The sequence below is a fragment of the Xenopus laevis genome, chromosome 7S (assembly GCF_017654675.1).
Source record: "Xenopus laevis strain J_2021 chromosome 7S, Xenopus_laevis_v10.1, whole genome shotgun sequence".
NCBI lineage: Eukaryota > Metazoa > Chordata > Amphibia > Anura > Pipidae > Xenopus > Xenopus laevis.
The window spans coordinates 32704626-32848804 of record NC_054384.1 but is presented as its reverse complement, the minus strand read 5'-3'; the positions used below and the strand labels follow the sequence as shown (position 1 = coordinate 32848804).

The 144179-nt window shown below is 39.1% G+C and overlaps 2 protein-coding genes across 2 annotated transcripts; both read left to right on the top strand.

Annotated features, from left to right (window-relative positions):
• Positions 1-17550: 17550 nt before the first annotated feature.
• pitx3.S (paired like homeodomain 3 S homeolog) lies at positions 17551-31562 on the top strand (the record flags this gene model as incomplete). The annotated part of the gene is given in 3 exon segments (NM_001085743.1): positions 17551-17683; positions 29437-29642; positions 30213-31562. Coding segments are annotated over 3 exon segments (879 nt in total). The 3' UTR covers positions 30777-31562.
• A 26324-nt stretch (positions 31563-57886) lies between these two features.
• bc014685.S (cDNA sequence BC014685 S homeolog) lies at positions 57887-142091 on the top strand. Its single transcript, XM_018227590.2, has 7 exons — positions 57887-58257; positions 85578-85625; positions 99783-99854; positions 120990-121057; positions 130065-130192; positions 134712-134889; positions 141701-142091. The coding sequence occupies exons 1-7, from the start codon at positions 58178-58180 to the stop codon at positions 141943-141945; spliced, it is 819 nt and encodes a 272-aa protein (XP_018083079.1). The 5' UTR covers positions 57887-58177; the 3' UTR covers positions 141946-142091.
• Positions 142092-144179: the final 2088 nt, after the last annotated feature.

The window sequence follows — 144179 nt, the reverse complement described above, 5'->3', positions numbered from 1 at the left end:
ATGACGTATTTTTGTATTAGAGTCTGGGGTTTTATACACTTAATACATTATGAAAAAAAATCATGGATTTGAGTAATATGAGAAAAATATGATTTTTTTTTTTTTTTTTTTAAAAGGTTTTTATTTAACACTTTCACAACACAACAGCACAAACACAAAGTTGCAATGCTATGACCATACAACTAAAATTACATGTTTAGCGGGCAAAGTAAGTTATACACAGCAGGAGTATACAGTAAGGCACATTCCAATAGTCAATGGGAGGAAACTTAACTCAGAGGGGAATAAATGGCATTGGGAGAGTAGCTACATGAGGCAATTACCTATGTAGTCTTAGAGGGTAACCCCTGGATTGACATCCAGCCAGGGGTCCCAAACCTTTTCAAACTTCTGGGGGCACCGTCTGGCCAGATAGGTTAATTTAATAGCTGGCAGTATACTGTTTACTAATCTGACCCATTGTTGGACCTGTGGGGGAAGGGGACTCATCAACTTCATTGCCACATGTTTTTTGGCATAGAAGTACAGCGATTTTAGTAGGGTGCGGGTCTTAATCAGTGGGGCCGTGTCCTCTAGTACCCCCAGCAAGCATACCTCTGGGGCAAGAATGCCAGGTAAGAGGACTTGCTCATTAATGTATTGCACTACTTCTGCCCAGTATTTATATATACCACCGGACATGCCCACAGCAAGTGGAAGAAACCTGAGTCTGGAGAATTGCATTTTGGACACGAAGCGGTAGGGTTCCTGCTCATTACTTTTAGCCTTAGCAGTGTGATATACGTCCTGTGAATGATTCTGTACTGTACCATCTTATCTTTGGTGGAGATTAGATAGTCATATAACCCCTCAGTTGCCTCTGCCCACATCTCATCGCTCAAGTGGGGCATGTCGACAGCCCATTTACTTCTCACTTTGTCAAAGGGTTTCCCCAGGCTAGGTATCAGGGACTTATATATTACAGAAATTAGTTTGCTCGGGTCTGGATCCCACAGTCTAGTTTCGTAGGATGAGGTCGCTGTGTTTGGTGTCAGAGAACCAAATTGGGAACTAAACACATGGCGCAGCTGGAAATACCGGAATAGCTGTATATCGGGCTGACTTAGGCGCTCTCTTAATTGGCCCAGGGTGGGAAAGGTGCCTTCCACTAGTAAGTCCTTCAGATGGCGGACTCCCACTTTGGGCCAGTAATGAAAATCGGGTAAGCGGGCAAAACTTGTGAAATTAGAATTTCTCCAGAGTGGTGCATTTGGAGAAGGTTGGGGGTGTGACTTGAATACTATTTGCGTGGCAAGCGCCCATATTTTCTGTGGAACTGATAAAACAGGTGGCAGTTCAGGGGTGTCCCTGGCTTTCCTATAAGGCGCGTTTCTCAACGCTTCGAGGGATCCCGCCATAGTGGCATGCAGTGCCGTAAGTGGATTCTCAGGATTCGGTGCAAGCCAATTGTGTATATACATCAGCTGCGTAGCATAGTAGTAATATTTTAAGTGCGGGAGCGCTAATCCACCACAGTCGAGTGGAGCCATTAGCGTTTGTCTGTTAACCCTGGGGGCTTTGTGGGCCCATATAAAGGGGAATAGTATATCATCAATACGCTTGAATAGTAGCGGGGGAAGCCAGGACGGGGAGTGTTGCATAACATACATAAATTTGGGCAGAGATATCATTTTAAACAAGTTTATCCTGCCCCAAGCAGTGAGTGGAAGTTTCTACCATTGACTTACTCAGGTTTTAAAAGTTAGCAACACCGGTTCGACATTTTCATGTACATATTCCTCCGCTTTCCGTGTTATACTAATACCTAAGTATTTTAACCTTGTGACCCATTTAAGACCTTGTATGACACCTACTGGCCCAGGAGTCTCAAGAGAAAAAAGAATGTATTTCTCCTTGTTTATATTGAGCCCGCTGAACCTGCCCATCTGACCTGCTAAGTGGAGCGCAGTATGAAGAGAACCATTGGAGTCTGCTAGGAATAAGAGAACATCATCAGCATATAAAGCTATTTTCTCCTCTACCCTTCCTGTTTTAAGCCCCACCACCCTAGGGGATTGTCGGATTAATATAGCTAGTGGTTCTATCGCTAGGGCAAACAACAGTGGGGACAGAGGGCATCCCTGTCTGGTCCCTCGGGAGAGGGGGAATTCTGGAAAGAGTTTTGTTGATCTGTATGCGAGCTGTAGGTGAAAGGTACAGTAATTGAACCCATGATATAAAGTTAGGCCCTATGCCAAAGTTTTCCAACACTTTCCACAGATATGGCCATTCAACAGAGTCAAATGCTTTAGTGGCATCTAGTGAGGCAATTGCTCTGGTACCAGCATTGGCGTGGTCAATTTGAAGGTGGGAAAATATTCGTCTCAGGTTAATAGCTGTGCTCTTGTTGGGCATAAAGCCCGTTTGATCAGGATGTATTATTGAGGTAATTACTTTGTTCAGTCTTTGAGCCAAGATTTTTGCTAATATTTTTACATCTGTGTTAAGTAAAGATATGGGCCGATAGGATTCACACGCTTCAGGGTCCTTTCCTTCCTTAAGTATAAGTATTATAGTGGCTGAGTAAAAGGATTGTGGGAGATGACCTGACTCTTTTGCATCCAACAGGGTTGTATGCAGCCTAGGTATCAATTCTTCACTAAGAAGTCGATACCACGCCACCGGCAGGCCATCTGGACCGGGGGTTTTCCCGGGTGAGAGGCTCCCCATGGCTGAGGCCACCTCCCCCAAGGTTATGGGACCATCTAAGTAAGATACTTCGGCCTGGCTTAATTTGGGGAAATCCATGCCCTTCAGGAATTGTTCAAGCTCTGTTAGTGTGTAGGCTACCCGTGTAGTGTAGAGATCGTTATAGTATGTGGCAAAGATTTCAGCTATCTCTTCCGCTTCAAGAGTACAGTTGCCCTGTGCATCCTTGACTCTAGCAATCATTGTGGAGGGATTATCAAGCTTAGCCAAGTAGGCCAGGGTTTTCCCATTTTTGTCCCCCTGCTCAAAGGACCTCTGGCTGGCATACAGCAGTTTCTTGCGTGTGGAAGCGGTCTGTGCTAATTCTAGATTCCTCTGCGCAAGAATTAGAGCATGGTGACTCAACTCATCTCCCCCCTTGCAATAGTCCTCCTCTGCCTGCGACATTTTCTCTGCCGCTTCAGTAACCTCCTGTTTGGCGGCCGTGCGTGCTCTCGCAATTGCCGCTATTAGGGTGCCCCGGGCAACCGCCTTAGAGGCTTCCCACACTACATTACTATGGGCCGTGTTTAGGTTTGTTTCCCAGGACTTCACATACTCGGTACGAGAGGCTTCCTCCACCTCAGCATTCTTAAGCCAGAGCGGGGATAGTCTCCACTGGAAATGTTGAGGTCGGGGTTTTGTGCACAGTTTTAATGACAGTGGGGCATGGTCCGACAAAGCTCTTGGGAGATACGCAATTTCTGTTACCCATTGGACGAAGTCTGGGGATCCCAAGGCCATATCTATACGGGATAGAAAAATATGATTTTTAATGCTAAAAAGTATGATTTGTGGTAATACAAATAATAACGAATGATTGTAAATTGGCCTATCATTGTCTATTGTTAAAAATGGTTCTACAGTTAATTAAGGTGGCCAGTGACCAATCGCAGGAAAGAGCGTAATTTTCAATACATGTTAGAGCGGACCGCCAGATATACAATAGAATTCAACCTGTATTTAAAGATTCAGCACAACAGTGGCCGCTGTTCAGGTGCCTTCAAAGGCGCCCAATCAAAATTTTCTGGGTAGTCCTATAAATGTGCTGACCAATATCCAAGTCTTACAACTATACACACTCCAAATATACGAAATTATTGGTGCGTCTATGGGCACCTTAAGTGCAACCCCCTTCCTTCTGCGTAACTGTGGTTAGGAAATGCCAGGAGTTGTAGTTCAAACAGGGATAGGGACATATAATGAACCAATAAACACAGGGAAGTCCTCTTTAGCAGAGATAATAAAATATCCCATTAAGCACCAATGTTTAACACAAACACCTTACACTTGTCACATTGTGTTCTTTCTTTAGACTCACTTAGATACAATGCTTAGGTTGCATGGCATGAGTGGATTGTTTGCATCATATTCTTCCTATGTTTTTATCTTCTGCCATTAATATATGACCTTCTGCGCCAGCGGGACTTATTTATGCAGCTTGCATTGTATTCATAGTATAAATACCTTGGTTTGTTGGACATGATGCTTACTTATATCTCAAGGATTTGCAGTGACACCAGGTTGAATGGAAGATGCCACTAGCAGCAGATCTCCCTCCCAAGCCCCCCCTCACATCACTGAATATTAATGTCTCCTGGCAGATTGGATAATTATGTGACTGGGAATTGAATGAAGCTGGTTATTAGTGCTTGAATGTCTTACTATTTAAGGTTGTGCTAAAGAAGGATGAAATCTCTTTGACTAAAGCTTTTAATTTTACTGGCTGGTTTGACAGTGCGCAAGAAAGAATACAAATGTTAAACAATACAGATTTAATACAAACCAGTCACAGGATTTTAGTTTGTAATGTGGAGTGAAATAAAGTTGGAAGTGGAAAATCACTAGTCTGACCCAAGCAATTATGTATACAAAGAAATATTCTTAGCAGCAGAAGAATCTTTTAATTTATGTTTAATTGTACAACTCTAAATTGGGCAACTGTCTAAATTTAATGAACAGCGCTAAATTGTGGTTCTATTTTTACATATATAAAAAATAAAGTTTAAAAAAGAAAGTAGGCATTAAGGGGATAACAGTATTAAGTAGATATGTTTTAGGCATCTCTTAATAGTATGAAATATATGACAAATATAATAATACTTAAAAAGTTATTTCATTCCTTTGTCCAGGCAAAGCTGCGTTAACGTTAACAATAGACACATGTCTGCGGTATTTTCACAGATGCTCAAGTGAGGTGCAATAAAAATTCCTGTAGGCTGCATTAAATTAAGAGGAATTACTGTCATTGCATACTGTGGTTTAATGCATTGTTCAAATAAGTAACCACTGAGTGACGATCAATTTCGTTTAGTTTGCACAAGGCCCATATTTAGGGGGTTATTTATCAAAACCCAAATTTTTCGGATGTTTTAAATAAAAAAGTCAGACCAAACTAGAATGCACGATTTACCCTTATTTATCATTATAAAACCACGAAAAAATTGGAACGGGAAAAAAACCTAAACTTTTTTCAGATTGTCGCACGAAAATTGCGACATTTTTCTCATTTGGCGTCCAAAAAGCCAGAATTTTTTCGTGAAATCGGAGGAATCTGCAGAAAAGCCAATTTTTTTTGGATTCATGTACGAAAACCAGCGCAGACCATAATATCTTCAAATTGCAAATAGGACTTCTTTTACAGGACGTAGACAGGTTAAAGATGGAGTATTTTCAGATTCAGACTTTTTGCATCCTTTTCCACTAAAAAATCAGATTTTATAGTTAAAAAAACTTGAGTTTTTGGCATTCGGACTATAATATATAACTCCCTTATTGTGTGCTTTAAATATTCTTGTCCTATGTATCTATACAGAGTGCATTTATGGGTGGTGGTATTCCCGCTAGTCCTAGGGTTCATAAATTGCTGCTGCTGATAATTCTATTTAAACAGAATAAATAGAATAGATGTGTATTCCTCAATTTAAGCAAACATTATTCATGCTCCTTCATATATGTATACCCTTCAGTATAAAGCTAAATCTATGCAGACTATGAAGGCCCTGTGAACAACCATGTTAATGTTTTGTTGTGCCTAAATCTCCTGTGGTTCCAGACCTATTTGCCCCATTCCTGTGCAAGAGAGCTTACAATCCTTCTGAAGCAAGCACTAAGCCTCCTGAGGAACAGAATAGCAAACCGGTGCTTGGTTATATATACAGAGTGATAAATGTAGAGCCTTAAAGTATTTGCTTGACAAGCTGATTCCATTGCTGTGTTATGAATACAGTACTGCTGCAATGGTAATATCATTCATTGTCATTGATCATAGAGTTTAATTGTCTGTAAAACTCAATTCCCAGGCTAGGAGCTGGTCGATACTTGACCAGTAATATAATGAATGAACAATAACCGATAATGTTTAAAAAAAAACGTTTCAACAAAAAATTGTGGAAGTCCTATCCACTCCATTGCACTTCGCCTGGTCTGAGGTGGCGAAGGCAAGTCTGGCGCAAGAGGTAACGTTCAGTAAAATCCGCATCTTACTGAATTTGCAGAGTTACATCTGTTCACCAGAGCGTTAGAGTGCGACGCAACGCTACCGTCTATCTCCTTCGCTAGCGAAGTGACAGGGAATTGGCGAAGTACCGAAATTACATCACTCTGGCGAATTTTCGCTAGCGTTAGTCACTTTGCCCTTTAGGGAATCTGCCCCCATGTGCGATAGAGAGGTTATCCATTCCGAGACCAGTCTATAGAGCATTATAGGGAAGAAAAGAGTTGAAATAGTTGAGTTAAAAAACTCAACCTGTTTAATGTACCATAATGGTGTAATTCTACTGAATTGTGCAGAAACTGTACTGAATACTTCTTCATTAATTCAAAATATAATAATCATACTGAGTGGAGTTTTGGAATACTATAAGAGCATTCCAGTTTACGTTGTCCTTTTCCATCCCTAGCATCAAAACACATACGTTTTGGGATGGGTAGGGTACAGTAGAAGGGAGACCCATGTGCCGCCCCCCCCTCCCACTCCTCATGAATAAAGCGCTGTGGTTTCTGCTGTCAATTCTGCAAAAGGTATCTATTGGCAGATTCAGTGAACATCTAATTAGGAAATTCAGAAGGATTTCCAGCAGTTTGACCATATTTCCTATTTAAAAATGTCCTTACTGTCGCATAACAATGCTCATACCTGTATAAATTCATGAGAATGCCTTTGACCGTTGAACACATTCATTCTCTATGGTTGTCAGTACTCAGTGCAGCTCAGAACACCCCTCTATATCCTTTATACCAGGGGCAATTTGTATGCAGGGAGAAAGAATTTGTATATTTATTTTCTTGAATGAAACGGTTCATTCAAGTGCAGAAAACAACATGTTAAATAGGAATATGTTTTATACAAAATCTAATGTAGAGAGTCCTGCTGAGGGTCCTGACAAATTTCAGTTTAATCATTCAATATATTTAATATAAATGTGTGAAACAGATAATCTGCTGGAGGATATAGATGTAGGCTGGATGCCTTCAAAATATTCTTATGGAATACAATAATTTCTATTTCCATAGCTAGGTAAGCTGCAGTTCTTTTACCTAATACATTCATGGATATTATATTCAACTGCTTAAACAGAGGTACATACAGTATTTATACTTTTCAGTTAATTTTTAATATTTAAATGATTGTTTAGTATTAATATTTTGCCTTGTTTTGCAGAGAAAAACACCCATAGACTATAATGGATAGGCAACTTTTTTCACTAAATTTTGCCGAAGCAAAATAGGTCGAATTCTCCATACTTAAGGTATGGAGATCCAAATTATCTGGAAACCCCAGGTCCCAAGCTTTCTGCGTACCAGGTCCCATACCTGTATATTAAAAGGTGATATGATAGTGTAACAATTCTTTTAATTGTCTGAAGGTTTATAAAAGATTTAGCTGATGCTATTTTGTCTTTAAATGACTAATTTGTTTAGGAATCATTTTTCAGCTCGACGAGTAAATTAAATAACTTTAATATTACTAAGGGGATATCAAAGCTCAAACACTTGTAATGTTGTTTGAAAATCCCAGCTGAATGGAAAAAGAATGTATTCCTCCTTAAATCTGGAGCACAGCTCAAACCTGAAGGAGAGGAAATTGTGCTTGACAGATGCAATCATATGCAAATGGCTGGAGAAGAGGTGAAATTATCATCTGCAAACATTGAGCAGAAATTCCATCTGCCAGATCCTGAAGAAGGGCTCTTAATAAATTCTGAGACAGCAAAGTGACACACATCTTAATCAAGACTTAATCCCGGGAATTAATTCTGTGTGAGTTTATGCATAATTCCAGAAGCAATGTTTTATAAAACCATGGCAATTTCAGTGGCAGATGGACTCTCTGGACTTCATGCAAAGGCATTAAAAGGAGAGAAAGAAAGAGGGACTCCTGGAATATCAGCCCTTGTCTAATACACATGCTATGCGTTGCACAGCCTACTGCCTCCACAGCTCCAAATAGCTTGCTGACTTCAAAGGTTGGACTTCCAATTACACAAACATGGCAACGGCATACAAATGAATGTCAATTCATCTTCTGTCAGACAATGTTTCGTGTACAGTCAGTTTACTGTCATAAAGCCTGCCATGGTACAAGAAACCCATCCAGTGGGGGTTTTTAGACACGTTTACAGTGATAAGTTTTATTTGTAAATTTTGGTGAATACAGCACTTATTTCTGTGCCCATTAATTCATAAAAATGGATATGAAATAACTCATTGCTTCTATATTTAGAGCTAAGTAGCCTTTAATGTGGCTGGGTCCCCTCTGCACCGGTCGTGATTTTTATGGTGTCGTTTTATTTCCAAATTCCACTGTTTACGTGACAAATAATTCACTCTACCATATAAAATGTTATTCCTACACAGGTATGAGATCCATTATATGGAAGCCTGCTATCCAGAATTACGAAAAGGCTGACTCAATTTTATCCAAATATTCCACATTTATGAAAACGATTTCCTCTCTGTAATAATAAAACATTACCTTGTACTTGATCCCAACAAACATATAATTAATCCTTATCAGAAGCAAAACCAGCCTTTTGGGTTTATTAATGTTTACATGATTTTCTAGCAGACTTACTATATGAAGATCCAAATTATGGAAAGATCCATTATATTAAAAATCCCTGGTCCCAAGCATTCTGGATAACAGGTACCATACCTGTACTTAAAAGTGTATTTTTATCTAGCTGTAATATTGGTGTGTGTAGGAAGTAATCTCAGGTCATTTTGCCTGATCCTGTGCTTTCCGAAAGAGCCAGCACTTCATAATGGAACTGCTTTCAGATAAGCTTTTGTATCTCCAACTCAGTGTAACTGGAGAAGTTGCAATGGGACATGGAGTTTTAGGGTAAGGCCACACAAGGAGATTCGGGGAGATTTTGTCGCCTGGCGACTAATCGCCTCGTCTTTTGCATGACTATCTCCCCGAACTGCCTCAGTGTTTTTCCCCATAGGCTAGAATGAAAAGTCGCCTGCGCTAATGCAAACGCGGCAATGCATTTTCTATAGTCGCCTGAAGTTGCCTCACTGAGGCAACACAATGGAATGTAGTTACAGTTTTGCCATTTAGGGAAAAAAATCACTGTGGACACTTAACCGTTTTCTCACTTGATTACTTGATTGTCTTCTTGCTGGGGTTTGAATTAATTCTTGTGGATTGATTGCTTTACTTAAAAGTCATCTAAACATCTTGAAGATATATGCTTTATTTGCCAGCATGACCTCCCTGACTAATTCCCCCTTTATAAAGTAGCTTTGTTGTAGAGTATATGGAATGGTTTAGAGCCTGACAAGGAGGATGGGCGAGAAATGGATCTGAATGCTTCTGAGAGGTGTTAACTGCCCTTGGATAAAGACACAGCCGCAACTTTAGATCTCCATTACGTATTTTGCTCATAATGTTGCTATTTTGGTCTGAATGTCACCTATAAAACCAGAGGTTTCGCTCTCCCAGGGTGCTGTAAATAGAAGCCATGCTAGATAATCTTTGATTTATAGACTAGCACGGCCCATGGTTTAGAATGAGTCTGCAATCTGCCAGGGTAGGGCTTTCCAGGCAAGAAACCATGCACTAGTTTGGCAGTACATTGGAGAATTTGTGCCTAGTAGCTGAATGGAAAAAGGGCTTAACCCCTCAGCTGCCCTAGCCCTATTATAGTGCTACACATATATATTTTCTATATATATATATATATATATATATATATATATATATATATATATATATATATATATATATATATATACAATATCAAAACAGGGGGGTTGTGGGAGCACTCTAAAGGCTTTAAAGTATATATATATATAAGTATAATAAATGCTATTGCATATGTACCCAAAACAGGGGTTATTTTGTTACAAAGTTATGATCATATATATATATATACCTATGTGCCCAGCAGTGTGTCACAATATTTCCCATTGCATATTACTTTCCTGTCATTGTTATTTTTAGCCTGTGGATCTGTAGTCCTTCCATTTTTGTCAGCAAAGTTACTAATATAAGCCACTGTGCTTCAAGAGCGCCACTTTATTTTTAGCTTAATTGAGTTGTTTACTATGGGTTGCAAGGTGGTTCTGTATCCACTTGGCAAACACAACTACTAACAAGGCACATGCAGAAACCATCTCCTAGATTTAGATTTTCCAGGGCTTAAAATGATTTGAACCTTGTGCAGCTTACTTCCTGTCTACTTAAGACTCCCAAGTTGTGTATTATTTTGTGCTAATTACTGGGACCATTTTAAGCTTCAGCTTTTTAGTGGAACACAAACAGCTAATTAATATACTGGTCCAAATAGAACGTTATTTAGTATTGTATTAACGTTTGTGCATGTATGTGAATTTGTACTTATTTATGTGTGTCTGTGTGTATATGTCATTTTTTTCATGCCATCATTGGAAAGTCTATTTGTACACATACGGTTTTGTAAATTTAAACTTAGGGACTATTCTTTTATGTCTGTGTGTGTATGATTTTATCAGGCGCCAAAGAACCTTCTAGAACAGAAGGTTCTTTGGCGCCTGATACAATCATTCCTGTTTTGTGTGTGTAATTGAGGGATGAGAAAATTATTTAATCTTCTGGGTAAGGACTGTTGGATATGTTGGTACTAAAAAAGTAAAATATTATATTAGTAATTACCCCCCCCCCCACTTGTTCCTCACCTCTCTCTCTTCTAGGGCCAGTATTCTCCCCACTAACTTTTGCTTTGAATGTACAATATAAAGAAATGAATAGCAGTAACAGGTTCTATTACTAAGTATATAATACGTTACGCTGAAGCTAAGCTCGGGCTTCCCAACATATGTTCCCCCAAACTCTGGCTATTGGGAATAACGAAAAGATTATCCCTGAGTTCCAGTGAACTGGTATGGCTTCTGCAACTTCTTGATATTGCCAAAAAAAAGCCATTCTGATGAACCGGAAAGCAACAGCACCCCGACTTCAAGCATCTGGAAAAAGCTAGTAAATAATGTTCTTCCCAATCTAAAGTTAACGTACATGGCTAGAGGCTGCCCAGGAAAAATTGGGAAAATATGGAACGCCTGGATGGGGGAGATCCAGGGCAACTAAATGTCCTCCACTTTCCCACTACAGATACTGTGAACATGGGATCTGACTTGTGCCACTGGCTTATCTGAACAGCAGATGATCCACATCCATTACTCCACTTCGGTCTGTCTGCCTAGTCCTGCTCACTTCAACCCTTATTGTCAGATACTTGAAGGAGGTCCATCCCCTCCTCACTTTTCTATTCTACTTCGGATACTTCCGTAGTTCTACCTTTTTTCTATACTCTTTTCTTCTTCTTCTCTTATCTAGTTCTAAATTTTTTTAAAAATGCAATAAAGAAAATCATTAAAATAAAAGTATATAATGCGTCTGCTTTATTCATTTTTTAAATGATTTTATGTAAAATTCTTCTTAAATGTTTAAGTTCATTTGTTTGATATAAAACCTAAGATGGATAGCTGGTAGGGAACATGCAGAATTAAATGATGGTACTTGGTTATAGACTGATTATGTTTTTGCATGAGCTGGTTAAGTGCATAATACTGGTCTGAGGATCTTAGTAACTAATTAACTGCGTGTCCTGTGTCAACCACTTATTATCACGGCAAGATTTAAAAATGTTGCGCCCCTAGGCCCCCCTCCTGCTGATCTCACCCGAAACAACCCCCAGCTCATACTTTTCTCTGGTTGCTTGTACCACCTCAGCCATCAGACATACCCCATCACTGTTGCCACAACCTGATCCTTTGTGATCTTCTTTATGGGGTACAGGGGTAGGCTGGAAAAATGTCTATCAAAATTGTTCGCTCTATCCCTAGTATATCTGCGGCCAGTGGGCGGCATGCAGCCTCCAGATTCGTACAGCCCTAGGCCCGGGCCTTTGTGACCACAAATTTGGGCCTGCTTATGACATAGGTTTTTGCTACCTGTGGAGAATGCAGTCTGGATTTGCACCTCATTTAGAGTTCATGGAATATATAACTATTGCAACATAAGATTGTGTAGGCTGCTGAGGATGATGCTGCCCGATATATTATTTGTTAGTTGTGCCAGATAAATGCCCCTAGAGCTTGGCAGACAACTGGCATTTCAGCCCTAGATTGAGTAACTGGATCATTTCTTACTCTTGCACAATTTTTGCTTTCTTAAAGCAGTTATAAATACTCACACACAGTTTTTGAAACTCGCGGTATGAGTAATACACACAGTCTTGTTTTTAGATTTCTATGCATCGCTGCTGCAAACTGAAGTAGTCTGGGATTGGAAGAAAATTGGTGATTGACTGACACATCTTACACACAGCAGTGTCAACTATGACTTGTCTATACATAGTAACTGCTTAAATGAAGAGTTCTAGCAGTTTTAACTTTCATACATATTTAGGGGACTATTTTGACATTTGTATTTTTAGAGAATCCTGCCTTATTCCTGAGGCCATTGTTTTTTATTTTTATTTATTTTTTTTTGCAATATACTTTTTATTGATTTCTGAAACAAGAAAATGGGGATACAGAAAAGAAAAAAAAGGGGGCGGGGAGTCTAAAGACAAAGTACATAACATTAGCATTCTCTTACAAGCAATATCACCATGAGAAAACTGCGGGGTGAAAACAACAAATCATAACATGTTTAATTCTATACCCATGTTATCATAGTGACGGTTATAATGCAGGTTTCTAGAGGGGGCCCAACTCTCTGGGAGGCTGTGGGGTCTAAAATGTTCCATTCCCTTCCATCCCAGGGATCCATTAATTATTTATATTCATCTGTATCTCTAAACAGTAGCCCTCTCAGCCATGTATCTCTATAATTTGAGTGTTGCTGAGGCCATTGTTTGATGTGACTTTGGATCACTTAATGAGTGAATGGCATCAGTCACACCATGATTCATCATAGCACAAAGTAACTGGGAAACATAGAGGAGAGGAACATCCCAGAACATTATACATGACCTTCTGGGAGACTCTAGCAATTAATTGTTCACTTGTTCAGTTAATTGTGCTCTAATAGGCTAGTAAACGAGCAGTATGACAATGTCACACATGCCAGACGTGATGGGGGAGGGGGATCTGGCCATAGACGTTACAATTACTATCTTTCCTGGAAAAAATCTTTCCAAGAAAGATCGTCAGTTTCAATACACACGTGTAGAGCTGAATCATCAGATATACAGCTAGAAATACAGGTAGAAACAATAGAATTCTACCTGTATCTGACGATTCAGCATTAACAGTGGCCGATATTCTGGTGCCTTCAAAGGTACCCTATCCAAATCTTCTGGCCAGCACTGATTATTGTACAAAAATGTGTTTTGAACAATATTATCGGTGCATCTGTGGCCACAACGTAGTGGTTATGGTCCTGTTGCTGTTGAGAAAATAAGAAGTGAGAGTTGCTGCTGTCATGCTTTTTCTGTATTAAACCTTTACCTCTTTTCTATGTAAAACCTTTACCCAATAATGGTCAGGTCATGCATCTCTTAGCATTAGTCTGTAATTAGTATCTAGATTACACAAAAGCTATATAGATTTTAATTTAGTCTTCCTGTGACTTGATAAGGCAGTTGCAGGAAATGAAATAGTACAGGGCTGCCATCTCCTGGGGATTTATAGTCAGATAAAGTCAGACTTGTAATGAACTGTGTACTGTATATAACTAAGTGTACCCCCACTGAATGCAGAAAGAGAGCTTAATATATATATATATATATATATATATATATATATATATATATATATATATATATATATATATATATATATACTGTATATATATATAAATATATGTGTGTGTGTGTATATATTTGATTTTTATTGGTTTTCAAGGTTTATACTGTAAACTGATCTATAGGATCTTCCTTGAGAAAGGTCCTAGTAAGAACTGAAACGTCAAATGTTTGTACAATGTGTCTGGAATAAAGTTGGTGGTGATTTTTATAGGGTGTGTCTGCTAATGATATATATACAGTATATATAAATATATATATACATATATATATATATATATATCATATATTCATCCTGACGACGGCTCCAGGTTAGCCAAAACTCATTGATACACCATGCACCAATAAATTATTTTTTGATACACGCTGGATGGCGACTGCTGTGAGTGCTTTTGTGTACTGCTATAAATTTTTTTGGTTAGCACCCAGCAAATGACTATGTGAATGGTGAATGCCGATAATTCCTATGTGTTTATATATATATATATATATATATATATATATATATATATATATATATATATATATATATATACTTCATATTAATCTCTCTCTACAAAAGGGCGAATTATGATTTTTTTTCTGTGTTTTTTGATGAAAATTTGCCAAATAGGCAAAGACGACAAATTGCAAACAAATTTTCCCTCAGGCCCATGATTGCTAATCCACAAATCAAACTTTCTAATACATTACCCTTTTCACCAAAGTCTACTTCACCTAGTTGTACCTGGTGTATTGTTAAAATGAAGCTACAGCCTCAACATTACTATGTCAGTGACATCATATCCTGTATTCATGAAAAGTAATAAAAAAATAAAACAACACAGTTGTTTCTAATTTTAATGTGGGATTATGTTTAAAAGTTGTAACTGTTAAATATATTTTATTTATACTTTTTTTTTTTTTTTTTCATTTCAATAACATTTTATTAACATTATAAACATTCAGCTCTATACTTTTTTTTTAACCATTTGCAGCTCATGCCACATTTGTTTTAAGGTGGGCCCATGTCAAGGATAATAGAGGATCTATTTTGTCTTTATTTAGCTTTCTTGGACATTTTTAATAAGAAGTGGCCACGCCCAGCAAATTTACCATCACTAATAAATACATCATATGACCTTTATGTAGCTGCCATATTTAAATTGGAGTAAGGGAAAGTATGTTAACAAAGTTTTGCTAGGAAGAAAGAAAATCACGAGAAAATTTGCTAAGAGACTTTCACACTGATGAATTTTTGCTAGAGTTCATTTAACTAGATACATTTTCGCATTTGGCGAATACGTGTAGTCGTAGCAAATTAATGTCTGACATAGTTGTGCGAAGTATGGAGAAGCTTTCCGAAGTGAAAATTCGGACTTAAGTAAATTTGCCCCTCTGACTGGTTTCTTATCTGGGTTTGTGGTCAATTTATACAAAAGTCCATATAGTGAAATAACCCACCTGCCGCTGTCCCTAATACAGAGCTGCATCATGAGTGATGTTGTGCATGGGGGTGGAGCATTGATTTTATAGGACATTTGTCCTCCATCCATCAGTAATTTGCACTAGTCTCAAGCACAAATCCAATTAAAAGTTTTATATAGGCATAGTGACGTATTCCTGGGTTTCTATAGGCACGGTGAAAACATGAAACATGCTACTGTCGCTTTAAGTAGCATCTGTTAAAGCAGGAGTGCCCATACTTCTAATGCAAGGTCTACTTTTAGTGATGTTGTCCCATTATGATAAAACATTGTAAGCATTCTGTTCCATAGAAAATATGACTAAAATACTGATTTATGGGAAAATGTATATTGCTATATTTAACAAACAACTATTTCTTATGTAACCTTAAAATAATAAATATCTGAATGAAAGGCATGAAATAGGAGGTTAATTTAAACAAGCTGTTTGTGGACAGTGTTTGAGAGCTACTGATCATCAGCTAAAGGTCTACTCAGTGTTGGGCTGGAACACCAGGGGCCCACCAAAAAACCTTAGACCATGGGCCCACCAAAAAATTTTAAATTAGGGGCCCACTCTCAGTACTATTTTCTTCCTCACCTCATTCAACCTCTATTCTCCTAGTCTGTTTTCTTTACATACTATAATCTATTAGTCCATCTATTTAGCCTCTTTGTTCTCATAGAAATAAGGAATGGCTATGAAATAGGCCCAATATTAAGAAGCATGAGGGCCCACTGACACCTGGGCCCACCGGGAGTTTTCCTGGTATCCTGGTGGGCCAGTCCAACACTGGGTCTACTGCTAGATCCCAACCTACTTTTTGGGCACCGCTGTGTTAAAGATACAAAGGGGGTCCCATACATAGGCAGATTAAAGCTGCCGATATCAGTCCTTTTGACTAATTCGGGAGTTTATTTGCCCATTTGTGGGGGCTTCTGACAGGTCTCTCCGATTGATATCAGGCCAAAAATCAGCCTGATATTGATTGAGCAGGTTTGATTTTTTTTCCTGCAATCAAGGACCGCATCGGCTAGTTGATGCCGTTTTACGACCCGTCGGTGCCCATTTCCTTCATTGTAATCCAACTGTTAGGATTAATCCGATTGAACGTTAGGATTAACCCGATATCACCCTGCTGTTGGTGGGCATATCATCGGCCAATCTTGCCAAACGAGCGGATCGTATAGTGTTTGACCACCTTTAGAATCTAAGGGCAAATTAATCTCTATTCAGTGTAGTTAACAGGTGTCTAGGTGGCTAATCTGAATCAATGCATTTGGTTTAGGTGAGTTTTACAAAGACATCATGTTGTTCTCACTCAGGGCCAGAACTAGGGGTAGGCATGTGCCTAGGGCAGGGTGCAAGGTGGCCAACCGGGTTGCCTGGGGCGCCTGGCCCATTGCCCACCACTGCTCTCAATCATTTCAAACACCTGTCTGTGGGGGTCATTTATAAACTTTGCGCAGGGCAGATTGGACCGCAAAATGAATATATTTGCCCTGTGCATGTTTATATTTATAAAGCTGAATAAGAGGGTGCAAACAGAATTGCAAAGTTTTTTTCACAATGCGAATGTCTATAGCAGCTTTTAAAATATGTTACAATTCGCAAATTGCGAATATTTATGAGCACACTCTGCGACTCGATTACGCGGCACAACTTTGGTGGTGGGTATTTTCGCATACAACAACCTCACACATTGGATGCGCTCGCGCAAACTCCCGTCTTATTTTCGCGCCATTTGCCAAAATGTATTCACACTGCAAATTCGCAAAAACCGGAAAGACGGGCAGAGCAGTGCAATATATTAGCTTTCAGGAAAAAACATGTGCAATTCAACCATTTGCGAAAAATATGCGCTGCGCAAGCTTTATAAATGACCCCCTGTATGTTCTCAATAATGAAAAAAAAAACTTCTGCCATTCTACTCTAGGGCCCTTACACTTACATGCATTTGCCATGTGTTTCAGATTCAGAGTTAAATACCCCTAAATGGCACCTAAGAAGTCTTCTGAAACATATGCGATAAGTAAAGTTAAACGTACTGTTTTGCTGTTTATTGAATAACCAAAATGATTTTTTTTGTCATGTATAGAATGCCATTTATATTCTCACAGTACCACTTTTATTGTTTTCAGCATTATATTCTTGCTGCCACATGGATTTCAATCTTCTGACTGATTCCGAGGCTCGCAGTCCGGCCTTGTCTCTCTCAGACTCTGGGACACCTCAGCATGATCACAGCTGCAAAGGGCAAGAGCACAGTGGTAACTATCACTAGGGACATTTATCTTCATTTATACTAGATTCCACTCTACTGTTTGTCCATTTCATACACATCAAAATAGAGATCAGAGCCCCATTTGCCAAGCAAAAAATGGTACAATATGGCTGCCATGATGAGTAGCAGTATACAATGTAATCGGTTCCTGTATAAAATCAAGGAAGGAATGTGATAGCGGGAATAAAAGAATTCCATGCATTTGTGTCCATGCTGTAACAAGGTTACAGAACAAGGCTATGTACTAAATACAGAACAAGGTTATGTACTGTAAGGAATGCTGCTGGTTGATAACAAAATGTAGCAAAAATATGAATTTTTTACAGTAAATTGTATTAACAAATCATACCATAGTTTCTAGTTGTTGTTGTATAATGGAATTCAAACAGAAACAGAATAACTAGGAGACCTAAAGCAGATGAGCTGTTATTATTATTAGGGATGCGCCGAATCCAGGATTCGGTTCGGGATTCGGCCAGGATTCTGCCTTTTTCAGTAGGATTCGGCCGCATCCTTCTGCCGGCCGAACCGAACCCTAATTTGCATATGCAAATTAGGGTCAGGGAGGGAAATCACGTGACTTTTGGTCACAAAACAAGGAAGTAAAAAATGTTTTCCCCTTTCCACCATATACAAATTAGGATTCGGATCAGTATTCGCCCAAATCTTTCACAAAAGATTCGGGGGTTCGGCCGAATCCAAAATAGTGGATTCGGTGCATCCCTAATTATTATTTACCTATTTTTATATAAAATACATGTACAGTACATTAAGTGTAAAGAACTAACGCACATAAAATATAACAGCGTGTTCCTTATGTGTCCATTCCAAAATGGTCTGCGACTAGACATTCCAAGATAATTATCAGAGTACAGATTTAACTGATTATTATATTTTTTTTATCAGGTGACTTTTGTCTGGAAATTTTGTGAATCTTTCATTGTGTATTTAAAATTCGTCCAAATTGTGGATTTGATACCTCTCTAATTATAGTGCAGTGATAAGATTATTTTTAGAATTGTATTTGTTTCCTGGATGCCTTGAATTGCATCAGAATTAAGTTTTTTTAAGGCTAATGCCACATGGGGCTGATTCTCAGCCTGCAGAACAACACAAGTCAAGAATCAGTATGTATGCTAGCATCAGCTTTCTTGCCTGCACTAGGAACCACTGTATCAACCTGGGCATAAGAACACATTACAGATTTTGGTGTCAAAATGCATACTCATACATTTTGCTGCTGTGTGTGGCATTAGCTATGTTGTCACCTGTTCTGATAAAATACCTGTAACCTGTTGTATTTTTTCTTATTTGTTAATATTATTGGCATCAAACAGTGGTTTACAAGCCAGGTCAAGAAAAGACATTGCACCAGTATCACACAGGGTTGACTTAACTAGAGTGTCCATGCGACGTGATCCCCCATGCATTTACTTACATATTCTGCATTTCATCTACCGTAATCCCTTTGGCTAAGGAAGATATGCTGGGAGTTTTCATTCAACAGCTGGAGGGTTAGGGTTGCCACCTGACTGGTATTTTACCAGCAAAAAGGATGATTGATGCTAATGTTAGAAAAGTTCAGTTTAGAAAGGTTGGTACTTTTTTTCGAGAAAAGGTGGCAAGCCTATGGAGGGCTAATCTAACATTAATTACACAGAGTAATAATATGCCATTTACTCATTATACCAAGGAAATTTTTTGCCTAGGTAGTCCCTTTGATGGTGGTGGACTCTCTGTCCAACAATGTGAAAGCACACTGATTCCAAGTAATATTTAATAATACTATTAATATTTAATGGTGAAAAAGAACTGCTCAGTTAGCTGCTTGGCTCCTGTGGATAAATCCAGTGGCTGATAATGGTATTATCCTTTTTTTATTGCTCTTACCTCACACTACTGGGTTATTATGTTATTCAGTGGCGAAACTATAAAGGAAGCAGACCCCACAGTCGATTCCTCTATAATTAATAAAAATAACCCTCCTCCCCAGCAGCTCTCTTACCTGTGTCGAGGAAGGGGGACAAAAGTGGGTTAGGAGTGGGTGGAGTTGAGGCAGGGAGTGGGTGGAGGTGGAATGTGGGCCGGACGGAATCAGGACAAGAAGTGGGCTGGAGGATGAGGATCAGAGTGCACCGGGCCCCTTTGAATATTTTTTTTGCCAGGGGGCCCAGCGCACTCTAGTTACATCACTGATGTTATTTGCGAAATACTAATAGTATATAGCCATCCCTATAGGCACATCCTACAGTTATGACAAGCAGGGATTAATGCATAGGCTTAGCTGGGCTGTAGCCTAGGGGTCCAGAGTGATCAGGGGCCCATCTGGCTTTTAAAAGAAAGATACATGCACCAGATCTCTTTACATGTCAGGTTTATCGAGCACCAGGCGCCTGTGGAAAGTGTAGCCTAGGTGCCATACATCTCATTAATCCACCACTGATGGCAAGAAATAATATTATTACACTGAAAACCATCAAAAATGATTATTTAGCTCATGCTATTTTGTATTTGCAATCTTGATTTTTCTTAAAATTCCATAATGTTTATTGACCTTTTTCCCCGACAAATCTGAATTTCTGCCATTCGTTGCAACTTATTTCTCGCGACAAATGAAGTGAGAATATTTTCTCTCCTGAGCAAGAACTTTAAATACATCTACTCAAACCACTGTCGGTCTGGGATACCAGGGTACCACCAGAAAACCTTAGATCATGGGCCCATTCTCCAAACTAATTTTCTTCCACTTCACACTCAACCTTTTTATTTTCTTAGTACTTTTCTTTACATGATATACTCTATTGTCTCTCAATTTGGCCCCTTTGTTTCCATGAAGAATTAGGGAATGAACATGACATTGTGATAAATGTTTAGAAGCAGGAGGGCTCACTGACACCTGGGCCCACCGGGAATTTTCCTGGTATCCTGGTGGGCCAGTCCGACACTGTATCAAACTGTTTCATAACATCAGAGCATTTATTGTAGCTTTTTAATAATTTGAAAAATTGGTTTAGCAAATGTTTAAGAAACCATCAACTTTGGAACAATCATGGAAAAATCATGAAAAGGGACATTGTATTCTAACTGCTATAATAATAGCTAGTGAAATGTATTATTCTACCTTCCATGTAAAACAGGTATTTTCTTGTGTGTCTGTTTTACTTTATGTTTAAACCTACTTACAGAGTAAATGTGTTATTTTTATGCCTCAGAACTGAGAAAACACAGATACTACAGTAAAATGCAGAATGTGGACATGTTGGGATGCAAATATTCAAATAGATACAGTAGATACATCTTCCTTTGGTGGTTATCTGTATTTGTGCAAAATGGATCATGTACAGTTACATGATCCATTATCTGGAAACTTATTATCCAGAAAGCTCTGAATTATGGAAAGGCTGTCTCCCATAGACTCCACTTTATCTAAATAATGCAAATTTTTAAAAAATGATTTCCTTTTTCTCTCTACGGGTATGGGACCAGTTATCCAGAATGAGTATGACCTGAGGCTTTCCATATATCTTTCCGTGATTTGGATCTTTATAGCCTAAGTCTACTAGAAAATCATGTAAACATTAAATAAACCCAATAGGCTGGTTTTGCTTCCAATAAAGATTAATTATATCTTAGTTGGGATCAAGTACAAGATTCTGTTTTATTATTACAGAGAAAAAGGAATCATTTTTTAAAATTTTGTCTAAAGTTGACAACCATTCTGTAATTCAGAGGTTTCTGGATAATGGGTTTCTGAATAACAGATCCCTGTAATGACAAAACAGTACCTTGTACATTATCCATACCAATATAAAATAAGTCCTTATTGGAAGCAAAACCAGCCTATTAGATTTATTTAATGTTAAAATGGCTTCCTAGTAGACTTAAGGTATGAAGATTCAAATTATGGAAAGAATCATCATCTGGAAAGCCCCAGGTCCTGAGTATTCTGGATAACAGGTCCGAAACCTATATTTTATCATTTCTATATGCTTCACTGAATATTTTATCAGCAGTTACATAATAAGAGGAAAAATATAGGTTGAGCTAAAATCTATGCTGCCGTAACTCATTTTAAAGTGTCTCTGTTTAAAAAATGAATATTTACATAAAGGTGTTTTTAAGGGAAGGTACTTCTCTCAGGATGTCAAATCTCCACTATTATATAATATACAATATTTTGAAACAGTTATTCAAAGACCCTATCTGAGTATTAGCAGTGCGCAGTGCGTTTGCGTTCTTCCCCACTGGTTTCTCTAGTCTGGTAAGTTCACTACCAGGATACCTGGGAAAGTCCATGACAAAGCTTATATATCTCCCAGTTTCCTAACAGAGTGGTTCCTATACTGCTGGTCCGGCCCAGGTGTTTTGTGTTTACCTGAAGCACATCAGGTGGATAATTAAAAAGGTAGTTCAAGCCAGAACAAGGGAGCTCCCCACAAATTGGGATTGTTTTCTTTTGTCTGTTTGGGGAGTCTGGCGGTAGGCATACTCCTGGTTAGTTAGGAAAACTGCTCTGTGTTAGTTAGAAGCCCATTAAGTGGCAAGGATTTTATTTTGAACTGTTTGTTTTGGTATATTTGTTACAAGCCAAATAAACGGCCTGAAAGAGACTACACTTTCATGAGTTGTGATTGTACCATGGGTTGCTTTACCCCCAGAAAGCTGGTCCCAGCTATGGACTTTCTTGTGTTATGTTATGGTGGTGTACTTGCGTTCGGTTGTGTAGCTTGAGACCCATAAGATCCGATTACATTCAGCATACCATAATTGTTTTTATTTTGCCTCATGCTAAGCCTCTCCAATTGCAAACCTAAGTTTAACTCAGATAACAGTCCTAGTACCTTCAATATTGCACATCCACCTGGTAGCACTGCAAAACGGCACCTCCTAAAACTCCACAGTATATTGGTATAATTACAGTAGATCTCAACGTGCTTCGTCATAATATTGGACCTTCTACAAGTGCCAATGTTAGAATGTGCCATGTAGCATACAGGGCAGCTATTTGGGTGGTGGAGGAACTGTAGGAGCTCATGTAATTGCTGGGACCCTAAATACTGATATTTTATGTGGTATATGAAAGGGAACCCAAGATCTTATGTCTGTACGAGGCTCAGGAATAAAACTTGGGTTTTGGATGGAGGTCCTTATTGCTGTCTCCAGGGGGTACTATGATTTCAGCTTTGGGGTACACAACACACTTTGGCCTTGTAGTGGCAGCTTTCAGTTTCCCCTGGTAGGGTTGGTAGTGGTTGACGGATCCTAAGCTTTGAGTGCTGAGCAGTTGCAGGAGAAAACATTGCAGATAGCTCTTGGTTGCTGTGAGATGACATAATGGAGCCCCTTAGTAAATCTGCATAACCCCAGTTAACCATAGCAAGACATTTGCTTTGATCAGTCAGCTGCAGGTGGAGCAAGATCAGGCACAGTGAGGGAATGAGGAAGAGCAATGGATATTCATATTTTTAGAGTTTTAATGATTGCAGTATATGTCACCAGACAGGGATTATGACACTCCATCTGTTAAAAGGTTACCTATCACTGCTCTTCAACATGAAAGAAGCTGCAAAATTTGAAGGTGATGTAAGTACAGTAAATCCAATTGTTTGGCTTAGATATAAAGCTGTCCTGATGATAAAAGAAGTCTAAGTCCTGAGTCTGACAAGAGAACACACAGCCTAGGTGGGCCAAATGGTTCTAATCTGCTGTCAGGTTTCCATTCCACTATCCATCCCACGGGAGGATTCCCTGCTTGTTTCCACTTGTGCTCATTTTGTTCAGTGTTTTGTGCTGTGGACACATGAAATGCAGCTGTTTCCAAATTCCTTACTAGCCGCCGGATAGTTTGCTGGCCTTATAATGTTTTGTCCTGACATCAATGTCCTTCTATTTTTTTCTTCCTAACGACTGAACGGAAACAGCAGCCAGGGACTACCTACTATGTGAAATAAGACCTGTTATAAAAGATAGCTTATTACTGTTAGTTCTGTCACTTGTGTTTGCATGTGGTATGAATAAAGACTCTCCCAGATGATTTCATTTGTACTTTCAAATTCTATCCTTATAATCTGCATAGTACTAAGCTCTCGTGTCAAAGGAAGGTCAGCGGAGGGGGAAAGGAATCCGTTTTAAACTGTAATTTTAAAAAGCCATATTCAAAGCCAGGCAAATTATTCTCCCAGCAAAATATTTGCAAATATTGACAACAAGCACCAAACATATCTATAACATGTGCAAACAATAATTCTCTGCTCATACTTTACTAGGATCCCAATCATTTGTTGAATTGCTTAGGATACATCAGAAATCAGGGAGTGTATGAGAGACACAGAATATTCTTACTCATTCTAATTAATGACATGGCAGTTAATTGGATGTGCTGGAGAGCTTGGTCGCTAAACCAGCGTATCTTTCCATCAATATGCCAATTTAAGGTGCAAGATATCAGGCTTTAAACTGATCATTGGCCCTAGGGCCAAACGATCAGATAACAATGTCAGAAATAGGAGATTTTGGAGCAAGATCCTATCTGATTTAATGGCAAAATAAAACCTGCAATCCCCTGATTTTCAGATTGATATCGGTCAGGTGGGCCAGTCAGAGGTCCCTTTAATAGATGCATTCAAAGTAACTTGAACAATCTGTTGCTCATGGTAGCCCAAGCCAAGTGCCATCTTTGCTGGAGGCTGGTTTTGCAACTTACATTTAAATTGTGCATGATAGCCACATATTTTCTTCTCTTTGTATTAAACCCTTGCTAGCCGTAGCCAAAAACGTCCTGTCTGAATCAACACATTCAAATACAAGGAGCAAGTGTGATAACCTACATATTACATGCAGCAAGCTGAACTACCTAAAGCAGTTACGTAGCATGATGGGAACACTATAATGCTCTTACAAATATGTGAAAGGTGACTATTGCTACTACTGCCTTTATTACAGTGACTTATTGAACAAAGTGTTTTCTTTTACACTTTCTTTTTAAGCATAATTGAATTGATATCTGGAATCTCCCATAAGATAATAATAACTTCTGCGTGAGTGTGCACCTTTAAAAGAAGCCAAATGCTAGCAAAGCCACAATGTTATACAAGAGGCCAAACATATGGGCCAAACACTTTGATTTTATCCCCACTACTTAAAGAGGGATATTTCACCAAAATATTTTCCATAGAGATTTTTTTACATTCTTTCATTTTTTTTAAAAGGTCACATCTTGGAAGATATTGTTGTTGAATCCAAGCATGCACTTTCATGTTCTCCTATTGCAATTCCCACATTTCTCACATATTAAATGCAGTGTAACATTTTCAGCATTGTTCAAGAGCAGATGTATGCCATTACTTGGCACTGCCCAGCTACACACATTGGGGCTCTTGGGAAATGGGGTTTTCTGGGTACAGGGTTTTTCCATAATTTGGAGTTCCATCACTTATGGGTAAGGTCACACTGGGAGATTCAGGGAGATTTAGTCGCCTGGCGACTAATCGCCTCTTTTTTGGGGCGTCTAAAAACGAAGCACCGCGAGTGCCATTCCACAGGCGATTTTTCATTCTAGCCGGCGGAAGACAGGGGGAAGCAGTTCGGGGAGATTACTCGCCCCAAAGAAGAATCGTTTAGTCTCTGGGTTACTAAATCTCCCCAAATCTCCCAGTGTGACCTTACCCTAAAGCTACTAAATATACTTACATATTAGAGGATCAGTTTGCCATTATTGATGTCAGCATGGATGGGAGCTACCTTAGTTATCATCAAGTGCCGAGTCCTGTCCAGATAATTGCTGAGAAAAAGCAAATAATCCATAAAAAAGCTTAACTAGCTTGCGCCATGTTCTAGGTTTTCCAGATAATGGATTATGGGATAACAGATCCCATAGCTACATAACAATTTTAAATGTTATACGAATTTCTAATGCCATGTATAGGTTTTGGAACTCCACTATACTTCTTTTTACAGTGATGTCCGTCCCAACCCAATACTCGTGTGGCCCGCGGGTTTATCCACTTTATAGGCGTGCGCCTGCCCCACCTCTTTTGTCACATTATCAGTGGGACTGCTGGAAGCTGATCTATTAATAGAAGGTGGAAGTCGGGTGCAGGTGCGACAGTTCGGGTCAATTTTTGCTTTGCACTGAATAGGCCATTCATTGCCTGCTACTACTACATAGAAGCTCCCTACCCACTGAACATTGTACACATACTTTATCTCTCCTAGATGCATTTCCCTGCACTACATAGTTACAGTTATCAGTAGACCCTGCCTACCCCTGTGTCTGCATAAGTAGGTAAAAAAATGCAAGGCCTCTCTGTCAGTCACATACACAACCTAAAGCAATAATTGATTTGTGCAGGACTGTATAAGGGGCAAACTAGTTTGAATTAACCATTTGCGGGCAGAACCATGGCAAATTATACATCTGGTTAGTATTTTAAACCTCTTTAATTCACAAATAATACCATTCATAGAGGAAAAAAGCAGTTTTTGAGTACACCAGGACACAATTTTGATGTAAAATCTGGGAAAACATTATGAACGTGTCAGTCAAAGCAGGATCGCGGGGCTGGGGGCGGCTTTGAGGGAAAATATTCTGGGTGCAGCAACTACTTGATACTGACACGTTCCTATGATTTTTATAGGAACGTGTCAGTGTCACTTTAAAATCAGGGAAATACACCCTTTGAAATGCATTAGAAATTGGTGGGACCATAAATAAAAAATGTAAAATGCTGGAAAATCAGGTACTTAAAATTGAGGTTTTACTGTATTTTATACATAAACTCCCGGGTAGCTGTGGGAACATCATTCAAAGGAAAAGAAACAGCTTTCTTATGCAAACAGATCAGTTTTACCAGTGCAGCGTGAAACATTCATTTTTTGGTGTTATTGTTCCTTTATGCAACTCTGTAGACAGAATGGATTGAACATTCTAGTACTGCACTTCCTAGTTATGTTTGCCACCTGTCAAAAACTCAGCAGAAATTCTCTAAAATCTAATCTAAAATCTAAAATAAATGGGGTGGGGTATCCTGAGGTGGCAGCCCGGTGCCCCAGTTGACACTGGTACAGTCAAAGCAGTTATCAGCAGCACACCGTAGATTTGAACAAACGTGAAATTTATTGTATCAAAACATTTCAAACAGGGCAAAGTTTCGGGCCACCGGGCCCTTTATCAAGGCTTGATACAAATTTATTGTATCAAAACATTTCAAACAGGACAACGTTTCGGGCCACCCGGGCCCTTTATCAAGGCTTGATAAAGGGCCCGGGTGGGCCGAAACGTTGCCCTGTTTGAAATGTTTTGATACAATTAATTTCACGTTTGTTCAAATCTACAGTGTGCTGCTGATAACTGCTTTGACTGGATTACTTGACCCTGAAACAGGCGTGGGTCCTTCAGTACAGCACCTGGTACCGCAAAGGTATGTGTTCAAGGTTTTAAGCTCTCCACCTCGATCTCTGCATGAGTTGACACTGGTACAGTCACTTCTTCTATCCCATGCTCTCACTGGGACACATCTGATGCTGACCATCTTAGCACACATACCATTGTAGTGACATGCCGTAGTTACAGATATTGCATTAGATTTTATCAACAAGCAACACAGAAACTGTGTTTTGTGTGGCGCATTATAGTCCAGATAAAATCACTGAGATGTGCAGGGACAAAGCAACAATTTGCTTTAGACTTCTCAGCATTATTTCACAATCTTTCTAGGTGTCTGCTCCATCCTAAGGGCTCTTACACATGAGCGTTCCGACCTGCGCTCCCCTGCGTTCCGTTTTTTGGCGTTCAGCCGCAGGGGAGCGCAGGAATAGACGCAAGTCATTATTTGAAATGGGGCTGTACTCACTCAGGCGCGTGTAGGTGCCGAACGCAGGAAAAATGCAGCATGTTGCGTCTGAACCTGCGTTCGGCGCCTACACGCGCCTGAGTGAGTACAGCCCCATTTCAAATAATGACTTGCGTCTATTCCTGCGCTCCCCTGCGGCTGAACGCCAAAAAACGGAACGCAGGGGAGCGCAGGTCGGAACGCTCATGTGTAAGAGCCCTAAAACATTCTTAACACTGTTAATCATTGTTGCCCTTTCTGATAAAATGTCTTGTATTCTACTGTAATACATTTTATATCAAATTTTGCTGCTGAGTATATCAAAATGGAAATTTGCTCAGTTCAGAAAGTACCGTTATGAATTTTATTCTGTTGATTAAGAATGAAAGTGAATGTGTCAATGAAATACATCCCTGCACTGCAGAAGCCTTCAAAGCACAGTTTATTGTACAGAGATCAGCAGAGCAGATACCAGATCTACTAGCAGAAAGGTGAAGCAACAAATGGAATAATATGGAATGGAATAACCAATAAATTCTGCCTTTAGTGGTTCAGAAGTCATTTATTGACTAAGCCAGTGCTCACAAAAAAACAATAAATAAGGGGTTACATTAACCAGAAACCATATGATTGTGATGGGTATTTTAGCTGTAGTTGCTACAATATTTATTCTGTTAAACTGGCCATAATCAATACAATATAGTAAGGAAATCTGATCGATTTAGGACTTACTGACATTCATGACTGCATGTATGGGCACCTGCAGGACAGGCAATCCCATAGGAAGGCAATAAGTCCTCAGGGGAACTTGCCTGTCAACTCCGCCTGCAAAAATAGTATATGGGAAAAGAAGGAACCTCAATAAATGGGCACCTACGGGGGGGGGGGCAAAGTCAAACAAAAGCAACCTGTTTATCTATAATAACTAGGTGTTATCACTGAGTCATGCCATAGATTATTAAATTATTGGAAAAGCCCAGCAAGCATCCTTCAGTTCCATTATAACTAAGAAGCCTGTTTAAGTAGCATAACAAAATAGACTGGGATGCCAAGAACCCACCAGAAAACCTTAGGCTGAGGGCCCACTTTCCAAACTATTATTCCTCCTCTCCTCAGTCAACCTCTTTATTCTCCTAGTCTTTTATATCTGCTTACTATACTTTATTCTTGCACCTCTTTTTCCCCATAAAGAAATAGAGAATGGTCATGAAATAGGCCAAATGTTTAGAAGCAAGAGGGTCCACTGACACCTGGGCCCATCTGGATTTTTCATGGTATCCCGGTGGGCCAGTCCGACACTGCATCCTTGTGCCACAGTCCTGTTATTCATGAGGTTTAAGGATTGATTCCTGTAAAGAGTGTTTTGAGTGTATCTCACTGAGATGTTTCTAATCAGCAACACTGTATACAAAATATAATACAGAACTTACCAGTGGTGCTGTTTTTGCAGGACAGTCCCACATCGGGGGCCTGAAAAGGGACAGGTCTTCATGGGAAAGTGGCCAGAGTTTGGGTAGATCAGCGATAGTATAATGGCATAGCTGGGTGTGGCTTTGGCATGGTCTAATTTTTACACAAATGCTGGGTGGTACGGTATACAAAGATAAACAATTCCAAATTTCAGTGTAAAACAATGTGTCTGGAGATTTGGAAGCAGGCATGGTCCTCCTTGAAGGAAGAGCTGTGCCTAAATAACCAGTAATATCTCAATACTGTAAATGTCTTTAAGAATACCAATATCATATTTAATATCTAATACAATGGTTCTCAGAAAACTTTATATGACTCTCTTTGTAAAATCTTATATAATTGTCTAAAATTAATTGTTGCCTGATCCCATCATTTATATAAATGTGTATTATGTATCTGAATTGATGCTAATAATTTTTTGTCACAATTCTTTGTGCAGACACAGAAAAGTCCCAGCAGAACCAAACAGACGACTCCAATCCTGAAGATGGCACCCTAAAAAAGAAGCAGAGAAGGCAGAGAACACATTTTACCAGCCAGCAACTTCAGGAGCTGGAGGCTACTTTCCAGAGGAACCGCTACCCAGATATGAGCACCCGAGAGGAGATTGCAGTGTGGACCAACCTTACAGAAGCCAGAGTTAGGGTAAGAGCCATACATACAGACTAATATAAAGAGATGACAACTAGTTTACCTATAGGAGGAATATCATTCTAGGGATGAGAAGAAGCTAGATCCCCAACTTGCTATGCAAGCTCACATTTAAAATAAAAAGTAGAATAATATATGTGCGGCAATGTAGTTCTGCAATGCAGTACACTTGCACTAGAGATACTTTGCATTGCAACAAATAGGAATAATTAATTTCTAGCAAGAGAAGACGTCCTTATACCAACCGTCCCACTGTATTGAGCAATATAAAATAATGTTAGGTGACATATATACTAATAGCTATCTACAAGATTGTAACTGTCATTCATATATATAATTAAATATATGTTATAGATGAAAACAGAGGATTCTCCTCTTCATTCTTACAGTCAGCGGAAATCATAGATGTTACTGGGTTCCCTCATCTCTTTGTGGCACTAAATGATGATCCTTTTTTCTTTTTTCAGCCTAAACAATTCTGCATTTTTCAAGACTATAGCCAATTCATTGAGATATGTTATCTATAACTTTGTAAACATATACTTTTCTTTCAACCAATTTTAGGTATGGTTCAAGAATCGTCGTGCTAAGTGGAGGAAGAGAGAGCGCAATCAGCAGGCTGAGCTCTGCAAGAACAGCTTTGGGGCCCAGTTTAATGGACTTATGCAGCCTTATGATGATATGTATTCTGGATACTCCTATAATAACTGGGCGACAAAGGGTCTGGCTACTAGTCCCCTTTCTGCCAAAAGTTTTCAGTTTTTTAACTCTATGAATGTAAGTCCGTTGTCATCACAGCCCATGTTCTCACCACCCAACTCAATTGCTTCTATGACTATGACTTCATCTATGGTACCTTCAGCAGTGACTGGAGTTCCTGGCTCTAGCCTTAATAACTTGGGAAATATTAACAACCTGAACAGTCCCAGCCTCACTTCTGCTGTTTCAGCCAGTGCCTGCCCTTATGCATCCACAGCTAGCCCCTATATGTACAGGGACACTTGCAACTCAAGCCTGGCAAGCTTGAGACTTAAGGCAAAACAGCATGCCAACTTCACTTACCCAGCAGTACAGACTCCAGCTTCTAACCTAAGCCCATGTCAGTATGCTGTGGATCGGCCAGTATGAAGGACCACATGCCAAAGACTTCACAGTAGCCATGAATCAGATGACCTGCTTTAATTACAGTTGATACCTTTTGGAAAAAATATAAGCATACAAAGACCTCAATTGAAAGCTGAAAACAATTGAAAATATACACACCAGGCAATATGAAAACTTTCTCCTAGTCCAAAGAACAAACCTGTATTCCATTAAAAACTGCTCCACTTTCCAGAAGTTATCCTGCACAATCAGAGTGAAGCTCCTGTTGCTGAAAACATCCAACCGGAAATCTACATTTCACAATCCAAAGACGTAAATATGTATAGGCTATTTCAAGGCAAAGAAAAAAATGTACTTATTTATCAAATGGACAGTATCAATGAAATGAAATGAACAGACATGCTGCAGATATATGCATGCCCATTACACTGTAGCCCACGAAGAGAGGCCGTTGTAATGCAGATGAATCGGATGTATATATTATATATATGTGTGTATATATATATATATATATATACATATATATATATATATAAATAATATATAGGACCTTTTTTTTGTTTTGTTTTGTATGTGTAATAATCTAAAAAGCAGAATTGAAAAGTAAGACAAAGCATGCCCCCAAAATGGTGCAGATCCCAATACCATAAATCTTCTTCTTTGATCATTTTCTAGCCTGTTTAGAATTTATTTGAACTTATTAACTTTCGAAATCATCATTTCTTTTTCAACAAAAACTCATTTCCCTATTCCTTTTTTTTCCAATTCCCTTTTAAAGGCAAAAAATAAAATAAACGTTGGAGTAAGGTATTTCTCTTTGTCCTCTTATTGAAATGAGCAGAAGTATAAGTAGCTATGAAATCAGTCAGCATCCTCACCAAGCTCTCTCTCTCTATATATATTCCTGGTCTCCCGCAACACAATTGTATAAAATAAATAAACTTGGTCCACTATCCAGCATATAACTTGTGGTGCTGGGTAAGCATGAAACATATTAGGGGGGATTATGCTTAAATAAATGTAAATTCAATGGTGCAAGGGTACATTTATAGCCCATTCCACTAATGCACAACATAATTTGCTGGATATGTTTTGTATGACTTTGTTTTGTCCTCACATATACACAAACTTTGTCCAGTTATGGCAGATCGACCTCCATGCAGAGTCTGGTAGCTGTGACACTAGTAACAAAATAAGGCAGGTAACTCACTCTAATGGTAATACAGGGAATCCTCAAATGTGTGGAGGTATCAGCAATCTCCAGAATATTGGGGGCTGTTGCATTTCAACTCATCTGACTTAAACTTCCATAAATCAAGGTTTGGAGGGATTTTGGGGAAGCAGTTTAATCATTTATTGCATTAGATGTATTATCTATTCCAGGGGTGTTGAAAGAAGACCCATATACATCATCAAGTTTAATATTTTCTCCAAGTGAAACATGCCTTCTAGCTGACCAAGTGCTATTTTGTGTTTTGTCCCCCATGGAAGCCTTACAGCAACTCATAAGATTTGGTGGTGACTGTCATCTCCTTGACTTTAGGTGCATCACATGAGTGCAAAGATCCCTACAAATTATCAATATGCAATCTAGCAATCATTTGTGTTTGGTAAAATGACCAAATTAACATTTCAACAGGTGACACAAACATGCTTGATGCTGGGCACTGATGATTCCAGATGATCATTTATGTACCATATTCTGTAGCTTAAATTATCTTATTAATAATGGAAAATTGCAGAATTCCACAGTCTGAAGGTTCTGAATGTCCTATTTTGATTCTGTTGTAAAGATCTATTTAATTACACAGCTGTGTAAAAAAAAAAGCAATACATTTCATTTCAGGACAAATAAAACTAAGCAATGAAAAAATATCCATTTGACTCATCTATCTCCTATTTCTAACTGAGCAATTGTAAAAATGTTTCTTTTAAACCAAGAGCTTGCATTTTATTGCAGTGCCCACTTATCTGCTCTGTAAGTATCTAAGTTTGCAATTAATCCCTACTTTATTCTCAGATTCTTTGTTTAGCATTGCAAAATACACACAATTGATATTTCCTTGGCTCTAATTCACATGGGAAAATAATTCTGTGACAAATAGTTACCCTGGTGGGCTAGTGGTTCACCCTCTGGCATGTGGGGCACCCTAACTCCAGAACCAATGCTAGGCTCCCTGGTCTCAGCTCTTGCTTCTACCTTTAACAGCTGCCTTTCACCTCGGGAGGAATACACTTGCTGGTTCAGAAATTACATTTTATATTGTAAAGTGAATTAATTGTAGTGTACATTTATAAATAAAAACTACATCATAAAAATGATGACAGAATCCCTTTAAGGTCCTTCTCTGTTGCAACAAGTAGGAAGAAGCACTTAGATTGTGGTGAATTATCCTTATGCTTCCAGGGCCAATGAGATGCTTTTTAAACTGTATTTAAGATCCATTTGAAGGTATGCAGTGTTTATTGGAATACTTAATCTATAGATGCTGGGTTTTAGTTTCAACGTACCTTCACCTCTACACACCTATTACACACCCATAAAGCTAAATATCAAACTTTGAAGCAGACACTGAAACAATATGTAATCCCTGCCATTCATCTTTGATCAAATGAGTAAAATGTTACAGAATGATCAGGGAATGTGAGCATGACAGTTTTATGGGAAAACATTTTATAAACATTTTGATGTCAGGTTCATTCATGAATAGTACTCTCGTGGATTAGGCTTTGTCAATGCCTGTTATGGCATGGGCCTTTTGTCTGTTCCCAAATCCCTGGGAATTATTGCAGGCCTGGCCCGCATTTCTTGGATCTTACAGTTCAGGCAACAGACAGATAAAAACATAAGCTATAAATGTCCCGAAAGACGCAAAGATTTCTCTTGCCGAAAGACCGATTTTAGCGAAGTCCGACCAATCCTTTTGAACATCTTACGTTTTTTCGGCCGACATCTGTCAGGAAATTGATCGGCCAGGTTAAAAGATCTTTGTCGGTCCCAGAAACTTGCTTCCAAGCCCGGAATTCAAAAATAAGCACCTGATTTGAGGACACTGAGAGCAACATCCAAAGGGTTGGAGAGCAACATGTTACTCACGAACTACTGGTTGGGGATCATTGGTCTAGAGCATCTTACAGCAGCCCCACTAGCACTTGCCAGAACCTACAGAGCATGTATGCATGGATTCAATTTACAGAAATGTGTCTCTTGTTAAAACAGAATGTCTGCTTTATGTTTAAAGGCATCATAGTATACTGTAAGTATAGGTATAGTATAAGTATAGAACACTCACACGCCCTGACTCTCTGTCAACTGAATGCCTGGTGCACAGTAAAGGAGGAATCAGCAACCTCTCTGTACTAAAGAGGAAAGTGTTTCACTTGGACAGAAGGCAGGTGCAAGCAGGAGGCACTTTGCAAGGCCTTGCCCCGCTTGCACCTGCCTTGTGTGCCATTGAACCTCTTTCCATTTGTACTTAAGGCAAGTTAGTTTATTAAAGCTGCTACAATAAAAACTCAATGCTACTACTTGGTTAACAGAAAAATAACTACTTTAACAATAACAATAATTTACAGTGCAAATAGTAAATAATATCATTATTTGGCAAATTATGGTATACCTTGAGGGACTACATTAATGACTCCTTTCAACTTTGTGGTGGAAAAAAAGGGGTGAGTATTAGCATATATGTTATCTCAAACCGCAGGGTTGCTAGAAGATATCCTCTCTTTATTATTAATATTAGGAATGCAATCAAGTGTGTTTGGATCTGTGAAGGTGAGGTAGAACAACTTTCTTGAAGTAATCATTTTTATAGATGTACACCATTCCTTATTGATTTTGCAGGAGATGACTGTGGAGTGTTTCTTGGGGTGCAGTGTTGTTCCTTTGAAGGCACTAGTATATCCCATCTTGTGCGCACATTTTAAACTTGTGTACATAGTGTGCTCAGGTCAGAATAAATACAAAATGTGTTTATGCATAACATTCTTTGTGCGCACCACAATTTGTTGTGTTTGCTGGCACACACACAAGCCACACACCTTAGGGTGATGAGATCTTAGAGCAAGTATTATAAGTTTCACAGGATAGCCCCATAGGTAAGGAATTTGATGTTGGCGTTGTAAAGAAGTGATCTCGCGGTAGGCCTTGCGCTTAGGTAGAGAGATCTGCGTATATCTATAATTTATGAAATTTAGCTGCCCAGTTCTCTAGTTCCTTGAAGCTCAGGAGATGTTCTTTGGTTTTGTAAAAAAACAAGCCTGCCTACTACATCTGTAGGAGCTTTTTCTGGTACAGTTTTTTTTGTTTAAAGTTTTTCTTTATTGATTTTCAGAATAACATAGAGATAGTAGAGATAGTGAGAATTAGATAGAAAGAGAAGAAGAAGAGAAAGAAGAAAGGGATGGGTTACTTACACATTGTGATATACCAGCAGGGCCGGAACTAGGGGTAGGCAGAAGAGGCACGTGCCTAGGGCGCAAAGGTGGAGGGGCGCCAGGCAATTACCTCTTCCGATGCCTACCCCTAGTTCCAGAAGCTGTGGCAGAAGTTTTTCTCCGCTTGCGAGTGTGCGCGTCCTCTGCGCATGCGCATTCGCACGTCCTCTGTGCACGTTCGCGTGTCATCGACGCAGTAGCATCTTTGGCGCATGCGCATTCACGCGTCATCGGCGCATGCGCAGTCGCGCATCATCGGCGCTCTTCAATACAGCAGGGGGGCGACGTAGTCGGCCAGGTTGCCTGGGGCGCCTGGCCGACTTGGCCCGGCACTGTATACCAGGTTCATATCAATACATTCAGTCCAAAATATCTACTGATCAGTCTGTGGGTCAATCAACCACCGGTCCCAAATTTTCCCGAACTAGGCTGGGCAGCTGCATGCCATGTAGGTAAATTTTTGTTTCGGAAGCATCTATCAACTTAATCCAAAATCCCAAAGTTGGGGGTTCAGTGGCCTTCCATGTCAGAAGAATGGCTTCCTTGCAAAATGAAGAAGTTGTCTCCAGCTGACAAGCTGAGGTCCTCCAGGTGCCCCAGAAGGCAATATTCAGGAGTTCGAATTTGGGGCAGGCCTAGTGAGGATCCCATGAACTGAAGATTTTCTGGTGCAGTTTTGGTTCTGCTGTTTTGTTTTGATGACAATAAAGAGAAACAAAGAAAGAAATACAGGATGTGCAAGAAAAAAAAAGCTATTTGGTAGGGCAGAATCTTATTTATACCCAAAGCAAAAAGATTTCTGTGAGGGAAACCCAGTACTGCTTCTAGATGTTCCATATACACTCACAAGAAAAGTTTTAGCTCAGATACCAGTTCTTAGTTTTGGAGCTCATCAAGGATTTTCTGCTCAGCATTATATAGAACCAGGGAAGTGGAAGAAAAGCAATCCCAATGAGCAGACCCTCTTCTAATCTGTATGAAAGCAATTCTGAGAAGGAAAATCAATATCACGCCTAAACATGGAATACTGATGAAAAAGTCCAGTTTAGGAAAATGTGCAAGGTACAACTGGGCAAAATGTCTGAAACTACCTTGATAAATAGCATTAAATAAAGCTTAACTTTAAACAAATTGATAATAACAGAGGGTAGCAATGCTTATATGAGATAAATAACATGATTTATTTCTTTATTATTTTCTTTATTATTATTATTTCTTTATTATTTTTGGTTACAGAAAATCTAAAATGAAATGTGATTTGCAGGAGAACATATGAACAGATCAGCAATCAGCATCTCAGGGTGTTGTGACACTTTATTCTACCAACATAACACAGTCACTGGCTGACAAAAGCAGGCCAAGGAACCAAGGAAAAATATTACAAAGTGCTTTGGCCACCATTCTCCTGTTTGTGTTTGAATGAGTGCTCACTGATTATGTGGCATCCTAATATTCCATTGTGTATTTCACTATTCTCTCTCAACATTTGTGATATCTGTGGCATTTTTTACATATTGGACAACCAGATTCTCAAATGTTCTCACCCAATGATGCACAGAGTTTTCAGGTAAAGCCTCCTTAAACAATTGAATTCTCTTCTATAGAATATAATGGGATATTACCAGGTCTGAGCCAGCAAATACATTTCAGCAATATATTTGGCTGAAATGGGCACCAGACATCTTTATATAAAGACAAAGTGAGAAAACCCATATGAAGCAGAAGTTGCATCAAAGTTGTATCTGAATGAAAGACTTCCATCAAACCTAGTGTTTCTCAAATATCATTGTTCTTTATTTATACAGTGCTGGAATAGGTTTTTTTTACATAAGTTATACATTATTCACATCAGTCCCTGTCCCTGTGGAGCTACAGTACAATCTAAGGACCCTTTTACATTCACACACACTGTGGTCAATGTATCAGAAGATTGTAGGTTTTTGGAGTGTGGGAGGAAACAAAGTACCAGGAGGCAGGGAGAACATACAGAATTCTTGCAGATAGTGCCCTTGCTGAAATCAAGGACAGTAGGGCTGCAAGACAGCAGTGATAATCATTGTACCACCATGCTGCAAAGTTGAAGAAATTGAACAGATCCTGTTTAGCCATTGTTAGCATTGTTTTTATTGGTCCAGCTTTAAGTGAATTTAAGGAAATCTAGTTCTAAGTAAGGGCTAGATCTCATAGCATAGGATACACATACACATTCAGTTACAATAAAGTAGTACATTAAATACCCACTGGGCTTCCTCACATTTCCACCTTCATGGCCATTAAGATATGAACATTGTATTCTGTATTAATCTTTTTATATTGTTGCAATACATGTTTTGCAATTTAGTCTACAAGATTTGTTATTTTTATTATAACACAGGTTTGCATAAATCAGTAATTTAAGAACTAAACACATTAAATAGGGGTGTGCTTTTGCGCTCACTTCTACCTTGTGCATCTGATGCAAAGTAGTGGCATGGAGGAGAAGACGTCTCCATCCTACCTTTTAAAATACGTCTTCCTTTTCAGCTCCTCACCTCATTTCTACTGCGGCTTCAGTAATAAAAAAATATTAGGTCGCTACCAATACTTTCCTTTTGTTATTTCTAAATTATTGACCCCCTGGTGACACAATGGAATAGCTCTATGTTCGTGTTTCTGTTATCTTTTCAATGTTTATTCTTTTTTTAAGACAGAAATGAGAAACAGCAGTTCACAGGACATGCACTTTGGAGACCTCACCTCATTCTTGGCTGACGTGCTGCCTGTATTATCCATTGCTTTCACTAGGCCTGTTCCTAAAGCTTGGGGCTAAAGAAAAACTTTTATGAAAGGATTTGGATTACACTCGCCATGATCTGAATCAGATGGGAGCCTTCAAAATAATATCCATGTGAATGCCTCCAAAGGAAAACACAAGAGTTCTCTTGATGCGGCTCTTCTGCTGCCATTGCCATCAAGTGAATTGAAAAAATGCAAATGAACCTTACATTTTTAATCCGTGCACCTAAATGTATATAGTAAAACTGTTCATTTACAGAGGGTAATTATTGGGAAGAGGGTATGACCATTTAAGTTACAGAGTACATATAGAAAGGCAATTTAAATCCTTCCACAATGTGCTCCTTGCATTCTAGATAAATGTACTATTCCTAATGGTAACACATTTTTACTCTGAATTTATGAATATAAAAATATATATATATTTGTATAACATCATTTTTACATGCACTGCTCAGTTGTAGATTAAGAACATACAGGGCCTAGCATTGCAATATTATGTTTTGGGACCCTTTAGCTGCAATCTGCTAAGTACTTCACAAAGGTCCACAAAAGTCTCCTGAGCTCCAGTGCAATTGTATGGTGCCAACTTCCACTGTGTTATTTTGGAACAAAATCCAAAACCATAATGGAAATATGTGTTGTGTTTCTAGTCTTATCGTGAAGTGAAATTGTTTTTGATGTGTATTAAGATAATACAAGTGTGTAGCATATTTCTATATTTTATAAGAAACTGTACCTGCTTTAAATATTTGCCTGTTAAAGAATTAATAAACCAAATGTAACATAACTTGGTGTAGAGACCCAATTTCTTAACCATGGGCCTCTGGATGTTGCCAAACTCCAATTCCCAGCATTCTTCAATTTATAATCAAAAGATAAGGTAATTTGTAGGTTACCGACATCTGAAGTTTCATTGTTAAGAAACTAGGGTTTAGAGAACACCTTCCCTATTGTGTTTGCATTCAGTGGTATAATTAGACATTAATTTTTTAGGAGACCCTCCTCTCCCATACCACAAACCTTTGGGAAAACGATCTATTTTTAACGAGTGCCTTTAATTCTGCCACTCCACACCCTGGCAGCATCCACTTGATCTACTGTCTATATTGTTAGACCCTTTAAATAAAAGCATAGTGTATGTCACAAAACCTGACACATGAATTGAAATTGCCTTCCAAAAATCAGAAGTTGTATTATGACTGGCATCTTGTCCCCACCAAGCCATTCCCACAAACAGCTTGAAAGTCTTACATGTAGATAAAAGCACATAGGTGGGATTAGAGAGAGCTATGTTATTGTTTTCATTTGATGGCTCTATGCTCTCAACTAATACGGAAAATATGTGTAAACTCCAGTAATTGAGAGCTTCCAAGAAATGCCTTCTCTCGTCCACACTTTAAAAGCTGTTTCCCCTTTGAACAAATAGCATAAAATAGTACGCTTCTGATGAAGTGGCGAGAAGCCATGAAACGCGTTAAGCGGATGATTTGATATTCATGTATGCTGTTGCGCTATCTTCTTTTAATATGGACCATTTAAGTTTAATGATTTTAACACACTATTCCTAGTGCTCCATAGTTGCTGAATTCAAGCATAAAATAGTGTGCATACCCTATGATGATGTGCATTTATCTGAAACAATCTAGCTGCATATATAAATTTGTAATACCACTGGATTGCATATCTGGTCTAATCAGCAATTAGAAATCCAATAGAGGACATTCTTAAGTGACTGAAATATGGATAAGAACTCATACTCTCTCTTGTGGATCCATCTGCAATTACATAAACAGGGTTGGAAATTGTAAGAAACTTACCCTGGTGGTCTAGTGGGCAGCGGGGTCCACGCCGCGTCCTTGGCATTTGTGCCCGCTGCACCGCTCCTGTCCTGCCCTTGCCGGTGCCATCTTTGATTCCTAGGGCGCGCGTGGCGCGACTGCGCATCTCTTAAAGGCGCAGGTGCGATTGCACCAGCGCGCAACAGCACGAAATTGTGCACATTTTGCCGCCAATTGGATCCCTATTTAAGGCCCATTCAGACCTGTAGCCAGTGCCCGTTATAGGATCATATCCTGTGGTTTCCTGAGCTTTTGCTACCTGTTCCTGAATTTACACCCAGTTAAGCTGAGGGCTCCTCCCGAAGCCCAAAGGTGGTCACACTACTGGTGAAGCCTAGCCGAGACCAGGGTCCTTGGCATTTGTTCTGGTATTGGGTGCCGGCCGTGACAGAAATGCAAGTGATAAATCGCGGGATGGCGCGCTTTGATTTCCAAAGTTGCCCGAAGTGCAAAGTCGACTTCGGAAAACAAAGCGATCCGTGTGCCATCCCGCCGGCAATTTACATTCTAGACGGCAGGAGGCAGTTCGAGGAGATTAGTCGCCCCGAAGAAGAGGAGATTTGTCACTGGGCGACTAATCTCCCCGAATCTGAGCATGTGCTCTGACCCTAAAGGGAAAGTATACCCCCTTTTCAACTTGAGTTTAGTTCATAGGGCTTGTGTTTAATGTCCTTTGTGCCTATTGTTTAAATCCTGAAAAATCTATGGTTTTTGTTATTTCTTGAGCTTTCTTGAGAGGAAATAGGAAAATTCAAGTTACTCTGAATTTGGTCCTTGTGAGGTAGATAATTAGATAATCATTAAAAATCCATTGATTTTTCATGATTTCATGAATTGCAAAATGTATGATGAGCACAATCCCTATTGATTGAACTCATATTGAAAAGGTGTATACTGCCCCTTTTAAGGCTAATTTGTAAAATATAAGTAAAAAGGAAGTGCAATTTATCTTGTCAAATTAACTACAAATGAGTCCAATGTTTCATTAGTAATTTAATACCTGTGAAAGTGAATATATTTCCAAAAATAGGGGTTTCAGTTTACAAAGTTACGATGATATGGGTGCTCAGCCACCATACCACATCAAGGTAAAACCAATATGGTGACCCAGTGTACCCCTGGACAAATTTTACAGATTAAAGCTCCCTTATTAGAAGTATGTTATTGGATTGAGTCCCTTCTGAACAATACATTGGTCTTACAAAGTAATCTTCTTTGCAACAGTTGCTTTACAGATATATTAGATGCATAGGATACATAGGCAAGTGCCTAAAAGACCTCAGGTTCATAAAGAACTATATAGAGACACTTTACTAGACACTGGGGCTCAGTTATCAACACTGGGCAAATGTGCCCCATGGGCAGTTACCTATAGCAACTAATCAGTGATTAGCTTTATAAAGCCAGCTGCAAGTAGAACAATGAATGCAGCAATCCGATTGGTCACCATGGGTTACTGCCCATGGGCAAATTTGCCCAGTGTTGATAAATGGCCCCCACTGTGGTCCAATTGGTATTATTATTAACATGTATTTATGAAATGCCACCACAGTTGGCAGTGTTGTAAAATAAATGGGGTGTATACATTAAACATAGAAAATATACAAAAACAAATACAAGCCACTACAAAAAGCAAAGTAGATCCTGTCCAAAAGAGCTTACAATCTAAATTTGCAATAACATTTGTTGTGGGTATTTGAGAACAGGGGCTTGCTGGGTGTGACACTACCAACAGAATCTCTAGTCTGGGAGAGGTTCTTGCAATAAATATTTTTCACAGGAATCCTGTAAGGCTCAGTGTGACATAGATCTGTCATACATATGGGGCTGCTTTGTATCTGGGACACAAGTTTACATGTCCCATCATTCATTTCAATGGGGATAGAATATGCCTGTGTAAGGATAGCTCCACCTGCTGATCTTACCTTACTATTAGCACCCAAGGGGACTGTAAACTCTATTTAATCTTCAGAGCTATGATTAAGTCACGTGACCAATAATGTCACATTTGGAAGGCACTTTTTTTAAAAGGTGCACTTGTTTCTCTTATAATCACTTTTGAATTTATTCAAAAAAATTAATGTTCAACGGCTGATGTCCATTACTATTTTTACAGTAAGGCATGATACACCACTGTCTTTCAATAAAGCCCATGACTCATTTAACATCATGGGTGGCATGTCCTTTTGGCATTAAATAGGTTAACATATTAACCCTCGCAGAGAGCCCATCAGATACATATCTGATGGTGTGATATTCTGCAAAGCAATCCCTGTGCGGATATAGGGAGAAATTGCCCAGTAAAAGAAGCAAGTCATCTAGCTAATGGACCAGCAAACTTGATCCTCCTTTCCAACTAATTGTGTTTAGGGTTACTAAAGTTTATTTGGAGGGATTAAGCCGCGAGGCTGTGGAGGAAAATTGCTGAGGATAAATTTGTCACTTTGGGTGGTCTTAAACCCCTCTCCAGCCAGTCAGGGTGAGGCAGGGATTAGGGGGCAATTACTTGCAAGACACACACTCCTTTTTGCCTCAGGGAGAGAGGTTAGAGCATCAAAAACCTCCGTCAAAACATTTCCAGGAATGAGACAAAGAAGACACACTTATATAGTACCATTTCCTTTGTTAGTTCCGAGATGAAAACCCATCAGATGTAGTGCTGTGCTTACGAATATGTTTATACATATAACAAAAATCTGAACACTTTGGCTTTAGGTCCACAAAACACTTGAATACAGTACAATAGAATAAGGTCACCTGAGCCTGTCAGCTAAACAGCAAGTAGACATTCTTTCTCAAGAAAAAGCCAAAAATTCCTCACTTTGATTATAGATTTTGTTTCATTCATTTGTACATCCAGACTTCCTCCAGTTTTTATCATTATTCTACAGCAACAGCCCAGTTCTGCACTTAAAGGAATTGTTCAGTATAAAAATAAAAACTGGCTAAATAGTCTGTGCAAAATAAAAAATGTTTTCAATAGTTAGTTTCAATTGCCAAAATGCAATCTATAAAGGCTGGAGTGACTGGATGTGTAACATAATAGCCAGAACATAACTTCCTGCTTTGCAGCTCTTGTGATTTCCACTGATTGGTTACCAGTCAGAAACCAATCAGTGACTTAAGGGGGCACATGGGTTATAATTGTTTGCTTTTGAATCTGAGCTGAATGCTAAGGCTCAATTGCAAACTCACTAGTTATGTCCCATGTGGCCTCCCTTATAGTTGCTGACTAACTCGGATTTAGAGAGCTGAAAAGCAAGAAGTAGGGTTATGTTCACTCCATCCTTTATCAATTACATTTTTGGCTAATTAACTAGATTATATTTTTTATCTATTTACCCAGTTTTTATTTTTACACTGAATTGTTCCTTTAAAAAAACTAAGCTCCACTGGGACCGGCACTTGTGTAAATGATAAATAATCTCTGTAGAGTGCTGAGAAATATGTCAGTGCTATATTAAACATAATAATGAAGTCCTGGGATTTCTTGACAAGGTCTATTTGAAGAATGGTAAATTCTCAAATTGAAACAAAATGCACAGTCAGTGTGCATTTTGTTTCAATTTGAGGATTTGCCAAATGTTTTGGACCTTTGCATAGTGCTCACTGGCAGATAGCATTTACAGTATCTATATTGTAATTGTTATAATGTATATGAAGAATGGCCCATATGGGGATTAACAAGGGATGAAAATAATTACAAGCAGAACTATAGCAGTGTAGTGATGCAAGGCAAACACTGCCCCCACTTGCAGAGTATGAAGGGTAATGCCTCAAAGGGTGTTTTATTCAACAAGTTCCATTCAGGAATATTTGAGAAAACAAAACACCCTTCCCTAGCCTAGAAGCTGCATTCCATTTTGTTGAATGGAAAATATTCTGGCCTGTTGCCCAATCTGGCCTGTTGCAAATCCATTCCACAGATAGCATAGGAAAGTACCATTTCCAATGGAATAACTTTTCAATGAAACATCTCTCAGAAACAACACATTCCTATTTTTAATCGAAATAACATTTTGATAATGAAAATGAACACCATACACACATTGCGCCCATACAAATCTTAAAGTACAGCTCTTGTACCATCTTTTCATAATGGAAATATAATTCCAGTACCTTTGGGTTAATTTTACACCTGTTTTGTGAATGCATTTGTGTTGCAAATGAATTCTGTTTCAGCCTATATGCTATTACAGGTATGGGACCTGTTATCCGGAATGCTTGAGACAGAGCTTTCCATAATTTGGCTCTTCCTACCTTAAGTCTACAAGAAAACCATGTAAACATTAAATAAACCAAATAAGCTGGTAAAGCTTCCAAAAAGGATTAATTATATCTTGTTTTGGATCATGTACAATACAGAGCTTTCTGGATAACAGGTTTCCCATAGCTGTACCTAGAAAGGCCATGTGTTGATCAACATTGGGGCTGATTTGCTAAATTATACCAGTGCAGTTTCCAATTTTCCAGTGCAGTTCAACCAATTTATTTTGTTCAGTATACTGAACTGACTGTTGCCTGTTTGACCACTCTTCTGGATCCTGACTTTTTACAGTGTTTCTGATTGTTTAGACCTGGCCTATTTATCCTGGTTACGCTCATGGCCCTTGATTCTGTACTGCTCTGTCTGATTAGTACTGACCCTGCCTGTCCCACGACTGCACTCTTTGTTCCCCATTCTTCCTGTATACATTAATGTTCTCTTGCCTGCCCAGAACTTCCCCCTTGTTCCTCTCACTTTGAGACCTGGCGGCATCTGAAGTGAAAGTTGGTTGTTAGAGGCAGAAGCGTCAAGCCTTGGGGTTTGTTCTGGGTTTTGGGATACCATACGTGACACCATTCCTTTTTCATCTCCCCTCCCCATGTGTCATTCCCTCATTCTCTCCTCATTGCCATCTTTCTTCATGTGCCTTTGCCTCCTCTTCCCCATTTCTAATATGTTATTCTCTCTTCCATACTTTCTCGTTATGTATAATTTTTCCTACTTGCCCGACATGGTTTCCTTTCCCCTTACTCTATGTGTCAACATGTCCTTACTCGCCTCATCCCCTCATGCATCATTTTGTTTTCCTCGTCCTTTACATATACCATTCTCTCTTCCATTTCAACATTCCATATACCATTTCCTCTATTTACCAGCCCAACTCCATAAGCCATTCTGTTCTCCTTTACCCCCACCCCATGTGCCATTTTCTAAACCATTTACCCTAAGCATCTCCCTTTCTTCAGCCCTCCTGTGGTGGGGAAGGGGATGAAAGTTAGCATGGGGCAGGAGGGATGGGAGGATGAGGATAAGTCACTGCTGACACTCAATACATGTGTCATAGGACATATATTGAGGTGGACACTCATTTACTGTCAACAATTTCACTCCAGTGCAGAAACACAGACAATGAAAGGCAGATCAGCTGTCTTTTGCTCCATGTTCTATATGCGCTGGCAGACATGGCATCGCCTGTCACTGCACACAGGGTAGATTTTGTCTCTAAACTGCAAAAGAATGCGGTTTTGCTCGGAAATCAACTCCATGTGTGCACTGACAAACCAATGCTATGCCAGTCAGTCAGTGGTGGAGCTACCGGGGGTGCTATTAAGCTTTTGCCTTTGGTGCAGGAGCCTTAGCTGTGCTATCCTTCAAGTTCCTACTGCAGTCTTTTGCAGATAAACCTAATGGTTCCTTTCTCTCAAACAATAAGTTTCCATTCTGCTCCCTGAGTAAAGTAGAGAACTCAACATATTTTCATACAAGTTATGTCTCTTCCCTGGACCTTCAACGTTGTTTATATCTTTCTATTTTTATGAATCATGACAAAATCAGAGGAAATTTAACCAAATTAAGCTGCAGCTGGCCCAGGAGAATTTGGTTCACTGATCTGATATCTCCAAGAGAAACTTCTGGAAGCTTTTCTTCAAAGTCAACCTTTTACTTCAGAGGTTTCTGAGGCATCCAGAGATGTATAAATGATTAGAAATAGACAAAGAGGGCCTTCTAGATCATGATCTTTCTGGTGACGTTATTCAAATGCTTCTCTTCTCAAAAAAGTCTTCTACACCCAGAATATACAATATGGACAGTTTTTTTTTTTTTTTTTTTTTTTTAGAAATAATGAGCTGAAAAGAATTGTCTTCTCTGAGGCATTCTACAATTTCTTCAAAATGGTTTTTCCCTAAGGTATGGCAGCTGGCATTACTGAAATGCATATTTTAGCTTTCTCTGCAGTTACAGCCAAGCAAATTGCAGCCAATCCTCTTGTCACGCATTTTCAGCCAAGAAACTTAGTCGAAGTCCCCCCTTGAAATTTGAACACTACATTAGTGGCACTCTGTAAACATTGTACTTTTGTATTATCTATTCCTCTCAAACAACTTTCCTGGAAGGCAACATTTTCAGTTGCTACAGCTTCAGTTATAATTAATGGGCAACTTCAGGATTTTGCAGGGCAGCAGATCCTCCCTAGAGGGTATAGGATCCCTTATCTGGAAACCCGATATCCAGAAAGCTCTCAATTATGGCCGTCTCCCATTGACTCCATTTTATCCAAGTAATCCAAACTTTTAAAAATTATTTCCTTTTTCTCTGTAATATTAAAACTGTACCTTGTACTTGATCCAAACTAAAATATAATTAATCCTTGTTGGATTAGCCTATTGGGTTTATTTAATGTTTATATGATTTTCTAGTAGACGTAAGGCATGAAGACCCAAATTATGGAAAGACCTGTTATCCAGAAAGGGATAAGGGACCTGGATAACAGTTCCCTTATCTGTACTATGCTATGTAGTGTCATCCTTAAGGCTTTGACAATTTTCATGCCAAAAGTTCCTTTGTGAAATAATTTAGAGGTATATCTATCAAAGGGTGAAATAAAACTTGCCAGAATTCACCAGAAAGAAATTTCATAGCACTTTATTTATATTAGATTTTTAGGTGCATATTAATCACTGAGTGGAAATAAAATGTCAATCTAATAAATACACCCCTTTTGAGATTTACCATGGTTTGATAGCTGGCTACTTATGAGTATGAGAGGTAGTCGGCAAATATTGACATAAAATTTCGAAGGACTGTAGTCACTGTGACACAATTTGTAAAAGAATGAGTTAAAACATAGATTGGCACACATAAATAAGAAATCATCCCTTCTATCACTGCCTTAAACAGTACAAAGGCAGGTGGTCCCAAAATTCACAGTGACCATAGAATATAATTGTATAGTATCCCCTATTTATAATGCACACTGAGCAAATCATTGATCTGCATGCAATTAATATGACATATGACTAAGTATATCAGCAATTGCCTTTACTTTTAAAGTAATTTTTACTTACCATGTCCTCTGAAGTATTTTAAAAAGTGATTAACTGGAAGACAAACTTCAACAGATTACCTTTTAATATTGTGTGGACTGAAGTAATTAGAGTAATCTAAGCAAACAAAGAGTGACTTTTGGAGCATTTTTTTTTAAATTAAAGTATGTTTATTGGATTATGTGAATTAAACAACCATTTGTATAAATTGAAGCAAATCATTTGTTCCAAGCCGCCCTCTAAATCATATATCATAATCATTAAAGGGATACTGCCCTGACTTAATGCACCAGAATGTAGCAAAGCCCAAGGTTACATACATGCAACTTGAATGTACAGCCGAAAAAAGGGTCTATTTCTTAATTTCAGGGTGTATGTGGATACATTATAGGTGCATAAATTGAAGCAAATCATTTGTTCCAAGCCGCCCTCTAAATTATATATCATAATCATAAAAGGGATACCTCCCTGACTTAATGCACCAGAATGTAGCAAAGCCCAAGGTTACATCCATGCAACTTGAATGTACAGCCGAAAAAAGGGTCTATTTCTTAATTTCAGGGTGTATGTATAAGTGCACTGTACCTGCAGAATTTTCAATGCTGCTGCACTTTCTCTTATGGTAAGTATTGCCCACCCTCATTTCACTGTGCAGAAACCATTGGTGTGTGCAATCCAAATGACAATGCATTGCACCTGGAAGCAAAGGCCTTTTGCCAATTATATTATTATTCACAGCTAACTCAAGTCTAAGTCACTGCTAGGGAACACAGAATGACATTACTGGGAATGGATATGAATAAGGGTAGCCACATTCCAGTTAGCTATGTTAATGTATGGCTTCTATTACAAGTTCATTAAACATTATACAGAAATCAGATACTCAGGTCACTGCCCCCCCAATTCCTAACATCCTGTTACGCCCCTTCAGGCCAAGGACTCTATAAGGTACAGACTCCAAACACAGGAGTCAGCACTGTGTCGAGGTACTACAGCCAGAGCACTGGTCCCTACCCTACTTCTCATTGGATTCTCAACTACTTGACTAACTGGCCTATCACTAACTCACCTACAGTGAACTCCACAAATCCAACCAATGACTATCTACCCTATCGACTCCCAAAAAACTTCACTGTGCTGACAGACCTCAGGCTATCCTGGTGACATTTGCTATTCTTCTCACTTCAGTCAAATAAAAAGTGGCACCTCCCTTATATAGCCTCTCTCTCTCTAAAACAGCCCTTTCAAATGCCACTGAGGCACCTGCTCAAGGACGTTCCGCTACCTAATGGCACCATCTAGTGACTGGAAAAAAAATAACAGTATTAACAGAAATAAACTAATTCTACTCCTTACACTTCCACAAGTTAACATATCAACATTCTTGTTGCTAAGTAAATTTTTAAAAAACACACACACACCCCCAACAATCCCTATCACACACCTGTATTTTTTTATAAGTAAATTACCAAAAAACAGCCCTAAATACTCCACTTAAGCCAAAGACAGGTGTCATGGGGTGAATAGTAGTAGTAGACAAACCCCCCCCCCCACTGGCAAGTGCAAAGCCCAGCCTTGGGGAGGGGTAATTTACCTTATCATAACAATTGTTCTTTATATGTCTGCAAACTAAGGCTTTCAAGTTAGCTGGGACAGCCAAATCATTTCTAAGGTACAAGGAGGCCAATAAATCATGCAAAGAAGCTGTAAGGCAAGCTAAAATCGATATGGAAAAGTATATTGCAGCAAGCAGTAAAAAGAATCCAAAATTATTTTTCAAATATGTTAATAGTAAAAAAAATGAAGCAGGAAGGGGTGGGACCTTTAGTATCAGAGGGGGGGTCAGCTGGTTGATGAAAACAAAATAAAAGCACAGATTCTGAACTCTTATTTTTCGTCTGTCTACACAAATGAGGAACCAGTTAATGAAGGTTTCCTAGTAATACAACTAATGATGAATGGTTCACACATGAGGAAATTCAAGGGAGACTAGAACATGTTAAGAAAAACAAAGATTGTATTCATCCCAGGGTAGTTAGCGAGCTTAGCTCTGTGATTGCCAAACCTCTTTACTTAATTTTTCAGAATTCATTGAGGTCTGGCATAGTGCAGAGAGACTGGTGAATTGCTAATGTGGTGCCTCTATATTTAAAAAAGGATCCCGTTCTCAGCCTCAAAACTATAGGCCAGTTAGTCTGAGGTCCGTGGTACGAAAGGTTTTCAAAGGGTTAATAAAGGATAAGATACTGGACTTTATAGCAAATCATAATACTATGAGTGTGTGTGCCAGCATGGTTTTATGCATAATAGATCTTGCCAGACTAACTTAATTTCTTTTTATGAGAAGGTAAGCAGGGACCTCGATTATGGGATGGCAGTGGATGTGATTTACTTAGACTTTGCTAAAGCATTTGATACAGTGCCACACAAAAGGTTACTGGTTAAATTAAGGAATATTGGCCTGGAACATAGTAATTGTACCTGGATAGAGAACTGGCTAAAAGAGAAAAGTTAAATGGAACATTTTCTAATTGGACCAGTGTTGTTAGTGGAGTACTACAGGGCTCTGTAATAGGTCCTTTGCTTTTCAACCTGTTTATTAATGACCTGGAGGTGGGCATTGAAAGTACTGTTTCTATTTTTGCAGATGATACTAAATTGTGCAGAACTATAGTTTCCATGCAGGATGCTGCCACTTTGCAGAGTGGTTTGTTTAAGTTTGGGAAACTTTGCAGCAAACTGGAAAATGAGGTTCAATGTTGATAAATGCAAGGTTATGCACTTTGACAAAAATAATATAAATGCAAGTTATTCACTAAATGGCCGTGTGTTGGGAGTTTCCTTAAATTAGAAGGATCTAGGGGTTTTTGTAGATAACAAGTTGTCTTATTCTGGGCAATGTCATTCTGTGGCTACTAAAGCAACTAAAGTTCTATCTTGCATAAAAAAGGGCATTAACTCAAGGGATGAAAACATAATTATGCCTCGTAGGTCCCTGGTAAGGCCTTATCTGCAATATGCAGTGCAGTTTTGGACTCCAGTCCTTAAGAGGGATATAAATGAGCTGCAGAGACGTGCAACTAAACTGGTTAGAGGGATGGAAGACTTAAATTATGAGGGGAGACTGTCAAGATTGCGGTTGTTTTCTCTGGAAAAAAGGTGCTTGCGAGAGGACATGATTACACTTTACAAGTACATTAGAGAACATTATAGACAAATAGCAGGGGACCTTTTTACCCATAAAGTGGATGACCGTACCAGAGGCCACCCCTTCAGACTAGAAGAAAAGAACTTTCATTTGAAGCAACGTAGGGGGTTCTTCACAGTCAGGACAAAGAGGTTGTGGAATGCACTGCCGGTGATGTGATGGCTGATTGAGTTAATGCCTTTAAGAATGGCTTGGATGATTTTTTGGAGAGACATAATATCAAAGGCTATTGTGATACTAAACTCTATAGTTAGTATAGGTATGGGTATATATAATTTATGTGAAAGTAGGGAGGGGTGTGTGTATGGATGCTGGGTTTTCATTTGGAGGGGGTGAACTTGATGGACTTTGTCATTTTTCAACCAGATTTTACTATGTGACTATGTAACAAAGGGCATTACCAGTGCCAGAAAAAAGCATCATGTGGCAATAAACACAGAAGTAGCCCTGGTAAGTCCATCTTTATTTTACTACAACTAAATAAATGAACCCCCTTCCCCCACAGCTGAAGTGTTATAAGCCCAACAGCAGGGGATATTATGGAATCTTATTTTAAATATATTGGCTACAGGACCTGTTTGATTTTATCATCATCATTTATTTATTTATATAGTGCCAGCAAGTTAAGCGGCACTTTACATTAATTTATAATAAACAATATTTTAACAGACAACGGTTACAGAGTAAGGGCAGAGAAACACGCTTCGATTCGGGTAGATTAGTCGCCCAACGACAAATCTCCTCTTCTATGGGGCGACTAATCTCCCCGAACTGACTCCACTGCCTTCCCGCCGACTAGAATGTAAATTGCCGACGGGATGGCACTCGGAGCACTTCGTTTTCCGAAGTGAGCCGAAGTTGACTCACGAGGAAACTTCGGGCGACTTCAGAAAATGAAGCGATCCGAGTGCCATCCCACTGTCGATTTACATTCTAGCCGACGGGAAGGCAGTTCGGGAGATTAGTCACATCGAAGACGGACGACTAATCTCCCCGAAACGCAGCGTATGTCTCTGCCCTAAAAATAGCCCCTATTAGAAAGTGCTTACAATTAGCTTGCATTACATATTAGTAATGGATCAAACACTGAACCTTTATTTGTTTATAAACCTCACTTCCCCCCAGCCAGCCAATGTAGGTTCTCAGCCTCAGCCAATTTACACCAGAATGAGCATGTGCAGTGCCGCACCGCTACAGATAAACAAGTAGCTACTGGTTTCAGTAATTCCCCATTAAATCCAGTTTTTTAAACAAACATTAAAGCGATGGTTAATTTTTAGTATGTTAAAGAATGGCCATTTCTAAACAACTTTTCTGTCGGTCTTCATTATTTATTTTTTTATTATTTTTATTTATTTTTTAAAATTATTTCCCTTCTTCTGACTCTTTCCAGCTTTCAAATAAAAAAATAAATGCTCTGTGAGGCTACACATTTTTGCTGTTACTAATTTTTATTACTCATCTTTCTATTCAGGCCTCTCCTCTCCTATTCATATTCCAGTCTTTTATTAAAAGCAATGCATGGTTGCTAGGATAAGTTGGACCCTAGCAACCAAATTGCTGAACATGCAAATTGGAGTACTACTGAAAAAAAAGCTAAATAACTCAAAAAACACAAATAAAAAACAATTGCAAGTTGTCTAAAAATATCATTCTGTAGCTCTTACTAAAAGTTAGCTCAAAGGTGAACAACCCCCTTTTATCATATACTTTTATGGGGTCTTAGTTTGCCTTTAACACCTGCATTAGAGCTAAATAATATTAGGACTAAACTCCACAAGCACTTTTGTAGGATGGTGTCGGAACATCAAAATACATCAAGTTGGGTGTAGTCACGTGGGTCAAAATGTAATGTGACTAATATAAAAATCTGATGTGTAAACTTCATATACAATTTTCCATCCAATACGACATGCCTGTTGGATGCGAACACTGCATGATGCGTCTTCATCTAACAAGATAAAAACTGGTGGTGTTGGAAATACTTTTTTTCTCATTGAAATATGGATGTAAATGTATCAGATGTAGCAGCATGAACAAAAGACTTCATCCAACTTTATCTGATCTGACTTTGCATTCCAGCTTAAAGAGGATCAGATTTTGTAGCATCCTACAATATCTTGTGCTGTTACATGGCATGATCGTATAAAATCTGACCCACAAAATCGTCCATGTAGTTTTACCCTTCAAAATCACATATTTTTTGCAGACAGGTGAATTCCTGAAAGTGTGATATCATGCCTTTTATACTTGCACCAGAGTTACTCTGTGTTGCATCTTTATAGAAACAAGTACAACTGCCATTTTAGAAATGACATTCAACCTCAATAAGTTAATGGATTTAATTTCTAGTATAATCCTTTGCTGGGTTTTGGTTCTTGTTTAAATGTAAGTTATATACAGAATATATGGGTGTATGACTCAAATAATAATATTACATCTCCACCAGGTGTCAGTATTCTGACATCTGTTCTTGCTTTGGTGCTAAAACACCACATACGAGTTTGAACTCCTATTTTCTACCTCCATAACTGTGTGCATTTTGCTTCTTTACTCTTGGGTCAAAAGAGGTAGAATACACATGCATGGCAGTAGCAAGCAATGCCAGTCAGCAGCTTCAAGTGCAAACAAGGTCTTGAGCTGTATTAAAAGGGGCAAAGACTCATGGGAGGAGTGGTTAATCACCCATTGTAAGAAGCACTGGTAAGGCCCCATCTAGAATATTCCATACAGTTTTGGTCTCCAGCGCTCATACGGGACAATATTGAATTGGAGAGGGTCCAGAGAAGGGCAACTAAAGCTGGCCATAGATGTTGAGATTTTTAAAAGATCAGATCCTGATCGTGAGACCATGATCTTCTCAGAACGATCGTACGACCAATTTACCAGGAAAACAAAGGGGAGCTGCCTGCTTGGCCCTGCAAACATAGATAAATTGCACTGGGACCGACAAAGATTTTTTGACCTGGCCGATCAATTTCCCGACAGATGTCGGCCGATAAAATGGGAAGATGTACGATCGTTCGAATACCACTAACCGCACGATAATTTCGAAGGATTGGTCGGGCTTCCCTAAAATTGGTCGTTCAGCAAGAAGAATCGTCGCGTCTATGGGGAGCTTAAGTTGGTAAAAGGTATGGAAATTATCAGCTACAGTATAACACTGGCCAAGTTGGGGTTGTTTACACTGGAGAAGAGGTGCTTAAAGGAACAGCTCAGTGTAAAAATAATATCTGGGTAAATAGATTGTATACGCAAAATAAAAAATGTTTCTAATATGGTTAGTTAGCCAAAAATGTCATCTATTAAGGCTGGAATGACTGGATGTCTAAAACTACTTCTTGCTTTTCAGCTCTCTAACTCTGAGTTAGTCAGCAACTTTAAGGGGGCCACATGGGACATAACTGTTCACTGAGTTTGCAATTGATCCTTGCAGGTCAGATTCAAAAGCAAACAGTTATGGCCCATGTGCCCCCCCCCCCTCAAGTCACTGATTGGTTACTGTCTGATAACCAATCAGTGGAAACTAAGAGAGCTGCAAAGCAGGAAGTAGTGTTCTGGCTATTGTGTTAGACATCCAGTAATTCCAGCATTTACAGATTAAATTTTTGACTAACTATATTGATTTTTTTTTTATTTTGCACAGTTTATATTTTTACCCAGTTTTTATTTATATACTGAACAATTCATTTAAAGGAGAAACAAACCCCTTATTAAAAAAAACCCTACCCCCCTACCTTACATAGACCCCCCCTCTCTCCTCCCCCCCAGCCTAGCTGCTACCCCGGGTGATTGCCCCTAACTTTTTACTTACCCCTCGATGCAGATTCAGGGATTGGAGTTCACGGCAGCCATCTTTCCCGGGTCTTCGGTAATCTGACAAGACCGGCGTGACAGTGCATGCGCAGTTGGAGCAATTTCCCGGTTCGCAACAACTGTGTATGTGCCGAAATTGCAGAGATTTGCGGAAGCGTCAGAAGAAGACACAAAGACCCGGAAGATGGCTGGCGTGAACCCTGATCCCTGAATCTGCACCGAGGGGTAAGTAAAAAGTTATGGGCATTTGCCCAGGGTAGCAGCTAGGCTGGGGGGGAGGGGGGTCTATGTTTTTGTAGGGGGGTAAGGTTTTTTTAATAAGGGGTTTGTTTCTCCTTTAAGGACAGATATGGTAACTATGTATAAATATACTGTAGGGGATCATATAATAATCTCTCTAAAGCTTTATTTACCAGTAGGTACTTCGAGCTGACACGAGGGAACCCATTCCAATTAGAAGAAAGGAAGTTCCATTTAGATATTCAGAAGGGGTTTTTTTTTACAGTGAGAGCTGTGTGTAATTCTCTCCCTCAATCAGTTGTACAGGCTTATACATTAGATAACTTTAAGAAGGGGTTGGATGGCTTTTAGCAAGTGAGGAAAATACAGGGTTATGGAAGATATCTCATAGTACAAGTTGGTCCAACTGGTCCAATTGTCATGTTGGAGTCAGGAAAGACTCTGAGGCAAATTGGAGAGGCTTCAGAATGGGATTTTTTTTGCCTTCAACTAGCAGTTAGCCAGGTTATATATAGACATACAAAGTTATACTTGATGGTTATGTGTCTTTTTTTACCCTAACATACTATGCTATGCTCATATTTGCACAATTCATAAAGGTACTTTACACATGGTTGCCTATGCATCCATCCTACATTTTCTAAAGGAATGGTGTGCAACCGTATCTATTGATGCTGGGGAGCACTGGAGCTACCCCCATGCTGGACCTGCTGGGGTGGAACAGTGTGTTCATTAACAAGTGCACCAGACTTGCACCCAGTGAATCAGATGAAAACACTATGGCATTTTGAACAGGTGCTCTGGAAGTGATTCATCTCCCACTCTGAAAATGTTAGATGCGCGGTGCACCCGCATTTGCATCATACATGACCCTGCACTAGACATTCCCCTTCAGCCCATATCATGCATGTTAAATGCATACTTCCCTGTACATTTTTAGGCAAGACGGATGTGTTTTCTAAACACACTTTAACAGTAGGAAATATTGACTATGGGGAATTTGTTTAAAGGTGATGAGCTTCAGTATGCCTTTCTTTACTTCTAAATCTGCCCATCTGATCAATAAGATTGCACCATTCAGTTAGTTTATTTTATAGCATTGGATAACTTCTCAGCAGCATAAATGTTTCACAGCACAGAATGATTCACTTAAAAAAATAAATGGCACGGGACCTGTTATCCACAATGTTTGGGACCTTGCTTTTTGCCTGATAACTGATCTTTCCATAATTTATATCTTTATACCATAAATCTACTAAAAAATTATTTAAAGCGGTTGTTCGCTTTCAAAAACTTTTTCAGTTCAGTTGGTTTCAGATAGATCACCAGAAATAAAGACTTTTTGCAATGACTTTCTATTTTCTATTTGTGACAGTTTTTCTAATATTCAAATACTATGTGGTGTTGGTTTTACTTTGGGTAAAAATCAATATTATCTTTAAAAATGGCCCCATTATTGGAGCTCACTATAGATCTGCTAGGTCCAGTCCATGTTTTAAACGAGGGGTCAGTCACTACCAGGTGAAGAGGGAAAGCCACGGATCAGAAGAAATTCACTGGCACACAGGTACTGCTAGCAGGGTAAACCCTTGCTGATTTATTAAATGGTTTGCAGCATGCAACGTTTCGGGGTAACCCCCTTTATCCAGGGTCGGACTGGGAGGCATGGGGCCCACCGGGGCTACTGCCCCAGGGCCCCCTCCAGCCGCCACTGCCGCTCCGGAGTGCGCATGCGCGCGGCGCCGCGTTTGTGCGCATGCGCAGCCCTTCTAGTCTACCGCGACCCCAAACAAAGTGGGGTCGCGCCGCCCCACTAAGTAGCGGAACTGGGCCGGCGGGGCCCACAAGAGCCCGGGGCCCACCGGGGTTTTTCCCGGTGTCCCGCCGGCCCAGTCCGACACTGCCTTTATCAAGCATGTTATTGACTACAAATCACACCTAGTTGCTTATTGGTTCCTATCCTACAGTGCACAGCCTGGAAAAGAAGACAGCAGAAAGTGGAACGGGTGGGTGGGACTAGTAGAGTTTTTGCAAGAAATTTTCAATGAATCAACCGGAAATACTACTTTTAAAAACAAAATCCTTCTATGTTTAATAAAGCATAATGCACTGGCACATTCTTGTTTTTCACACAATATGTCTACTTGAAAGCTAAGCTGGTACTTAGCATTGGTAGTTAAGTGTTTTTGGAAACTGGAAATTCTCACATTAGGCAGGGACCACTTGACCCTGTCCTTATGTGTCAGCAGGGAGTCCTTTTATCAGAAAAAATGTAATCACTTTCCAGCTTGGCTAGGGGTAGAACTAGGGGTAGGCATGATCGCTGCTGTCTTTCTGGACATGTGCCTGCCACAGATGCTAAGAGATAGTAGGAACCAAAGCCGAATTTGTTCAGAATGTGAACAGGAAAAACATGTTCATAAAATTATTGGCTGAAACTGGTTGGGTAATTGTGCTCAACTGGATTTTTAGCATTATTAACCAGCTATAAACGAGACTAGACTATACAAAAGATAAGCTTTACTTATCATCCATAAGGGCATCGGCACACAGGCAGATTTGGGGAAATTTAGTCGCCTGGCGACTTATCGCCTCTTCTGCGGGGCGACAATCTCCCCAAACTGCCTTCCCCCTGCTATAATGAGAAAATGCCTGCGCCAATGGACTTGAAGCACTTCGATTTCCGAAGGTGCCCGAAGTTTCCTCTTGAGGCCACTTTGGGCGACTTCAGAAATGAAAGAGCTGCGAGTGCATTGGTGCAGGCGTTTTCTCATTATAGCAGGGGGAAGGCAGTTCGGGAGATTGTCGCCCCGCAGAAGAAGCGACTAGTCGCCAGGCGACTAAATCTCCCCGAATCTGCCCGTGTGCCCCTGCCCTAATAGGAAGGAAACCTGAGAATCACTATCTAACTTGGGAGCTTTAAATGTGTTTTGAACCAGGTCAGACCCAAGGCCTCCTCTTCTGATAATGTTGTTATCTACTGTATTTATTATTTTATTGCCATGAATACTACATTCTTGCACAGTGTTATTAGCCTAGCCTAGTCCAAATCATTATAAATAGTTAAAGGGAATATATCCGAAAGAGAAAAGTATGCTTCAATGAGAAGAAAAGTTATAATCACTAAAGGGTGCCAGTGAATATAGCTGCTTACCTGATTTACAGTTACCAGATTTTTGTGGTTCGCCGGTCTCCAGTCACTCTTATTCGCATTCATTCATTGATGTCAGGGCACTTGCCCAACACATTCTGCGACTTCAGGTGAGGTTGTGCGCATGCGAGTGACATCACTTGCCCGGAAAAATTTAAACAGCATCGCTGGAGCACACCAAAAAATCCCCCGTCGCCAGCTGTTTTGCAAATTGACAGCTCTGCAAGACCACCAGTCTGGAGTATCAGGAAGTAGAGTAATTACTGAGGAAGCAGAATCCTGCGTTTAAGGGGGGCCGAGGGAACTGATAGAGTGGGCGGAGTTAGCACGGGAAAAGCCTTCCCAAGGCGGGGTCAGTCCTTACACTCGGGTCGGGTTAGTAGACTAGCGGTGCTCCTGCTCCTTCTCCTTCTCTTAATAGCTCGGCTTTGGAACTCCTCAGCTTGCTCAAGTACAGCCGCCAGCTATGGCCAAAGTTCCCTTCGTGTAAATAGCGCTCGGTCAGCCTTCGCCGGGCTATGGGAGGAATCCATGTAAAACTTCACTGGAGATACTGGGAGAAGCCTCCACCTGGAAGCGCCCCGCTCTAACTACCAAACCTGGCACTTTTCTCGGATACAAATCGCTTCGGACAATTGCTTGGATGCCCTTCTCCAAGATGCCTGGGTGGGTGCTCCTGCCCGTTACCCTCCCAGCCTTTACCATCACCGGCATGTGGATAGTGTAAGTGGATGCAGCAAGGGGGATGGGTAGGGAGGCTGATCAAAGGGGGTCTTTGTGTGTGTGTGACTCTGTGTGTCTGTGTGTGTCTGTGTGTGTGTCTGTGTGTGACTGTGTGTGTGTGAGAGAGAGAGCAAGGTATGACACGAGCACATGATGTGTGGGAGCCAGGGTTGCCAGCCCACAACTAGCCAAGAGGCACTTCAAAAGTAGCCCAAGAATAGCACAATATGCGCAGTGAAAAAAAAGTCTAAAAAAATATATATGAAACTACACCTTTTTCAAATGTTTCCGTGAAGCAAAATGGGACAGATTTGCCCGTCGGCATGGGCAATAGATGCCCCATAAGGCCCTCATACACATACAATTTCAATAAATATTGGTAATACAGCTCAACCTCTAGACATTGTGGTGGTCAGCGGATTTTTTTTTTTTTTGCCCCAAAATTGTCTGAAATTGAGAAAAGTCACCAGAAAATGCAAGAGTGCTTAAGGGTGATGGGAAACTGGGGTACAGAGCCCAAAATCTGGTTACTCCCGACTTCTACACAAGTCAGTCCCATTGCATGCTGGGTATTGTAGTCTTACATTAAATTTGGCAGTTGGCAAATTGTTAAACAAAGACATTACCCAACATACATTGGGAGACGCAGGCTTAGGGCAAGAATAAAGTTTGGCTGGTTTCCATAGTACAAAACAGCCAAAGGCCCCAAAAGTAGCCTAAATCTGTACCTTGGCTAGTTTGTACTTTTAAAACCCGCCTGGGCTATAAATTAATAGTCCAATTTGCCTGGAAAAGCACCCACCTGGCAACCCTGGTGGAAGCCAAAGTTTGGGGTAGGCTGATGCTCCTCCCTGTATTCTCCTGGGAAACTCAATATACTTTCTGCTTTCCCTGCACTAAGTACAGCCTCTGGCATCCTTCTGCCCACTGCTACTATCTGCTGTTGCCAACTACAAGCTTGCTGTAAGCCTCCTACCCCCCACAAAACTGCCAAAGGAAAATGTCATTTTTGGCAGCTTTCCAATAGAAATTTATTTACGATGTTCACTGGGTTTTAAAGGCGTTCGTAAAGGTAATCGCGAATAGAAACGGTGTCATTCTGTTTACATTCTCTGTACTACTGGTTCTGACTCATGAAACGGTTGCATGCCAGAGGAGTCATTCTATAGATTAGAAAGACTTGAAAGAATTAAAAGACCAGAGGGTTTATTTGTGAACCTATTGTATAAGGTGCAAAAAAGTCCACATTTTGTCATTATTTTGTGCTTTGTACACTGTTTTTGGCCGTGTGCAAATAGGCACAAGCTTTAGAGCTGTATTATTGAAGGGTATTTAGATGACCCTCCCACCCCCATTATTTGTGCATTTGAAGGAACAGCAGAACCCCAGGGGTGATCACTTTGTAAGCAATTGCACCCTCCTCCATGTGCCCAATGTGAGGTGCCCCTTTTTCATGAATGACCCATCTGGAGTTGGCCTGACTCCTGTTAACAGTGTCAGACCTACAGAACAGAAAATTACTTTTAAGTGGCTGAAATCCTGTCTTTATGCATTATTGTATTAAAGTGCATTTTGGGAAAGTTGCATATATTAATGCTAAAAAATTGTCCTGTAACCATTCAGGTCTGGACTGGGAGTCAAAATAGACCTTAGCAATTCATGTACACAGAGGCCCAACCAGCCCCCCACCAGCCCACTCCACAGTGACTGTCTATGGCATCTTACAGCAGCCCCTCTGGCATCTGACAGAACTAGCAGATTGCTAGTCCAGGCCTGTAACCATTGCTTGTTAAATCACAGTAAGACCTTTGTTGAAAGTTATTGTAAAGCCCTGTGTAATTTACTGGTCCTGTACAAATGATGACATGGTGTTTACGCCGTTCAAGTCTGGAAACAAAATACAGACATTCTAGATATAAGATTAGAATCCGCAAGATTCTCAGGACTCGTGGCACTGTATGTGATCCACTGTGTAAAAGGTTCAGAGATAAAATTGCTTACATTTAGGGTAATACCTGTGTTGCATTAGCCTAACATTTACTGCAAAGCTGAAATTAATTTCTGGGAAGTTGAACCATGGTCTAATGGGACCAGGATTCCGATAAAAGCTGCAGACAGAGTCGGCAGCTTATTGGCCTGTGTGTGGGGCCATCCGACAGGCTTTCCCGATCAATATCTGGCCGAAAGTCTGAAAAAGGTTAAAAAAAATCCCGTCTGCTCGCGGCCGCATCTGTGCGTGTATGCGATCCAACCACCCATATCGGATGCATTATGATCCGACCGTGACATCGCCAAACAAGCGGATCTCTAAATCTATGGTCAAAATTCAACCAGTGCTCCTCTCCTCCTTTTCCAAAAAGACATTGGCTCAGGATACTTTTCTTCTCAGCGCAACATTGCCACACTCTTCTGGTGCCCCAGCATCCTCTGTGGTTTTGCATGCACAATTCAGAAATGGGCAACTATTTCTGTAGTTCCTCTGCTTGCCCTGTGTGGTGCTGAAGATGCTGGAATGGTGACACGTCAATGAGAATGAAAGTACGCTGGACGGTGCTTTTTAGAAGAAGATAACCAAATTGTAGCTATTGTCTCCCTGAATGTGCAGCCCTTTGCTCTGTACTATGCAGATTAGATTGTTCCTGGTCACTTTTTACACCATAGCCAGTTTATTGATGGAACTATTACCAGATATTACAGTTTTCAGGCCTTCTGTATAGTCTGTATGTGCAGGAGCACATCATCATTTTGTTTGATAATTACTCTCATCAGCCTCGGAACAACGTTCATCCACATTGAAAAATGCACCAGCTCATGGTTTCCGTATCATAGATGCCAAACTATTATCATAAAATAGCTGAAATATACAATTTCCATAATGTTTGAACTAGGGATGCACCGAATCCAGGGTTCGGTTCAGGATTCGGCCTTTTTTTTTAGCAGGAATTGGATTCGGCTGAATCCTTCTGCCCTGGCCAACCTGAATCCTAATTTGCATATGAAAATTAGGACAGGGGTGGAAATTGTGTGACTTTTTTGTCAGAAAACAAGGAAGTAAAAAATTCTTTCCCCTTCCCACCCCTAATTTGCATATGCAAATTAGGGTTCTGTATTTGGCCGAATCTTTAGTGAAGGATTCGGGGGTTCGGCTGAATCCGAAATAGTTGATTCGGTGCATCCCTAGTTTGAACAAACCTTTTTGGCATATTTGGGCAGTTTTTTTAAACTACATAAAAAAACACCCCAAACAGTCATGTGTGCCATCCATTAATTTTTTCAGTAGCCTTAAATGGTGTTCTACCTTTTGTCTAGAACTCTGCTAGATTCCAGTTAATAGATCCTGTATGTATGCAATGTGGTCTCTAGTGTTTTCTAAAATGTCTGATTTGAAGTCATGATTCTGAGCAGATTGAATGGAATCAAATACACAATCATATGATTGACAGTTTGTCAGAAATTGTTCCTACATGTACCCAACTTTAAGCATGTATGGGTTGGTTTACAGGATGTATAATGGATCACCTAGTGGGGTAAATTACCTTTTATAGGACAAAGAAAATGAATACATGCCCATGAAAACTGACTAGAGAACTGGGTGGCTTCACATCTAGTAAACAGATCTAGTATACATGATGCTGGTAACACAACTTTAAGCAGATTTTTGTACCATGATTTAAATGTGACTTGCTTTATGGCACTGTCAGGTGGGGTGTTTTGTTGCCTAATTCAAAATGTGGGTGTTAAAATCCCCCAAAATCACCATCACTAGTTAAAATCACTCAATAATGTTTACCACTAGTGATGAGCATAATTTTTCACCAGGTTTTGCCGCAAAAAAAGATGCCCATAGATTCCAATGGGTGAAAAAAATTGTTGCTCATCAAAAAAAATTCTCACCCATAGACTTAAATGCATTTTGCAAATTTTTCACCATTTATCTAATTTTCGGCAAAGTGAAATGGGTCAGATTTGCCCATCATTTCTCACCGCTGCACATTTGTGTGCTCTTAATGACATGGCAATTCCAGTGCTTATCTATGGAAGCACAAGTGCAGTTTGAGTGCCCTTAAAAGTTACAGTAGTGTGGATTTTTTTATGGTTGAGAGTTATGAAGTTGTATAGAGATATTGACTTGTGTTGAGCACTCTCCTTGTAAGGAGGCTGGGTAAGTGGCGCTCAAGATTAATTACAATATTTATGAGGTTGGGAGAAGACAGTGCTGTATGGTGCAGCTAAATCAGATGGTATTGTGATCTATTAACCATGCCTTTGTATCCGTGCACAGTGTATGCAAGCTTAATATGTCTTGCTTAAAAAGTTATTTTTTGCATCATAAAAATAAGCAGGCCTTAAACATGCACTGTGCAATGTAATTTATGTCAAATGCAGAATATTATATTGGAAAATGAGAATGTATTTCTGCTTTATGACATTTTTATATTTTCCACAATATCTTTCTTGAACTGAGTAAATATACAGCAGCACAGCAATATCATTGGTAACAGTACACTAAAGCTGGCCATAGATGTAAAGATTTTTAAAAGATCTTTTCGTTATCGTGAGACCAAGATTATCTTGAAACAACAGTTTAAATGTACGATTTGTCCATCAACTAAAGACCATTTCAAGCGATATTGTCTAGTTGAAGCTAGAAAATACAGAGGGTAGCTGCCTGCCTGGCCCTGCAACAATTTTTTTAACCTGGCCAATAAATTTTCTGACAGATGGACGATAAATCGTAAGATGTACGATCGTTCGATTCCCACTAACTTCACAATAATTAGACTGATTGGTTGGATTGCACTAAAATCAGTTGTTCACCAAAGAAAAATCTTTGCATCTATGGGGGACCTTTAGAGTTCTATTTATGTTGCTGTCTAAAAAAGTGGTGTAAAACATTGCTAGTGATATTGCTCATTGCAATCATATAGGCCCCTAAGATTTCATGGCATAATTGTAGCTAAAATGTTTCTCTGGAAAGCTAGCAGTTAAAGGGGGCCACACACAGGCATTTAAACTGCCGAATTGGGTCCTTCAGACTAATTCGGCAGCTTATCTGCCCGTCTATGGGGCCTTCATATGGGCCTTCCCGACCGATGTCTGGTCAAAAATTGGCCAGATGTCAATCAGGCAGGTTTGATTTTCAAAACAACATGAGAAAAATCAAGTGTGTGCTGCCACAAAAAAAAAAAATATAATGTAAATGGTACCACTCCAATAAACCAAAAAATATCGTTGTTAAGTGAATAGCAGGGAGATCCACTCACAGTTCACCTCAGTCCCAAGGTGCAAAATCCAAAACACTATATCCAAAAGGAAGAATGTGAGGATCTCCAATAATCAAGAGCTAAATATTTTTTTTAAAGAAAGTAGAAAATTTTTTAGGACATAAAACCTAACGCGTTTCGTGCCTGATAGGACATAAAACCTAACGCGTTTCGTGCCTGATAGGGCACTTACTCATAGGCTGTGAGTAAGTGCCCTATCAGGCACGAAACGTGTTTTTATGTCCTAATAAATTTTCTACTTTTTTTTTTAAAAAAAATATTTAGCTCTTGATTATTGTAGATCCTCACATTCTTCCTTTTGGATATAGTGTTTTAGGTTTGATTTTCCCCTCCAACTGAGGACTGTATCAGCTAGTTGATGCAATCCTCATCCCTTCGGCACCTATTCCCAGCGACCTCTCCAATCAAGCTTATCTTATAGTGTAGGACCACCTTAAGATTTTTTTTTTTTTTTTTTTTAGAAAACTTGCAGCAATAAAATGCCACCATTAACCTTCCTTATTATAACTATTGTCACAAGTATAGCTGGCCATATACATACCTTAAATATAGTACGAAGAGGAGTACGGTGACCTGAAGGGTCCCGACTTATATCCGTAGTACACAGTTCAGCAATTGGGTGGGTTTGAAAATTTAGTTGTGCATCAGCAACTGAAGAATTTCAAGTGAACCACATCTTCTCTTAATTTCCTGCATGTTTACTAACATCACTGGCGACGTTTCCCATAAAACAAAAGCAATGATTTGTTGGAGGCTCAGTTGGAGCATCACTGGCAATATTTATCTCCTTTGTTGGTAAAAATTGTCTGAAAACGTAGCAACATTGAAGTAACAGTTGTAAAAGTTACCCAATTTTGTATCAAAACTTTGTAATCCTTGTTGGAAAGTTTCTGGAGATAATTCCATGACTCACTAGTTGGACATGGTCTTTTAAAATGTACCATATTCTGCCCTGTACAGCAAAAATCTTCACCCTGTATCTGCATTCTGCAGCATCTAAGAAAGTCAGAATTTATTTTCAGTTGAATCTTGCATTGTTTATGTTTTTATAGGCAGTAGACTTGTACCAAGTGCCTATATTTATTGTACTTTACATTAACTTTAACCCAGCAACACGGTGAAAGCCTTATCTCACTTAGACTGTGCATCACTTAACATGATATCCATCTTTGTACACTTTTTTTTAAGTCTGCAACAGGGCCACCCAGGCTGTTGAGGGGTTCTAGAGGTTGTACAATTATTTTTGTGTGTGTACATACAGTTAGGTCTGTAAATATTTGGACATGGTCAGATGCGGGCAGTTCCCATAGTATTTCGTTAACTTGATTGAGAGTGTGGAATTTGAATTTGGAATTCTGTCAGTGCATATAAAGCATCCCATCATTTGGCTGAGAAAACAAAACTAGCCCATCATACAGAGCAGAAACATTTAGTTGACAGATGAACAATATATTTCCAAGAAGGGAGGCGCTGGTGAAGAAAGAAGGCTTAGCAACACCAAAAGACATTGACAATCATAGAAGACTGTTGTATTGGTGAATGGTGAAAAAATAACCCTTTACAACATCTAACCAAGTCAAGAATACTCTCCATGAGATAGGTGTATTATGGCCAACATCTACTATAAGGTGAAGACTTAACCAGTAGTTTTACCACAAGGTGCAAACCACAGGTAAGCTCAAGAATAGGAAGCCCAGATTCGACTGCCAGGAAGCATCAGTAAGTCTGCCCAGTTCCGGAATGATGAAAAGCGAAAAATGACTCCTGATTTGTGAAACATGATGGAAGCAGTGTTATGGAATGGACATGTATAGCTGCAGATAAGATTATAACTACTGACAGAAGAAGCAGGATGATTTCTGCACTTTTTAGGTCTATATCATGTGCTTGGATGGTGATCTACAGTACAGATGCACACTCACCCAGAACATACTTTGACTGAACCTCAAGTATTTTTAAAGGAACATGTAATTCCTAAACGGCTCATTCAGTATTTTTTTTTATTAAACTCTGTGCATCAAAGTTGAGTGAAACCTCAATCTTAAGTTTTTCCGCATTTTACATTTTTTATTTGTAGTCCCACCAATTTATAATGCATTCAATGGGTGCATTTCACTGATTTTAAGTAATGGTTTCCCAGATTTTACATCAATTTTGTACTGATGCACCCAAAAACTGCTTTTTTTCTCTGTGAATGTTATTATTAGTGAAATAAAGAGGTTTAAAATACTAACCAGATGTATATTTTGCCACCTGCCTCCCTCCCCCAAATAAAGGTAAAAAATAGGGAAGTGAGGTTGAGGTGCTTTTTAGGGTAGACCTTGGCTTTACAGTTTTAGGGGAGATAATTTTGTATTTTCAGCTCCTTTTTACACTGACACTATAAAATTGCTATGTTGTTAATTCTGTTCAATGGACATTGTACTGATGTTTGTATCAAATGTCCACTGTAACATGTGACACTATCAAAGGAAAGTAACTACATGGTGTCATTGTAGCTCCCTGCACATTATCGGCTTTAGATCTGGCTGCATGAACAGTGACAAATGGTTCCACAGTGGTGGTTTTTTTTATCATTTCATGTGGAAAAGCCACAGTAATGTGAATTACCGGTGGGATTAGGGTTACCACCCGGCCAGTATTTTATTGGCCTAGCTGTTAAAACACCTGCCAAGGCCGGGGCCGGTATTACAAATTTACCGGCAATACAATTGCCGGTAATTTGTAATACCCTTTAAAAAAGCCCCTGGCCTGCCCCCAATTCGCAAAGAACTTACCTTTTTTCCAGCGCTGTGGACGTCTCTGCGATGTTGCTCCGCCCCTTTTACGGCACATCACGTAGCTCCGCCCCCTTTTTACTGTCACGGCCTGCCCCCTTTTGGTGCCCGCCCCCCACTGGCCGGTAAAATTTTTTAATAAAGGTGGCAACCCTAGGTGGGAGGCTTGCTTGTAGTATAATGAGTGTGTTTTCCCACCAACATGAGTGCCAGTAGGAAGGAAACTGTAGACGGTTTGTTGCACGTGGTAGTACAGATTTACTATAGGCAACAAAATATCCCGTGTGCTATTATTGCCCTAAAAGTGATACATTTTACGGCTCTTGCTAATAGTATCTAATAGTATTTATCCTTCAAGGAACCATGTTCAAATAGTAGAATTGTCAAATACCTGTTTCTTGGCACTTAAAATCACTTCCCGTTTCATATCAACTTTTCTTATTTCGTTTTCTAAGGGGCAGATTCACTAAGGGTCGAATTTCGAAGTAAAAAATACTTCGAAATTCGACCCTCGAATTGAAATCCTTCGACTTCGAATATCGAAGTCGAAGGATTTAGCGCTAATCCTTCGATCGAACGATCGAAGGATTTTTCGTTCGATCGAACGATTAAATCCTTCGAATCGAACGATTCGAAGGATTTTAATCCAACGATCGAACGAAAATCCTTCGATCAAAAAAAGGTTAGCAAGCCTATGGGGACCTTCCCCATAGGCTAACATTGACTTCGGTAGCTTTTAGCTGCCGAAGTAGGGGGTCGAAGTTTTTTTTAAAGGGCAAGTACTTCGACTATCGAATGGTTGAATAGTCGAACGATTTTTACTTCGAATCGTTCGATTTCGTTCGATTTCGATCGAATTCGAACGAATTTAACCAATTCGATGGTCGAAGTACCCAAAAAATACTTCGAAATTCGAAGTATTTTTCATTCGAATCCTTCACTCGAGCTTAGTGAATCTGCCCCTAAGTGTATATTTAGGCATGTATGATATATTGGGCTAGCATGAAGAAAATCACATTCTGAATAAACTTGCCTGGCTTAAGAACAAACTCATGTTTTATTAATTTCTATTTACTTTAGGATTCTATTTTTATGGCATGTGTGTGTTCGCAGGGTGGGGGGGGGGAGATTATAAGCACTATCGATGCACTGGAGTGCTATAATTTATACTCAAACATGCACCAGTAGTTATCCTAATCCTCTTTGCTGCCTGTAAGTTTTTTTTTGTGTATTTATATATCTTTTCTAGTGGGACCACGATTGTAAGCCCTGTAGTTGCTGGTCAGAAGGTTTTACATGCGTTTCACTTTAAAGTTCTTCCTTATGCGATTAGTTTAGAGGTTTAAACTGGCTTTTATGCTGAAGCAGCAATGGCTTTCCTAACATTGCCTTTGGGAACAAATACTTATGTAAGGGGCCAGTAGTGGTAAGCACATGCTGTAGCTGATTTTTTTTTTGTCCTCTTGAAAAAAGAAAAAAAATTTTAACTTTTGCTTCAAAAGCTGGTAAATATTTATTAGAAGTTCTATAGATTCCAAAGGATGTCACTTTGTCATATATATAAGGAGTGGTGTTTATGGCAGCTGTAACACTTACTTGTGTGTATAAGTATATATACTGGAAGGGTCTACCCAGAAGCTTTCTCACACAGCCAGTTCATTATGACTTGTGGACCATGGACCAGCTAGCCAGATGGTCGCAGGAGGAAGCAATCAAACACCAATAGCATTAAATGTAACACATTTCCCAAGTGTGTAGGCTTTGCCTTAAGATAAATTATCCTATCAAACAGACTTCAAGTACATTTTGTTTTATCTTGTACTTCTTTTATGTAAGTACAGGTATGGGACCTGTTATCCAGAATGCTTGGTACCTGGAGTTTTTTGCAGATCAGGTATGAAAATCCAAATTACAGAAAGATCCCTTAAAGGGATACTGTCATGGGAAAACATGTTTTTTTCAAAACGCATCAGTCAATAGTGCTACTCCAGCAGAATTCTGCACTGAAATCTATTTCTCAAATGAGCAAACAGATTTTTTTATATTCAATTTTGAAATCTGACATGGGGCTAAACATTTTGTCAATTTCCCAGCTGCCCCTGGTCATGTGACTTGTGCCTGCACTTTAGGAGAGAAATGCTTTCTGGCAGGCTGCTGTTTTTCATTTTCAATGTAACTGAATGTGTCTCAGTGAGACATGGTTTTTTACTATTGAGTGTTGTTCTTAGATCTACCAGGCAGCTGTTATCTTGTGTTAGGGAGCTGCTATCTGGTTACCTTCACATTGTGCTTTTGTTTGGCTGCTGGGGGGGAAAAGAGAGGGGGGTGATATCACTCCAACTTGCAGTACAGCAGTAAAGAGTGATTGAAGTTTATCAGAGCACAAGTCACATGACTTGGGGCAGCTGGGAAATTGACAATATGTCTAGCCCCATGTCAGATTTCAAAATTGAATATAAAAAAAATCTTGTTTGCTCTTTTGAGAAATGGATTTCAGTGCAGAATTCTGCTGGAGCAGCACTATTAACGGATTCATTTTGAAAAAAAAAAAATTCAGGGACAGTATCCGTTTAAGTCTACTAGAAAATCATGTCAACATGAAATAAAGCCAATAGTTTGGTTTAGCTTCCAATAAGGATTAATTATTTGATTAAAATGGAATCTATGGGAGATGTCATTTCCGTAATTCTGAGCTTTCTGGATAATTGATTCTATAGCCGTATAAACAAAACTATTCAAATGTCATTCACGTTAATTTTAGTTTTATATTCTTTTAAAGAGGTTGTTCGCCTTTCACATACTTTTTTTTCACTTGAGATGTTGTTCATCAGAAAGAGCCTTTTTTTCTTTATTTATTTGCTTTCTATCTTTTATTTTTACCGTTTTCCCAGAACTGAAGTTTAAAGTTGAATGTTCCTGTTTCTGGTGTTTGTCTGGCAGCTCAGCAATTCAGGTGTAGATTCTGAACTTTTACAAATGTGCTACATTAGTTAAAACTTTTCTCACCAACAGCTGTGGAATTTTAGCAAATATTGTATCAATTTCTAACAGCTGCTTTTAATGAAACTCAGGAATTCTGCTCAGCAGGTCCAACGATAAGAAATGTATTAACTAATGTTTACATTTAGAATAGTTTACAGAGTCTGCGACCCCCAAGCTACTTAAGAAAGACATACGAAGATAAAAAAAACTAACCTTAGACTTTAATATTAGAAAAACATTCGCAAATTGAAAGTAATTGCAAAACAACTTTATTTTTGGTGAACAATCTGAAAACAACTGAACTGAAAAAAACATGTTTGAATGTGAACAATGGTTCAAGTGTTCAAGTACATTTGCAACTAATTAAATATATACTTAATGAATTAATTTATATTGGAAATTTGCTTAGAATCACATTTTTACATTATGTAAAAACAGCTTGTTTACCTTTTTAAGTTTTTACTGAATATATGGTTTTGTTTGTGTCATTTAAAGACAGTTTTAATTTAAAAGGTATTTGCAAAACAAATGGTGTATTAGTAATGTAAAGAGATGATGGTTGAAGCTATCCTAAGAGGTGAGGGAAAGCCATCAAAATTCACTGAATGTTTGTAACATTGTAGGCAAATGAGCTGAACGACTATTACTTGGCATCTGGATTCATACAGCTTAGTTTTCCTTCAAGTACAGGGTTGTTTTATTATTACAGGAGATGATTTTTAAGATTTAGAATTATTTGCTTAAATGTTCTAGGAATGCAACAAATCCAGGATTTGATTCTGGATCCAGGAAAGATTCATCGTTTTTCAGCAGGATTTGGATTCAGCAGAATCCAAGTCCCTGGCTGAACCGAATGTATAAAAAAATCACATGACTTTACATCACACAAATAAGGTCAAGCATTTACAAAGTCAAACTTTTTTTTTTTACTGCGCACACAGCTCTACAGCCCTCATTTTCCTAATTTGCATATGCAAATTATGGTTCAGATTCAGTTTGGGATTCGGCCATATCTTTCACAAAGAATTCAGGGGTTCAGCCAAATCCTAAAATAGTGGATTCAGTTCATCCTTAAAATGGTCTCTATGGGAGATGGAATTATAATTTGGAGCTATCTCAATGATGGGTTTAAGGATGAAAGATCCCATACCTCTACTTAAATTTAAAGGGATTCTGTCATGATTTTTATGATGTAGTGATTATTGCTAAATGACACTGTTTACACTGCAAATAATTAATTCTTCAATATAAAATTTAATTCATGGACCAGCTAGTGCATTTTTTTTTGTTGTAATATTGGTGTGTATTCCTCACCATAATGGATCACTCAAACCTTGTGCGTAGTTTTTTAGGATCAGGTGCTTAGCAGTAATTAACCCAACCTGCCACAGGTCAGGAAAATCCTATGCAAAGTCCAGTAACTGCAGCACACTGTCAAATGAAATGGCTTTTCTACAATGTGATTTTTTTATTGGCTCAAAATATCAAGTAGACAAAAAATGGCAACGTTTTGGGCCTCACAGGACCTCAAGCCTTTAGGGTCCTGCGAGGTCCGAAATGTTGGCATTTGTCTACTTGATATTTTGAGGCTACTGGTGGGGGGGGGGGGAGGGGGTGATACCACTCCATTTTGCTCTACAGGAGTTTATCAGAGCACAAGTCAAATGACTGGGAGCAGCTGGGAAACTGGCAATATGTCTAGCCCTATGTCAGGTTTCAAAATTAAATATAAAAAAAATCTGTTTGCTCTTTTGAGAAACGGATTTCAGTGCAGAATTCTGCTGGAGCAGCACTATTAACTTATCCCCTGACAGTATCCCTTTAATGTAAAGGTGGGACTTCATTTTTAATGCTTCCAGGTCTGCTGCATCAGAGGCACGAATCTGTTCCTTTTCAGCTTTTAAGAGCTATTTATAAATAGAAGCGATGTAAAAAGAATGTGGTCATATTTGTGTAGAGTCACTAATTGCCAATTTAGTAGTTGGTGAATGGATATGCATTTAAGAAACACTCAGATGCTTATGAGTATGCCATTATTGTGGTTTGATATAGAGTATTGCCTGTATGAACTAATCGTGCCTGTGGATTGTTTTATATCAGTGTGTTTGTGCCATTCTCTGGTCAGAACTAAAAGGGTAGGTCTTCTAACATTATCTGTTTATAGAATCAAGTATGCTCTAAGAATCTTTGCAGTTTTATGATTGTCTATATTTAAAACTGCATGTACAAAATAGCAAATCAAATGATTTATGTTGGACCTTTGCTTCACCTTGGACATTTTTCTTTCTCTGAATGCCATGTAACCTTACCATCTGCAATGGTGCTGAGTTGGTTTACTCTTTTGTCAGTATATTTCCATAAGCTTGGGCCAATCTATATATCATGCGCATATCATATATACCTTCCAATGTCATGCAGAGGATTTTATAAAGTCTAATCTATAAGTCATTGTGTAAATAAATGTGCAGAAACAAGATAAGCCTATCCAGGCATGTGATCCATATTATAAGATAACATTTTTATGCCAGAAAATACACAAAAAATAACAAATTATATATTTATAAACTCTTATAGGAAATGTGCAATATATCCCGTTTCTCTAGCACAGAACTACTGGATGTAATTCTTCCTGTGTGCCAAGTTAAGTGCAAACATTTAATACCATTTTATGCAGAAATTACACTTATGTCTATTCATATTTTTCATATATTTGGATGGAAAGAAATGCACTCAGTGATCAGTGTTGAAACCCAAACCAGGCCCCAAGCCTACATGTAAAAACTGACTTTAAATGTATATATTGCTGTATATGTTATAGTTCCAATGTAATTTAATTAAAAAAAAATGTTCAGCTTTTTCTGGATATCTACTTGGGCAGGTAAAATGTATCTTGTCTTTAGCTCTCGACTCTTTGTAAGAAGTTACTTGTGGTAGAATGCCATCACGCACAACCGTTCATATATGTGTTTGTTAGTTAATATGATTAAGCCAGTTAGATCAGTCGGATGCATAGTACCCAAGGCACTGTGATGTTTATGGTTCTCTTAGTGAATGTAATTTTGCACAGGCATCATTATCTTGTACATGTTGGGAGGTTTATATGAATAAGATAGAGAGAGAGGGGACTTTTAGACAGGATAAGTATTATCTAACATTTAAAATAAATAAACCACACTGAATATATATGTTCAATGCAACCGTCCGTTTGTTAAGGGTTTGGCCACAAGGGCAAATTCGGGAAGATTAGTTGGCAGGCAACAAATCTCTTCTTAGTGGCGACTAATCTCCCTGATCTGCCTTTCGTCGGCTAAAAAGTAAATCTCCTGGGGGCAGGCACATGGAGCACTTTGTTTTCCGAAGTCGCCCGAAGTTTCCTCGTGAGGCAATTACGAACGACTTCGAAAAACGAAGCACTCTGTGTGCCTGCCCCCAGACGATTTTCATTTTAGCCGGGGGAAGGCAGAACGGAGAGATTAGTCGCCACGAAGAGGAGATTTGTTGCCTGGCAACTAATCTTCCTGAATCTGCCCGTGTGGCCAGACCATTAATGAATGGACGGTTGCATTGAACATTTATATTCAGTGTGGTTTATTTATTTACTTGGAGCACTTTGTTTTCCGAAGTTGCCCGAAGTTTCCTTGTGAGGCATTTACGGGCGACTTCGGAAAACGAAGTGCTCCGTGTGCCTGCCCTGCCCCCAGGCGATTTTCATTTTAGCTGGCGGAAGTCTGACCGTTCCAGTCCTCGAACGATCGGACTTCCCCATCTCTCAACCTGCCACTAACCGTTCTGATCAAATAAAGTAATTAAAGAACAGATCATCCGATGTTCTGCCAGCAATCGTACGAAAGTTATGTCTGACAAAAGCTGGTGACAGTCTCCCACTGAAAATCGTCCCATCGGCTATACATGCAGAGAAATTATCGGCAGCCGACAAATCTTTTAACCTGGCCAATTGACCATACAACCGATCACCGTGGGCCGAAAAATGTCTGGACACACACGGTCTGAAAATCGTATGAATCCTCGATTCGTACGATCGGGTGGCCAGCTTTAGAGAAGCATTTGAAATGTGACCTTCCACTTTGTTACATTGTTGAAATGTCTAGTAGTGTTATTGACTCCTTATCCTTACAGATTAGCAGCAAATCAGCTGTTCTCATTATTCCATAAGATACGTTACATTTATTAACCATAACAATATTATTCAGCATTAACATCATCATTTTTTAAATCTTAATATGTACATTAGCATTACAAAGACGGCAATCATATGTCAAGCCTTTTAAAAACTTTTATTATTAAAAAAAACCTTAATTTTGAAAAATAAACTCCGTTTATGTAATTTGCAAAAAAAAAAAAATTAAGGCTGAACATAGACTGCAGATATTTTTAAATAGTATGTCCATAGCAAGTCGATCTTGTACCACTGGATATGTTACTGAGGAGGCAGGCTGAACAAAAAACACGATACATATTTAAGAGCAATGGCACATGGGAAACGTGAGAAATCAAATTTTCAGTGAGTGACCAAAAATATTTTGACGTCACGGTATGTTGGCACTTTACTTGCAACTGAAATCCTTTTATCAAAAGAGAAAACAGATTTTTTTTTTTTTATATTTAAATTTTAAATCTGACATGGGGCTAGACATATTGTCAGGTGCTCCCAGTCTTGTGACTTGTGCTCTGATAAACTATAGTCACTCTTTACTGCTGCACTGCAAGTTGGAGTGATATCACCCCCCCCTCTCAGTAGCCCATCAGCAGAATAATGGGAAGCTAACCAGATAACATCTCCCCCTAAGAACAGCACTCAATAGTAAAAAGTAGGGATGCACCGAATTCAGGATTCGGCCATTATTCGGCCTTGTTCAGCAGGATTCGGATTCGGCCAAATCCTTCTGCCTGGCCGAACCGAATCCTAATTTGCATATGCAAATTAGGATTGTTGAGGTAAATCGTGTGACTTTTTGTCACAAAACAAGGAACTAAAAATGTTTTTGCCTTCCCAACCCTAATTTGCATATTCAAATTAGGATTTGGTTCGGTATATTGGCAAAATCTTTTGCAAAGGATTCGGGGGTTCAGCCAAATCCAAAATAGTGGATTTGGTGCATCCCTAGTAAAAATCCATGTCCTACTGTGACTCCTGCAGTTACATTGAGGAAAAATTACCTATACACCAATATTACAACTAAAAAAACACTTGTTGGGTTAGGAATGAAATTTTACATGGTCGAGTGAATTATTTGCAGTGTAAACTGATAGAAATTAAGACTACACAATAAAAATCATGACAGTATCACTTTAAGGCTGCTGAGCCTGGAAAATCACAACTATCAAAGTGATTCTGTAGACATTTTTAAATGTGTTGTTGTCGTATTCAGGATACATGCCAGTCATGTGCCCAGTACATTCAAGTGGCAGCACATTCATACAGGTATGGAACCAGTTATCCAGAATGCTCGCGGCTTTGGGTTTTTCTGAAACTGGATCGTTCCATAATTTGATTCTCCATACTAAAAAATCATGTTAAATAAACCCAATAGGTTTGTTTTGCCTTCAATAAGGATTAATTATATCTTATTGGGGATTTTTGATTACAATGGATTCTAGAATTCTAATAATAATGTAATTCAGAGCTTTCTGGATAATGGATCTTTTACAAATGTTTTGCCAGTCAGTAGTTATAATGTAGCAGAGTATATGCTTAAGGAGTCCATGAAAATACACATTTTTTTTTTCTCTTTTGAAAATAGAACTCAATAAAAACAATTTAATTTTGGTTGCTGTTTTGAACTAGGTCATCCAAACATTATTTTTCTTAGCAGCAAACTGGGTCATCCAAGCATAACTTTTTTCTCGTTCCTTTAGTTTACATAAGGTTAGTATTGTGGTTTTATTGAGAAAAGTCTGTTGGAGCATGATGGAAACAAATCATCAAGTGGTTTTGGGATGTCATTAAGAAGTAAAGGATGGTGCCCTATAGATATGCCACTTGGTAAACTAGATTTTCTACATTGTTCCCTGATAGTATAAGTGTGTTTATAATTCAGTGATAGCCAATGTTGTAAGAAGTCATTTTTATAGTAACACAGGGTAATACATATTATCACTGATCAGCAACTGTGTATGCCATGGCTAATAAAGGAAATACTGGCCGAGTGTGTTAGGGGAAAAAACAGGAACTACATAAATTGCTCAAGCTCTGGTCGTTATATGACATCTTGATGAGGAAAGATGTTATAGTGGCAATAAGAGATGTGAACTCTCCTAAAAAAATTTTGTTGGGGGGGGGGAAATCACTTGGTTCTGTCTTCGCTCTCTTGGCCTTCCCACTAGTAACAGTTAAGTCTCTCGCTTCCCATACGCTGCACACAAAGAATTCTTGTTGCGTGGTCCTAGCCTTAATGTATGTTTAATGTGCACTTGAAAGTGTCTGCAAGAAGTAGAAAATCAAGCTACTCCTTCCCTTGTTTGTATTATTTACACCATGCCTATGTTCTCTGATTAATCTTGGGAAATGGCCAGAAGTTGGGAAATAGCTCATGTACATGCAAACACGTGTGTATTCAGGCTTTTGCTCTTTTGCCTCAGGGTGGAGTGGACCCAAGTCTGTTCTTGAGCACACCGCAATGATAATTTACATATTAGAATTGACCTCCGTTTCTGACAGCTTCTTCTGCCTCAAACAAGAACTGTTCTTGGCAAACAATATAACAATAAACATTTCCTTGCTGTTTTTTTTTTTGTTTGTAGGGAGGCTTGAATAATTAATGTGCATGGAAGTTGCTATGTTCTATAAATACTTTAATAAATGGTGTTACCTAGGGCTACCAGACGTGCCATAAAAGTGGTGCCCGCCCAATCCTTAAACAGAGAGGACAGGAACTTGAGCCATTGCCGTTTTTCCTTGGGTGGACTCCATAAAATAGTTGTGGAATTACCCTCTGAGGAAAAGTTACTAGTGAGGAAATTTAATAAAAGTGAATGTTAAAAAAAATTGCCTAACCTAAACAAAAATTAGCGTTTTGCAATATATCTTTTAGCACATTTTAATTGCATATAGTGGTGAGGCAGGAAATCCTCAATCCACTGGTGTAGTGCCAATATGCTTAGGGAATTCAAGTTTTTTTCTCTTGATTGGTACTTCTTTCCAGTTCCAGAGTTTCTTTCCAATTCAGAGTGACTTTTTTTCTGATGAATCCCGAATCCTGCCCTAAATATTTGGGTGAATATTGAACAAAATCTAAACTCTAATCTACATATGTTACTGTATGGGGCTATGATGTGGCGATCGGTGATTGGCCGATCACCACATCAATCACAGGAAATCCTGCCCGATTCTCCTAATTTGGAAAACTGGGCAGCCAATTTTGACCCGAATAGCCAAAAAACCTGGCTGTCCGGGTCAAAACCCTACATGGACCAGAAGTGGCCTTCCAAAGGAAATTTATAGGGATGTACCGAATCCAGTATTTACTTCAGGATTCTGCCTTTTTCAGCAGGATTCGGCTGAATCCTTGTGCCTGGCCGAACCGAATCCTAATTTGCATATGCAAATTAGGGTCGGGAGGGAAATCGTGTGACTTTTTGTCACAAAACAAGGATGTAAAAAATGTTTTCCCCTTCCCACCCCTAACTTGCATATACAAATTAGGGTTCGATATTCGGCTGAATCTTTTGCAAAGGATTCGGGGGGGTTTTTGATTCGGTGCATCCCTAGAAATTTATGACCCCTTCTGCTCGAAGGCTCCATAGACTACACTGACATAATTATTTTAATTTAATTAGGCCCTCGAACATGCTATGTGTGAAATAATCGGCCGATTACATGTAATAAGTTGGAGAGCATTGAATTAGGCTATATTGGTTATACAATAACGTTGATATTTACATGTAGACAGATGTTTGACATTTTTAAAGTGAAATATTGTAAAGGTTTTTTCTAATACCACATAGTATTTTAAAAAATGTAAGTCCCAAAACATTCGAGCTCGCAGTTTTAGGTCAAAACTAAAATTAGTTTTAGGATTTACCATAGGAATTTTGTAAGAAGTGGCTGGTAAGCTCAGAGATGTGTTGTAATAGTATAGCACTATAACATTGATTTATTTATACATGCTCTTGTTTGTTGAACATTTTAAATTCTATTTCTTTATAACCAGTAGAGCCAAGATATGGGATCGGTTATCTAGAAACCTGTTATCCAGAAAGCTACAAATGACAGGAAGGTCGTCTCCCATAGACTCCACTTCAATAGAATAATTAAACATTTTTTAAAATGATTTCCTTTTTCTCTTCTATAATAAGTGCTTTGCACTTGATCCCAACTAAGATACAATTAATCTTTATTGGAGGCAAAACCTTATTGGGTTTATTTAATGTTTAAATCATTTTTTAGTAGACTTATTTGGAGATCCAAATTACGGAAAGACCCCTAATCGTGAAACCCCAGTTCCTGAGCTTTCTGGATAACCGGTCCCATACCTGTAGTAATAGTAGATGCACGGCTTGCTAAAGATGAAGAAATGTATGACATCTAACTAGAAGGTGACTTGCTGGTTGCTGTATTAAAACAAATCTCATTTACAACGCATATGGCATGAGTACAGTGCAGAAAGTGGACGCACCCTGGCCCTTGTTTAGTGCCCATAAACTATCTATTCTGGAGTGCCTCTCCCATGAATACATTGCTGCCTGCTTTCACCATTTAAATAATGATGACCAGAAAGCAGCAGAGTAGTTTTAATTTTCCAGCGTGCAGGCATCATTTGTAAACCATTACGTCAGTTATATTTTTTTATTGTTGTCCGGGACATTACATTTCTTTCCAACATTGGCTGCACTTGCCTGTTTTAAATGTTTGTGTCTTCTGTATCCATTATTATAAACATTGGAGACCCTGATTGGTATTTAGCCTCGTCTTGAACTCGGCATAGCACCATCTTTTTCTTCTGATGGAGGAATGCTGTTAATGTGTGGTGGATAGAGTCTGAATATGCCAATGTGTAGCAATATATAGTACAGTCCCTCGAGGAGATTGGGGATTTCAAAAAGCTGCTAATAAGCTTTTTCCATCAGTCTTTACTAAATATCTTTTTACAGTAACAACTTTGCATTAAACTGCAGTATTTCTGTATACTTGGAGTTTGCAGATGACTAACCCATTTGTATTTAAATTCATACTAGCGCCTTTTTGGGACACTGCATTTCTTCCTTATTGAGATTCCAGTAAATGTTACAGCAGGGTGGAAACAGCAGCAAAGATTCCAGTTTCGTAATTACAAAATAATTGCTTGCAAAATGAATCAATCATGAGATGAAATGTCTCCCAAAAATATAGTGCTTCACTGAAATAGAAAGTCTTTTTTTTTTTTCTTTTCTATTTTATTTTGCATAATAGAAAAACAGAAAGGAAAGAAAGAGAATTGAGGCAAAAACCCAGATTATGAATGTTCAGGATTGAGCACAATTTAGGCAAGGACTAAGGGTTACGCCCCCGAAACGTTATTATTGGTTTGGCATTAAACACGGGAGGAATCCCTTGAGCAAGTTACGTGTGCTAGAGTTACTTTTAGAGTATAACACAATCAAATATTTTGTAAGTCCAGCCAGGTATCCCATAAGGCAGTGCTGTCCAACTTCTCTGGTACCAAGGGCCAGAATTTTCCAGGCCTGCGTGGTGGAGTGCTGATAATGGTAGTCAGTGTTGACCACTCCCTGTTTTTAAACCACACCCATTCTACCACAAGATCATGTCTACATTAATTGTGGTAGCACACCAAAAATCCAAATGGCTGGTGCTCACTGCAGAGATTTCACTCTACACTCATATGGATTTAAGGGTATGTTTTAACATGACTTACTAAACTTGTTTTACATATGCCTCATCCTCCCCTGTGGATAATACAGCACCCCCAGCACATGATTAAACACCTTAAATAATTAGGGTCCCTACACAAATTTCCATATGCTAACAAACCCTACCAGGCTCATGTCCCAAGGGTAGCACAGGGCAGGCAGTATGGCACACACAGGGAGCATAGGGTATGCCCCTCCAGCAGTTTGTATGAGGTATGAACAGGTGAATAATGTGCACAGTTTCAGTCTGGGCCTGTGGTGTGAACTGTACAGGGCTTTAGGGCACAGACACATGCGAAGATTCGGTGAGATTTAGTCACCCAGAGACAAATCGCCTCTTCTTCGGGCGACTAATCTCCCTAAACTGCCTTCCCGTCGGCTAGAATCTAAATCGAAGGCACTCTGAGCTTTTCGTTTTCCAAACTCGCCCAAAATACCCTTTGTGTGTGATATATATATTGTAAAGGGAAAAAAACATTGTGTTCTATAAGAGGATAAAGAACTTCATAATTCATAAAACATAATACAATCTCATCAATATTTTACTCTCTGGCAAAGTTGCTTAAGTGCTATTGAAGCAATTGGATTTCTGTAACATTTTAGCAGCATTGGGTTCAGTAGTTAGTTGCCTAGCTCCTTGCTGGGGTCCTGAGTTCTGTTCCATCCTGATCTGCAAAGAGTTTGTATGTTCTCCCTATGCCTGAATGAGTTTTCCCAAGTACTCCAGTTGTGAAGCAAAATTAACCTTAGTGTGTTCTATGACATACTGATTGTTAACTCCACAGACCAGAGACTAATGGGAATGATGAACATGCTTTAAAAAAAGCTGCATAAATGTGTTGTCATTGTATAAATAAAGACTAGTAAGAAAATAATGTATAAAAAGCCATCCAACCCCTTCTTAAAGCGATGCAGACACGTTCATATCTAGGAGCTGCTGTACTCCGAATATTTTAAACTAAAAGCCGCCCCAGCCCCGCGATCCTTCGTTAACCCGACCCTCTTCCAGCTAACCGATTTTCCACATTGCTTTCTCTGAAACTGGGCTTGGGGCAGAGCGATCCTTCCATAGGCTGCAGTCCTGTTTTCATTTGTAATTAGCCTATGGAAGGATCGCGCCGCCCCCAGCCTAGTGTCACTGAAATGACACAGAAGATCATTTAGCATTGTTCGCGTTGCTGGGGCCAGCTTGGGGGGGGCTTTTAGTTGAGAATATACCGCTGCAACTTCTAGATATGGACACGCATCTATGATTTCAATAGGAATGTGTCGCATTGCTGTAAAGCTATCTAATGTATCAGTCTATTAGACTGATTCAGGGAGAATTCCACATCTTCACAGCTCTCACTGTAAAAACCCCCTTCCGAATATTTAGGCGGATCCTCCTTACTTGTTATATAAGCTTCAGCTAGAAAGACCTACTGGTAAATAAAGCATTAGAAAGACTATTATATGATCCCCTTATATATTTATACATAGTTATAATATCACCCCTTAAGCGCCTCTTCTTCAGCGTGAACAACCCGAATCTGCCCACTTTCCTCATAGCTAAGATTTTCCGTATCTTTTACCAGCTTAGTTGCACTTCTCTGACCCTCTCTAATTCAATAATGTCCTGTTTGAGTGCTGGAGACCAAAACGGCATATTCTAGAGGGACCTTACCAGTGTTCTGTACAGTGGAAGAATAACCCCCTCCTCCCGCAAATAATTCCCCTTTTAATACAGCTCAAGACCTTATATGCCCTTGATGCTGCTGACTGCATTTCTTGCTACAGCCAAGTTTATTATCTACAAGGACTCCAAGGTCCTTCTCTGTTATGGATTTGCCAAGTGCAGTCCCATTAAGGGTATAAGTGGCTTGGATATTTTTACATCCATCCAGTTGTTTTGAACAACTCCTACCAACTGCTTTAATGAGTAGAATATTAAGTGTGCTACTGAATAATTGTGGAGCTTATAGCTAATATTTTCTGCTGTGTCTGGTGCAGGCCAGTCGCTGGCTGTTCCACTTTAGCTGTGCGTGACTATATTGCCTGACTATTTATACGCCTCCAAGGCCTGCTTCCTAAAGATGCTTGGGATGGATGTAAATCTACAAAGTTTATAAACAAGCTGTTCAAACTAGAATGGATTATTTCAAGAACAATTATCCCTGACACTTGTGCACTTTCTGATAACATCTACAGAAGGGCAGACAAGATTTCCATGTTTATTCTAGGCTAAAGGAGAAAAATGTATAGACGCCTTAAAAATACTTCTTCATTAATTGTTTACAGTGCTTGTAATTCAAGAGGCAAACTGTGTAAATAATAATATATATATAAATCTGGCAGACACATCAGATGCAATGGCTAAGCAGTCAAAGTGGTCATATCACTGTGTATCGTAGGAAATCAAGACTGTTGGCACCAATTGTGTTTTGTCCAACACTGATTGGACCCTCCTTCACTGTATATGTGTGTGAGTTGACAGGACTGTTATCCACATGTCCCTGTGGACATGGAGTGGATTTCAGCAGGGAACTTCTCACTTGAGTAGCATCTTATTCATGTCCATGGCGACATGGTGTGAAGTTTATGGCTCCTTCACTCAACCTTTGCTCTGCTTCTGACTTTCGCCTCAATTCTACTCTCATTACTTCTGCCCATACTCGTCTACAAGATTTCTCTCGGGTTTCTGCTTTTCTCTGCAACTCTCTGCATCAAACGGTCAAAGTTTCTCCTTCTTTCCAAACATTCAAATGCTCCTGAAAGACCCACCTGTTTAAAGAACCTTATTCAATGTACTTTAATTAATTAGTCATTGCTGTATCACAAATGACAAAATTGCCATGACCCTTCAGTTACCCATACAGCGGCCAATATAAACTGCTGACAGATTAAGCCCTTTGCCAGGCTTCCCCAATCAATATCTGGCCAAAAGTTGGGTAGATGTTGATTGGGCAGGTTTAAAAATCCAGTTGGATCGAGGGCCATATTTTATACATTAATACATTGTTGATGCAGTCCTCGATCCAACGGATCCATATTCTTCTCGTGATCCAATCATTGGGCCCACGAACAGACAGCCTGATATCGATCATCACAAGGTTGCCATATTTTGGAAAGATCTGCCCATTTGCCAACCTCCCCAAACAAGCCGTTATCTGTATGTATGGCCAGTCCCATTCCCTAGAAAGCACAGTGTACTATGTATGGTTTTCTCCTTCATGGAGGGTGACATTGTGACTTTCTAGCAGCATTGGTATGGCCAGGAATTTCAGAATGACAAGATAAGGTCACAGTTGCCAATCTGATCTGCTACCTGTGCAAGATAGCTGCTGATATAGTACTAATGTAGAGACATGAAAGTCTCTAACAAGTAAACTGCACAAAATATGTTTGGTAAACTAGCAAGACCTACAAATCTATGCTTAATGCAACCAATATCCATTGTCTGGCACATAAATAGTAGTTGTAGTGCTATAATGACTTCCTCTGCAGAGCTGCATAGATTTCCAATCTCAAGTAATGGTAAAGGGCAGTGCCTTTTATTGTTTTCTTTGGAGAAGACTAAAGTTGTCTGCTTACTGTGAATAATCTATTGCTGTAAGGCTCTTAATAGTTGTACGAAGGCAATAGTGACAGTACATTATTCTGCATCATAGATTTTTTTTGTATTCATGTAATTTTCACGAACACTCTGGAGTTTTAAAATTGTTATGCAATGGTTTGTCTGGAACTTTGGAATTGAAAAGATCATGAATGCTAAACCAGCAAGCATTTTTTTATTAAACTCACTCCCTCGTAAATTCCGTTATGTGCTGTACAGTTCTTTAGCGAAACAGAACCACCCCATCATAGTTTGATTAATCTCCTAGTTGCTTGTTGTGCCATACTAATAAAAAAAAAAAAAATACCCCCATCATTTATTTTCATTTAGATTAACTTAATCATGTTCAACTACCAGACCACCCTGAATATTTTCGCCACAGTTCTTGTCAATTAAATGCCTTTATTCATATATAAATGCATTTGCGGAGACAGTGAATTTTTAAAATAATTATATATATATATATATATATATATATATATATATATATATATATATATATATATATATATATATATATATATATATATATATATATATATATATATATATAGCATTGGCGTGTGTACGCATGAGTTTTGGAGTAATTGAAGGAAATCAATGCAGTCAAGATGAGAACATACAACCTCTTTGCAGATAGTGCCCAGGTTGTAGTAAACTCAGCAACCCAGCACTTTTTAAACCATGTTTTCGAATCTGTTTTGTGTCCTGTGATGATAGTTATACCATTTTATTTGCCAGACAGTGTTTATGGATGTGTGTTTTTTATAAAAATGCAAAAAAAACAAAAAAAAAAGTTTAAAATGACGACAGATTCCCTTTAAGAAGCAGTTGTGCTTTCTCGCAAATGGTTGATTATGGCCTGTCTAGTACTAGGGTCACTTAACATTGCCCATGAGGGATTTGGGGGTATAAAAGTCTGCGAAATGATGCATGGGATTCCACCTGCTCTACATAGTATAACATTTGGCAAAAAAAAAAATTTCTGCGGAAAACGTTCAAAGAAGGGGGAACAGTGCTTTTTTACATGTAAGCAGTGTGTTCTAGAATGCCTAGAATTAAACCACACCCATGTTACCACAAGACCATGTCCACATTAATAGCACACCAAAAAACCAAATGGTTGGTGCTCACTGCAGGGATCAGGGCCGGAACTAGGGGTAGGCGGCTGTCTAGGGCACCATCATTGAGGGGCAGACTTTTTTCAAGCGTTTATTTAATACTTTGTTTCAGTAATCATGGTCATCCAGTTGGGTGGAATCCATCTCCTTCCCCTTCCCCCTCTTGCCAGCAGGTAATAGCTCCTTCTGTGCGGTGCACCGCGATGTGCATACACGCGTCAATGACGTCACTGATGTGTTGGATGACAGAGAGCTGGCGGCCTGCTTGGTGTGGCTCTTGCTGCTCTCAGCCTTGCACTGAACTGAACACATTCTTTCTATTACTGAAAAGTGTGAAGCTTCCTGCTGGTACATAAATACTTGGGGGCAATATGATGTGATCAGATTTATTTTTGGCTGCTGCTGGCACAGGTAAAGATTGGGGGCAATATGATGGCTGCTGAGCTTGCACAGGAACAGGGGGCAGTAATATAAATGAAAAAGTGTTGTACACTTTCTTGCTCTCTTTATTTAAAAACCATCATGGTAATGCAGGACAGGGGGGCACTGATTTAAGCTCTTGCCTAGGGTGCCAAACTACCTTGTGCCTGCCCTGGCAAGGATGTCACTCATATGTGAAAAAAGCTAAGTCATATAAGACATACCCATAAATCCATATGCCTCCTCCTCCCCTGTGTATAATACAGTACCCCAGCATATGATTAAACACCTTAGGGGCCACTAACAATAATTTTCAAATGCTAACAAACCCCCAGAACAAATACCAAAGTATGACACACACAGGGAGCATAGGGAAGATAGAACACAGCAGGAGACAGGAATCAGGACCAGTTTAATATGTACTACATACAGTGACACAGTGCTGGTGCCCCATTAGCATTTTGAATAAGGTGTGAACAGGTGAACAATGTGGGCAGTTTCAGTCTGGGTCTCAGGTGGAACAGTTCAGGCCTTTAGGGGAGTGAACAATAGAGGTGTCACAAGTGTGAACAATGCAGGGGGATCCCAGGTGTGAACAATGCAGGGGATTAGTTTGAATTTGAGGTTTAGACAATGCAGGGGCCAGATAATCTCTGTAGTGATACTTTTTAAAATTTACATATGGTAAGCAGACACAGCAGGCAGACTTTGATGTGGGGGGCCACATGAGGGGGGGGGGCGCCGGTTGGACAGCCCTGGCACATCGGATGCTTTGTCACCTGTGGGGAATTGCACTAAGTTATCCCAAAATGTGTAATTGCTATGGGTAAAACTTTTGTATCATAATTGCAAAAGAAATGATTGTTTTTAGTAACGTATTTATTAACACACTTAAGAACCCCAGAAAAGCAAAGGAAAATACATTTTCCATGATTCTACCTTTTTCAGCAGGATTCGTCTGAATCCTTCTGCCAGGCCAAACTTAATCTGAATCCTAATTTGCATATGCAAATTAGGGGTGGGCAGGGAATTCGCGTGGCTTTGTCACATAATAATAAAGTAAAAAATGTTTTCACCTTCCTACCCCTAATTTGCATACGTGAATTTTGACTCGGTTTGGTATTCGGCCAATCTTTCGCAAAGGATTCGTGGGTTCGGTAGAATCCAAAATAGTGGATTCGGTGCATCTCTATTTCTGACACATCAAATAATTAACCTTTATGCATACTAATATAATGTAAGAAGAATTTTGACCTAACTCATTTTATTTTTCCAGGTATGCCATGGCATTGTCAAACAACCATATATGCCCCGTGTCGAATTGGTAAGTAAGGTCACATTTATTTTCTGTTATGGATGGGTTATGTACACTTTGTCTCCATTATTTTTTTTTAATAAGTTACATTCGGTAATAAGATTTTTGTTAACTATGCATACATTTTTTAATCGAGAGTTGTCTCCGAGATGGCTATGAAAATTGGTAGAATGCTTGTGTGGCTTTACTAAGAAATACTTCTATAAAACACATAATATGCAACCTGGAGCTGTTCAGGTATTGGACAGCTCAGGACCTAAAGCTTTCCAGATAAGGTTGTCCATACTTTAAGTTTGCTCAAAAATAATTTAAACATTAAATAAACCCAACACGATTGTTATTGCAACCAATTTGGATTAATGCAGTTTATTTACAATTAAATACAAGACATTGTTTTATTATTACACAGAAAAAATGGAAATAATTTTGAAAGGTTATTTGATTAAAATGGACTCTTTGGGAGATGGCTTTTCTTTAATTCAGCACAATGGCCTTTTGGATAAAGGATCCCCATACCTGTATTAGACTTTTTCTTCTCATACCTGCCTGTTTTTGTTATGTATTTTGGTCATCAAAGCAATAAAAGTGCTGTTTTGAAGCTGCTCTTTTTTTTGGCCCATTCCTAAATTACAAATCCAGTGAGGGCAACTGGCCAATATCAAAACCTAGAGTACAGAGTGACTGTATTTGTATGTCCAGGATATAGTACACATTAATAAGCAGTAGTATTGTAACTCATTTGAAATATAATCTGAAATAGGGTGAGGTTGTAAGGTGGTCAACACATTTTATAAAGTAGCTTCTCCAAGCTTATGCGAGAAGTAGCTGTTTCTTTAGTATCCTGTTTTTTTAATTTTGTATAACCAGATGTTTCTGGACTACAAGTCCCAGCATGCTTTAAACCTTTGTTATTTGAGTAAGGAATTTGGAAACTGTAGCCCTCTGTTAACAAATGGGCTTTTTAGTATGTCTTTTTTTTACAACAAGTTAAGTTAAAATGATCTGTTTATTATCAGTTATTAAAATGTCAGCAACATACAAAAAAGGGGTATCGGGCACTCTGAAAAATTTCACATGGGCCTCCAAAATTAGAGTTAAAAATATAATATTTATTGTAGATTCATTAAAAAAAGAACTATCTCCACTGGCTCCACATTAGCAGTCATACTCGCATATATATAATAAAAAACACTATGTTTGCCCATAGAGAAGTGAAAGTTGTTTCCCTTTTGCACTCTTTCTTTAGCATAAATAGCATTCCTACATTTTACAGTATCAAGCATATTTTTGGTTGACTGTTTCTTCCCATAACACAATATCAGTGCTCCTCGTTAACTATATCTTCCAGTAATTCCCATACTATAAGGCTTTTAGGTTATGTTTGGGTATATTAAGACTGCTGAACATATTACCGATCATATCAGATAAACTATTAAAGAAAGTCAGTCCTACAAAAGCAAGTTACATTCATTTTCTCTTTTTATGGCATGTTTTCACGGCCTGTGTGTTTGTTTTCATCAGTAGAACACAGTTACAGCTCTTCAAGATAAACACATCGCCCAATGACAAAGGGTTTATTCATTTTAAAAGAGGAGCTGTCACAGCTGAATGATGCAGATGTCTGGAGTGTGACAAAGCTTTTTGGAGTATTTAATTCTAGAATCATTAACACTGAATTACACTGCACTGAGAAATCTTCCTATTCAATAAATAACTTTTATTTTTGTGGGTTTATTCCACCTAGGTCAGCCACATCCACTTTGGAATTTCTTAGGCTGTTATTTTCTCCACTGACAGAGAATGTGCAGTTATGCGCCCATGGTGCATTATATGTTAGTCACTGCCAGGTATCTCTGCATCCAAAATCTACAGTGCATTGCATGCATAATGAAAGGTGTATTTGAAGTTGGTGGAGTAAACGCTGTGTAAGAAATTAGGCTAGCTGCATACAAATCGCTGTTCATTGGATATTCTCTGCCTGCATTTTCTAAAAGCTAATGTTCATCTACTATGGGCACTGCATCAGCCTTTGAGCACACACAGAGCTGATGGGATTTTCTCTGCTAAATATGCATTTTTGCCCAAAAATCCACTCTGTATGTATGCTTGCAGGTTGACAAGTTGGACTTTTAACATGAAGCAGATAGGAGCACATTGACCTGCATTTTCTATGCAGGTGGAGAAAAGCCGATGAACAGTTCTGTGTACTGCTAGCCTCAGCCTTAACCAGAATCCTAAAAATTGCAGTCCAGCGACAGCTGATGAATATCAGCCTGGATATCCACTTTATATTGTTGTACTTCAGTATTCAAAATGATCAAATTTAAGACTGAATCAGCTTGCTGAAATCCACAGGCTAGTTTCATCCCTTCGCCGGAAGCATTATGCTGCTAATTCTTTTGCGTTCAGAATCCTTGTGCTTGCTCCAACGCAACCTCATTTGTGTTCATGCCTGAGCCAACACGAGTTCCGGGCGTGAAAGAAGGAGGAGGATACTGTTCTCAGTGAGGGTCTGAAATCCGCCTGCAGATTTCAGCAGGCTGATTTAGGCTCGGTGTTGCCCATCCTTTGGCAACCTCGCCAAACAAGCAAAGCTTTCTCTCGATTTGCCATCAAAGGCAGGACAATTTCAGGCTAATCTGATTGTTTGGCCCATACAATAAGAATGGGCACCGACCACACAAGGACCGCATCAACTAGCTGTTGTGTTCCTCAATCTCTGGAAAATCAAACCTGCTTGATTTGATATCTGGCCTATTTTTGGGCCTGTGTATGGCCACCTTTAGGGCTTTAGCACATGGGCAGATTCAGGGAGATTTATTTGCCTGGCGACTAATAGCCTCTTCTGCGGGGCGACAATCTCCCCGAACTGCCTTCTGCCTGCTATAATGAGAAAACGCCAGCGCCAATGCAATGCTTCGATTTCTAAAGTTGCCTTGTAAGACACTTCGGAAATCAAAGCGCCACAAGTGCATTGGCTCTGGCATTTTCTCATTATAGCAGGCGGAAGGCAGTTCGGGGATTGTCGCCCTGCAGAAGGGCGATTAGTCGACAGGCGACTAAATCTCCCCCAATCTGCCCGTGTGCTAAAGCCCTTAGACCAGTGATCCCCAACCAGTGGCTCGTGAGCAACATGTTGGTCTCCGACCCCTTGGATGTTGCTCCCAGTGGCCTCAAAACTGGTGCTTATTTTTGAATTTCTGGCTTGAAGGCAAGTTTTAGTTTTACAAAAACCATGTGTACTGCCAAACAGAGGCTCCTGTAGGCTGCCAGTCCACATAGGGGCTACCAATTGCCAATAACATTCCATATTTCGCACCCCTAGGAACTTCTTGCATGATTATGTTGCTCTCCAACTTATTTTACATTTAAATGTGGCTCACGGGTATAAAAGGTTGGGGACCCCTGCCTTAGACCATGGATCTTCACTCAGTAGATTTGGATCCACAAGTGGCTTTCTTAATAGACAATGGCTTTCAACAGCCCAGCATTGTCCACACTACAACTTCACTAGAACTGGGTACTTTCCTTTACTCTGATCTCTAAAGAAAAGGATCTTGTTAATTATAAAACAAGACTCTCTCTTTTCTCTAAATTTGGAATGCAAATAATACTTTTCATGGCACAGCAATGCTTGAGATTGCTTCACAGATGTGTTTAATCTTTGGAAAACCTCACCTGTAGTGTGTGACAGGGTCTCCTGCACAGCGTATTTTTTAAACAAAACTGATGTTCACATTTGCATAGGGGTGTGTACTGGACAACCCTGTCTGAAGAGTCGTTAATGGTTTGCATGAAATTAACATTCTGTTCCCCCATATTACTTCCATATGTGTTCCACCCACTCTTCACTAGTTCCAGTAAATGTTTGCCTTTGTTTTCACCCTCTTGCCGCCCTGAGTCAGATCACATTGCTTTGTTTAAATGAGCCTTCCTCACAGAGCCAGAAATACAGGCAACAAATACTTTTAGTATTATGTAGAGTGATATTCTAAGACAATTTGCAACTGTTTTTCTTTTTTTTATTATTTTTGGTTTTTGAGTTATTTTGGTTTTTATTCAGCAGCTCTACAGTTTGCAGTTTAAGCAATATGTGGGCCAGGGTCCAAAGAAATTACCCTAGCAATCATGCATTGATTTGAAAAGAGACTGGAATATAAGTAGTAGTAGTAGAGGGCTCTAAGAGAATGAGTAACAAAAAGTGGCCATAACAATACATCTGTTGCCTTACAGAGCATTTGTTTCTTTATAGATGGGGTTAGTAAGCTCCATTTGAAAGATGGAGAGTCAAAAGAAGGCAAATATAAAAAAGAATAAAATGAAGGCCAATTGTGTACAGTTACTAAAAGTTAACTGAAAAATGAACCACCCCTTTAAACGCACTAGGTATTTCCCCCTCTCTTAATATGAAATAATGCAGCAATCTCTTATGCTCAGATCAATAGCCCTTTCTTCTGCACTAATAGTTCTGGCATGCTTTTTTGTTATTGTAACAGCACTTGTAAATAGACAATTTAAGAAAGACAACCATGTCATCATTTAATTTTGATTTGCATATTGGAAGAATCCCAAAGATTGGGCCTTTTCGAGAAGAACCAGTGTTTATGCTTTGAATGACTGCATGGCTGCTTAAGCACATATCCACATGTGCTGGGAGTTCCAAGGAAAGGCGGTGTGTCTGTACACATGTATACTGGTCAAACGATTGGCTTTGCAATTTGCACAGCCGTATATGAATTTATTTGCCACAGGTTCTTTTTTTATTTTACATCCTGTTTGGGGGAGTAAAAAAACAACAACAAAACGACTGGCAGCATGCCCAACGTCTCCCTATTTGCCGATGCATGCATTTTTAAGGATTCCTCAGAATCCTTCAGATTGCTGTGTTCTATAATCTTTTACCATTTATATGTAACATGCAAATAAGGAGCAATGGCACAAACTGGATTTTATACCTGCTACTTTACCTTTGACTGCACTGAAAATCACAACAAAATCATAACAACATGGCTGGCAAATATTGTCCAAAAGTACACACCAGCATGTTTTCCAGTTGTAAAAGCAGACCTTTAATTGTTGGCTGTGTTCCCCTGGAAGATGTTTGCAATTTAGCCCCTGGTAATATCACTTTTATTGCTTCCCACCATAGCCCTTAAAGGGAATAGATACCATTTTAACAAGAGCTGATTCAGTTGGGCTTTTGTAGAAAAGGCGCATGACATAAGTGTCACATGATCTGTCAGTATAAACACACCTTTTCTGACATGATACCACAACGATGGTACCACAACAAACCTGCCAAGAGAGGGCCGCCCACCAAAACTCACAGACCGGACAAGGAGGGCATTAATCAGAGAGGCAGCACAGAGACCAAAGGTAACCCTGAATGAGTTGCAGAGTTCCACAGTAGAGACTTAAGTATCTGTCCATAGGACCACAATAAGCCATACACTCCATAGAGCTGGGCTTTATGGAAGAGTGGCCAGAAAAAAAACATTACTTAAAGTTAAAAATAAGAAGGCACGTTTTTAGTTTGCCAAAAGGCATGTGGGCAACTCCCCAAATGTATGGGGAAGGTGCTCTTGTCAGATGAGACTAAAATCTAACTTTTCGGCCACCAAGGAAAATGCTATGTCTGGTGCAAACCCAACACCTCCCATCACACCAAGAACACCATTGCCACAGTGAAACATGGTGGTGGCAGCATCATGCTGTGGTGATGTTTTTCAGCAGCAGGGACTGGGAAACTGGTCTGAGTCGAGGGAAAGTTGGATGGTGCTAAATACAGGGATATTCTTGAGCAAAATCTGTGTCATTCGTCTGTGATTTGAGACTGGGACGGAGGTTCACCTTCCAGCAGGACAATGAGCCGAAGCATACTGATAAAGCAACACTCGGGTTTAAGGGGAAACATTTAAATGTGTTGGCATGGCCTAGTCAAAGTCCATTATACTGACGAAGGGGTCCGCCCCCGAAACATTACATCACTGACGTGAATAAACACGCAGGGGTTCGCTCCACTTCACAAGCCTAGAGTGTTTGGTAATTCTAGTATACTGTATTATCGGAGAGGTGCCGACCTCTTTTCCAAACACCAGGCAGGACACTTGGAGAGGCTGGGAAGATAGGTATCGTATTTGCATGAACTAGTCAAAGTCCATACCTTAATCCAATTGAGAATCTGTGGTCCGACTTGAAGATTGCTGTTTACAAGCGAAAAACCATCCAACATGAAGGAGCTTGGAGCAGTTTTGCCTTGAGGAATGGGCAAAAATCCCAGTGGCAAGATGTGGCAAGCTCCTAGAGACTTATCCAAAGCAACTTGCAGCTCTAATTGCCGCAAAAGGTGGCTCTAGAAAGTACAATTCTTCAGTTTACATTAGAAAAAGTTGAGGAAGAGGATGCATTAGCCTCACAGCATAAAGGGATCTTGGGAAATAGCTTTTGGAATTAAGACTGCCGTAGACGTGCAGATTTTATTCTTTTGTCTCTTGTTCGTTTCAGACTAATGTGCTACCATAAACCAATCAGATTAAAATAAGTAGGAAAAATAACAAATTAGACAATTTTCTGGCCATTAATTTGACTGACAGCAACTGTACAAAAGTCATGCCCGACAAATAGAAGCGATAGTCACCCACTGATATCGTCAGAAAGGCAATACAATCTAAATTTTTTTTTAACCTGCCGATTAACTAAATGACCAATTGCTGTGGTAGGGAAAATGTCAGGACACTCCACACACTATCCAAAAATCGTAGAATGTGTCTATGGCCAGCTTTATCATGGTGTCCTTCAGTCTGTGGAATCATGTATAGAATCATGTTCCTTTCAGATGATGCTTAGGCACTACATAAACCTAATTGAATTTACAATTAGGCCAATAAATATTTGGACAGGAACTAATTTTTTCTAATTTTGGTTCTGTACATTACCACAATGAATTTTAAATGAAACTACTCAGATGCAGTTGGACTTTCAGCTTTAATTCAGTGGGTTGAACAAAAAGATTGCATAAAAATGTGAGGAACTAAAGTCTTTTTTTAACACAATCACTTCATTTCAGGGGCTCACAAGTAATTGAACAAATTAAAAAACCGAATAAAAATGTTAATTTCTAATACTTGGTTGAAAACCCTTTGCTGGCAATGACAGCCTGAAGTCTTGAACTCATGGACATCACCAGATTCTGGGTTCCCTCCTTTTTAATGCTTTGCCAGGCCTTTATTGCAGCGGCTTTCAGTTGCTGTTTGTTTGTGGGCCTTTCTGTTGGCCATTCAAGAATATTCCACTTCTTTGCTTTAATAAACTACTGGGTTGCTTTGGCTGTATGTTTTGTGTCGTTGTCCATCTGTATTATGAAATGCCTCCCAATCAATTTGACTGCATTTAGCTGGATTTGAGCAGACAGTATAGTATGTCTCTGAACACCTCAATTCATTTGGCTGCTTCTGTCCTGTGTCACATCATGGACAAACACTAGTGTCCCAGGGTTTCTCTTCACCATGGAAATGATTCTGTGGTCATCCACTACTGTTGTTTTCCGTTGAAGTCCAGGTCTTTTTGCATTGCTGAGTTCACCAGTGCTTTCTTTCTCAGGATGTACCAAATTATAGATTTTGCCACTCCTAATATTGCAGCTTAAGGATGGCTTGTTTCACCTGCATGGAGAGCTCCTTTTACCGCATTTTGTTTGTTCACAGCAAAATCTTCCACATACAAGCACCCCCCTCAAATCACTCCAGGGCTTTTATCTGCTTCATTGATCATGACATAATGAAGGAATTGCCAACACCTGCCCATGAAATAGCCTTTGAGTCAATTTTCCAATTACCTTTGAACCGCTGGTCCAATTAATTTTGAGCCCCTGAAATGAAGTGATTGTGTTAAAAAAAGGCTTTAGTTCCTCACATTTTTTATGCAATCTTGTTCAACCCACTGAATTAAAGCTGAAAGTCTGCAGTTCAACTCCATCTGAGTTGTTTTATTTAAAATTTATTGTGGTAATGTACAGAACCAAAATTAGAAAAAAGTTGTCTCTATCCAAAAATGTATGGGCCTAACTGTATGTCAATAAGGAGTTAAATTTTTTCTTTAAAGTTCAAGGAAAGGCAAATTCATTGGGGTGTGCCAATATGTTAGGCATTCCACCATTGAATTCAGTCACTTTTTCCTTAGGCCAGTGCTCCCACTATGCATGCACAAGTCTTTGTTGCCGGGGAATGACATAAAAAGATAAGTACGCATTAGTATTTCCCCCAGACCTGTACATTTTTTCCCTGAAAGGGTTACTGGCCAGTGGAAAAAATAAGTTCACTATGGTGTGCCTCATTTGTCTTTCTCTGTCTTTGTTTTTTTTAGAGGGGGTGGCACACGGGGTGCTTGTCACCCATTGGGAATCTGGCCCACGCGGGCAACAAAGCAACTATAATGCTTTCTCACTGGGATAATGTGAATTTCTGCTGATAAAATACATCAAATGCACAAAGTTAACTTGAAAGGAAACTTTGAGCAATTACACAGTTCATGTGTTTTAACCGCAGAGATTAGCATTCATCTTAGAGAGAAGGTACTTTTGGAAGGTATTTTTTGTCACCCAGAGAAGAGTGGTGTTCCCTAAGGGCAATGGCATAGTAGGCTGCACCTTGACTTCTCTGTAGCAAATGCATGTGATACTTTGGAATTAAGTGCCCTCATGATTTATATTATTGCCAGTGGGAATGCTCTTCGTTCACGGTAGAGTAGATTTTCGATGGTGACTTATCTCCCAGTGTTCCAGTACCCTAACTGTACAGCCTTATTTGCTATAACAATGGAAAAGAACCTTTTTTTTTTAAAAAAAAAAAAATACAAAAGCTTTTCTTTAAAACTTTTTTACTAGAAGTAAGAAAAAATTACTCATTACTTTTTGAATACTAGATACTCTCCATTCATAAGCATAACCTACAAGAATAAGCCCTGTACGCTGTAGTGAAAAAATAACTTTGTCTTATCTAGGGAGAAAAGTTCTCATGTCGTTTGAGGCTAGACTGGAAGGTATGGTAGTTCTAGATCTATTTATTTTTGTGCACCACGAGTTCTCAAACAAGACTGTAGGGTTAAATATGTGGCCACAAACATAACCAAACAGAGCCATACATGATTTTTAGAGGATTTACCAAATGAAATCGTTAAGCTCTAATAAATGTCCTTTCTAATAATGAAGTCACACATCATCATTCCATTTGCCTAATCAGGGTAAATGTAATCTGTTTTTTAAGACAAAATCTGATTAATTAATGAAGAGAGAGAATTTATAGTTGTTCATATGTCAAAAGCTAGGGATTTGTGTTACATTAATTTTGCTGTCTCCTATGGCCAAATGCATTAAAGTGATTTAAGGGGTTTCTGGCCAACTATCCCAAAACGATGCAACCTTTATTTTTGAATGAATTATTGCTATAATAATATATAGTCTTTGCGCAGTACTGTACTTTGCATTATCTAGAGGCTCTCATGTAGTAAGTTGTTCCAAGCATCCTGGAGAACTTGTCATTGCAGACTTTGCCTAAAGACAATCTTGCTTCTGTCTCTTCAATTAATCCCATATCATCTGTTGCACAATTCCTTGTTTTCCATTCAGATAGTCCTTTATAATTTTCACAGAGTTCGTGCTGTGGAACAAACTTGGGGCCAGTCAGATGCTTCCCTGATTGTACTGCATGATGGATCAGAATCTGCCTGTACTTATCAGCACAAAGCATCAGTTCTTTAATTAACCATTCTCTAGCCCTTTGGCTGACAACCTGCTTTATGTTAGAGCCAGATATTTAAAAATTTGACTCATCCGTTTAGAGCACCTGCTACACCCCAGTTCTAGTGTTCTCATGTGACGCGTAGTCATTTGGATTTGTTTCCACCTCTGAGGGGTTCCATGAAGACCACTTCTAGTCTGTAGAGGTTGTACCTGTCCAGGGTCCCAGGGGCATCTGGTAATTTTGAGTTGATAGTACTGCTGGACAATTTTGAAGGGAGTTTTAGTTCTTTGTTTGTGCTTCTGCAAAAGAGCTTGGTCAGCTCATCTGAAGTTTTTTCTTTGGTGAGTCCTTGCAGGATGACCATTATTGGCCTGGTTGCTAAGCCCACTTTTGCCATGGTGTAAAAATTAAAAGTTACACCACAGCAATGTCATCTATAGGGATGCACAATCTAAGTTTCTTTCTTTAAGGAGATTCAAATACTTTATTGTTTTACTTCGCTTTTTGCAAAAAGAATATTTTAAACTCTTAACATTTTACAAACACACATTTTCATTGACACATTAATGCAGAAAACACAGAATGACTGTTTTATATGTAATATATTTTTTTATATATATATATATATATATATATATATATATATATATATATATATATATATATATATATATATATATATATATATATATATATATATATAGATCAAAAATATGAAAGTGAAGCTAAGGTTGCATTCTACTTCAGGTACGTATGAGCACAATCAAAACTAAACAGCAGTCCGCTGGGAAGCCATCTGTATAAAAATAAAAAAAAATGGCCCTCTATCAGTCCACCCCCCTCTTTGAGATCAGCACACATACAATGCATTTTGCATGTGCTGATTTAGAGAGCAATACTGCACCTTTAAGCCAGTGGTTTTCCACATTGTAGTGATCTCTTAGATACTGTGGAAAGCCCAGCTTGAAGGTCACTTCAAGTTCTTTTATTGTTGTCCTTGATGTTCGTAGAACTTTGTGACTAATATAGCAATGTTTAAATATTTTGTTGAATTTATTTGCAATGATCAAATGATCTACCCCACAGGGTAAAAAAAAAAAAAAGAACTGTTTCATTACAGTTGTTATTTCTGCTCAACATTATACTCGTCATTTTTAATATTCAGGTACACTCTCCAGCCAGAACTATTTATTTTATCTGCCTGGTTTCTGTGTGTTTTAGTTTGTATAGATTCATGCCAGTGGCTGAGTGAAAATGAAGGGGGCAAACACAGGAGGTAAAGGCTAAAACACAATATATATATTTAATGTATATATTAAAATCCAAATAGTAGTCATTCAATAGGGACATGCAAAATATGCTTTGTTCAGAGCAGTTCAAGTCTGTGATATCCTGTAGCAAAGGAGCTAAATAATATATTATTCATGGAAAACCATATGTATGTCTGCCCCCCAGCCCCGGTTTGTATAGTACTTTGGTGAAGGATGAAATAGAAGGATAGTTTGCCTGTTTGTGCCCACAGCTTTGAAAAAGAGAATAAGAAAGATCTTTTTTTGCGCACATTGGCAAAAGAAAATCAGAGGGAACACTGGTGGCAGGTCTGTTAAAGTTACTAAGGAAACCATAATTAGGCTTACTTTGCAGTCACACTGTTTGACCAGATGTTCTTGTCTCATGAAAGGGGCTGATAACTTGGTAAAGCAAAAAACATTTGATGTCTCTTCCATGACCTTAACACACATTTGCTATTTTCCCTATTAAACAAATCTTGTGCTGCCTGGCAAACATACTCCACATTTAACTGCATTCACAATAGAGTTGGTGTTGTCCTGTGACATCTTGGAGTAAACATCGAGTTTGTTGATCTCTGTGAGCTTAGGTGTGAAGGACTGTGATCTGGTCAGCTGTTAAAGTCTTCTAAATGCTACTCCTGTTGTACTGATCACTTCTGTCTCAAGTTTACTAAACATGCATACATACATACATACATACATACATACATACATACATACATACATACATAGCCTGAGATTTAGTAGGTCAATTTGGCCAATTTTCATTATACTTCCCAACTGTCTGGCTATTTATGGCCTCTCACAGGCTGAAAGTGTCATCTGCAAATGCATCTTTTTAGTAGGTAGATAGAGTATCTGTAGTGGCTGGAGTGAGAGGAGGTGTAGCTTCTTCTCATTTACTGTGAAATACATTTGTTTGGGCTGTTCACCCATTTGTCCATACCAGTGCATTCATAAGTAACAAGTTACATTTACGTGCAGGATACATTTCTGGAAGACATGGTCTAGTATTCAAGGAGGCAAAACCTGACTTTGTTAGAGACTTTACCTGCTGAAATGTTGGAACCTCACAAAGACTAAGAAGAGCAGTAATTAGAACAAGGGTCAAATTGAAAATTCAAATTTTCTAAATTTTTTATGGTCAAAACTGTCAAATTCGACTAGGAAGTTGTTCAAATTTGATTCGAGTTTTTAAAAAAATTTGAATTTGATTTTCGAGATTTATCATACTCTGGCCTTTTAAGAACTCGAATTTGACTATTCTCCACCCAAGACCTGCCGAATTGGGACTGGTTCAGGGATCAATTTGGAGTTGTTTGCAGCCTTCCTGACATTCCAGTTTTTTTCGCAGAAAAAACTCAAATGAAGTTATTCAAATTCAATTCAATTCAAGTTTTCAGGTCGATTTTAGTTTTTTCGTGTTTGAAAAATTCGATTTTTTTTAATAAATTTCGATTGATTGAATTTATGGGAGTGTAGTGGAGTTTTTAAAAACTTGCATGAATTCGAAATTCGACCTTTTGATGATGTGACTCCCGATGTGTTCAGGGCCTGTATAAAAAAAAAAATTATGACCCAGCATAAATATTAACTTGTAATGAGAACACTTAACCAAATATGGTTTGGTTTGATAGGGTTGATAGTGTCTCTTTATTTAAAGGGCTATTCAAAATTATGTCCTAAACAATAGAATGTTCAACATAACATCATTGCTTCTGTTAAGATTTGCTCGACACTCGTCTCCATTAAGTAGCCAAGCAATTAAAGTAATATAGGTGATCTAGAATTGATCATATCAGACAAGATGGTTGAAACAATAGATCCGTTATAGTCCCTTCTAACACTCCTTATAATTAGGCCAGTTTTATATGTTCATTTTCAAGTGCCCTTTATTGTTTAAGGGTCAGGGCACACATGCGGATTCAGGGAGATTAGTTGCCCGGCGACAAATCTCCTCTTCTTCGGGGCTACTCTCCACGAACTGCCTCCCCTGCCTTCCCGGTGGCTACAATGTAAATCGCCGGTGGGATGGCACTCGGCCTGATTTGTTTTCCAAAGTTGCCTCACGAGTAAACTTTGGCTGACTTCAGAGAAACTAATCTCACCGAGTGCCACCCGCTGGCGATTTACATTCTAGCAGGCAGGAAGGCGGTTTGGGGAGATTAGTTGCCCCGAAGAAGAGATCTGTCGCTGAGCAATTAATCTCTCTGAATCTGCCTGTGTGCCCTGACCCTTAAAGCCATTCATATACTAAGTAGATACAAAACTGCACATTTTATGCACTTAATCACAAGAATAAAGGAATAGTAGGGGAGAAATGTACAGGATAGGGCTGGTTTCACTCATTAAATCCAAGGTTTTATGGTGCCATACAAAGGCAGATTTAACTTGCCATTTCAAGCCCTTTAGACCGATTCGGCAGCTTATCTGCCCATGCATAGGACCCCTCCAAATGGTCCACCCGAGCAATATCTGGTCAAAATTCAGGCAGATATTGATTGGCAGGTTTGGTTTTCCAGTTGGATCGTTCTTTAGAAACAGCCTCTTACCTATATCTCCTGTTTTTAGCATTTGCACCCTGAGCCAACACAGGCAGACTCGCATGTTTCTGTGTCAAAATGCTCCATGTTTCTGCACATAGATGCAGTGGCTGTGAATGTAGTCGCAGAAGACGTAAGATCTGAATGGGGGGCTTATACGTAGGCCAAGAAATGATTTTGTGTGGCATTTGGCTAGTGCTACACTTAGCCAAAATCGTCCTGTGTAGATCAAAAGGCTGATTTCGGCCCCCATGTCAAACTAGCCTTATTATTTAGAAAATGGATGCAAGTTGCCTAATCACCCAAAATGTTCTGATCTATCTAAACTTTAGACCTGTTTGTTGGATCACTTGCTGGACGTATATCTTGTGAAATTCAGGGTTGGTCTACAATTAGATCCATGACTCAAATTACTTCATTGTTCAGCCTGATTTCCTCTTTGGATGATCAACGACCAGGAAAAATTTCTGCACATGTGTAACAGTCATTTTTCACATTTGTCAGTGTCCATTGACACCACAGATCATGCTAATACTAAGTGACATCCATGTTTTCCCGTTTTTTATGTATTTATCGTTTTGTTTTTGTTTGCAGGATTTATAATAACACTTGTGAATCTCTGGAAGATGGGTCATGTTGTACAATTGATCATATACCACTTGTCAGGTAAGATGGGAATGTATTTGTGGGCTTGGTTTTTTATTTGGACACACATAACAATAGGTACAATGTTTAAAATTATATTTTAAAAATAGCTGTGCAGTCTCCTGCTGGCTAAACTTTTGTATATACTATACAGAAAACGAGTATATATTGTACAGTTTTTGCATGCACTCTCCTAAAACTGTTTGGAGAATACCCCTCTCCTAACAGTAACAAGTGCATAATATATGTAACAACTTAGTGTGCTGTTCTGCTCCACTCTGTCAAGGCAGAGGCGTATTTAAGTCTGCTTTATATGAGAGTTGGAATGTTATATTTATGTTGTATCCACCATTTGTTTAATGTAGTGCTGTGCAGTTTTTCCATGCATTTTGTTAATACCTACAGTAGTTCTAAAAATATGTGTCATACTGTCAACGATAGATTTTTCTCTGGGCAATAACAAAATGGGAGTGTTGTAAGATGATGAATATACAAAAAAAAAAATGCTCAAAGCTCCCCTAAAATGCAGCTCCCTAGAACCAGGTGCTCAGTCCTCCTCGTCCCCACTGTCTCCGTACATAAAAAAAATGAAAATGGACAGCACTTATTGCAGCAACCTTATTGCAGCGGCCTGCAGAGGGAAAACCGAAAGAGTTTTGGGAATAACTCCCTTAATCATAGCCTTCCATACACCGTCCATTTTCCTTTCTTTATGTTGTAAGATGATGCCAGTGGACAGGCAGGGGGTGTTAACGTTCTTTGGATGCACAAACACATTCCATGTATTGGACCATCCTGGTTTGTAAAAAAAAAAAAAAAATTGGTCAATCAAGCAATTTTTGGTATCTGGAGTCTATACTTAGTTTATTTTGGATTGGGAAGGGGAAAAAATGTTACTCCTTGTTTTGTGACAAAAAGTCACACGATTTCCCTCCCCACCCAATTTACATAATCAAATTAGAATTTGGATTTGGTTCGGCCAGGGAGAAGGATTCGGCCGAATCTTGCTGAAAAAGGCCGAATCCCGAACCGAATCCTGGATTCAGTGCATCCCTAATTAATATGTTTGTTTTTAGGTTTTCCAATTGTTTCTGGTTCATGTAGTTTAACGTTGATTTTGGTTGAGAATTACCAATGGATGTGATTTATATTTTTGAGCTTTGGGAGTGATAAAATACCTTGTATGTTGTGTTTTTGCTTTAAATAAATCTGATTTAAAAAATTACGACTTTTTCGGAATTTATTAAACCCCGAGGATGCAAAAGTCAGAATCTGAAAATCCGGCATCTCAGACCTGTCGAGGTTGCATATAAGTCAATGGGAGAAGTCCCAATGATTTTTTGATGTGCAATACCTCCAAGTTTTCGGGTGGAAATTCCGAAAAAACATATAATATACTGTTAGCATGCACTGGTAAAAGCTGTGTGTTTGCTTCACAAACTCTACTATAGTTTTATATAAATAAGCTGCTGTGTAGCGATATGGACAGCCATACAAGCGGGCACAGGCTACGTAGTACATAACAGATAAGCCCTGTCCAATACAATGGTATTTTATCTGATATGAAACCTGTGCTTCCAGATTGAATAGCTGCCCCATGGCTACACAGCAGTTAGTTTGTTTAAAGTATAGCAGTCTTTATGAAGCAAACACACCAGTTTTACCAGTGCAGAGAAGCAGTACATTATATTTTTATTACTTTGATCCATTTTCTGTGTTTTGTGTTACTGTCCCTTTAAAAAAAAATAAAGGCGTCCAAGGTACCATAAACTGAGGAGTCACAGAATCTGATTTATGTACCAACTCTACAGCCCTGAAAGCAGCCTGTATCCTGCAGACAACTTGCACATTTTTAATGTTACAGTACTTCCAAGCTTCTGGTGAATATTGGCACCGATTGGTGATTTTCCCATTCATTGTTGTGCTATAATCTTGGTGGTGATAACACCCTGTGACCCAATGCCCTTATCTATCAAATTCACCTTTATAACAAATATATTATAAAGTTCATATTTTTCTAATAAATGTCCTTTTGAAGACCCTTCTGGACTGTTGTGAAAGCCCCATGCAGAGTGTATGACTGCTGAGCTCCAGTCTGATTAAAAGGCTCTTTTGTTCTGTAAGAACATCTGATTAAGTCTTATAAAAACTCCACAATGCCTTCAAGTCTCTTTCCCATTGCAGAAGATACATTGTAAGAAGATACAATAATTGTATTGCACAGAAACAGGATTTAAGTCTTCTTTAAAATGACCAAACCATTGTTTTTTAATATAGTTTTAAATGATTCAGTGCTTTCTATCCATGTTTTGAATGTTTTTTTTGTCCTTACTTCCTTTGTTTTGGGGTTTATATTATCTTCATTTTGCTATTTTCAATATACAGTAGAACCCCCATTTTACTGAGACCGGGAAAAAATTACGTAAAATCCGGAAAAATGTAAAATCAGGGGAAATGTGTTTTTAAAGTAAATTTTTTTTTAAGTACTGAAAGGATACAAGCACTGTTATCCGTTTTACTTTGAGATACAGTATTTACTGCATTGCAGCGTTAATGTTACACTATTGGGGCATGTGCAAGGCAACCTAAAGCAATAAGTGATTGGTGCAGACTAATTGAAATTGGCCATTTACAGGCAGAACCATGGCAAAATATACATCTGGTTAGTATTTTAAACAATGTAAATCCGGGAAAACGTTACTTAATATCAGGGAAATGCACCCATTGAAATGCATTATAAATTGGTGGGACCACAATTAAAAAATGTTAAATGCGGGAAAACTTAAAGGAGAATTCAACCCCACCAACTAATAAACAAAACCCTACCCTACATAGTACCCCCTCCCTGCTCCCCCCCTCCCCGCACAGGTGTAAACACCTGTAAATGGCCCATATCCTGTATCATCCCTCGTTGCATAGTCAGCTCAGCGGAGCTAACGGGCGCCATCTTCGGTAATCTTCTGAAAGTAATCACCGTATCGGTTCATGTGCAGTTATAGCAGTCTTCCGCTTCGTGATAACTGCACATGCGCCGAAAGTCACGAAATTTGCTGAAGGGAAGAAGACCGAAGATTACCAAAGCGCTGGAAGATGCCAACCGTGAGCTTTGCTGCGCTGAATCTACAATGAGGGGTAATTACAGGATATGGGGCATTTACAGGTGTTTACACCTGTGCGGGGGGAGCAGGAAGGGGGACTATGTATGGTAGGGGTTTTTATTAGTATACAGCCACAATTCCGATTTTTAAACCAGAATTTCAGCTCTTCAAGTGCAGATTGCGCAGCTGTGCTCTCTGCACTAGCAACGCCCCCCCCCCCGACCCTCTCCGGAGTCAGAAAAGGTAAGTGTAAGGGGGGCGCATCTGAAAGGCCGTCTCAGGAGGCGAAACCCCAGAAACGCCCCTGTAATGTCACCAGGTTTTAAGCTTTGTTCTAGTAGGGACCCACTCCTTTAGAGGCTTAATGTTATCCTATTATAGACCCACAGAACTTGGTTAGTTGTTTAAATATATGCAATTTAATAGTATCATTTGTTTTGTTTTTAAGGTTAAACATATCTTTAAGGAATAAAGTCCTTTTAGGTTTAAAGCAAGGGGCAGCCCTACTGTCTTTCCCATAGGCTTATACAGAATATTAATGTGTCTTTCCACTTTCAGGATGTTCTATTTCTGTGTTTGCTGTTCCCACCACTGTTCCTTATTTATCCAGCAGTGCCCACTGTCCAAGAATAAGCATTCTCTGGGAATTCACATAAAATACCACATCTTAAATCAATGAGGTGGGAAAGAGGCAGTCAGACAAGCAATTTTTTTGTATTCTTTTGTGGAAAGAGGAACTGGCTTTCTGAAAGAGGCTCTAGGTAAAGGTCAGTGTGAATAGTCAGGACCTGGCCTTGTAATGTGTCACCCAAGTTAACAACGAGTTATGTATCTCCAGCCTTCCTTAGAAACACTTGTCAGGAATGCAACAAGATGAAAGCACTTGAGCGAGTCACAGCTCAGTTAAGCTTGTAGCGTTTGTATTAACTGGCTGTGAAGTATTTAAAATAAACATTTCACGTTTCACTTCACTTATCTTGTCTTGTATTTAGCACTTGGGTTTTTTTTTGTTTTTTTATTATCAACAGTGCACTGGTATTCGCAATTTGTGGTTCCTGAATTCGTGCTGCAAATCAAGGGTAAAGCTTGGGATGTATAAGCTTTTATTATTATTAATAAGCTACACAGTTAGCATAAATTAAAATTATTAGATGAATACCAAGGAATGTTGGGTGGAGAAGTGCCATATTTTGGGTGTCCATAGCACATTAAAAAAATTTAATTGTTAAAACAAAATAATGTGAAATTATTCAGAGCTTCTTAGACCTTTTCCAAATTTTTAAAGATGTTGGCAGTTTTTAAATGAATAGAAAAAATTTATGTTAACAGCTCAGCCTGCTGGTCATTTTGGCTAACTGTAGTGCAACGTGTGATTGTCTCTATGCAGTACAAACATTTTTTTTCCTAACTGTAAACAGTCGGCTCAAATTACCATTAGGCTGCTCTTCTGTTGCAAATTATAATTTATTATTATAATTATATGTTTGGGGGGGGGCTAGGGTAGAGTCCTGCGCGGGTCCATTTTTTGCAACCTGCAATCCGCAACCCGGACCTGCAACCCGCATTCTTACCCGCTTGGACCCAGGGGCGCTTCGCCGATGAGGCGAGTTGAGGCTGTCGCCTCAGACGGCAGCGCCCCACTAGGTACCAGGGGCGGCAAAAATGCTGCTCCTGGTACTTTAAGAGCGAATTTCCAGGGGGGGGGCAGCAGCAGCAACTGCTGCCTCAGGTGGCCAGGACCGCCCCTGCTTGGACCCGCAACCCGACCCCCAAGTACCTTATCCGCAGCCTAGACCCGCAACCCGCTGACCATCAAGAATCAGGAAGTGCTGCCATTGTAAACCGGAAGTGACATCATCGGAAGTAGGCGTGATCAGCAAAAAAAGGAGTAAAACGGGAAGTGCTGTCATTGTAAACTGGAAGTGACATCATCGGAAGTAGGCGTGATCAGCAAAAAAAGGAGTAAAACGGAAAGTGCCATCATTGTAAACCGGAAGTGACATCATCGGACGTAGGTGTGATCAGAAAAAAGGAGTAAAAATCGATATTGAGAAGACCCGTGGCCCGACCAGCAACCCGCAGAACTGCTGACCCTATACCCGCACCCGGAACTTCTAACCGCAACCCACAATGTACCGCAGGTTTTTGAAGGTAACTCGCGGGTACCCGACCAGCTGCAGGACTCTAGACATAAAACTGTGTTTCGCCCCAGATGAACTGGAAGATAAATAGAAGTAGGCATTTACTGACAAAAGAATTGGATCATTGTACTCTGTGACCAGATTGCAATTTTAATAAGACAAAGCAGATAAGCAAGTGATGAAATCTTACAGCACCTAAAATGTTCACATTATCAACAACTGATTGTACAGGATATCTGGGGGGCTTGGCTCCTAAAGTGATACGTTTCGCTAAACTATGTGTGGATAGTCACAGCAAAGCTGATCAGCCAAAACAGAACATCTGCCATACAGATAACGATAAAGGCACTGGAAATAAAATAACTTGTATAGGCAACCCCAACCACCGTCTCAAGTACATATGTTATTTTTCAGGATGGCAATGCTTTTAAAAGGGGTCTGAAGATCCCACAGAAGTTCTATCTGTTGTGAATCAGGTAGTGAACTCTCCTCTGTGGTGACCCAATTTGCTTTTAACTCTGTACTTTCTTACAATAATACATATTCCATATTCTTTGTTGCGTATTAGCTCATGAAACGAAGATGATCTTTATCACCATCACCAGTAAGTAAAATAACCACAGGTATTAAAGGGGTCGTTCACCTTCCAGCCTGGCAGCTCAGTGATCCAGGTGTAGATTCTGAACTGTTACAATTTGCTCCATTAGTTGATACATTTCTCAGCAGTATCTGTGGAATATTAGAATTGATACAATAGTTGCTAACAGCTGCCTTTAATGAAACTCAGGGATTCTGCTCAGCAGGACCAAAGATAAGAAATGTATAGGGTTACCACCCTTTCTTGAAAAAAATACCAGCCTTCCTATATTTTTATGCATTTCTCCTATTAATAACATTAGGATCAAGTTTTAATTTTTACTGGCCAGGCCGGTAAAATACCGGGCAGGTGGCAACCCTGGAAATGTATCAACAAATGTATACGTTTAGAACAGTTTATAGAGTCAGTGACCCCCCCCCCCAGAGCTGCTTCAGAAAGACATTCCTGGTGAACTCCTGAAAACAATTGAACTGAAAGTGTTGGAAGGTGAACAAACCCCTCCCTATAAGGCTGATGTGCCACTGCCCAGAGAAAATACCAGTATCCCAGGATGTCACACTGTGGAAGTATTTAACTACAGACAAAAGGAAGAGGATGGACATACCACATGAATCTCTTAAGTTAAAGGAACAGTAACACCAATAAAGAAAAGATAAAGGATACCACCATTATGTTCTATAGAGTTTATCTGCTATCGGCTGTGTGACCTGAGCCATCTCTCCTTTGAATGGCTGCCCCCATTTCTACACAGCAGCTTATTTTTTATAAACAATAATAGTGTTTATAGTAGTGTTTTAATAGAAGAAAACACCCCAGTTTTACCAGTGCAGGGCAACACTGCATTACATTTGTATTACTTTAAAACACTCTTATTTTTTTGATGTTAGTTCCTTAAGGTGGGTGGAGAATGAAGGTTGACATTGCATAGGGATATGATTTGTTTTGAGTGGTGCAGCAGAACCTTGCCTTAAATACAAACAAAATATAAGACACTTTTGTTAAAGACCAAACCATCCCTGTAGTTGTATAAATATTGGTTTCCTATGGCAAACAACGTTTTGGAAGGCACAATATCTATTTTTAGTTAAGGCTATACAGATACAGTTTCCTTTGGCAACATACATTTACTATAGAATGTCATATCTCCATTTCTGTCAGCACTTTCAGCAAATTGAGTCTTTTTTTTCTTATACATACTTTTACCCTACATTGTGACCTGTGGATTTACTTGGTTTCTGTACAACTGGAGTACTTTAAGTTAAATTAATTTGTTACTAAGGGAGCAGTTACTGCATACAAAAAGTTATAGAAAAACTTATTCTGGGAACAAAAAGTAAAGCAGAAAGGCTAACATGCCAAAACAGAGCTTTTGGTTTCTTTAACAAATGGAAATATTGTAAATGGGGATTTGGGAGGGGGGAATTCTGGAAAGCACGGTTAGCAAATTCCAGCGATCCAGTGCCAAAATTCCAGTTTGATCTTTTCTGTTCAAACCAGTGTAGGCATGTTTAACCACTTGCCTGCTGAAATGATATGCCTTAGCTTTAAAGGGCAACCCAGCCTGTGGCCGGATAATCTCACAAATGTTATAGCACTGTATATCTAGTGACAGCTGTAGAGTTAAGAAAGCAAACGGTTAAAAAAATGAGCCAGGCCCAAATTTGTTTTTAATTGTCAACTGGAAACCGGAGCATTTATATTCACAAAGGGCAAAATATATCTACTATTTTACAGCTTTAAAGTTGTAGGTCTAATGTATTGGCTAAATTGCTAAATTTTACTAGCACAGTTTTTCCATAGCAACCAGTCTGTGTATTCCTCTAATTTATTAACTTGTAGTGTTCAAATATTTGTTATGAAGCCCTCTAATCTCTGTAAAGCTATATGTAATGTATACATAGACTTTATAAATATAGGATAATAATGCTTTTCTTTTGATAGTGTTAATTTAACAGGAAGACCTAAGCTGGCACTTTCCAGGTGTTGCCAAGCTCAGAATAATCGGCATGCATGTACACGCACACTGCAATGTGAGCTGGCAGAGGTGTTTTAAAGAAGGGGGGTAAACTGCTTAAAAACCCAAACTCACAACTTGGGAGGGGGGGGAGACAGAAAGTACTAAAATAAGTAGTGTTAATAAACAACCATTAAATAAAAATAGCATTCCACTATGCAAAAGAGTACAAGTATGGGATCTATTAAATGGAAAGCCATCATCTAGAAAGCTCTGTGGTGTGTGTGCTTTAATTTAGCTTTGAGCAAAATATTATCTATAAAAATAACATTACATTATAATAATATGTGAGACTACAAATGCTTGCACATGCTTTTATATATATATATATATATATATATATATATATATATATATATAAATACACAAATATTATGCAAAAGCTTGTATTAAAGTGAAAAAAGCATATACATCACCATGTACACATTATGTAGCGACGTTTCGAGCCAATATAGGCTCTTTCTCAAGCCATGTGAACAATGGTTTTAAAATCCACCAAATCTATACAGGTTTTTAAAGTCCATCAGAGGAAGTGACATAACGATTCTTCCATTTGCCTTGTACAGGGCTGTCACCACACCTGCTGTATAGAGTAATTAGACAGACATTTGTAACATGTATATAGTAACACATTGTATATTTCCTTAGTTACATAATGCACTGTCTATCTATCATCAAAACAGATACAAGTTATAATCTTTATTCAATCCATTGGGGTGTAGCGAATTTAGTTTTTTTATCCACCATACCTCTCTTTGTTTAAGTTTTAGTTCACGATCTCCCCCTCTTCTCAGTGGGGGCACTGTCTCTAATATTGTGAACCTCAGCTGTTCCGCTGTATGCCCTTTCTCTTTAAAATGCTTAGAAAGTGGTAATGCCATATTGCCCGTATTAATGGTGGATCTATGCTGAGAGATACGTGACTTCACTTTCTGTATTGTCTCTCCAACATAGATCTTCCCACAGGGGCATACTATAGCGTATATCGCATATTGTGAGATACATGTATAGTATCCCCTTATGTGATATACCTCCCCCGTGTCCGGGTGTTCAAATGACTTCCCCTTTATCACATAGCGACATTGCTTACAATTAAGGCATGGGTACATGCCACAATTTCTCACTCCGAGGCCCGTGCTCTTCAATCCTACTCCCTTAGGTACTTGTGTCCTAGTTATTTGTGAGCCAATGGTTCTACCTCTCCTGTAAGACGTAAGGGGGGGCAGCACAAACTCTTCCACCATGGGATATGCCCTACGAAGCAAATACCAATGTTTCACAAGTATTTCATTCACTTTTCTACTGGAATCACCATACTGGGTAACAAAAGTGATCCTTGAGTTCTTCCTCTTCTTTTTCTCTCTACTCTGAGACAGACTCCTCTCCGCCTTATCTAGTACTCGTGTGGGATAGCCCCTTTGTTTAAATTTGTTTCTCATCTGTTGTACCTGGGTATCCCTAACCTGTGGGTCACTGACTAATCTCTGAACTCTTGTTAATTGACTAATAGGTATCGCCTCCTTTGTAGGGTGAAAGCTACTGAAATGTAAAATTTGATTCCGGTCAGTCGGTTTGGAAAAAAGTTTAGTCTGTAGTCCCTTCTCCCTATAGACCATTACATCCAAAAAAGAGATCTCTCTCTGATTGTGTACTAGAGAAAACTTCGACCAATGAAGTCTATTGAGTCGTTCGTGGAACTGCGATAAAGAATGTAGGTCACCCCGCCATAGCACAAAGACATCATCGATGTACCTCCACCATGCACAGCAATGTTCCTGGTAGAGGTCATCTAGATATATGTGCAACTGTTCAAGCCAAACCATAAAGGTATTGGCGTATGACAGGGCGACGTTCGATCCCATCGCGGTTCCACGCAACTGTAGATAAAAAACATCCTGAAAGGTAAAATAATTCATCCTCAATATGATCTCCAATATCTGAAGAAAAAATTCAATTTGTACATCCTGATACTGTCCACTTCCTCGTAACATCCATTCACAGGCCCTAATGCCCTCATCGTGAGGGATAGAGGTGTAAAGACTGGACACATCTAATGTGGCCAGTATAACATTATCCTCATCCTGTATATTCAGACCATCCAGTCTTTCCAAAAAATGTCCACTGTCCCTTACATAGGATACAGTGTTTCTAACCAAAGGTCCTAGGACCCTGTCCAATAAAGTCGCCATTGGGCAAAAAACCGAATCAATGCCAGACACAATCGGTCGGCCCGGCAGATGGACAGGATCCTTATGGATCTTGGGCAACGTGTACAATGTGGGTGTACGTGGAAAGGACACTGTCAGAAATGTTTTCAATGCCTCCGAAATTATTTGGTTATTAACCATGGTTGTTAACACCTGCTCTATTCTCTTCACAATGTCGGGTAAGGGATCACTGTCCAGAACTTTATAGACCTCTCTATCCCCCAACTGTCCTTTAATCTCATTTACATAATATGTAGTATCCATGATCACAATCGCACCCCCCTTATCAGAGGGTTTCACCGTGATCCTGGTATCCTCCATTAAACTATGTAAAGCCTCCCTTTCATGTTTAGTAATATTTGATACCATGCTAGGAGAATCGAGCTCCTGCTGATACAGTGACTCAAGATCTTGTTGTATGTGTTTTATATATGTCTCTACAGCTGAGTAGGATGTAGGTGGAACAAACCCACTTTTGCTGCGTAGACCAAACTGTTTGGGGGTAAGTTCAAAAGTCTCACCAGTAATCGGTGCTTGGATGTCCATGGTAGAGAAGTGCACCTTCAAACGTAAAGTTCGATAGAATCTGTAAAGATCCACATCCATCTGAAAACGATCCACAGGTGATGCCACACAATAATTCAAACCCTTCCCCAAAACCGAAGTCTGTGCATCTGTCAATGGAATAGAAGAAATGTTGAAAATCACTTGTTCCCTCTCTTCCCCTGTCTGCTCCTTGGCGGCATTGCTCTCCGTTTGTTTGATATATCTGTGCTTCCTCCCGCCCCTGCGTCCTCTGTTTCGTCTAAAAAAGACCTTGTATCCGCTTTATTGGTCTCACTTGTTTCTTCCATCTGTAATGATCTCTCCAAGCCTCGTGGTACACTTAGGCTGCGTGTATTTATTCTGTCTTTCCAATCAGAGTTATTCCACTGATAAACACGACCTCTCTCATAATCCACGACATCTCTATCATACTTTAATCTTTTCTGTTTTTCATTCTCCTGTTTATATTTATCCAATTTCACCTGCATCTGTTTTTTCAAATCAGTAAGATCAGATGCGGAGAGGAATCTGTCTCAGAGTAGAGAGAAAAAGAAGAGGAAGAACTCAAGGATCACTTTTGTTACCCAGTATGGTGATTCCAGTAGAAAAGTGAATGAAATACTTGTGAAACATTGGTATTTGCTTCGTAGGGCATATCCCATGGTGGAAGAGTTTGTGCTGCCCCCCCTTACATCTTACAGGAGAGGTAGAACCATTGGCTCACAAATAACTAGGACACAAGTACCTAAGGCAGTAGGATTGAAGAGCACGGGCCTCGGAGTGAGAAATTGTGGCATGTACCCATGCCTTAATTGTAAGCAATGTCGCTATGTGTTAAAGGGGAAGTCATTTGAACACCCGGACACGGGGGAGGTATATCACATGAGGGGATACTATACATGTATCTCACAATATGCGATATACGCTATACTATGACCCTGTGGGAAGATCTATGTTGGAGAGACAATACAGAAAGTGAAGTCACGTATCTCTCAGCATAGATCCACCATTAATACGGGCAATATGGCATTACCACTTTCTAAGCATTTTAAAGAGAAAGGGCATACAGCGGAACAGCTGAGGTTCACAATATTAGAGACAGTGCCCCCACTGAGAAGAGGGGGAGATCGTGAACTAAAACTTAAACAAAGAGAGGTATGGTGGATAAAAAAAACTAAATTCGCTACACCCCAATGGATTGAATAAAGATTATAACTTGTATCTGTTTTTATGATAGATAGACAGTGCATTATGTAACTAAGGAAATATACAATGTGTTACTATATACATGTTACAAATGTCTGTCTAATTACTCTATACAGCAGGTGTGGTGACAGCCCTGTACAAGGCAAATGGAAGAATCGTTATGTCACTTCCTCTGATAGACTTTAAAAACCTGTATAGATTTGGTGGATTTTAAAACCATTGTTCACATGGCTTGAGAAAGAGCCTATATTGGCTTGAAAAGTCGCTACATAATGTGTACATGGTGATGTATATGCTTTTTTCACTTTAATACAAGCTTTTGCATAATATTTGTGCTGTCTATCTTTGCATTTTATATAACGAGGGAAGACCGGAAAACCTCAATGGGACGTGCACCACAGACAATAAAAGAAGAGAACATAGCGTGAGTGCTGTTACTAACCAATACAAGTGGAATTTTATATATATATATATATATATATATATATATATATATATATATATATATATATATATATATATATATATATATATATATTAAAATATATTATCATGAAAAAGTTGGCACTCACGTTAAATATAGGTGCAGGGAGCTTGGAAAGTGCAGGGAACCTTCAGAGTGAAAAAATGAAATTGAGCATGAAACATCCTAATATATATATATATACATACATACATACATACATACATACATACATACATACATACATACATACATACATACATACATACATACACATACGGTGGTGTGAAAAACTATTTGCCCCCTTCCTGATTTCTTATTCTTTTGCATGTTTGTCACACTTAAATGTTTCTGCTCATCAAAAACCGTTAACTATTAGTCAAAGATAACATAATTGAACACAAAATGCAGTTTTTAAATGAAGGTTTACGTTAAGGGAGAAAAAAAACTCCAAATCTACATGGGCCTGTGTGAAAAAGTGATTGCCCCCCTTGTTAAAAAATAACTTAACTGTGGTTTATCACACCTGAGTTCAATTTCAAAGGTTATAAAGCCATTTCTAAAGCTTTGGGACTCCAGCGAACCACAGTGAGAGCCATTATCCACAAATGGCAAAAACATGGAACAGTGGTGAACCTTCCCAGGAGTGGCCGGCCGACCAAAATTACCCCAAGAGCGCAGAGACAACTCATCCGAGAGGCCACAAAAGACCCCAGGACAACATCTAAAGAACTGACTGAACACGACTCCACCATAAGAAAGAGACTGGGCAAAAACGGCCTGCATGGCAGATTTCCAAGGTGCAAACCACTTTTAAGCAAAAAGAACATTAAGGCTCGTCTCAATTTTGCTAAAAAACATCTCAATGATTGCCAAGACTTTTGGGAAAATACCTTGTGGACCGACGAGACAAAAGTTGAACTTTTTGGAAGGTGCGCGTCCCGTTACATCTGGCGTAAAAGTAACACAGCATTTCAGAAAAAGAACATCATACCAACAGTAAAATATGGTGGTGGTAGTGTGATGGTCTGGGGTTCTTTTGCTGCTTCAGGACCTGGAAGAATTGCTGTGATAGATGGAACCATGAATTCTACTGTCTACCAAAAAATCCTGAAGGAGAATGTCCGGCCATCTGTTCGTCAACTCAAGCTGAAGCAATCTTGGGTGCTGCAGCAGGATAATGACCCAAAACACACCAGCAAATCCACCTCTGAATGGCTGAAGAAAAACAAAATGAAGACTTTGGAGTGGCCTAGTCAAAGTCCTGACCTGAATCCTATTGAGATGTTGTGGCATGACCTTAAAAAGGCGGTTCATGCTAGAAAACCCTCAAATAAAGCTGAATTACAACAATTCTGCAAAGATGAGTGGGCCAAAATTCCTCCAGAGCACTGTAAAAGACTCGTTGCAAGTAATCGCAAACGCTTGATTGCAGTTATTGCTGCTAAGGGTGGCCCAACCAGTTATTAGGTTCAGGGGGCAATTACTTTTTCACACAGGTTTGGATTTCTTTTCTCCCTAAATAATAAAAACCCTCATTTAAAAACTGCATTTTGTGTTTACTTGTGTTATCTTTGACTAATAGTTAAATGTGTTTGATGATCACATTTAAAAAAAAAAGAATAAGAAATCAGGAAGGGGACAAATAGAAAAAGGTGCACTGGTGACCGTTGAGAAAGTAAGTACTGTAAACTAGCTGGTCTTTACCGACTGAAAAGAAACTCTGGGAAGCCAACTTATAAAAAAAGGGCAGGAAAATCCCTCTGCACGCAACTTTGTTTTATTTGATACTGCAGAGTAGCCAGAGCATAACTATAGAGGAAGCTGAACCTAGTGGGACCCATTGAGGTTTAGGGGACCCAATTTCAATATTTGTGAAATGTCCAATATCCATAGATTAGGGGGATGTGATGAGGCTTATCTTTTTTTTTTTATTATCTCTTTCAATGAAGGTGTCAGAGATATGGTGTTTTGTTTTTTTAAAGCCGCCTTTAAAGACTGGGCAAAACTGGCAGATTTTAGATGCCCATTCGGGTCCTTTAGACTGGTTCCGCAGAGCCCATGTATGGTGCTTTCCAATGAGCATCCTGAACAGATATCTGGCCAGCTATCAATCAGCAGGTTTGATTTTCCCTTGCAATCAAGGACAGCATCGTCTAGTTGACGATCAACTCCCATTCCGATTGCTGTAATCTGATTATTTGGCCCTACGATTATTAGCCCCTTATTGCCCTGCTTTTTGGTGGGCATATCGGGGAAAAATATCCAATCTTATAGTGTTACACTCAGACATAGTTCCCAGGGTACGAACTAAGTGCTAATTCCAAATGTGACAAACCACAGGTTCAACTTCAGGGGTATATAAGAAAGCAATTAGGCTATATCCCAAAATCCCATCCTAAATGGTTTTCAGGTTTAGGAACGACTGGCTTAATTGTATTCTAAAGAGCTTGAGTTACTTGCTATGCAAATTGAACCCTAGAGCTTTACAACTTCCTGTATGCAGTTTCCAGCAACTGCAAATTAGCTTATTTCAGTAAAAGCTTTTGAAATTGTTGATCTAAGCATGCAGTTTTGTATGTGCTGATTATACCCATGTACACTCGCCAGGGAATACAACCCCTCATGATAACCTGGGACATTGTGCCTCTTGTTTTAAACTATACATTCCTACAGAATAGTGTTGTCCCTTTTATTATTGGACACCACAAAGACCATCTGACAGAAGCTGAAATAATAATAGAAACTACAACAAGAGTGGCTTATGGTCTACTGTCTGTATTTTTCATTCTAATCATCAAGCAGTAACCCATAAAGATTTCAGGCTAGTGAGGAGCCATAATCAACACATCCTGTGTGCTGTAAACCCACAGCCAAATGGTTGAGGATTTTCACACAGTTAATAATGTTATTTTCCATACTGACTCAGCTGGTTTGTGCCAGAGACTGCTTACACATATGGTTAAATGCAACTATTAAAATCATTAGTCTTCCCCCATAGGTCCCTGTGTGAAGCCATCTTTCCTTTTATAATTCGTATCTATAATGTTTGAAGAGTAACTATCCAGGTGCAAATTTTTCTGATAGAAATGTGTTCAGGAACAAGTATAATGTCTTTAACTATTATATATATTATAAATTACTAAAATACTAAAATCTTAAAAATATTGGAATCAGAGGACAAAACTGATTAAAACACACACGCATTTCTGAGTTTTACCTAGCATTTTGTGTCAATACTATGCCAGTTCATGGCACATACAAAGCAAAGGCCCATCACTTGAAAGAAAAGGATGTCCAACAGAGCAGAGGGATGCAAAGACTCTTTCTGGCAACTCTTTGCTGCTTTGTATTCTGGCACCCAGCCTAGTTATCAGCAGGGGCTAAGTTATAACTGCCAAAAACAAAACAGCTGAACTGCAGTATCTGTGTGGCTGCATGCTGGGACTTGTATCTACTAGCAGTTGTGTGGAGTGGGGACACCCTAAGTATTCCTATAATTATTATTTTTATATTGGACTGAGCGACCAGTCTGATTAGTATTGTGAACAAAGTCACAGCTCCAGCAACTGTTTGTAAGGTGTACAAATGCTGGTAATATCTGGCCAGTTGTTCTGCTAGATGTCAGCCAGATTTTAGTTCTAAGTAGCTGTTTATGAGAAGGACAAATTGCTTTGTTCAATGGAGCAGACGGTGGTCACATCTAGGGATGCACCGAATCCGCCGAACCCCTGAATCCTTTGTGAAAGATTCGGCCGAATACCAAACCGAATACGAATCCTAATTTGCATATGCAAATTAGGGTTGGGAAGGGGAAAACATTTTTTACTTCCTTGTTTTGTGACAAAAATTCACGTGATTTTCCTCCCCATCCCTAATTTGCATATGCAAATTCAGATTCGGTTCAGCTACACAGAAGGATTTTGTCCGAATCCTGAACCGGATCCCGGATTCTGTGCATCCCTAGTCACATCACTCACAATATTGAGTATTGCATGATATATAATTGTGTTCAGAATAGTAGCACTCCGACATCACTATCCTGATCAATCACTGTTTTTGGTAGAAATTATATTTCTACATGGCAAATAATGTACTAGTGGGTGTAATAGAAAACCAATACACACAACTGTCATGACATGCATGCTGCTGGTTCTGTGTCATTGAATCATTAATTGAGGCTTGTTCCAAATAACAGCAGTGTGGAGTTCAATTAGTGAGGTCATTCATTCTGTAAAAAAACAGGAGTCAATTACGTCCCTTATTTAATGAAGGAAGGCAGCAAATGTTGTGCATGCTTGTTATAGTGCATTTCTCTCTGAAAGTCTAAGTAAAATGGGGTGTTCCAGACATTGTTCAGAAGAACAGACAATGATCAGCTCCAGGAAGATCAAAGAAGGTCTACAGTTACCTATGAGTACTGATACTATTAGAAGACGCCTATGTGAAGTCCCATTGTTGGAAAAAAAAAAAAAGACGTGCTGAAGAGGTTACAACTTGCTAAAAAAACACATTGACTGGCCTAAAGAGAAATGGTGCAACATTTTGTGAACTGATGAAAGCAAGATTGTTCTTTTTCGGGCTAGGGGCCGCAGACAGTTTGTCAGATGACCCCCCAAACACTGAATTCAAGCCACAGTACATTGTGACAACAGTGAAACATGGTGGTGAAGCATCATGATATGGGGATGTTTCTCATACTAAGGTGTTGGGCCTATTTATCACATACCAGGGATCTTGGATCAATTTCAATACATCAAAATACTTCAAATGGCCATGTTGCCTTATGCCAAAGAGGAATTGCCCTTGCAATGGGGTTTCAACAAGACAATGACCCAAACACACCAGTAAACCAGCGACATCTTGGTTCTAGACCAACAAGATTGACGTTATGGTGTGACCAGCCCAATCCCTGGACCTTAATCCAATAGAAAACTTGTTTGGTGACATAAAAAATGCTGTTTCTGAGGCAAAACCAAGAACTGCAGAAGAATTGTGGAATGTAACAGGTGCCAGAAGTTGGTGGACTCCATACAACACAGATGTGCAGCAGTTCTCAGAAACACTGCTTTTAAATATTAGCTCAGTGATTCATAGGAAAGCAAAAGCTTGAAACATTTTTCAGTTTATACAGTGAATGTTTGAGTTTGTAAAGAAGAATGCAGACACTGTTATTTAACAGCCTAATATTCCCTTTTCTTCACTTTCTGTTAAGGAAAACACATTTTATAATTATTTCTCCATATTTTGATTTGGAATAGAATGTGCAGTGTTCCCAATGCATTTATGTGTATGGAAATATACTGTATTATAAGGATTATGAGCTTTATTCACTTTTTAAACCACACTATTATTCTGAACACAACTGAACCTATGGGCCCATCTTAGGTTGCTTTGTGTCACCCTTTCCCATGATTAGTATAGGCCAACTTAATGCCTACAAAATTTAAAGCAGTGGCTCACTTTTAAAAGTTAACTTTTAGTATTTTATAGAATGGCAACTTTTTAAATGATTGCCGCCTTCTTTTTCTGACTCTTTCCAGTCAGGCCCTCTCCTATTCATATTCCAGTCTTTTATTCATATCAGTGCATGGTTGCTAGGATGATTTGAGCCCTTGAGAACCTGATTACAGAAGCTGCAAGCTAAATAACTCAAAAACCACAAATAAAAAAAGAAAACCAATTGCAAATTGTCAAAAAATATTACTCTGTACATCATACTAAAGGTTACTTTAAAGGGGAACAAACCCTTTAAGGAACTTCAATTACATATATGAAAATGCTCTACTTTATGAATAGCTGTATTCAATTCCATGCAACAGTGAAGGAATGAGGTAATATAACCGAACACCTTGATAAATACCTGTACTATAAATAATAGAAATAGAAATCGAATAACAAATTGTCTCAGAATATTAACGGTCAATCTAAAGGTGAATTCCCCTTTAACAACCTCCATTTCATTTTTGTGAAGGTGGACCCACCCAATTTTCCATAGTGGTCTATAAGAGCCCCAATTTACAGAAGTGCAGGAATATAGAGCCTGTGCCTCTCAAGGTTGAGATTTGAAAATATACATGGGTAGGGGCCACATGCTCAAATGATAATGTAGTTTACCTGTAAAATGTGTCCTCTTCATAAAAAATGCCTTTGTGGGGCAAGCATTACTATGAAAGCAGAGGTCATCAGAGGAGCAGCCATAGCTAACAGGCAAACTGGTTGGTCGCAGGGGTGTAGAGGGCCCTAAGTAATCAGAAATTTTGATATATCGTGGTGACATGGGTCAACATACAGTATATAAGTGTTGGAGCCCTAATTTTAATTTGCTGTGGGGCCTAGTAACATCTAGTTACTCTACTGCAGGTGCCACTTTGAAATTGCTGCCTCATTTCCTATGACACTGTTTGCATTAGCGAATTTAACTTCTAAATTGGGAGAGGTAAGCGTGACCGCTAAAGAAAACACTTACTTAATTTGTACTTTTTGTGGCATTCTTTATTCTCATATCTTTTCACTTCTTCTAACAATGACACTATCCACAAACTCTACTGGGTGACCATGAAAATTAATATATATATATATATATATATATATATATATATATATATATATATATATATATATATATATATATATATATATATATATATATATATAGAGCTATGGCATTATCTCTATTATAAGATTAGCACTTTTGAAGTCCACTTACATTAATGTAGTTCATGCTATGTTCTGGCAATGTGTTCACATTTTTTATATTAAAATAAGTTTATACTGTGTTTGTTGTGTTTCCTGTATGGGTTTCCTATTCAAAAAAAAAAATTCTATTTTACAGATGTTTGTCTGTGGCAGGGACAGGGTAAAGATAAAATTGGGCACAATTGATTCATTTTTCATCTTCCTGTCTCCATTGCCTGGAAACTAGGTGAAAGGTTAGCAGTTTGCAGTAAAATATGTTACTCGCTAAAAGCCTTGAATGGAATAAATATTTTATTCCCTAATGATGGAACAGCAATGAATGGTAGTTCATAAAAGGAACACTAACCTCAGAAAACAGAGCTTAATGTGCCTAAAGCAAGCAAAGTATGGATATAGTTTTTAGTTTATCATTCATTACCATTTCTTTGATTCTGTCCATGTACCCACCTTTGTCATAAGTTGTCTATGGCAGATTTGCCGAACCCGTAGTCCATTCTGTATTGAGAATGCAAGCTAAGATGCCCATATATGGGCAGTTATTGTTTGCTGACTTGCACTGACTGCGTCAGCATTTAATTGGTTCATGTATGGGCATGCCCGGTTTTGTGGGCCTAGGGGGGCAAAAATTGGGGTGCATCAAAAGTCCACAAAGTAGCAGAGCTGACAGGGGAAAACTGTGCAAAGTTGGGAAAAGCAGATTGCTGCAAGGTGAGAAGAAGTGGGGGAGGTTCGAGTGGTGGGGGTGTGTGAGCGAGAGTAGTTGTGCGAGCAGGAGGAGTGGGGTCGGAGAAGGGTGCAAGCAAGAGGAGTCTGGTGTAAGAGGGATGCAAGTGAGAGGAGTTGGGTGAGAATGGGGTGCGAGCAGGAGTAGTTGGGTCGGAGAGGGGTGCAAGCGAGAGCAGTCTGGTGTGAGTGAGGTGCAAGTGAGAGGAGTTGGGTGGAAAAGAGGTGTGAGCGGGAGGAGTTGGGTCAGAGAGGGGTGCAAACAAAAGGAGTCTGGTGTGGGAGGGGTTCAAGCGAGAGGAGTTGGGTGGGAGTAGGGTGCGAGGAGTAGGGTCAGAGAGGGGTGCAAGCGAGAGCAGTCTGGTTTAAGAGGGGTGCAAGCGAGAGGAGTTGAATGGGAGTGGGTTGTGAGCGGGAGCAGTTGGGTGGGAAAGAGGTGTGACTGGGAGGAGGTGGGTGAGAGGAGTCAGGTGGGTGCAAGCAGGAAAAGAGTGCACAAAGTAGCAGTTCCATTGGTGAAAGCTGATTAGAGTGATAGGTTTGAGCAGCAGAGGGGAGGGTGCAGGCACAGGGATGTCCAGTACTAGGTGGGATGTGAGCGCGGGGTGGGGTGCAAGTGGTGGGGGCCTAATGGTGCAGGAATTGTGAAATCCAGCGCTGTGTATGGGTCCCTGGTATCTTTTTGACATGGGCTTGTTCCAATATTGATCAGAAAAATATCCTCTGTTGAAGAATTCATAAGATCCGTCCTTCCACTTCACTTTGGACAAATTTTGACCAGAAAACACCTGTATTTGCAATTTCTGCACAAAATTAACAAATTGCAACTTAATGACACATTTGACTTTGCACATCAGTAACCAAAAAACCCAGTACAGGCCTTCAGCTCATCGCTTTGGCATTTGTCCGAAAGATGGAATGTTGCATGGACAGGTAATCTGTTAGGATGATAATTATATGTATACAACAATATGATGCTCATCCAAATGTTTATCAATTTTGATGGGAAAACTATATTTTGCAACAGCTTGGTGCTTCAAGAAATCATGAAAAGACTACTTATTCTGCAAACCCCAGGTCCATAGCTTTCAGGATAATAGATCCAATATTTCAAAGTATAACAGTGTTTACTAATAATATAGTAATTGTTTCATACATTTATTTTTTTAATTACATTATTTATTTGAAATAAAAATCATCATTCCAAAACCACCAATAACCAACCTTACTATCATAACTAAATTAAATAGCAAATTGAAGGTTACAAGAGTTGGGGATTGTTGGATAAGTCTGAGCCGATGTACCTCTGTAATTCTGATAAAATCAGGTTTTAATGACTGCTAAAAGTAAAAAATAACTTCCTCCCAAATGTTTACATTGCTGCTTCCTCTGCTTGTTCATAAACGTTATATTTACTTTCATTGGTTTTTTCTTGACAGTAAGTTTTCTGTTCTCTTTTAGTAAATGTGGAAACCTTCCACCAGAGAGCTGCTTCTTCAGCCTAATATGCAGTCTTGGTGCATTTATGGGTAAGTTGCTTTTTATCAAGAAATCTCTACAGTGTCAATATTTTACCCATTGCGGTTATGCTCTATGATACAGGGTAGAAAACCTTAAAATTAACTTTAAGTATGATGTAGACCAGAGTAGCCCCAAAGTTACCAATGCAGGGTCTATTTTTAGTTAAATTACATACCTCCCAATATTTGAAAATTGGAAATAGGGATAAAAAGATCTGCCACGCGGACTGTCCTTTAGAAAATTAAATGATCATACCTTCAAAATTACACTACTGTAGAAATTTTGGTATCCTTAGGTATCCATAGCCCCATATTGGTTTACTCAGCCTCTTTCAGCTCTCTGTTTAATGTTCACCCTTCAGTTGGATCCCACCACCACTGCACCCAAAGCACTCTGCCTATCCCTAGTTCCTGCCCTGCCTGAGGTAATTGAGTCAGTGAATTTAAGATGTACAGAAATTGGCAAAGCTATTTATTTTCACTGTTCCAGGAAAAGTCAGTATTATAAGCTGCAGATAAATCAATTTACCATTTAGGATGTTTGTGGTTTTAAGGCTTCACAGGTTTTGCATTAGTTGCTGTGTGGGTGGATGTTGCCCTATGGAAAACCAAGGAAGTAAGTTGGGAAACGGCATAAACCGTATCACTGATGAAACACAAGTCTGGACTGGAATTCAAAACAAGCCCTGGCATTTCATGTACACAGAGACCCAAACTACCCACCGCACACTTAATAGGGATTGTTTATGGCATCTTACAGCAGGCCCTCTGGCATTTGGCAGACCCACAGATAGACAGTCTGGGTCTGATGCAACATAAAGGATTTATAATCATTTATTTTAAACCAGTGATAACTGTGCGTCACACCTTGATTCTCTCAAATAATCGATAATACCATTGGGGTTATTCACCGTCAAACACTTTTTTTCTGTTCAGTTAATTTCAGATGGTTCACCAGAAATAGTTTTTTTTTTCCCAATAACTTTATATTTTATATTTGTGACTGAGACACATTCAATTACATTACATAGTAGGAGAAACAACAGCCTGCCAGAAAGCAGTTCCATCCTAAAGTGCTGGCTCTTTCTGAAAGCACATAACTAGGCAAAATGTCCTGAGATGGCGCCTACACACCAATATTACAACTAAAAAATATACTCTTGCTGGTTCAGAAATGAAATTGTATATTGTAGTTAATTATTTGCAGTGTAATTTAGAAATAAGAACTACATCATAAAAATCATGATGGAATTCCTTTAAATCTATATGCGCAACCAAATTGGGATTTAACCCTTGACCCATATAGTTCAAATATACTCAATTAGAATAGATTACACTTGAGCATGTAATAAAATAAAAGGCAATATTTATTCAACACATTTGTTGGTGGACACCCTAGCCCATTGGTTCTTATACATAATTGCATTATCGTTTATTGGTATCTATTTCTCACTTAATTTTATGTCGTTGAATCCCTTTAAATGTTTTAAATGGATCCATTTAATTGATACATGTCTTATGCCCTGCTGAGCAATATCCCTGAGTTCCATTAAAGGCAGCTGTTAGAATTGATACAATATTTGCTAATATTCCACATATACTGTGAGAAATGTATCAACGAAATGTTGATCAATGATATGTAGCAAATTGTAACAGTTCAGAATGCTCCTGGATCACTGAGCTGCCAGACGGAAACCCCAGAGACAGGAAGATTAAACTTTTAAACTTCAATTTTGGAAAAACTGTAAAAAAAAAAAAATAATAAAAGATGGAAAACATTTGAAAAAAGTCTTTGTTTATGATGAAAAGCTGAAAAAAGTGTTTGGAAAGTGAACAATCCCTTTAAAACATGACCTGCTGCCAAAGTACATAAAGTTTAGCTGTAAATACATTTGTTTCCCAGAAGTGCTTGTAGTGCTTTGTAGTAGTTTTGCCATGAGACACTACACTGTTCTGCCTTTACCATGTCTCCTTTCTAGTAGTCCACAAGTATTCTTGCTGTAGTAAAGAGAGTTGTTGGATATGTGCATTATGGAGCTCTCTTTGTGTTATTAAAACAAATATCTTAAACAGCCAGGACTGGACTTATTTGGGAGCAATCTGATCCTTCTGCCCACTTTTCAGGTTACCCGATCATTGCACAAATGGACAGATTTTATTTTTAGATTTATTTTTATTTAAAGGAGAACTAACCCCCCCATTGTGATAAGTCCCCATTGGCCCCTCTCCGCTGACCCCCCTGCCCTGTCATACCCCTAAAGTCTTTCCCCTCTAGAAATAGAGACCGCAAATGCAGAGTCAGCGCAGCAGAGTCAGCGCAGCAGAGTCAGCGCAGCAGAGTCAGCGCAGCAGAGTCAGCGCAGCAGAGTCAGCGCAGCAGAGTCAGCGCAGCAGAGTCAGCGCAGCAGAGTCAGCGCAGCAGAGTCAGCGCAGCAGAGTCAGCGCAGCAGAGCTCACGGGCGACATCTTCTTCTCTTTGGTAATCTTAGGGAAGTGATCGGCGTATTGGTGCATGCGCAGTTGGAGCAATCTTCCAGTTCGTGACAACTGCGCATGGGCCGAAAGAGATGAAAATTGCCGAAGGGGAGAAAGAAGACACGAAGATTACGGAAGAGAAGAAGATGGTGCCTGTAAACTCTGCTGCTCTCACTCTGCATTTGCGATCACTATTTCTAGAGGGGAAGGAATTCAGGAGTAAGACTGTGCAGGGGGAAGGCAGGGAAGGGGGCCAGCAGAGGGCTGCCAATGGGGACTTATCACAATGGTGATGTATCACCTTCAAGTGAACTATGTCCTGGCAACAAATATTTGAGTCCCTTTGGTTCTGTAGATCCATGAATGATATTTGGCCCCAGTTCATTGTCCTGTGCAAGAACTGAAACTATGTCTGCCCTTAGGCTAGGATCTTATGGGGCTGAAATCTACCTGCTGAAATCTGCAGGCCAACTTCAGCCCGCAACTGCTAGCAGAATCCTCTTCTGCGTTCCCGTTCGGAAGCCTTGTGTTGGCTCCGGCACAAGCACACTCATTGCATTTTGGATCATACAGTATATAAAAATATATTGCTGACTGTATTCATTATTTTACATTCCATTATCAAGGATTATTTCACCATTATGATAATGATAAAAAAAAGAAATAAAGCTTATAGTTGTGGGTCTGTCTTGCCAGTTTATAAATAGGACATGTGTCTTTAAGATGTATGGGTTGGAAGGTGCAGAATATGAACATTTCTTCCTTTCTCCACTGAGACTATGTGCTGTCTCACACTATATGGCCAAAAGTATGTGGTCTCCTGCCTGTCAAACATCATATTCCAAAACTCCATCTCCTTTTCTGGGAAGAATTTCCCACTGCATGTTGAATAATTGTTGCAGAACTTTTCTTTCATTCTTACACAATTGAGCTGGGCAATGATGTCGTCAGTCAAGTTCTTCCACTTCCATCTCTGCAAACTAAGATCTGTATGGTCCAATTTTTCCACATATGGACATGATTGTTGCCACAAACTAGGAAGCATGGAATTGTTAAGAAATCAGTGGCTGTGGCTTAAATAGCCAGTTTCCAATAAGTAGACCATTAAATACATTAAATGTATGAATACATGGGTGCAGGAAATGTGCACAATTAAGTTCTTTACTGTCAGCATTTATGTTGCAGTAAGTAATCGAACAGTGGTAGAATTATATAAATGTTTTAAGAGGCAACCCAGTTAGGATTTTCTTTCATTCCTGTGGTTCAATATGAAAAATTAGTTTGCGGGCACCTATGCTGCTTTATAGGCCATAATAAGGTTTAAATGCAACTTTTTTTTTTTTTTTTTTTTGTTTTACATCTACTGCAATGAAAAATGTACAATTTTGGCTACTACATTAATTACAAGAGAACATGTAAATCAAACCAAACCAAGTTTAAACTGAATTAAACTGGAATTTTGCCAGGTACGGCTTAAATGATTCATGCTGTTGAGAGGATAAAAATGGCTCATTCTTTGCATGTTTTCTTTTTTGAGTAAAACGGGTATCTTGTCGTATGATTTAGACCAGTGCTATCCAACTTATATGGTACCGAGTGCTGGAATATTTCTGGTCTATATGGTGGAGGGCCGATAATGGAAGCCAGTGTTAGCCACTCCCTGCTTTTAGACCACACCTACTTTAAACCACACCCATGTTACCACAAGACCATGTCCACATTAAGAGTACACCAAAAAACCAAATGGTTGTGCTCGCTGCAGGGATGTCATTTATATGTGTAAAAAGTTGTCATATTAAGGCATACTCTTAAATCCACATTCCTCCTCCTCCCTTGTGGATAACACACTACCCCCAGCATATGATTAAATTCTTTAGGGGCCCCTAACAATAATTTTCAAATGCTAACAAACCCCCAGAACAAATACCAGGCTTATGTTCCATAGGCAGAGCAGGGCACAGACAGGTAGCGTTTGGCACACCCAGGGAGCATAGGGCAGGCAGAGTATAACACACACATGTAGTATGGGGCAGACAGAGTATGGCACACACAGGGAGCATAAGGCAGGCGGAGTATGGCATACACAAGGAGGATAGGGAAGGCAGAACAAGGCAGGAGACAGGGAAACCTATCAATACCACTCTAGATGTGCTACATACAGTCACACAGTGCTGGTGCCCCATCAGCATTTTGTATGAAGTGTGAACAGGTGTACAATTTGGGCTGTTTCAGTCTGGATCTCAGGTGTGAACAGTACAGGGCTTTAGGATGTGAACAATAGAAGTGTCACAAGTGTGAACAATTCAGGGAGGATTAGATGTGTGAACAATACAGGGGATTACAGTCTGAATTTGAGGTTTAAACAATGCAGGGGCCAGTTAATCTCTGTAGTGATACATTTTAAAGTTTACATATGGTAAACAGATACAGCAGGCAGACTTTCATGTGGAGGGCCACACAACGGGGGCTGCCAGTTGGGACAGCCCTGATGTAGACAGTGCTTTTCTGAGACAACATACAATTGGCCATCATTTTCACAGTAGCAGAAACACAAATACAATATTCTGTAAAAACAACTTCAACCTACTCAACCTGCTGCAATTGCAGAACCATCTGTGGATGAACTCTCCCATGAAGATTCTTCAGATTCAGAACCAGAGCAGATATCAGCAGTGGCAGAATTCCCTAAAAGATATTTGGCAGTAGAGTCTCTTCAAGCAGATATGTTTGTCACTTTAAGGATCCAAGAAAAAGAGCTACATGCTCTTGATAAACTTTTTGGCCTTGCCAATAAAACTCTTAGAATCATTCTCATGAGAAAGAGTTATCATCAAGACAAAATCCTCAAAGTAGTGGAAAGCTCCAGACAAGAGGATTTCTAGAGATAAGTGACTAGATATCCTATAACCATTTCATCAATCACATAGAGATAAATGGGGCCTATGGTGAGACTAGCGAAATGCACAACTATTCTTCAGGAGTGGAGGTCCCCAACCTTTTTACCCGTTAGCCACATTCAGAGTTGGGGAGCAACACAAGTATAAAAATATGTTTGTAGGTGGTACAAAGTGTTATGATTGGCCATTTAGTAGCCCATGTGTAGACAGGTAGCCTGCAGAAGGCTCTGTTTGGCATTACATCTGAATTTTAATGCAACAAGAACTTGTCTCTTTGCCAAAAATTCAGAAACGAGAACCTGCTTTGAGGCCACTGGGAGCAACATCCAATTGCTTGGTGAGAAACATGTTGATCATGAGCCACTGTTTGGAGATCACTGCTGGAGGATGGCAGATCCTTAGAACAGTGCTGTTCAGCCAGCAGCAGGCTGTATCCTGCCCTCGGCCCTCCCATTGTGTGCCCCCCCCCACATCAAAGTCTGGTTGCTGTGTAAGAATTTAGAGGTATCATTACTGAGGGTATGTCTATGAAGAAGAAACCTGGATATTGAAGTATACAGGAAACCCACTCACACCGATCAGTATTTGTTGTTTGATTCCCATCACCCTCTGGAACATAAACTGGGGGTTATAAGAACTTTACACCATCGGGCTGAAACTGTGGCAAGAATACCAACATCTGAAAGAAACTCTGAAAACTTATGGTTACCCAGAATGGCCTTTATCAAAACAAAATATAAGCCACGCAAAAAGACCAAACCAAGTAACAGAGGGGAAGAGCTTAGCAGGCGAAGCGAACATAGCCATCCCATATGTTACCGGAAAAACTTAGCAGGTTTTTAAAGAAACATCACAGTCCTGTGTATTTCAAACCCAGCAGCACCCAAAGACAGAAGTTGGTGCACCCTAAAGACCCAACACCACAGCACATGAAGAGCCATATGGTCAATGCTGTCCGGTGTAGTGAAGAGTGTTCCAATCAATACGTTTGGGAGACAAAGCAACCACTCTGTTAGAGAATGGCCCAACTCCTCAGGACTAGAGTCAGAAGTCTATTTACATCTCAAACAAAAGGGCCATTCCTTTGAGAACAACAATGTGCACATTTTGGATATAGAGGACAGATGGTTTGAAAGAGGCCATTTATGGCAAAGTGGTAAAACTATTCCTGAACAGAGGAGAGGGCCTGCGACACTGTTTGTCATCAACATACAATGCCGCTTTGACATCCTTACCCCATTGGCTACACAACAATTCACACTTCCAGTCATGTACATTGAAAGATTAACACTTGCTCCAATGAAAATCACAGTACCATTGTGACTGGATCACACTTTTACACATCTGTGCGTTTCAGCCAACACCTTGCTGAAGTTCAATGGAACCATTGTTATTGGATGTAGTCTATGGGGAAAAACGCTGAAGCAGTTTGGGGAGATAGTCGCTCAAAAGACGAGGCGATTAGTTGCCAGGCGACAAAATCTCCCCGAATCTCCTCGTGTGGCCTTACCCTAAGGGTAAGGCCAGACGAGGAGATTCGGGGAGATTTTAGGCTAGAATGAAAAGTCGCCTGCGCTAGTGCACACGCGGCGATGCGTTTTCAGTAGTCGCCCAAAGTTGCCTCACTGAGACAACTTTCGGCGACTATTGAAAACGCATCTCCGCGTGTGCATTAGCGCAGGCGATTTTGCGCTGTAGCCTATGGGGAAAAGACGCTGAGGCAGTTGGGGGAGAAAGTCGCGCAAAAGACGTGGCGATAAGTCACCAGGCGACAAAATCTCCCCGAATCTCCTCGTCTGGCCTTACCCTAAATGTCCAATTTCCTTTGATTTAATTCTTCTAGATACTGTATATCATTACTGAGATTAACTGGAGCCTGCATTGTTTGCACGCCAGACTCAGGCTGTAAAATCCTGTATTTTTCTGACCTGTAGTTCCCCCGTATTCACACCTTTCAATGGCTATTCACAGGGGGGAAGGAGGCATATGGATTTAAGGGCATGTCTTATGACCAATGATTTGTTTTTTGATATGTTAAAACCATTATATGGATATGGTCTTTAAAGTTCTTGTCATAACAGGAGTGTGATTTAAAGTGGAGTATTTTAAAAACTGGAACTAGTCAACACAGGCTTCCATTATTGGCCCTCCCCTGTATTGCCCAAAACATTCTGGCCCTTAAAGTTGGATAGCACTGCCTTAAAGATTGCATGCATTGCAAAATTAATAGCTTACTCAAGAACAGTTTTGCCTCCTTCACTTCAACTTTTAACATAGTTATTGCTAACACGTATCCAGAAAATTCATACTTTAAAACTGCAGTACATTTTACATTTTAATGCAATAAACAAGACCACAGTCTGAGTCAAGATAAAATTATAGATCAGCACCACAGTCTTAGGGGAGAAAAAAAAAAACAAAAAACAAAACCAGTCAACAGTGTGTTACAACACCAATCTGTGTGTGTCTTGAATCATGGAAAGTCTATGCACAGATTTGTGTATTCTAAAATGCTGTAGGGATTTTCATCCCAGCAGAGAGTGGGTAAGGCACATGCTGAGTTTTATTGTTTTTAAGAAAACATCATTGCACCTTGCTTTAATTCTTTGTACCTTTTGAAAAAAGCACTACAAGTGCTTTGTTTTATTTAATTATAATTCTATTCTGAAGATCACACTTTTTAAAAATCACCAATCAATCATTTTAAATCCAGCTGTACTCACACAGGCGCATTTAAGTGTGCTTGGCGTTTACATGCGCCTGTCTGAGTACGGGCCCTTTTAAATCAATAGATTGCGTTCCTTCCTGCGCTCCTCTGCAGCTGAACACTTAAACTGAACATAAGCAAACTGTGTGTCTGTACAAGCCTTAGTGCAGGAACATGTATAAGTAAGTAGTACCATTGCCCTTATGAACTTATGTGGACTTTTTTTTGTTTGTTTATAAGCCAAGCCATTACAGGAACCATGTGTTCTGCGTGTTTAACAGGGCTGACTGTATAACACTTCTTTATAAATTCTGCCATGTTATGCTTTAAATCCAGGATTTTCTGGATTATGGATCCCTCCCTGTTATTTGTTATCTAAAGTTACAATGTATCTTTAATTCAGTAGAACCTCGATTAACATACCTGGATTTTACAGTTTCCTGGAATTTACGTTTTCTTGTGGTCCCATACAGGCAAGCCACATCCCTCCCCAGATTTTACAGTTTTTCTGGAATTTACGGTTTATTGTACTGTTTTGCAATTGGGTTTCTACTGTAATAGTGAAGCTAGAGGACTGCAATGTCATAAAACAGGGTTTTTTAGACTTTTTTTCGAGTTCCCATTGAAAGTGATAGTTAAGTTTTAGTATGTTCTAGAATGCCCTATTCTTTGTAACCTTTTATAAGTCTTCATTTGGTTCTTAATTTTTTTTTAATATTTACTTTCTTTTGCCTTTTTCCAGTTTTCAAATGGATGGGTCGCTGTCCTATTCTATCTGTTCGTCAGAATTTTTGGCTTGTGTTAACTGCAGACTTGACTGTTTCACAGTTAACTTTTTTTTCTTCATTTGCCAAAACCTTGATCGTTGTGGAAGGCTTCATTGTTTCTTTTCCTTTAGTCATGTGCTGTAAATAACATTGCTTTGTTTCTCTTGCAGTGATGCTGATTGGCCTACTTAGATATGCCTATGTTATTGAACACTACGGCCCCTCCTGGTTGAATACAGTGGCATTTATTTTGGGATGGATTTGTGCGGCTGGCCTTACAATGGTGGGAAGCTTTCAGGTAAGAGGACATAGTGACAATAATGCTCTACCCTGTGCTTCGTAGTAGAAACTGGTTAGCGCAGACGCACACTCTCCACAGCCCTTTCTGGTTGATGGCCTGGTGCTCGGTAATGGAGGATTCGGCTACCTCGCTGGATTCGACAAGAACAAATTTACTGGCACAGAAGGCTTGGTTATGCAGGATAAAACCTTGCTTTATTCGTAGTGTAGAAGTGCAACGTTTCCTTGCACGCCCCTTTCTCAAGCATACAGAACCCGTGATTAAGGAAGTGTAAATAGGGTAATCAATGAACAATTTTTGCATATAAAATTTTTTTGCATAAATACGCATTATAAAAACAATTGTGGCAGTATATACATTAAGCCTCCTACCAGAGCAAAGTGATATAGTTAGTGACTAATAGGTCTATATTAAAAAGTTACCAAAAGAGTCTCGAGTAAAAAATGTCCATGTGCTTCACCAGAGTTGTACTTCAGCAATAGCAGTAACAACTTTTTAATATTCACTTGGATACAGTGTCCATACCAAAAGGTTTTTTTTTTTTTAATTTTGGAAGTTTTTGCTCAACTGGTACTGCAGAGAGAAAGTAGGAAACTAGAGACACATGTTTAGATGTAGATTTAATGTACATTTCTGAGTGTCATTCAACAAGAGGGTTCTTACTGTAGCTAGTCTTTAGGAAAACCTGACGGGAAACCATAAAACAGGGTCTCAGGGACTTGTAAATATCTTGCAGAGGCTTAAGTGATTCAGTCCTGGTTTTAGTTGCTGTATCCAAGAACATTTTAGTAATTCTGCCCGAAAATCTTTGGAACCGCATATTTGTGTTAGAGCGAGTGTTTTAACATGTACATTGAAAAATAACTTCCTAACTAGGATTATTATTGGACTGATCAGAAAAAGCTGGTTTATTCCCAATGATGTCACTGTGGGCTTTAATGAGTCACTAAAATTACATCATTGAACAAGAATGGACATAATGTTATTCCTGAATCGCCCTTATTACACAAATTCAGGGTTCTATTTATATAGGAAACTGGTTTTCTATTCAGGCAAGCCTTTGCATATCAAGGCATGATATGAAGCATTTTAATGAACACATCTGAACACAGGCATGTGTTAGCCAAAGGGGTTTACTTTTTGTTTTACAGGTATCTGTGTGGCTTTGAAATGCCACATTTTAAAGGCAATAAATAAAGGAAGAAGGAAGTAAACATATGAGAAAATGTTGGAAGGAGGGTGGGAAGCAGGGGATGATGGGAGGAAGGGTTTGGATCAGGTGATGGAGTAAGAGAATGTGTGGGATGGGAAGGAAACAATGGATAGATGAAAGTAAGGAAGGGAATAATTTATTGTATTATGAAACAATAAATGCAGAGGAAATTCCCTGCAGTTGTCCTGTTGTGCCGGTTTTCTTTTGAAAGTATATTTCAAAATCCCTGCTTTATTTAAAGGGCAGGACACTTTGGTAGCTTAAGGCCAGGGCTGTGGAGTTGGTACATAAATCCTTCAAAGCTGACTCCTCAGTTTATGGTACCTCCAACTCCTCAGTTTTTAAAAGAACAATTACACCAAAAACTGGAGTGTATAAAAGTAATTAAAATATAATATACTGTTAGCATGCACTGGTAAAGCTGTGTGTTTGCTTCAGAAAGAATACTATAGTTTATATAAACAAACTGCTGTGTAGCCATGGGGGCAGCCATTCAAAAGAGAAAGGACTCAGGTTTACATTGCAAATAACACCATTGTATTAGACAGGGCTTATGTGTTATGTAGGGATGCACCGAAGCCATTATTTTGGATTCGGCCGAACCCCCTTTGCGAAAGATTCAGCCGAATACCATACCAAACCCTAATTTTCATATGCAAATTAGGGGTGGGAAGGGGGAAAAAATATTTACTACCTTGTTTTGTGACAAAAAGTCATGCAATTTACCTCTCCGCCCCCAATTTTCATATGCAAATTAGGATTCGGTTCAGCCTGTCCGAATCCTGCTGAAAGAGGCCGAATCCCGAACAGAATTCTGGATTAGGTGCGTCCCTAGTGTTATGTAACCTTTCCTCCTTATTTCCAGCATGAATAGCTGTCCCATGCCTACACAGCAGCTTCTTTATACAAACTATAATATTCTTTCTAAAGCAAACACACAGCTTTTACTAGTGCATGTTAACAGTATATTATATGTAAACATAAACATTATATGTAAACTTACATTTTTTGGTGTAACAGTTTTAAATATATATATGTATTTTCCAGGTTCATTAAAAGAAGTTAAGTACACAACATACACAGCAATGTATCATTGACAAAAAATAAAAATATAAACCACATCCTTTGGTAATTCTAAACCAAAATCAAAGTTAAACTACATAGACCAAAAACAATTGGAAAACATAAAACAACTTGTATATTATCTGAACCTGTCCTATAGCTGTGAGATAGCTGATTTGATTATTTTCAGTGCTTCTCAATTGATACTAGATAAATATAATTACAAAATAGTAGGAATAAGTAGGAAAAACAAGGCCAATAAAATTAATCTAACCCAGGTGCCATGCTGGGCTGTAACAAAATCCACATTACAAGAAATACACCAGTATAATCTGTTATTCTAAAGAAACATCATTTTGCCTATGCATATTGTCCCCCAGCAGCACATACCACTCCACACAGCACATGCTTGTGTTCTCCTTTAATTTTGTTAACCTAGCTGTGTCCGTTTTGTTCTCCTTCAATTTTGTTGACCTAGTTTTGTAATGATATATTAGCTTTTTTTTCTTATTTATTGTTATCATGCAAGTATGCTTTGAAGTGTGTATAAGAAATGCCAATATTGGGTTAAATTAATATCAATTAGATTGGACTGCAGAGATTATGTATATACCCTTGTAATTTTGAGAGCAATTTTAGTATACCCACAATATCTTGCTAAAATATTCCACTGGATTTAATCAATTGTCCGTTTTCCTTTGGCCTTTGGCCTGATGCGTGGGTCCATGCATGCATACACCAAACTGATCCAAGAAAAAAGTCAAGCTGGAACAATGTCCCTAATCAAAGAAGGGCAGTACCTGTACAGTCCTGTTTTAACATTTTCATCCTGTCACCTTCACAAGTGTTCACACCTCCTGTCAATTTAACTGAAACAATGAACATCTGCCTCAATTAATTTCATGGTTCCATTGTGATTGGTTGGTAATGATCTTATCAGCATTCATAGCTCACAGCCTACATCTGCCTGAAGCAATTCCATTAAGCCCCTGTGAATATATTACCCTTAAAGGAGAAAGAAAGGTTAAAACGAAGTAAACTTTATCAGAAAGGTCTACATAAATACACCAGTAAACCCACAAAATAACACTAATCTGAGTCCTCTGTCAAAAGAAAACTGGCATTTTTGTCCTTCTATTGTGTACACATGGGCTTCTGAATCAGACTTCCTTCTTTCATCTTAAACCTCCAGGGCACGGCTTGAGCAGTATGTTCCTCTCTCCCCCTCCTCCCCTCCCTGCTGTAATCTGAGCCCAGAGCTATGAGTGAGCAGGGAGAGACTCAGGCAGGAAGTGATGTCACACCAAGCTAATATGGCAGCTGCTATCCTAAACAAACAGCTTCTAGAGCTGTTTACTGGGGTATGGTAAAGCATTCTGAAGAATAAATATAGTACTCTAGCTTGCAGCATTGGGGCTTATCTATTGGAAATAAACTCTCTGTAGCTTTCCTTCTTCTTTAAGCCTATTGTAGACATGGTGTTCTCTCCACCAGAAAATCTCTGACAGCTAAGAAGTAACCATTCATGGCCTTTCAGCCCAGCATTCAGTTCAGTTATATTCAGCGACAGGTAGTTTCCATTGAACTGAATGGCTGGTTGAACAGCGACGACTACTCCACTAGCTCAGAACAGCTGTTCTATGTGCCATAGACCTAAGGGATTTAAATGATGGTGAATGCCCTGCCACTTAAAGGAACAGGAAACCAAAAAATGAGGGTGTGCTAAAGTAACGAAAATATCATGTAGTGTTGCCCTGCACTTGTAAAACTGATCTGTTTTCTTTAGAAACACTACTATAGTTCATATAAACAAGCCGCTGTGTAGCAATGGCAGAAATTGAAAAAAGGTTATATGGCACAGGTTAAATAACAGATAACAGATAACACCATTATGTTCTACAGAGCTTATCTGCAGGGCAACACTGCATTATATTAGTATTAATTCGAAACAATTAAATTTTTACTGTTCCATTAAATGTTGATTACTAAGCAAATGCTGCTGATTTTTAGCCCCCAGCTTTCCTATAATTCTCAGTTTTTCAAAGCTGATGGCCTTATGTTCAGATTTCAATATTTTTCTCTCCATTGTTGGGATCCTTGGGTTACACTACGACATTATTTTAGTGTTGAACCCAGCAGAGAAAAAAAGGAAATACTTCTTGTTGCAAGAAAGAAATGTTAGATAGATGTTAAAATCACCCATATCTACTAATCCTATTATTTTGTCCTTTTTTTTTTAAGGTGGATCATGCTAAAGTTCTGCATTATATTGGAGCAGGCGTTGCATTTCCAACTAGCATGCTGTTTATTTTCCTTCAGTCCATCCTGACGTATCGCATGGCACGTGCTTCCTGGGGCTGCTATGTTGGACATATCCGCACCATTCTCACTCTCTTTGGCCTGGTGATTCTAGTTCTCAGTATCCTTTACAGTTATCATGTATGTTGATGATTGATGCCCAGAAATCCGTGAAAAAGTGTTCCAAGATAGACACGGCTGTAATAACACAATATCTTCATGCACAATCAGTAGTGCCAGGGGCTAAACATTTAAATAGTGGTGGAGTCAATATATGTTCTACCTTCCTGTGTTGGTATGGGATGCAGTTCAATGAAAACATTTGTACGGTGTTCAGGATAACATCTGCGTAGAAGAGGACATCTAAACTAAAATATTTTTTCACATATTTAAAGGAACAATAACAGCAAAAAATTAAAGTATAAAGTATATAAAGCTGCTGTGTAGCCATGGGGGCAGCCATTCAAGCACAGGATTCACAGTAGATAATAGATAAGTTCTGAAGTATCCTGTTGTGTGCTACAGAGCTTGTCTGTTATTTGCTGTGTATCCTGTGCCTTTTCTCCTTTTTATGGCTGCCCCCATGGCTACACTGCAGCCTGTTTATATAAACTATAGTAGTGTTTCTGATGCGAATACACCAGTTTTATCAGTGCAAGGCAACAGTATATTATATTGTCATTCCTTAGAAACACTTTTTTGGTGTTACTGTTTCTTTAAAGGAATGTTAATATACTGTTGCCTTGCACTGGTACAGGTATGGGATCTGTTATCCGGAAACCCATTATCCACAAAGCTCTGAATTACGAAATGGCTCCCGTAGACTCCATTTTATCCATATAATCCAAATTTTTAAAAATGATTTCCTTTCTCTCTGTAGTAATAAAACAATACCTTGTACTTGATCAAAACTAAGTTATAATTAATCCTTTTTGTAGGCAAAACCAGCCTGTTGGATTTATTTAATGTTTACATGATTTTTTTTTTAGTAGACGTAAAGGGGTTGTTCACCTTCAAACAACTAGTTGTTTTCAGATAGATCACCAGATGTAACGACTTTTTTAAATTACTTTCTATTTTCTATGTGTAAAGTGTCATTTTTCACCTTCTAAAGCAGCTCTGGGAGAGAGGGTCGTGACCCTCTAAATTGTTCTAAATTGGTACATTTAGTTGATACATTTCTTATCTTTGTCCCTGCTGAGCAGAATCTCTGTGTTTCATTACAGGCAGCTGTTAGACTTGATACAATAGTTGCTAATACTCCAGAGATGCAGCTGAGGAATGTATCAACTAAATTTTGCAAAATAGTAACCGTTTAGAGTGCGTTACTGAGCTGCCAGACTGAAACACCAGAGACAGGAACATGCAACTTTAAACTTAGATTTTGGAAAAACAGTAAATAATGGAAAGTAATTGAAAAAAGTATTTATTTCAGGGGAACAATCTGAAAACAACTGAACTGAAAAAAGTTTTGGAAGGTGAACAACCCCTTTAAGGTATGAAGATCCAAATTGTGGAAAGATCCGTTGTCCGGAAAACCCCCAGGTCCCGAGCATTCTGGATAACAGATCCCATACCTGTACAACTGGTGTGTTTTCTTCAGAAACTCTACTGTAGTTTATATAAAGCTGCTGTGTAGCCATGGGGGCAGTCATTCAAGCACAGGATACACAGTAGATAACATAAGTTCTAAAGGAACCCATTGTATACTACAGAGCTTATCTGTTATCTGCTGTGTATCCTGTGCCTTTTCTCATTTTTCAGCTTTGAATGGCTGCCCCCACAGCAGCTTATAGTTGCGTTTCTGAAGCAATCACACCAGTTTTACCAGTACAGGGCAATGGTACATTATACTGGATGCTATTATGAACTTTTGCTTTAATCGTTTGGATTGTGGGCTCTGCTCTAAACTAACACACAGTACAGTGTTCATACATCATAGAGATCAGTCATTAATGTCTCATTTTAGCTTGATGACAATTTGCACATATGGGTTTAATGTCAGACGTAATCGGTTTGCTTGAATGGAACATGGCCATGGCAGTTTACAGTAACATTAGAGCATTACACGGCCCTGGTATTGTACTTTGGGGTATTTTGGTCTTTTCCAGGTACTCTACAGTGATCAAAATACCCATCCCCCTCTGACATCTGCTTGCCGTTGTTTTTTAATTACACCCTAAATAATACTGTTGTTTAAAAAGAGTCAGTGAGCACAAATGCGCTGCTTCTATTGCCAGTCCTGTTTTAAAAGGCTTTTTGTGTAAAGTAGAGCACACACTCATACCCCCTCACACCCCCATTCTTAATTTTGTTAAAGGGATACTGTCATGGGAAAAAAATTAATAGTGCTGCTCCAGCAGAATTCTGCACTGAAATCCATTTCTCAAAAGAGCAAACAGAATATAATTTTTTTTATATTCAATTTTGAAATCTGACATGGGGCTAGACATATTGTCAATTTCCCAGCTGCCCCAAGTCATGTGACTTGTGCTCTGATAAACTTCAATCACTCTTTACTGCTGTACTGCAAGTTGGAGTGATATCACCCCCTCCCTTTTTCCCCCCAGCAGCCAAACAAAAGAACAATGGGAAGGTATCCAGATAACAGCTCTCTAACACAAGATGCCAGCTGCCTGGTAGATCTAAGAACAGCACTCAATAGTAAAAACCCATGTCCCACTGAGACACATTCAGTTACATTGAGAAGGAAAAACAGCAGCCTGCCAAAAAGCATTTCTCTCCTAAAGTGCAGGCACAAGTCACATGACCACGGGCAGCTGGGAAATTGTCAACACGTCTAGCCCCATGTCATATTTCAAAATTGAATATGAAAAAATCTGTTTGCTCTTTTGAGAAATGGATTTCAGTGCAGAATTCTGCTGGAGCAGCACTATTAACTGATTCATTTTGAAAATATTTTTTTTTCCCATGACAGTATCCCTTTAAGTCTAGTGACTAATTATGTGTTTTCAATTAATTTTACAGAAGTTACTTAGGCAATAATTAAACACAGGCATCTGTGCCTTTACTTAAGATTTGGCACGTCACTGGTTATTGAATGATAAATGTAGATGATTAATTCGTCTGTGACGGGCGAATGAAGGATATAACACTTAGTTATTGCTTGATAAAAATCTGTTAATATCTTTCAGTCTGTAGAGCAGGAGTGCCCATACTTTACTAATGTGAGGTCTACTTTTAGTGATGTTTTCCCATTATGATCTACATCCATAAAAGCATTGTCAGCATTCTGTTCCATGGCAAATATAATATTATATTGATTTATGAAAGAATTTATATTGCTATATTTAACAAACCTATATGTGAAAGAAAAGCATGAAACAGGAGGGTGATATAGACAAGTTGTTTGTTGAGATCTACTGATTACCAGCTAAAGGTCTACTGGTAGATCCCGATCTACCTTTTGGGCACCCCTGCTGTAGAGGAATCACATTTTCCATATTGTTGTCCAGTCTCTCATGAACCCATTCACTGCATATATTCCTCTAAAGTAGTGTCATTGATTAAAAAAACAAAATCATTATTTAATAGTGAGGTTTGGGGCAGTTGTGAGGAATGGGAGGTGCCAATCCTTGATTTTGGTGTGTTTTGTGTTTCACTTCAGGGCTACATTTTGTCCTTACAGAATTTGTTGATATAGTGGACAGTGCTGCAGAACAGAGTAAGCACTAGTGCAGTTTCTAGTAGCTCCCAATAAGCAATTGATTTTGATCAGTGAGATAGAAAATGGAAGACACATCTGATTTGTTAGTTTTGGCAAATACACTGCTAGAAGTTAACACATAAGTCAATTTCCCTCTGTAATTTGTGTGTATTCATCTTTTATGTAGCCTGGGGGTCGACAACTTTTTTTTTACCCAGGAGCCACATCCAGGTGTAAAAAGAATTAGGGAGCAACGCAAACATACAAATGTTCCTGGGTAGTGCACAATAAGTGCTGGCTGTAGCTCCTATGTGGACTTTCAGCCTACAGGATGTTCTGCTTGGCACAGTTTTTATACAACCAAAACTTGCCTCCAATCCTGGGATTCAAAAATAAGCACCTGCTTTGAGGCTATGGGAGCACCATCCAAGGGGTTGGAGAGCAACATGTTGCTTATAAGCCACTGGTTAGGGATTATTGATTTAGCCAAGCAGCCATTTATGCGATCTCGCCAATGTTGATTCAACAAAATGGGAATAGGACCACCAAATGAACTAATTTGACACAACAGTGGGTGTCAACTTTTGTCTACATACTTCACAGGTCAGCAGTCCCATAATTTGTGAGAAGTGATCTCTTTATTGTCCTATGGGCCAGTTCTATACAGTTTGTCCATCAGCATGCTTGCTAAAATATCTAGCCAGTGCTGCGATTTGGCCTATGTGTGTAAACTTCTCTGTAACCCCTATGGCAAACACTGTAGTAGTGGCACACGGTGTATCTAATTAAGGGTAAATCATTGCTGTTTGCCATAAAATTGTGATACTTGCGCCAATGCAATGCCATGCTAATGTCAACTTTATAACAGGAAAAAATTCCACTTGGGCACTATTATGTGGGTTCTGTTTGTGCCGAAAATATTACTGCATTCTTGCCTCACTACTAACCCTAGCCTAGGGTGGAGGACCCCTTTAGGCTGAAGACACATGGATGTTTAAGTAGCAGCTACTTTTTACAGCTACAAAATACATGAAATAGCCTACCATACACAATACTAAATACAACTGCCTCCTTATCATTTGAATAGTAGTTGCAAAGGACCTCAGTCACTTCAGGGAGGTCAAGAAGGTGCTCGCTAGTGCACCTTACTACTGTATATTCATCAGTTCTTTGCAAACCAGAATTATGTCTAAAAAAAATACCTTCCTACTTCTGGACTCGGAGTCTGTATAGATTTATGTAGATTGACCCTCTTATTTACTGTACCTGCAGCTGTTTCTATATCAGTGGCCTTCAAAGATTTGTGGTGGTGCGAAAGTCACCAAAAATTTGCACAGGCTTGTCAGAAGTGACTGAGTGTGACAGCAGCCATTCTATGGCACACGATTGGACGGGCTGCTTGGCCTCGAGTCCAGATCATGTAAACAAAGTTTCATATTCCAATCCCGCTTTTAAAGTGGATGCAAGTGATGGAAATATAGTATAGTAACAAGGGGCTCTGACCCAAGGTAGAATCTTCAAGCAGAGTTAGTTATCACCTTTATAGATGCTAGGGAAATATTTTCTTGCATTCATGTTTAACATGTAATTTGCATCGGAAATGTGGCCTTTATTGGCCCTTTAATGAACCTGAAAAACAGGCTAACTATTTTAATAAGCTTTTTGGATTACTTGACAGTGCACATTCTGATTTAGATTATTATCCTTTAATACTTTCTGGTTTATTCCTTTCCTGCCTAAATTCTTGAAATAAATAAAAGATTACTGCATTTGGCCCTGGATTATCAGATTGATCAAATAATGTTTTATTTTTGTGTTTTATGCCTTTCCAAAACGTTGCTTTAATCTTTCCTTTTCCTTGGATCCTATGTACAAAGTAGCAGCAAAGTACAGTATGTTTATTAGGGATGCACCGAATCCACTATTTTGGATTCGGCCAAACCCCTGAATCCTTCGAGAAAGATTGGCCGAATACCGAATCGAATCATAATTTGCATATGTAAATTAGGGGTGGGAAAGGGAAAACACTTTTTGCTTCCTTGTTTTGTGACAAAGTCACGCGAGTTCCCTCCCCGCCCCTATTCGGATTCGGTTCGGCCCGGGCAGAAGGATTCAGCTGAATCCGAATCCTGCTGAAAAAGGCCGAATCCCGAACCGAATCCTGGATTCGGTGCATCCCTAATGTTTATGCTGTATCCAGTTTGTGAACCCCCGGAAATCCACTGGCTACTTTAATATTTATCATATTTTCCAAGAGTTTAGCACAGTGGTTTTGTTGGTAGAATTTCTATATCTGCAGATAATATATAGGAAATAAAGGTTTGTTTCACTGCCCTTATGCTACTCTAGTACACTGTAGTAGGCCTGTTCCACACAAATAAACCCTTTCACACACTCACAACATGATGTCGTACAGTTAAAGATGTGTGTGATTCACCATTGGACAATATGGACGGGCATGAAACGCGCAATGCTTCTAGTAAGATGTAATGTTTCCATAATAAATCTTTAAAGCTTTTTTTTTTTTTTTTAAGATTTTGTTCATAAAAAGTGATTGTGGTTTAAAATTTAATTTGATGAAAAACTAGAAATCAGTTTTTTGGATTTGCACAGCCATATTCACCTTATATCTTTGAAATACAGGTAGTCCTCGAGTTACATTACACCCAACTTATACAACTCATCCTTACATACAGAGGCTATTACAGTAATGTAATGTGCTTTGCTTGGCCTTTATTAGCATTAATAAACCACCTGCCCCAATCCCCTCTGGTGTGTGTTGTCTACTGCGGAGCACAGAAAGGTAAAAATAAATACTATGTTAAAGAAAGAAAGGCATCCTGCACTTGGGAGTGCCAAATATTGGGATCAAGTACAAGCATCTGTTTTATTATTACACAGAAAAGGAAATTATTTTTAAAATTTGGATTATTTGATTATAATGGAATCTATGGGAGACTTTTCTTAATTCGGAACTTTCTGAATAATTGGTTTCCAAATAACGGATTCCATACCTGTATATGTGCATGAACAAAGATGAAACCTTATGAATTATACAATTGTAGGAAAACTGGCTTCAGGGGAGTTTTAAAAAGGGTTTATCTTGTTTTGCTGTGGTTGATCCAATAATGACTTTGTAGAATAGCTGATATATTTTACATTCCTTTATCATCATTCATTAACTGATATTCACTGATAAACTTTTTCTTCTGCAAAAGTGTAACAAGCTCAAAACACAAGTATTTCCTTAACTATATCTTCCCAGGTGGTGTCTTCTTCATCCAGGAAGGCTTTGTATTGCAGCATCTGGCTGCCCTCTGCGAGTGGACCTTTATTATCAATGTTCTCATCTTCTACGGGACTTTTTCTTTTGAATTTGGGGTGATATCAACGGATACATTCCTGGTGCTTCTCAAAGCGAGCAGAGCCCCAAAAAGCTATAAGGCAGGAACCAGCACCCCTGCCACACCTCATGCTCACAGCACCTCTGAGAACATGGCCATGATTTGAAAACACTGGACAGTTTGTCATGTATGGACATGATAGGAATATTCTGCTTTTGGTCCTTAAGAAGTGAGACCAATTTACTTTGCATTGTGGACAATGAGAAGGGCTAGTCACATGACCAAAAAAAGATATATATATATATATTATATATATATTATATATATATATATATATATATATATATATATATATATATATATATATATATATATATATATATATATATATATATATATATATATATTTAAAGTAATTGTTTATCAAATTCACAGTTTTGATATGTACTATGCAGTAGTTGAGTTATAATGAGTAAAATCTATGTATAGGGCATTAATGCATCAGCCATATAAATTTTTGTATATTTTGATATAGCATATTTCTATGATAAAGAGTCTCAAACATGGTGACATTAAAGGAACAGTAACACCACAAAATGAGTGTTTTAAATGATAGTAATGAAAATATCTGTTGCCCTTCGCTGGTAAAACTGATCTGTTTGCTTCAGAAACACTACTATAGTTCATCTAAACAAGCTGCTGTGTAGCAATGGCAGCAATTGAAAAAAGGCTACATGGCACAGGTTAAATATTGATAACACCATTATGTTCTACAGAGCTTATCTACTGTGTAACCTGAGCCTTTTCTCCTTGGAATGGCTGCCCCCATTGCTACACAGCAGCTTATTTATATAAACAATAGTAATGTTTCTGAAGCAAACACACCAGTTTTTCCAGTGCAGAGCAACACTGTATTATATTTTTATTACTTTAAAACATTCATTTTTTGATGTTACTGTTCCTTCTAAACCTCAAACCGGCCTGACTTCCATTCTCTAGGATAAAAGACCAATAGGCCCAAGTCGTTTTGTGTATATGTGCAGATTATATATATATATATATATATATTACCTGAAGCCTTATCTTAATCTTTTGTTGAAATGTTTTGGTTTTTATTTTTTAAATGGTACAAGCTCAGAGAATAAGGAAATTTCAATAGTGATTTTCAAGAAATCTTTAATCACCTAGGTGGCCTTATATGTAACAGTGGGCAGCCATTGATTGCAGCCTGTTGGTGGGCCCAGTTGAAGTATTTGCCTCTGCCATTAATCAATAAGAATTGTAGAGCTGCCTGGTACTTGTGTATGCTCACATCTAAATTCTACCATCCCCCTGAAAAAAAATGTGCAGTTCTGCTTAAAGGAAAATAAAAGTTTAAAGGGATACTGTCATGGGAAAAATTTTTTTTATCAAAATGAATCAGTTAATAGTGCTGCTCCAGCAGAATTCTGCACTGAAATCCATTTCTCAAAAGAGCAAACAGATTTTTTTATATTCAATTCTGAAATCTGACATGGGACTAGACATTTTGTCAATTTCCCAGCTGCCCCTGGTCATGTGACTTGTGCCTGCACTTTAGGAGAGAAATGTTTTCTGGCAGGCTGCTGTTTTTCCTTCTCAATGTAACTGAATGTGTCTGTGGGACATGGGTTTTTACTATTGACTGTTGTTCTTAGATCTGCCAGGCAGCTGTTATCTTGTGTTAGGGAGCTGCTATCTGGTTACCTTCCCATTGTTCCTTTGTTTGGCTGCTGGGGGGGAAAAGGGAGGGGGTGATATCACTCCAACTTGCAGTACAGCAGTAAAGAGTGATTGAAGTTTATCAGAGCACAAGTCACATGACTTGGGGCAGCTGGGAAATTGACAATATGTCTAGCCCCATGTCAGATTTCAAAATTGAATTTAAAAAAATCTGTTTGCTCTTTTGAAAAATGGATTTCAGTGCAGAATTCTGCTGGAGCAGCACTATTAACTGATTCATTTTGAAAAAAAATGTTTTTTCCCATGACAGTATCCCTTTAATAAAGTAGTAGGCTAGCAATGCCTTAGCAGTGAAGATAGATTTGGAGTTTTCCCCTGTAGCTCCCCATCTTCTTTTCTATTGATTCAAAGCACATGCTCTGTTCTGCTCTCTGTTACCCGAGCTTAGGGACCAGCCCACAGTGTACAGAATATAGAAAATATTAAAGCCAATTACTTTCGATTCTCATAACATTGCAGCTTAGAAACCAGTGCAATTTGCATCCAGATTTATCATCAGCTCTGTAACATCAGCTTCTATAACATGTGAACCTCGTTTTCTGCTTGATGATTTGCAACAACCCCTAAGCTTAGTTTCTCAACTGCCAAGAGCACACTGAAGAGAAGTGTCATGGACACGCATAATAAAATCCAAGATGG

Bases quoted from the DNA above. Each gene is read 5' to 3' on its own strand.
- bc014685.S (XM_018227590.2), top strand. From the start codon at position 58,178: ATGCCCTTCTCCAAGATGCCTGGGTGGGTGCTCCTGCCCGTTACCCTC. The intron at 99,855-120,989 runs GTAAGATGGGAA...GTTCTCTTTTAG, and splicing joins GATCATATACCACTTGTCAG to TAAATGTGGAAACCTTCCAC. The intron at 121,058-130,064 runs GTAAGTTGCTTT...TTTCTCTTGCAG, and splicing joins CAGTCTTGGTGCATTTATGG to TGATGCTGATTGGCCTACTT.